This window comes from Lonchura striata, chromosome 13 (genome assembly GCF_046129695.1).
Source record: "Lonchura striata isolate bLonStr1 chromosome 13, bLonStr1.mat, whole genome shotgun sequence".
Taxonomy (NCBI): domain Eukaryota; kingdom Metazoa; phylum Chordata; class Aves; order Passeriformes; family Estrildidae; genus Lonchura; species Lonchura striata.
In genome coordinates, this window is record NC_134615.1 from 20,446,824 (window position 1) to 20,572,120 (window position 125,297).

At 44.3% G+C, this 125,297-nt stretch overlaps 3 protein-coding genes and 1 long non-coding RNA gene across 5 annotated transcripts; 3 read left to right on the forward strand and 1 right to left on the reverse strand.

Moving 5' to 3' along the window:
- The first annotated feature begins 36,584 nt into the window (after positions 1-36,584).
- WFDC1 (WAP four-disulfide core domain 1) lies at positions 36,585-55,202 on the forward strand. Its single transcript, XM_021541075.3, has 7 exons — positions 36,585-36,910; positions 44,033-44,228; positions 45,878-45,961; positions 48,333-48,473; positions 50,363-50,404; positions 51,711-51,785; positions 52,590-55,202. Exons 1-6 carry the CDS (start codon positions 36,791-36,793, stop codon positions 51,767-51,769), a joined length of 642 nt encoding a protein of 213 aa, XP_021396750.1. The 5' UTR covers positions 36,585-36,790; the 3' UTR covers positions 51,770-51,785; positions 52,590-55,202.
- A 4,981-nt stretch (positions 55,203-60,183) lies between these two features.
- Positions 60,184-87,713, forward strand: ATP2C2 (ATPase secretory pathway Ca2+ transporting 2). The gene is made up of 27 exons (XM_021541046.3): positions 60,184-60,353; positions 65,809-65,919; positions 66,574-66,690; positions 69,186-69,275; positions 69,940-69,975; positions 70,067-70,128; positions 71,268-71,376; positions 71,454-71,603; positions 72,200-72,268; positions 72,546-72,621; positions 72,842-72,908; positions 74,099-74,223; positions 75,951-76,048; positions 77,062-77,163; positions 78,000-78,089; positions 79,493-79,594; positions 80,156-80,312; positions 81,928-82,098; positions 82,368-82,465; positions 82,557-82,607; positions 84,008-84,174; positions 84,796-84,864; positions 84,945-85,061; positions 85,671-85,818; positions 86,398-86,493; positions 86,794-86,935; positions 87,601-87,713. The coding sequence occupies exons 1-27, from the start codon at positions 60,255-60,257 to the stop codon at positions 87,711-87,713; spliced, it is 2,832 nt and encodes a 943-aa protein (XP_021396721.2). The 5' UTR covers positions 60,184-60,254.
- Positions 87,714-88,002: 289 nt separating this feature from the next.
- MEAK7 (MTOR associated protein MEAK7) lies at positions 88,003-100,700 on the reverse strand. 2 transcript variants are annotated; one of them, XM_021541243.3, is made up of 9 exons: positions 100,541-100,700; positions 100,199-100,255; positions 98,896-99,072; positions 96,171-96,401; positions 95,560-95,704; positions 94,487-94,927; positions 93,156-93,274; positions 92,152-92,331; positions 88,003-91,149 (listed from the first exon to the last, which is right to left on the reverse strand). In XM_021541243.3, exons 3-9 carry the CDS (start codon positions 99,061-99,063, stop codon positions 91,015-91,017), a joined length of 1,419 nt encoding a protein of 472 aa, XP_021396918.1. In that variant the 5' UTR covers positions 99,064-99,072; positions 100,199-100,255; positions 100,541-100,700; the 3' UTR covers positions 88,003-91,014. The 2 variants fall into 2 exon arrangements, with proteins under 2 accessions (XP_021396918.1, XP_021396919.1); XM_021541244.3 differs by having other exon boundaries at positions 100,199-100,297.
- Positions 100,668-119,696, forward strand: LOC110476365 (uncharacterized). Its single transcript, XR_002466402.3, has 4 exons — positions 100,668-100,948; positions 107,463-107,637; positions 117,242-117,293; positions 119,633-119,696. It is a non-coding gene; the product is annotated as an uncharacterized LOC110476365 (long non-coding RNA).
- Positions 119,697-125,297: the final 5,601 nt, after the last annotated feature.

Below are 125,297 nucleotides of genomic sequence, written 5' to 3' on the forward strand. Positions count from 1 at the left end.
GCAGCCAATGGCTCCACAGCTGGAACTGGGAGCCAGAGGCAGCCGGGGGTGGCACTCATTAAAAATAGATCTGCTGCAGAGCTAAGGTGATTATTGGGGCTGATTTGCAGGATTAGACACGGGCAGCAGTCTGTCAGCATATTTCTTCACTTGAGCGCACAAAAACCTCCTCCAGGGCTGCTGCAAACAGGGGCTTGTGGCTGGGCAGGGGAGAGGGAGGATTTGGGAGGGCAGAGGGAGGATTTGGGATGGGAGATAGAGAATTTGAGATGGGAGAGGGAGGACTTGGGATGGGAGAAGGAGAATTTTAGATCAGAGAGGGATGATTTGAAAGGGCAGAGGGAGGATTTGGGATGGGAGAAGGATAATTTGGGATGGGAGAGGGAGGATTTTGGATGGGAGATGCAGAGCTTGGGAGGGTAGAGGGAGGATTTGGGGAGGGGAGAAGGATAATCTGAGATGGGAGAGGGAGGATTTGGGATGGAGATGCAGAACTTGGGAGGGCAGAGGGAGGATTTGGTGGGGGAGAAGGATTTGGGATGGGAGAGGGAGGATTTGGGATGGGAGAGGGAGGATTTGGGATGGGAGAGGGAGGATTTGGGATGGGAGATGCAGAACTTGGGAGGGCAGAGGGAGGATTTGGGAGGGGAGAAGGAGGACACCTTCCCTCTGCTCCTCTGCCGTGGTGTTGGAGCCCGAGCTGAGCTGATCACCAGAGCTGCAGAGATTTCAGTGGCTGGAGCACTGGAGATGTGAACACTTTATGTGATCTCCCTGCCTGGTGCTGTGAAGTCTTTGCAGCTGGATTCACATCCAGGGTGTGCAAATGGAAGGGGAGCAGGTGTTGCAGTAGGGTAGAAATATCATCAAGAAAAGCTTCATAAAATCAGGCCTGCTCTCCTAGAATCAGTGTCTTTGCAAGCTCCCCTGTGAAAGCAATCCTGGTGTGAGCAGTTTGTTAACATCACAATCTATTCCTGGGTAAAAAACAGCCAGCACCTCTATAAACTGGTTTTACACCATTAGATAATTTTCATTTTTCTATCTCTCACAAACTGAGAGTTTGAGTGACCAATCAATACAGAATAAAAATTTGTTACTGACCAATAAAGTAATTGGCAAGAAAGCTCCTGACCAACTGGAGTCCCACACCAGGTCTGTAAAACTGTATAAAAAGGAGTTGTGTGAATAAAGAATGGGCTTTTTCCACCATGAAGAAAATGGAGTCTGTGGGATTTATTCACATAAGCAGGGAGTTACAGGTTCATTTCTTTGAAGAAAATCAGGATATGTGGGATGGACTGAGAGTGGTGGATGCAATTCAGAGTTTTATTTTAGAATAAACAAGTCAGAGGACTCCACACTGTAGTTCCCACAGAAATGACAGTGTGTAAAAATCTGACAAGAAAACCCTTGCTTTTCTTGTTACTAGTTCCTCTTTGTTCTTATTTTCAGAATTGTTCTGTTTTGCAAGAAAACACTTAGCAAATATTGAGGGGGAGCAATAGATTTCTGTTCAGGACCAGGAAAAAGATACACTTTTTTGAGGCAAAACAAGCAGCTTGGATTACCAAAGGTAAATGTTCATGACAACCCATTTTCCTTGGTTTGCTGAGACAATGATAGAACAAACAATTTAAAATAATGAGCACATTCAGAAGCATTGCAACATGTGCTGTCTGCCAAGGGGGGAAAGTCTCATCCATCAAAGGAATGATTACAGGTAGTTTGCCCAGATCCTGCTAATTCCAATATCTACCACAATTTCCTCCTAACTCCCTCTTTGTGTATTTCCTGATGGTGAATGAATATTCTGTTGAATCATCTGAGCACTGGGCTTTCAGCTGGCCATTAAGTTAACTGCTGAGAAATTAGAGCTGGACCTCAGAAATGCAGATTCATGGGGGTTATTTGGGAATTCTTTCATCAACTTCTCCTGCTGAATTGCCACATGAATTTTGTTTTACCTTGGGCTGTGTCATCCATAGTTACTGTTCAGATTAACCTGTCAGGTCAAGTAAATGTACTTTTCTAATTAGATTCTTAATGTTTCCTTCTGTGGCTAGGACAAAATATTTCAAGATCCTTTCCCACCTTGGTTCAGAAACTCTCTCCTGGGAGGGGAATTGCTGAAAAAAAGCCAAGCCATCCCCAGCAGCCAATTCCCCCATGCAGATGTGGGTGGATTCAGTGGGGATTCACATCTTGGAGCAGAGATAATGAAAGAGAAGCCCATAAACCCAGTTATTGAAGCCCTGACAGGCAGCAGCACTTCCTAAGCCTAATGGCAGCAGCCAGCGTGTGCTTTGGAGACAATCTCACTCAGTGCTTCCCCTGTAAATAATCATAAGATACAATGGATCTGTGGGAATTAAGTTCTTAGGAGGCGGTGATGTCATGTCCACAGATTCAGGGCACTATTCACTTGCTTTTGGGAAACATTTGATTGTTACATAATATTCCTCAATCCATGTTCTGGATCAGCTTTGTTCCATCAGGCTTTTCCCATTACTTTAATAACTTCTGGCCCCAGCTTCACAAGTTGTTATTTTTTGAAATGTGCCACCATATTTAAAAAGAAAAAAAAAAAAAAAAAAGAAAAAAAAAAAAAAAGAAAAATAAAAAAAGCCAGGGAATCCAGCAACTTCTAATTTGTGGTTGTTGCTCACACGGATATAAATAATAGGGGTTGTTTAACTGAGGGCAGCTTATTTCTTATCTGAGGAAATATTAATGCCCTCCCTGTTATCTAATTCAGCATAATGTAAGGGGATTTAGTGGAGATTAAGAGAGAAAGTGGGAGAAGGATTTATATTCTTTAGGGCCGTGCTGGTGCTCCCAGGAGTTTTGGCATCACTTCCATTAGAAGAGGTGATTGCTCTCTGAGGAGTTAAAATAATTGGAAGGAGAGACAAGTTCTTACACTGGAATGAAAAGTCCTGAAGAAAAAAAGAAGCAATTGTTCAAGTTTCAGACTCCCTGCCCTGCTGCTGGAGGGAAACATCTTTGTTCTCAGACCTGGAGCCTGAGCAAAGGGCAGCACCCCAGCAGCAGTTGAATTTTTACAGCTCTGCTCCTCTGCAGAGATTTGCTCCCTCGGGGTGCTCCAGGCTGGCCAGACAGTGACAGAGCACAGTTCTATAATTTAGTGTTATCAATCTCTCCAGTTATTGTGCAGCTCCTCGGGGAGAGCTCTGGGAGAGGCTGCAACACCTCCAGGTGATGGATCCAGCATTCCCCCACTCAATGCATCGAGCTTTATGGATATCTATTGGTTCTAAACAGGAATAATAATAATAATAATAAAATATCAGAAGTCTACTTCTGTTTGCCCTGAATGAATTGATTTGATTGCATCACTAAATTTACCATTGCAGTCAAGAATTCAAGGAATGCTCTGTAGCAGAGTGCCTCTTTCTAGTGACAACATGAAAGACTTGTATATATGTCACCCTGATTCTTAAGATTTTCTAAAGCCTTCTGAGTTTACATTCTGTTAGAAAACTTTCCCACACATTTTCTATAAACAACATATTGTTTTGCATTCCTTTGTGGGGGTGGAGGAAATTGATGTACTGGTGGTTTGTCCAATGTCTTTGGAGAGGTGGCCCATTCACTCTCCAATCCACTGTCACCTTTGGGAAAGTATAAAAGTCGGAGTCAGAAAATAAACCTTCTTCTTTTTTACCTTGCCATCACAGTGGCTCGTGTTGTGCTTTCTCGTGTCCTGTAGCAACATATATATATATATAAGTATATTTATATTCTTTATATTTATATTATTATTATATTGGGCTCCAAGACTGAGGAGCAATAATATTTGCTCCTCAGTCTTGGAGCCCAAAGCATCACCTTATTTCCTGAAGGTCACATATATCCACAAGCATTTTGGAGAAGTGAGATGAATCTATTCATTGCAAACTTACTCTTGATATATACTTTTTAAGCAGGGAAAGGCTTATGTAAAGTCAACCACTTTTGTGATGTTTTATGAGATTCCAGCTGATGCCAATAACAGATTCAAGTCAATTTTGTGGGAGCCTGGTTGTGTTAAGCAGCCAAGTGACAGAAGTTTTCTTCAGCATCTCAATTTGTGTGCAAAATGCAAAGTTGACTTTTCCCCGTGGAGGTGACATTGGCAGATATGTACAACTATACCTTGATGAGGATGAAAATGGGATCCCTCCAGGGCAGTGGGAAGGCACCAGACTATTTATGACATTTGATCTTACAGTTCTGCTGAATGTAATTGCTCCTTTTGGTGCTAACTGAGCAAAGGCAGGTCAGAAACTCAATACATCCAGGCTGTGCAGTGAAACAAACACCACCTTTCCACACAAAGGAGGCTTGAAGGGCAGGAACAATATTGAAATGTGGATTTGAGCTAAGGAAAGTTACATCTGCAGTCATCCTTCATGGAGTGTGGAAATCTGTGTCTGTCCTTCCTGGGACTGCAGGAAACTTCTGGCCATGGACAGATCATGGATATTTGCTGTTTGAAGCAGGTTGAAGGCAATTCCATCCAGACCATTGGGTTTTACAGCCTGCTCATTTTTATTGCTCATTTTTCCAAGCAAAAGGAGTCATCCTCTGGGAAGGGAGAGAGAAAAAAATCCTGGATATAATCATACAGCTGTAACCATCCTGTCCAGTCATTTGCATCCACAAATGGAAACTCTTTGTGAAAGTGAAGGTTGGAACCATTCTCTGGCCAGCTTAATCCAGCCAGTGATCCCATAATCCATGTTCCATTTACTGGCTTCCCCTCCTAACTGGTTTGGAGTCAGCATGATTTCTTCCAAATGCTAATGAAAACCAGGGAGCAACTTAGGCAAGCAAATGGAAATAAAATACATAATTCCAGCCATTATTACAGCTCAGGTCTGACTTTGGCTTCATGTCACAGCATTCAGTTGAGCTCAGCTTCCAGCCTTTGTTCTTTTCTGACCTGGAATATTGAAGGAGTTTGAGATGACCAAGAAAATTTTTGCTTAAGAAATCAAAGAAATAGCTTCCTATTGAATTCTCAAACGTGGACAAACTTGTCCTGTTTGTTTGTTTTGGTTTTTTTTTCCCCAAGAAATAAGAAAATTACATTCCAGATTTCTGAACAACTTCTGTTCATCACCCCACGTGTGCAAACTTTTTGTTGAGCTTCTCCCACGAGCAATTTTGATACCAGCCATGCCTCCCACTCTGCTGTGATTTATACATCCCCCAGCCCTTGGACATTGCTGCATGGATTCTCAGCAGAATCCTTTTTCTGGAACAGCCACTGCTGTTTCTCCCATTGAACAACTCCTCTGGGTGTGTGTTTGTTCGTGTTCACTGCAGCTCAGAGAAAAGGGTGACACAACACAAGGGTGACCAAAACAGGGTGAGGCTGCACTCTCTCCTCAGTCTGTAATGCCTGGAGGTGCTCAGAGGAAAGCTTTGGCTGATCCATTAAACTCAGAGGGAATCCAGAGCTGTGATAAATGAATCCAGAGCTCAAAAATACACATCAGCCACTCCATGCCTTGGTCCAAGACAGCAGTGCTGGCACATAGCACTGAGGACACTCCTGTGTCCATTAACCTGGTGGAAGAGCTGGTTCACTTTTTGCCTCGTTTCCTCTTGATTTGTTTTCCATCTGTTCTGAGGTGATTTATGGTTAATTTGCAACTTTTCTCTGAAATAGTCAGAAATCATGAATAGTGAAATATAATGATCAAAATGAAATCATTTATCAGGATTCCCCTCAAATCTGAAATGGGGCCCCTAAATCAGGCCCCCATGTCAGGAGCTGCAGCAGCTTTCCTCACCACCACCTCACGTCAGCCCTTCCTCACTCAGCTACGTGTGGAGACGCTGAGTTTAATTGTGTTATTCCTGGCAAAGAAGGAGAAAAAAAGCAGAGGAGAACTAGTTCTAACAATCCTATTTGTGAATTATAACTGTACACTCTAATCTAATCATGTTTCTCTTTCCCCAGATGTGGAGAATTTTAAGAGTGCCTCATTACCAACCACTAATTAAATCTACTGTGAAAGAAATGTTGGGTGAAATCCTGCCAGCTTGGAGCTGCTGGCAAAGCTCCCACTGACTTCAGTGGCACTCAAGTGTTGCTTTTTGGGTTTTGGTCTAATCAGAAGATGATCATTGCAATTATATATTATCTGGTAACATCTGGGATCTCCAATTAAATCTCAGGCCTCATGGCACTGGGCAAGTAAAGAGGTTTATTTGGGTTTTAGGTCATTCATCATGGGTAAAATCCTGCAAGTGCCTGCCTAGAACCAAAGGATTTTTTTTTTTTTTTTTCCTGGGGGCCCACAGCCCCCTTTGAAGCCAGAGTTTTTCCAGAGTGTGTGTTTGGGTCTAGCAGGATTACCAGCCCCAAACAAGGAGGGCTCAGGGGTTCGTGTAGGAGCCAGACATCCTGGGGAAGGCTGGCTGGAGTTCCAATGAGGTGTTACCCACTCACACAGAGTGTGGCAGCAGAGCAGGAGGGACCAGAACAACACCCAAAGCACAGGAGAAAGGAGAGGAGGGTGTGGGGTCTGCCTTGAGGGGGCTGTGAGAGCTGCTGTGAGCCAGAAATGTGAAAATCCAGCGTATCAGGGTCCTCACATATTTACAGCTGGGGCCTGGCTTGATGGTGACTTTCCGAATTCCTCCCTAAAACTCATTTAAATTCCTTGCTGGTTTGTTTTTCCCTTGCCCGTGGCACTCCTTGATCTATGTAGTTCAATTAAAAGGCAGCATGAGGGCAGTGTCTGCAAGAATTTGTTTATTTCCACATTTTGCCTCCAACAGAAGTTCTCTAAATGCTCCACTTCTACAGCAACATATTTTCCACTTCGTTTTATTTCCCTCTTCTCTAAGCTGCTAAATCTTTGCTTTAAAACTGCGGTGTGAGTTAACAAGTGTGTGCCCAAATCCCTGCCTGTTGGTATAAACTGAATTTCCCATTTGTGACCACTCACCCGATGTGTCAGGCTAAAAGAAAGAGGCTCAAATTTGGTTTCCCGATTTCCATCTTTGCTCACAGAAGCACTGCAATGAAAGGAGACTTTTCTGGCTGTGTTTTACCCTTGTCTTTCAGCAGCACTTTTGTGCTAGATGCCTTCCTGTTTAATCTGTAAGGTTAATTGTGGATGAAAAAAGACAGAATTAGGTCTCTAATTCTGTCTAACACACCACAGTGTGTTTGCCTCCTTGGGGATGCTGCAAATCAGACACCTCCAACCAGCAGGTGTCTGAGAATGAGTAAATAAATACTTTATCTTGTACAAGCTTTCTGAGGAGTTTTTCCCATATTTAGTGCACACCATGATTTTTTCTGAAGATGATTTAATACTGTGAAGTGCTTGTTTACATCAGCAGCTGAAGGGGGGTGTGTGCCCTTAACCTGTAGTGCTTCCTTTGGATAATTACAAACCTAATCAGTAATTCCTTTTACATTTCCACTGAGTTTGCATCTCTGAGGACAGATTTTAAGGTGAAGGGGCTTGAAACACTTGGCTGTGGAACATCAGAGCACAGTCAAAGCACCACAGTCCTTTCATTTCAGCTGGGGCTGCTCTGTGGGAAAGGGATCTCATGGAAATTTATCCTAAGTAGTTTTTAATGATGTAGTGTTAATACAGTGGATGTGCTTCTCCAGGTTACGACTGAAAGATGTTCCTTTTAACATGGCAGAGATTTTTGGGAGAAAGTCCTTTGTCCTAAGCAGCTGCCACATGCAGCTGAAGTGAACAGGGCTCTGTGCAGGGTCTTCTGCTCCCAGATGAATACTCAGTGGTAAAAATGGCCAGATGTGGGAATCCAGGGCTTCCCTCTGGCTGCCCTGGCAGCTCTGGGACCCTGACAGGGGTCAGGAACCCCCTGGACAAAGCCCCCAGAGACACTGGCTGTGATCTCTGGCCATGGAAAAGAGTTTTCAATCTTACAGGATTAATTACCAGCTCTGAGTGTTTGATATCAGTAATAATTAAGTGTGGCACGGGTGCAAAAGTAAAATTTTAGGATTCTAGATTAGGGGTCCAAAGGGGACAAGATGGAGGAAATTGGGTGTGCCTTGTCCTTTTTCTCCTTCTTCATGCCCTCCATGTCTCACTGTGGTGTTGGCATTTTTCTGTTGGTTCAGGCTGGGGACACACTGTCCAACGTAGGTGACAGATATTGGCACGTTCTTGTAAATCCAGCCCAGGGAGTTTCTGGTATTTAATGTTTGTCACATCCCACTGAGGGCAGAGCCCCACACGCTGCCCTGCAGGACAGAGCTGGGCAGGGCAGCAGAACATGTGAGAGATAAACAGAATAAACAACCTGGAAACCAGCACAGACCAATTATGGCTTCTGCTTTGGCAGCGGGAAAAAAGACAGAGACTTTCTACAATCTCAGAATCATCAATACCTCAGATTCTGACAGCCATACATCAATAACAGGCTATACATTTAGAAGAACCAGTATGCCATAAAAAAAAAAAAAATATTCCTTTGCTTTTCATCCGTGCCACTCTGCTGTGGAAGGTGCAGTTTCTGTCTGCAGGGAGGAATCTGAACCAGGGGCTGCCAAGGCAGAGCAAAGGCAGAGCAAAGCCCTGGGCTGGCATTAATCAATGCTGTGAAAGGGCAGGAAAAAAAGCGTTGCTGCCCCTTGTAACTCACAGAGGCTGCACCAGGGGGAATTGCAGGAAAACAGCCTGGAGGGCTGAGCTGTGGCTGCACAGCCCAGGTGCTGCTGAGGGCCCAGTCTCCTCTTTATTGTCAATTAACCTATAGTAAAAATGTGGCAAACCCTGACTCGGGGAAGAAATGATGATGTCTGGCTTCAGATCAGGAGGCTGAAGGATTGCTTTATTAAAACTAGACTATATTACATTAATATACTATTTAAAGATATGCTATCCTATTCTACATACTCACTTCTCACTCACCTATCTAACTCAAATTGTGACTCTGCTGAGAGCCCAAGCCACAGCTGGATCCCACTGGTCACTGACCCCAAACAACTTCACCAGAACCCAACCCAGCCATCACTGCAGGTGAACAATCCCCACACCACATCCCACATGGGCAAAACAAAGGAGCAGAGATAAAGATTGTTTTCTCATCTTCTCTCTGTGCTGAGACAGAATTACATCTCTCTGTCCAGAGAATGTGAATGCCACATTAACCTCTCAAAGCAAAACTTTCCTGCTCTCAGTTTGTTCACCCAGATGTTTCACAACTCAGGCCATGGACAAGTGTACTCAGCCATCAAAGACTCTCCATCCCCTTCCTCCTGTTAAAAAATCATTACATGCATGAACATCACACTGTCATAGCTTAACTGGGACAGCTGAATTCTTTAAAAATGTCCAAAACACCCTGAAAAGTCTCAGCAAAGGCATCTACCAGTGTAAATCTAGAGTGGATCTGACCCCCAGCCCAGTTCCAGTTTCCATGCTGTGCTTTCAGATCCTTCAGCTCTGGATGCTTCTATTGTGACATTTTCTGCACCATAAAAACACTCACACTTTCAAGTTAAATCAACAGTTGTGGCAGAATGGGTACCAGAATTGCAGTCAGATCCTCAATTGCCTTTAAAAGAAGGGAAAACGCTGTATGACATTTGAGGATGACACTAACAGCATCACTAAAATAAATTAAATGAATGTTATCTCTTTTTCTGAGTGGCTTTTAGAGGCTTTATAATGCTTTTTGGATTGTTACTGCAGAGTAGCATTAACAAAGTAGCAAACATCTATTTCCATGTAATTCATCTTTTGTAATATTTGATAGTCCTGGAGTAATGGAGGAGCCATTCTTAACTGGAAATGGAAGAAATGGAGCATCAGAAGAGATAGGATGCTATCAAATAAGAAAGCAAACAAGTCTCTGAAATTAGGAAATGTGAGTTTTCAGCTTTCAGTACCTTCTCAAACAGAACTGATAATGCCATGTGGGGTTACAGGAGGTTTATCCACGGCTGTTAAGCTGCAAAGAGCATCTGTAAATAGATTTAATTTCCAAACAAAATCAGACCCCACTGGAAATGAGCACTTCTCTTTATATTCATTTTCAAATGGCAAATTTCTTAAGAAAGTTTGAGCCCTGACTTCTAAAACTCCACAACTCTGAGATTTACACTTGCATGAGGCAAGCCTGAGTTTGAAGGCAAGGCTTTAAGGCAAGGCTGTGAGTTTAAAGCAAGAATCTCAGAGCAGCTGGGATTCAATGAGTCTGAGGGTTTATTTTGAACTTAGTGTGACTACCTAGGGTACTCTGAAAAAAAGAGAAAACTCTGTGTTTTGACTTATGAGGAGGATTAAAAGCTCAAGGTGCCATAAATCACAGATAAGTGTTTTGAGGAGGAGTTTGGCTCTCCAGATGTGCTGTTCTCAGTTTGCAGGGGCAGAGTTAAAGAATTTCAGTGACCTCCTTTGACTAGAAGCTCACAAGCCCTTGCCCTTGGCCACTTGTCAGACCAGAGCATCATGGAGCTGTCCCAGCGATGGTTCAGGCCATGTTTGTGCCTGTCTGGATGTTCCTTTTGTGTGTTCAGCAGCAAAACAACCAGGAGCTCAAGGCCAGGGTGCCAAGATCCTGTCTCAGCTCACTAACCCAAACCGCAGTGGTTGCTTTCACCCCATTTTCTATATTATCTTGTAAAACAACTCTTTTCAGCTTTTGGTGAAGTCTCAGAAGGCCCTGAATGAACCTTCAGTGAAGGGCCAATTCCCCCAAAGCAAAGGAGTCCCCCAGAGGAGCCTGTTTGTGGGATCACTGAGTTACAATTAGCTCTGCACAATCCTTCTGTGTGGAATTACAGGACCTTACTTGCAGCATCTGTCAAAATAATTGCACCTCTCAGTGATTTTTATCCCTCCATTCCTTGTTTTAAATATGTTCATTAATTAAGTGGCTCAGCTCATTTCAAAGTGGCCCTGAACTGAAATGAGCAGTACATCTTCCTCATTATCCTGGGAGCAGATTGGGAGCTCCAGCAAACTGAAACCCTTTCTGTCAGCTCTTGGAGCCTTCTCTGGTCCCCTGCTTGTTCTGACTATGGAGACAACACATAAAGACAGCACTGTAAAGGGAAAGGATGTAATTTTGGAGCTGTAGGTGACAGGTGGCACACAGAGAATTGGTGTGGTTTTCCTTCTGGAGGCAGAATGATGGCACAGGGCGAGTCAGGGAGCTTGGGTGTGCTGGTTTGGGCTGGACAGAGCTCATCTTCTTCACTGGCATGTGGTTTGGATTTGTGCTGGAAGCTGTTGATAATTCAGGGATGTTTTGGTTCAGCCAAAGGCCTCTCCTCATGGCAGCCTGGCAGCGAGGAGGAGCTGGGCAGGGACACAGCCAGGCCAAAGGGTTAATTATTCCAGCCGACCAAGGGGTTAATTATTCATTTGTAGGGGGAGGGTGAGGATGGGAGGGTGCAGAGCTCTTGCTCCAGGTGTGGCACACATGGCAGGACCTGCAAATGCCAATTCTCTGCGGTGAGGTTCAGGTTTTACAGCCTGCTCATTTTTATTGCTCGTTATTCTAAGCAAAAAGAGTCATCCTCTGGAAAGGGAGAGAGAAAAAAATCCTGGATTAATCATACATCTGTAACCATAATAATAATCATTAATCATACAGCTGTAACCATGCTGTCCAGTCATTTGCCTCCACAAATGGAAACTCTTTGTGAAAGTGAAGGTTGGAGCCATTCTCTGGCCAGCTTAATCCAGCCAGCGATCCCATAATCCACGTTCCATTTACTGGCTTCCCTGTGCTGCTCCTTGTCACTGCAAGCCCCCAGCCAGGTAATAATTGGCACTGACTCCATAATTGCAGAAGGCTAATTAATTGTTTTATTATATCATCTTATACTATATTATATTATCTTTACTAAGAAACCCAGCAACCCTTACAGCCAGTTCGACACAGCTTTGACCTGACTGGTCAATCCATCCAAACACCATCCATTATCCAATTAAGAAATCACCTTGTGGTAAACAAATCTCCATGAACAGCAGGTGCAACAAGTGGAGATAAGAATTGTTGCTCGTTCTTTTCTCTGTTCTTCTCACAGAAAATGCCTGGGAAAGTCTGTGCCTGCTCTCTGTGGGCAGACAGCTGCTGCCACAGCTCCTCAAGCATCTCTGCTGCATCCACTCCCAGGGAAATGTGCATGAGGCAGGTTGGAATCACTGCAAAGAAGCAGTAGCTGAGGGGTATTTTAATTTTTTAGTGCAGTAGTTCTAATGGCTCCCCATTTCCTGCCAGGGAAACGTGGATCTATTTAAGTCTATGATATTCGTTTAACTCAAACAATAAAACGTGTTCCTGTCATCAGAATTATTTACTAAACACACATTTTCCTGGAGGGAGAAGGGGAGAGTTTGCAATCAAAAGGTTAAAATACGGGTTTCTCACCTTTCTGAATCCCAGGTGAAGTTGTCAACACACTGAGGACTTGGGGCATTAATTAATATTTATTTTATAATTAATAATAATTTTAAATTATTGATAAAATTAATAGATTGTTATTTATTTGTTATTAATAGTAATTATAATATTATTTCTTATTAATATAGGAAATAATAATTGTCTGAAGGTTAAAACTCAGAAATATTTACTAAGTACACATTTTACTAAATACTACTAGTGTTTACTAAACACTACATTAATAGTAATTATAATATTGTTGATTATTAATATATGAAATAACACTTGTTTGATGGTTAAAACTCAGCCTCTGTGCTGGGCACTACATGATTTCTGTCTGCCTTCCCAGCAGAATCTGTTGTGTCCAATTGGAGATTATCCCAAGTATCACAACACAGCCCAAATCTGACAGTTCAGCTGAGCACTGGAGTAATGAGTTAAATAATGCACCTTGGAAAAGTTAATCCTTAAAAATCCATTAGACACATCTTGCTTTCCAGGTCAAAGCAGAGCTATATTTAACCTTTCAGAGGAATTCAGGAATTTGGGGATGGGGGACAAAGAGAGGACTAAGCAGTTATTCTGTGGGCTGCACAATCTCATCTCATGGTGCAAAACAAACTTGTTCATTCCGTGGAGGTGCAACAAAAATTGGATTTTGTTCCACTCCTCCCAGATCTTGTCCCAGCAGATGACAGCCAGGCACGGAAATAAAATAAAGCACCATATCAAAAAGATATTAAATCCTGCTGCCAACAATTGGCTTCATTTTTCTAGTTATTGATTGCTGTCAAGGTCCTGTCTGGGGAAGGCTGCAGAGCCCTGGTTTATGACAGCTCACAGAAACAAGGGATCTTCAAATCCTTGCTCTGGGAACATTTCTATTTTGCCACTTAAATTCCCCCACGAACTCTGATATTTTATTCCTTGGATGAAGTGGCCCAGAAAGGCACCAGAAGTTTTCCCTGTCTCCTGTGGGAGGAGGAGGGAGAGGCTGATGGAATCATCCTGCAGGTCAGGCATTGTCACCCAGGGCTGCACAGAGAGCTCTGGCTGTGACCCCTCTGTGCCAGGAGCACTGCAGCACAGCACAGACACTCCCAGCATGTCAGAACTCTCAAAAACAGCTTCATTTTTCATTTCAACAGCAGCCTTGGAGAGCCACACAGCTTAAACCCCAAGCCCTTTGGATTGTTCTCTAAGTGTCATAAGGATGCTGTGAGTATAAAAGTATAAAGTGAGTATAAGAGTACAAAAGCCATCTCATCCTCTCCAGGCTGGAACCATATCTGCCTAACCATTTCCCCCAGAAGGCTGAAAGAATGAATTTTCTCCAAGGAGGTGAAAGAAGTTGGCAGCAAACCACCCAGGCCAGTAGCTGGAACAATTTTGGGGTTTGTCTGAAGCACTCACAGGACAGCAACAAAATTCCTGCATTGCCCTCTCCTTCCTCCCAGGGTTTCTTAACCAAATGTAGGGGATTTATCATACATTGAAGCCCCATTCACAGTTTCCTTCCTTCTGCTCATTTTTCCCCATCAATTTCCCACATGGGGACTCAGGCCAGCCCAGCGTGCAGAGCTCTCTTTGATCTGTGCACCAGAAAATCTGTATCAAGTCAGCTGCACATTTCTAAGCAGATTAAATTTGCCCTTGTGGTTCATCTGAAGCCTGACAGATCTCTCCTTTGTGTGCTTTGAGGTCCAAGATCCCAAACCAGCAAAACCCTACAGCCCATCTGGAAGTTTAAACATACGAGGCCTCCTTCAATGGGAATTATTTAAAGTGCTTAAAGCCTCGTGCTGCCAAAATCCTCTGCTTTTCTACCCTTACCAGTGACCTTCACCTGAAGATTGCTGAAGTGTTCTGGGCTTGTAATTTGGGGGGTTTTTGGAAGATGGTTTTGGAAAAGTGATAAAAGCTCACAGTCTTCATGTGGGGAGGTGAAGGCCCTTTGGTTTGGGGTGTGATGGAGATGTAGGGCCAAAGGTGGGACATTAGTTTGAAAGATAAGCCAATAGTTTTGGAGGAAAATGTAAGAACTGGTGTGGCTCCATGAGGTTACAGGTTTATTTTCTCTCTCTCAGCCCATATTCAAGGGAAGGCGTGCTCCCAAGAACCTGAGGTGTGGCAAAGTGCAAGGACCTGAGGGAAAAGGTTACCAAGGGTTGACATGATGTGGGACCTGTGCTGGCAAAAAAAAAAAAGCCTGTTTTTCCCAGCAGGAGCAGGAGAAGCTCCATCCTGGGGATCTGACATCTACCCCAAGCTCCAGGAATCACTTTTACTACAAAGACAAATCTGAGAGAAATAAAAACCCTGAACCAACTCCAGGCTCAGCTCCCTCCTCTAAGTAAAACCAGAAATTCAGTTTCTCAACTGCCAAACAAAGCTGAAAGGCTGTCATGCCTGGGGAAATTGATGTATTAGTACTTTTTAATACAAATGCCCTTTTTTTGGCAGCTATTCAGCCCAATATATCCTGGGAGCTATATCTGAGTGCCATGCACAGGGGAAAATAGCCCTGTGAGGTCAGGAGCCAAACCCAGAGGGAACAAGCCTCCCAAGTATTCTCCTGGATGGTGCACATCCTCCCTCATCTATGGAAATATTCCCATTTTGGTGCAAATCATTTATCTGGTAAATTGCATATGTCAAGGTAAAATGTAATGAAACAAGTGGGAACATGAGGAAACTCTGCCCAGTTTTCCTGTCCTTGTGCACCACCCTGTAACCTTTTTGAAATGTGAAACTGTTTTCCAAAATATGCTTCTTTGGAATAAACTGCATGTTATTTATGGCTTCTGACAAGATTCTAAGCTACTGATACCCTTGATTTGTGTGTTTAATTTGGGTTTTTTGCAAGAAAAACAGAGAGCAGTTGCTTGTGTGAACCTGAAATCTATTGCAGACATCCCAGTTCTCGACCAAGGAAGTTCAGGGAAATACTTTATCTGAAAAAAAAATTAATTGCTCCTTTTAATCTTTTCAATCTGCAAGGTAAAAAAAAAAAAAAAGGAGAAAAAAAGAAAAATTAAATTAAAAACAACAAACCACTTTTTGATTCAAATAGGACTGAAAGAAATCTAAAATGAGGGGGAAGAATCCTGACTGGTGTTTTTTGTGGGATCTTGGGAAGGCTGAGGGAGGGAATGTCAAGGAGTCATCTCTGATTTAGGTCCTGGGGCGGAGGGGATAAAGGGATCTCCCTGCTTACACAGAGCAGGGATGAGCAGGGATTTTACACCATTTTGTTGACCCTGATAAAGCCATTTTGGCTGCTTCTGGAAGTGACTTTAATGGCTGGGGTGGGACAGCCCTGTGGGTAATGCTGACACAGAGCCTTCAGCATGGATCCCGGCCTGATGCTCCCAGCCCAGGTGCAACAACCTCCTCCTCCTCCTCCTCCTCATGCTCCTGCTCATCCTCATCCTCCTCATCAGCTTCCTCATCCTCTTCATCATCATCATCCTCCTCATCACCCTCCTCATCCTCCTCCTTATCATCCTCATCATCATCCTCCTCCTCCTTCTCCTCATCATCCTCCTGCTCATCATCCTCCTCCTCATCAGCTTCCTTATCCTCCTCCTCATCGTCATCCTCCTCATCATCCTCCTCTTCATTCTCAGCTTCCTTCTCCTCATCCTCCTCATGCTCCTCCTCATCTTCATCATCTTCATCATCCTCATCATTATCATGCTCCTCATCCTCCTTCTCCTCATGCTCCTCCTCATTCTTATCCTCCTCATCATCTTCTTCATCCTCATCCTACTCCTCCTCATCCTTATCCTTCTCCTCCTCATCGTTATCCTCCTCATCCTTCTCCTCCTCATCATCCTCCTTCTCATTCTCCTCATCCTCCTCCTCCTCCTCCTCTTCCTCATCCTCCTCCTCCTCATGCTCCTCCTTCTCCTCATCATCCTCATCTTCATCCTCATCTTCATCCTCCTCCTCCCTCGTGCTCCTGCCCTGCCCCATTAATCTGCTGCAGGGGCTCGGTGGCAGCTGCAGCTCTGCGGAATCAGGAGATTTGTGTTTGCTGCCATCGAGGCCACACCGGCTATTTCATTTCAGCCATAAAAGCTGCAGCCTGTTCCTCTCAAATACTCTGACAGCCCATGGAGCCGTGGCTGCAGCACATGGCTGGGAAGGAAGAGAGGCAACCTGCCATGTTTTTTCCATCCTTGCTCATAAATAAATAGCCTTTGCTTTGATGTTTCAGATGACCTCAGCATCCATCAACAGTTGCAGCCCTCAGCAGCTCATGCAGTGAGCTGATGTTTGTAAATAAAGTGGAGATTTTAATCCACGGTAGCAAAAGGTCAGTTGGAAAAGGGGAATGATTTACCCGTGGGTCTGTCTGCTCTGTCACAGAACTGGGCTGTAACAGTCACAAACTGTTTTTTGTGCAAATCAGAGAGGAATTGATTTAGTTAGACAGTGAAATATCAAGGTAGCAATGACCGCGAGTAATTTCTGTCGATTTGAGTTCTCTTTTTAGTAAAGCATTATTTGTAAACCACTCCCATGGCCCCTGTTCACAAACCTTTAACTCTCTGGGAGCAGATTCATTCCCAAGCATCTCTGCCATCCCTGTTCTCACTGCCCTCCTACTCTGACATCCCATTCTTCCTCACTGATCCCCTGCCAGAGGTGGAGGTCACTGCAGGGGCCCCGTGGGGAGAGGTGCTCCCAGCAGCTGCCTTTCCTTGCCCTGAACCACAAGCTCTTTGCTGGAAGTTTTCTAGCTTTTGTGATCTCTGGAATTCATCATTTTCAGCACCAAAACAAAAAACAAAACAAAACAAAAAAAAAAATCCCCAACATCTGTGCAGGGAAATGTCCTTGGTACTCAGCACCCGAGGGCTGTGTGCACATAACCACAGCAAGCAGCACAGAACTTTCCTCCAGCTCCAGCTCTGGTGACAGGAAAGGGAAATCTCTTATAAATTACAGCTGTGCTTTTAAAAGTTTGCAAGCAAACAGCCATGCATCCCCTTTGTCCTTCACAAGGGCTGTTTGTGCAAGATGCAAGCTGAGGGCAGGCCTTGGGCAAAGCAGGGTGCCCCTGTTCAAGGTCTCCCAGGATTGCCACAGCTGTGGGGCAAGCTGGAAACAAATATTGTGAGGAAAAGGGAGCGGGCAAACTTTCCTAAACCTGATTGCTTAAGAAAGACGCCTGGAGTTTACAAGATGTGAGGGGAGCAGTGAGGCTGGTGCCTTGCTGGCAGACTCAGCCAGTTTGGATGGTTTGTGGAGCTGGTGAAGGAGCTCCCTGTGAGCTGCTCCATCCGACCTCAGTGCCACAGGTTTTACAGCAGCGATGTCCCCTCTAACCCTGACAAGGCAGTGTCCCCAAACCCAGAGCAGCTGCTGGTGCAGCAGGAACCCAGCAGCGCCCGGCTGCTTCTTCCCTCTTATCCCTCAGAAACCATTTCACCGCAGCTTGAGGAGCAGCACGGAGCTCTCTCCCTCCCACAGACTCCATGCATGGTTTAGGGACAGACCCACAGCACCTGCCTGCATGGACGTGGCAACACATCCCTGTAGTTGTATTCACCGCCAGAGCAGAAAATGCTCCAGCTCTGCCTGCAAAGCCCATCACAAAAATACCATTATTTTAAGCAGCGGTGATTTCATTACCGTGGTAAAAGAGATTGTGGCCATTTAAAGGAGCAGGATAGAGTCTGTAATATAATTAGATGATCCTGAAAAAGCAATAGTGGAATTCAATCAATGAGCCATCCACATGCACTTCCTGGAGGTAATCAATCCCGGTGGCAAAGGAAGCCCATTGTTCTCGTCCCCCAGGGTCTCCTGCTCCCACAATGTACAAAGGGCTTCCTTGTCAAGACCAACAAATCTACTTCCCCAGCTTAGTCAGAGATAAGAAAACAATGTCTGGACTATCCAGACAATTTGTCTATCTTTAGGCACTTTGCTTTTCTCTTTCTAAGTTTCACTGTTTCCCTGTTTGGGCCACTGCTGACGTACAGCTGATCATTCTTTCCCTGGGGTAAGGCTCTGCCTGCCTTTGCACAATGTTAAACTGAAAATCCCTGAAGGTCCTTTTGCATTTGGAACAAGACACTGAAATTGGTGTTTGCATCCCGAACTGGCTCACACACAACAGGAAAAAAAAAATTATTCAAAATATAAACCAGCTTCCAAGCTCCTCCTTCAGTGGCCCTAATTTAGAATTAGACTTTTTATTGTCCCTTGCCACCTGTGTACTGTGAGATTTGATTTGTAAACACTGGCTCAGAAACTCGGCATTCATTCATTAATTCTACCAAAAATGTTCTGGTTTATAAGCAGAAAATTGAATTACTTGCTACTTAATTTTAGTACTTCCCACCTTTTGTCTAGGAAATTGAATTATTCTGGTTAGTTTTCGTTCTCCAGTGTATAATAACTCACACATATACAGTTAATATATGTGTATATTAATATATACACTATATATATAGTGTATATAATAATATATATAATATATATAGTTAATATATATATTAACCCCTCTGAGTTAATATATATACTATATATATAGTGTTCTTCTAGCAGGTAAAATTCCATCTCAAAAAGCATCCCTGTCTGAGCTTGTTGAGCGCAATAGCAGTTAACTGAACCAGAATTGAGCCAGTGTCTCTCTTTTGTGGGAGCCCTTGGGGGGCTCAGCCAACGTGGGGCACATAAAAACCAAGTGTCTGCCTCCATGAAGCTGCCATTAGCTAATGGTTCTCGATTGCAGCTGCTGCAGTTTTCTAAAGAGAAAAACTTTCCCCCAGAATCCCATCCCTGGCAGCAGCGGGAGCCCAGCGGGGACCCCGCAGTCAGGGGAGATGAAGGGCATTCCCCCAGGGCTGCCCAGTGCAATCCATGCCTGCTAATCTTTAGAAAATTACACTAACAAGCTCCAGGCAGGAGCTGCAGGAGCCCTGCACAGCAGCCCCTGAAATCACGCACAGCCCATTAATGAATCAGGGCTTTAATGAACTGGAAAATCTCTCCTCAGCAGAGGCCAGAGGATGCTTGAAGGCTCCCACCTCTCCTGGGCTGCTGGGAAGGCAGCTCTGGCAGCAAAAATGCTGCTCTGGGGGATGATCCAGCACCTCGAGTGATGATCAGCAGCTCCTGAAAAACCCTGAGCTCAGAAAGCCCCAAATGGCAGCTCAAGGAAAGCTGCTGCTGCTGTGCTCTAGGTGTGTTCACTGGGTTTTCAGGAAATACCCTTTTTTCCTTCTCTTTCAAACCACCAGGCAGATCTAGGAGGTGCAGTTGGCCAAAATACAATTGCTGGCAAGGCAGATTATTTCAAAATGAATGAAATCTTGCTACAACCAGCATTAAAAAAAAAAAAAAATCTTTTTTCTCCTATCAGTCATAAAATCTAGTTATTTCCTGAGCAATGTTACAATTTGCCTGATGCTTATGAAAGAGATTGCCTGCTTTCTACTCTGTTTCCTATTGGGCAGTCTGCAAGGTTGTCTAATCTCTAAAAGAAATAAGCATCTGTTTCCTTCATGGTCCATGCCTGATTTAAGGTAATTATACTCCTATTATACCTATACATTAAAAATCCTAGGGAAAATAAGAACTGATTTATTTTTTCCCTCAGAAGATATTTTAACTTGTAATCCAAGTGGAATAAACATTGCATCACTCTTTAAAAGAAGTAGCCTCCAAATTTTTTTCTTCTCTCTGGGTAAGTTTGGTGCATTTCCAGTTTCTCCTCATCACTGATGTGTCTTTGCAGAATCTGAGCCCAAGGAACTCCTCCCTTCAAAGATCTCCCAGCTGGCAATCCTGCTCCTCCTGATACACCAACAATCTGAACATCCCAGGAACCATGAAAATAAAAATAAGAAATCTGATTTTTCTCCAATAGAGAGGAGAAAGAGTGACCAAAATGCAGAAGGAAAAAGCAAATTGTTGGGAAAAGGACAGAGCACAGGAGGCAAAGTCTTGGAGTTGATCACATCACCCTGTGGAGGCAGGGGAGATATTTTTTTCTCACTGTATTTTCCTCTCACTCCTCCATATTTTAAAGCAGCTCCCTGGAAGTGTTGGCACTGACAGGAATGGCCCATCAGGGATTTGTGCAGGGATAACAGAGTGACTCCCATGTCACCTCACCAAGAAAGCCACGTGAATCTCCATCTTTATATCTGTTTTTTTAGATTTTCATTAATAAAAAAATGTTTAAATATTTAAAAACCCAACCCAAACCATCTTTACGCTTGTTCTTTGGAGTCAAATATTGAATTTTTGAATCCCTCGGGGTCAGCTCCTCCAAAACAAAAGGTACTTGGTGTCTCCACTGCCCCGAGATGGAGTTTCAGTTCCATTTCCATCCTCAGAGGTTGGGCTTGACTTAATCTCTGTCAGCAGACACTTCAAAGGCTCAAACAAAGCAACTTTCCCATTCACAGAAAAACAACCAGACGTGCTCCTTAAGGATTTCTGTTTTCCAGAGCTCCTTGACCCCTGGCCTCACTTCTCAGGTTTTAATAAAAAATCTTTCTATAACTGGTTTTCATATTTCTGATTCTGACATGGGGAAAGGATAACCACTACCTTAAATCTGGCTCTGAATTAAAGGCCTTGCAGAATCAGCATTTTTTAAATGCAGCCTTTGAACAACTGGAATGTTTCCTTCCATAAAATCCTCAATGAAAACTGTGTCTGGAAGCCAATATTTGCCCCCCCTGCAGAGTGTGAAACCCACAGATTTCAGCACAGATGCTGCAATCCCTGGGCTGTGAGAATGAAGAGCAGCTTCACTTGAAATGGGAACAGGATTTCATCCCAAAATACAATGGTCCCAGAGCAGCTTATTCCAGCTGAGGGGATAAGATGCCATTAAGTGGTGAAATTCAAAGCAGGAGGGACATACCTTGAAAAATTTAATTAGAAACAGTTTCAGGTTCTTCTCTGCCTGTTGTCAGTTTGCTGACTTTACACCTCCCACACTCCTACTTTGTAGGGTCAGGGTTTTGCTTTGCAGCATGCACCCAAACACCAGGGGCAGAATATAATAATATAATAATAAAAATATAATAATAATTATTATTAATAATAATAATAATAGTAATAGTAATAATAATAATAATAATAATAATTATAATAATAATAGTAGTAGTAGTAGTAGTAGTAGTAGTAATTAATGTCAAAATATTCCCCATGTGCAGAGGGAGGCCACACACAGACTGATGCAGAGCCCTCTCATGAAGGTTGGTTTTTTTCAAACCCAGAATCTCAGTCATCCTTTGTAAGCCCTTATTCCCTGTCTGGGCTGGGATGGGGTGAGGCTGTGTCAAATTTCAGAGTGCCCTGACCCAGAGGAGCCCTCAGAGGCTGCAGACACAGCCCTGCTCATCCCTGCCTCTTGGAAGCACTCAGCTGCTGTCAGCACTGCTCTGCTCTCCACCATCACTTGGAAAATTGCAATTCCAAGTGTTAGCTGTGCTTTGGGGTGGGGACCAGAGCTGTGTTCATTTTTTACAGCAGCTGGGGCAGCAAAGTCTGGCTCTGCAATGAGTTACACAGATCCTTGTGATGGCAGCAGGTAAAACCCCCTCAGGGACAGATTTTGGGGTGCACCTTGGCACTGCCCCCATAAAACCTCAAGGCTGGCTCAAACACCAAACCCTGCTGGGATTTGAAGCACTCACGTTGTTTTCCCTTGCCTCATTCCAGACCTCCTCGTAAAACCTTCTCTCCTTTTTGCTTCTTTCCATAAATAGGAGTTCCATCCCCTCGAGGCATGGCTGTGGATTCCAGGGTTTGCCCTGGAGTTCCTGCCCGGGGCTCTCAGTGCGTGTGGTGGGGCAGGATGAGGACAAACAGGGGCAGCAGTGGGGCTGCTCCAGCCCCTCTCTGCTCCATGGGCAGGCTCCAGAGGCAGCTGGATCCATCCCAGGTGGGAAGGGTGATGATCCAGGCTGGCATTTGTGAGCCCAGAGCAGGAGCAGGGCTGCAGACATTACTCACGTCCCGAGATATGCGCGGCCGAGGCCAAGATTCCTCATGGATCTCCAGCTCCGTGGGGCTCCTGGGGCCCTTTCCAGGTCTCTGTGGCTTTGCCAGTAACTCCTCATCTCCTGGGCTCCCAGCTCAGGCCAGCAAGTGCCTCTCTGCATGGTGGCCCCAAAGCTCTGAGCTGGAAGGAGCTCGTTTACAAAGCCCCGTGTCAGAAATGTGTCAGAGAAACCAGGAGTTATTCCCTGCATCCCTTCTGTGGGAACACAAACGCGGCAGAGAGAGAGGACGGAGGGACAGAATGAGGAGGAATGGAGAGAATGAGAGGAAGGAGGGGCAGAATGAGGAGAAAAGGAGAAAGAGAGGAAGGAGGGGCAGAATGAGGAGGAATGGCAAGAATGAGTATTGTAAATGCAGGCGAGCCCAATGGGAAGAAATGCTGATGTCTGACTCAATTCAGAAGGCTGAATGATTTCTTTATTATAACTATGCTAAAATACATCAATATACTATGTAAAAGGAGGATACTAAATCTACACACTACTTTCTCTGACTCTATCGCCAACTCTAACACAACTTGTGACCCTCTCTGAGAGTCCAGCCCCAGGTGGGTTGGATTGGATTGGATTGGATTGGATTGGATTGGATTGGATTGGATTGGTCATCAGGCTCAAATAATTCTCACCAGAATCCAACCAAGCAATCACCCCAGCTAAACAATTCTCCAAGCACATTCCACATGGGAAAAACAAGGAGCAGAAATAGAAATTGTTTTCTCTTTCATTTCTCTCTGTGCACCTCTATGAAAAATCCTGAGAGGGAGAGAAATGTGCTTGCCACAAATGAGAGGAAAGAGGGGCAGGATGAGGAGGAATGGAGAGAATGAGAGAAGGTGGAGCAGGGTGAAATGCCCCAGGGTGACTGGTGGGCACAGCTTCAGCCTTTCAATTCAGAATTCCCATTCCCCGAAAACCATGTCGGAGTCAGATTTGGGTCTGCACCCCTGATTCCCAGAGCTCTCAATAAAAGCACCTGCATAGAATCATATCCCGTGATGATGTGTGTTCCTGAACACTAACATTGGTGCAGTTATTGACGTGAAGGGAGTCACTTTAGTCTCAGTTTTTATCTCTTCGGGTATTCCAGCAAACAATTACTTGCAAAGAAAGCAGAATCAGGCTGTGTTGCACACAATTATAAATCCAAATTGGCGTGGAGGGGGGAGAGCAGCGCGTTTTCTTCCTCAGAGAGAGAGGAAAACTGTAGGAGCTGGGCTGCTGTGCCAGGTCATGTGTGACCTGTGTGTAGGTTATGGAATTTCTGACCTAAATTCCAGTGATTTCTGCTGGATATAATGCTGCCTTCCTATCACATAGACTGATGTTTTATTAGTCTTCATTCTCCCTTAATTTAAGATGCCTTCTATTCATTCAAATAATGTTTAAATCTGTTTTCCTTGCTACTTTGAGTGAGGTGTTGCTCTGTAGTAATTCACAGTTACTGTATATAAACTGATTGTTGAGAGGTCTAAATCTGCCAGTTTAGGTGTGAAAAACTTCCTCTGTGGGAATTCCAGACTAAAGCTTCAAAGAAAACCTCTCCTTGGGGCAGCTCAGCTAAAAATTCTAAGAAATTAGTTGGGAAGAACCTACTCCAGCCCAGCTTTGCAACTTGATTTTTCAACATTGACACGGGGCTGACTATGGAGAATGAAGGGTCGTCTGCTCAAGGAATTGTTGTGAAAATGTTTCAGAGAGGGAGGGAGTTTATTTTAAATTTCTAGAAGCAGAACTACCCAGTGATCCAGTGTTGCCCTGATTTTTAGAAGTGTTTTCTTTTATAGTTCTTTTGAAAGTTTTAAAGTTCTCATAAAACTTCTTTAGCCTTCTGATAATGTTTACATATTTAAGAGTCAGAGTTCCCACACAATTTCATGTCTAAATAGAATAGTTTACATATTTTTCTGTAGGTAGAGAGAAATGATTGATTGACCTTTAAACCAGTGTAGTTAGAGAGGTGGTAATTCCATCCTCCAATCCACAGTCACCTTTGTAATTCTATAAATACCAGATGTTTGAATAAAACTGGGTCTTTTTCTCTTTTGAACTTACCAAACTTCTGTGTACGCATTTCGTGTCCAACAGTGACAATCCAGCTGGTAATTGTCCAAGCAATAGCTCTGCAGAGGGTGCTGATTGTTACTCACCCTTATGTCCAAATTAAAAGTTGTTTTTATTTGCAAAGGCTGCCTGGGATTCATGGCTGGCAGCAAAACCCTGAGGAATGGGGAGCTGGATGGGACTGGGTAGGACTTCTCCAAAGGGGAAGTGGGATTTCATCCCTAGAGCCAAAGGCAGGCCTCCCACCTGAGGAGCAGGGATGAAGAGACACCACTCACACTTCCACAGCTCCATTTCAGGGCAGAGTCTGGAAAAGCTCAGCTGCAAATGCCACAGCTTCTCAGTCACAGTCTGAAACAGCTGCTTCAGTCAGCACGGCAAAGTAAATCTGCCCTGCTGCAAACAGCGTGCCCAGGGCTCCTCTGGCAGAAGTGTTGAGTTAATTGAGACAAAGTTGGTAATAGCTGCCAGCTCTGCAGACACCGAGCCCCAGATGAAAGAGGTCGTACCCCATTTGTCTCCATTACCTTGTCATGAGAAGGATTTTCCCTCCACACAGCCTCAGCAAAATATGGATGTGGGGCTCAGTGCCTCAAAAACCTCCAGCAGAGTCATTGCTCCGATGCTGGGTTTTGGCATTTTTGGAATCCTTCAAATAAGGGCTCTTCCCGTGCCTGCAGCTGCTCATGGGAGCTGTGGGGCAGTCACTCAGCCATCAGCTAAATCAGCTTTGTCACTTTGGCCCTGGAGGATTTGATGGAATAAGAAAGGCTCTGAGTCCTCTGCTCCAGCTACTGAATCCCCAACACATGGACTTTAATGTGGATCACTCCTTTAAATAAAGTCTGAAGGGAAAAAATACACAGAGGAAGAGCCTTCCACCCTGGGTGGAAGAGCTGAAGTTCAGAGCACCCAAAGGTGTGGGTGGACAATAAAGGAGCTGGTCTTTAACCACACAAGCAGCTATGATTAAATTAATCCACCATTCTCCTTTTTGCAGCTCTTTGGGGGAATTAGATCAAGAAAGTAACAAAGGAATGCCACAGTCTGCCAATAATGTAATTAAAGAACCAAGCCTCATCTGAGCTTTTTCTTGCCAAACAGCTTGCTGGATTTGAGTTGGAAAAAAACCTCAAATTCAGGACTTTAAAGAGAAGACAGAGAGATATTGTGAAAAAGTATTTGAATACCCAGCTATTCACTTCCTCCCATTAACACCCTCAGAATACAGAAAACATGGATGATGAAATTATGCACTTAGTCAGGAAGACAAGGCAGGAAAAAAGTGATTTCTTAGGTCTGGTTGCACTCTAGAACAGGATGATGACTTTAAAAGAGAGGTGGAGTTGAAGGGGACCTGAAACTCGTACCAAATCAACTGCAAATGTTTATCCCATCCTATGGAGATGTCTAAAAACCAGCCCAGGGGACCAGTGCACTGCTTTTAGGTTGCTCTTCTGCTCTTAATAATTAAATACAAATCACAGAGGCCTGAGGTTGCCAGGATCCAGGCTGGACAAAATATACAACTGCTTGTTCTGTAGACATAATTTACATTGAAACATGTCCAGCATTGCTGGGCACTGCAAAACTCAGATAAATGCACCCTGAAGAAAGAAAAAAAAAAAAAAATTGCCAACTGGTGCAAAACATGAGTGTAAATCTGAGCTCAAACTCTGGCAAGCCCTGGAGCTGCCCTGCAGGTATTAAGTAGACAGTATTAGGAAAAGCTATGACATACTAAGCAGAGAGATTTGATAATTAGCTTGGGATTGGATTTTGAGAATAAATTCCTCCCTGTGATGGTGGGGAGGCCCTGTCTCAGGTGCCCAGAGCAGCTGTGGCTTCCCCTGGATCCCTGGGAGTGTCCAAAGCCAGGCTGGACAGGGCTTGGAGCAACCTGGGACAGTAGAAGGTGTCCTTGCCATGGCTGGGGTGGGGCTGAATGGGTTTTAAGTCTTTTTCAAAACAAACCAGTCTTGGATTCTATGATACTCCTCAATTATTTTTTGAGGGACAGGCTAGAGAGGCATAACACATGAGAAACATGCTGAAGATTTAAGTTTATGGATATGTAAACAAACATAACTACATAGAAATATAAAAATATTTATCTTCATATAACATAAACATAACACTATATAGCATAGTTATACAGTACATAAAGTTTAAAAGGAACATCGAACCAAAGCTGAAATAAACATTTTCCAGCGGTATAAAATTCACAAGGGGAGCAGCAAAGGCAGCTGTGCCCTGCCAAGCAGGGTGTGAAAAACTCATGGGCGTGCTCCCATGAGGGGCACAGGTTTGATTGTCCTCTGCTGCCCCATTCAGTGTCGATTTCTCTCGGGGTTCTGATGGTCAGGGTGACCCCAAGAGATGGAAAAGAGTCTTTGCCTCCCTAGCCCGACACAGCCAGTGAGGGAGTCTGGAATGCTTCCAGTTGTGTTTTCAAGGTTGTTTATTTCTTCTTGTCTAAACATTCTTTCTCTGACCTGCTGAGCTCTGCCTAGCAAGTCCACCATAGCATTCTGTCCTGCCCTGTTGGGCAGTGTGTATCTTTTATATCAAAATTTACCTATAGTCTGTTTATAACAATGCACCAATATCTATCATTTATGTCAGACAGTGTGCCCCTACCTTAAACCAATAGAAAAGTGTCACCATCAAACCAAGACATGGAGGGCAAGAAGAATAAGGTCAGGACATGCCCAAATCTGTCCATCTTCTCCCCCTGAATCCCATTCTAAAAACCCCAAAATTCTACTTTTTCACCCTGTGTTAATTCAACTGCCACACTACTCAAACCCTTGTGGTTTGTAATTCCTCATATAAAGTTGCCATTTTTTTCCACAGGCTAAAATCGAAGCCACAGGTGTTTTTGAGTTTGTGCCAAGGTCTCCGAGCCCCCTGCCAGGGTCTGGAGGCAGCCAGGGCAGCCAGAGGGATGTGCTGGGCTCTGACAATTCAGCTCTGAGTAAGGCCAGAAGCAGGTCTGAAATAATCCTGGTTTGAGCGCTGCTCTTAATCTCTGCCGGGTGCTAACAGCGTGTTCAGGGATCTCCTGCTTTGTGCTCTGCTAACAACATCCAGATTGTTTTGCTGCTCGAGCAGGGGCTCCAAATGCTGCAGTAATCAAACCATGGCTTTGTGACAGAGTTATCCCCATGCCCTCGTTGTATCACATGTGCTTGTCCTGCCCAGGTGATTTAGAGAGCAGAACATGGCAGAGAGTGCCAAGCACTGGGAGAGGTTGCAGTTCCCTTTTATTTCAGGATTGGGAAAAGCTGCAATAGGCAACATTTGTGGCAAAATGCAAGTTACTGCCACCTGAAAAGTGGCTCACTGAAGTGATGTGATCAAAATGATCACAAAATGCACAACCACTCATAGGGTCTAACACTTCTATAAATTCTGCTCCATTGGCACCTTGGAGTTCATTGTCCCATTCCAGCTCCAGCCCAGGCAGTCCCACCCTGCTTGTTTTTCTCTCTCCAGCCCACGCTGTTTGTGCTCCTGGGCTGAGATTTGGATCATTTGTCCTTGGTGCCCAGCTGGAGCAGGAATTGTTTTGTCTCCCTGCTCTGTGCACAGAGCTCACCATCCCTCATATGGAGCCCAGACTCACACACTAAAGCAGCACGGAATGTGAAAAATATAAAAGCTAAAACCTGAGGCATCAGGAGAACAGCAATCCTCCCAATAAAGACACGCTGTTCAGATGGAAAGTTCTGTGCTGAGATAAAAGGTGGAAACTCTCCATGTGTCTGTCCCAGCCTGCTGAACAAGTCAGAAGGAATTCAGCTGGATACTGAATGTGCTGCTCAGGACCTCACACAGAGACACCAGGGGAGGAAACCCCTTCCACTGTACTTCTTCCAGCACCTTCAAAAAATTAAGCTGTGTCTGACTGCTGAAAGAAGTCCCTTGATGAGCTGAGGAGTGAAAGTGGCCAGTATAGAAGATTTATTCTCTAAATTAGGGCTCCAAGCATTAAAAAAAAAAAAAAATTACTTGAGTTTTCTTGTTTTTTCTGCCACTCTGATGCTTGTAATATCTGCTCAGAGGCAGGTGTGGATGTCATCAGGCAGTTTTGGGAAGTTTCTTACAGGATGTTTTTGCTTTACAATGCCAGCTTGGCATCTTTTAATTTCTGATTTTGAAATGGGATCTCATTATATCTAATGCCCAAGCCAAGAGAGGATTCCAAACAATGCAAGGATGGAAGCCAGAGCCTGATCTCTGTCTGGGCACCAGGAGCCAGTGGCGAATGAGATCCAGCCCACTTAGCAGAGATTTGGGGTAGGAGAGAGCCTGGATGTCCCCTTCAGGCTGGGTGGGTGATGGAAGCACGTGCACTGACTTCCAGACACTGCTGAGTCCTGTGTGAAATCTGGGATTTGCACATGCCTTTTAGGGAGTTTTCTTGGTGTCCACGCTGCCATGTCTGTGTGGTCCCTGGCTCTGACTCTGCCATGCTCCAAGCAGGATGTGCCGTGCCCCACAATTTCTGGGAACCCCCAGAGCACAGCTCAGCTCTTCCAGGGCTCTGTTACTGCCAGGAATCCAGCCTGGCTGAAGGCAGAGCATGCTAAAGGCTGAGGATTTGTTGTGAAATCCATGTGGATCTGTGGGAAATGAATTTGTAGAAAATTCTCAAAGCCTGGCAGAAGGCTCACATGGTATGCTTCTGTATGCAAACCTTGAGATAAGAAATGCTCCCACCTCTGGGTCAGAAAAGAGCTTAGTCCAACATGGATCCACAGCCAAATTCTCTTGTATTTAATTTTTGGGTGAATCTGCCCACTGGGGAGATTTCTCTGAGGTTTCCAGACTGGGACTCGTCTCCTCTCAGCAGTCCCAGTGTGAGAGCTGCAGTGCACATCCTCCCCTCCCAAAACATGTACCAGTTCCTGCTGGCCTGAGAGGGACAGCTGTCCTCTCCTGGGGACACCAGCAGCTGACAGAAGCCTTTTTGGAGACAAAAGGCTCTGGGACAGCCGTGGTGCCCCGGGGGGAGCTGGCACAGGGGAGGAAGCAGGGGGGCAGTCCCGCCCAGAGGAATTGTTTGGGATTGTCCCCAGGGCACAGGGCTGTGCCCCAAAATGGAGCCTCTCCCCACACTGACAGCCTCTCTGCCTCCTAATTAATGGGATCGTGCGTTTGGAGGCTTCCTGGGAATTTTGTCAGTGGGATGCAGCACTCAGCGAGCGCTTCCCTAATAACTTTCATCTGCTTCCTTTAGACCTCATATCCAGCAAAGCTGGCTAAAAGCAGAGGCTTTATATTCTTTTTTACAGGCCTTCCCAAATGGTCAGGGGCCACTTAACACTGACCTCTGCCAGGCTCTGTGAGGGCTTGGGGCCACATGCTAAAAGGGAATCACCTGTCTGTGTTTTGAATTGCTTTTGATCTTTTATTTCACTCTATAAATTCCCTGAGGAGCTCGCTGGTAGCAAACATCTGGCACAGCTTGTCCTGCTCAGGGAAGGAATGAACCCAATATTGAAACCCCAGGTTTGGTGTCTTCCTGCAGAGCTGGCCAGAAATAAACCCGTGGGGAAGGGGGTGAACCATTCTGCATCCAGGGTCGCCCCTCCAGAGGTGCTGCAGGTTTGGTGATTTTTGTATTCACCCCTCAGGACTGGCACACCTAAGGGACTCCTTTTTCTGATAATCTCTTGTAGATGCAGGTGAATGCAATGGGAAGAAATGCTGATGTCTGACTCAATTCAGAAGGCTGAATGATTTCTTTATTATAACTATGCTAAAATACATTAATATACTATATAAAAGGAGGATACTTAAACTACACACTACTTTCTCTGACTCTAACTCAACTCATGACCCTCTCTGAGAGTCCAGCCCCAGGTGGGTTGGATTGGATTGGATTGGATTGGATTGGATTGGATTGGATTGGATTGGATTGGATTGGATTGGCAATCAGGCTCAAACAATCCTCACCAGAATCCAACCAAGCAATCACCCCAGCTAAACAATTCTCCAAGCACATTCCACATGGGAAAAACAAGGAGCAGAAATAGAAATTGTTTTCTCTTTCATTTCTCTCTGTGTACCTCTATAAAAAATCCTGAGAGGGAGAGAAATGTGCTTGCCACACTAGTCCATGCAGGGAGCAACCCCAATTGCTGGATTAGGAAGGAAAAAAAAGGAACAATTATAATATTTCTGCTTTAGGATACCTTTCACACAGCACTCAGGGACAAATGATGCTGTCCATCCCTGCTGGGGAGCCCAGCACCCCTGGGGCTCTCCCTGCTCTTCATGGGGCAGCTTCAGCTGAGGGAAGCTGAACCAGGGCTGTGATTTCTTTATGTTCATATTCACAATTTCACATATTCATATTCAGAACAAAACCACTCTGGATTTACTTGGGTTTTTTTCTGATTTCCTAAGAGTGAATGGAAGTGGGGCAGAGTCTCCCCTCTTGAGGCAGCCTAGCAAGGAGGAACATTGAATTATTTTTTAGGGGGGATACAAAGCAGATGTAACCTTCCCACCACATTAGGTAACATAAAAAAATCTTTAATAACCCCCAGAAAACCACTGCCCTTTGCTGCCGGCAGCAGAACCTGTGCAGAGCTGGCAAGGAAACAGCCCCTGGAAAAGGAATTGCAGCAACCCCTGGCATGAAGGTGCTGGGACTGTGTCCAGCTAAAATGAGTCACCTCGTGCTGCTGCAGTGGTGCGCTCTGAGGAAACTCTCTCTGATAAAATCTTTCTTTAAAAGTCAGATCTTTCCTCTGGGAAAAGGCAAGTCTTGATTTAGGCTGACCTACCTTGTTTTTGGCTAGAAAATGATACTTTCCCTTGGCTGCCCCCCATGACTTTCACTCACGTCCCTGAGAACATTTTTTTAAATTATTATTTAAGTCATCCCAATCAGGCAGCATGAATGCTGGTTCCAAAAGATGGTTTTATTCCCCTAAGCTGATACAATGCCCATCCTTTCACTGAGACACCTCCTCCTGCCTGTACCAAATGATGCTGAGGGTTTCTCAGGCCCGGGGAGGTGCTCAAGTCTCTCCCATGTCCTTGCACTTCGTGGTACTGCAGAATTTGCCTTATTGACACCATTTGTGGGATGGAAATTCACAGAGATCCGTGCACTTCCACAGACTCAAGAGAGTTGGATCTGCAACCTTAAAAAGAGCTTTGATGCAAAAATTAAGTACGCAGACATTAAGTAGAAAAATCGCAAACTTGTGTTTCTATGGGTGTAAATAGAAATATACCTTAAGCAAATAAGAAATTATATTGAGTAAAATAGTAGAGTCTATAGTATAGTAATATATATGCTATATGTCATATATAGTCATATAGAATAGAATAGAATAGAATAGAATATATAACAAATAGCATATAACATATAGCATATATCATATATAATGTATAATATCCTATATCATATATTTTATGTCATATGTCATATGTCATATATGATCTATGATCTATGATCTATGATCTATGATCTATGATCTATTATACATTATACATTATATATTATATATTATATATTATATATTATATATTATATATTATATATTATATGTTATATGTTATATGTTATATGTTATATGTTATATGTTATATATTTATTATATATTATATATTGAGAGTCATTTAAGAGTTTAAAAGCTATAATAAAAACATGTGTATACAGACAACAACAGTCTATTAAGCAAAATTATCCACAGTACATCAGAAGTAGGCAAAAGCAATAAGTTAGAAAAACAAAATAACTATCCACTTAATTTAAAAGTTATACTTCTTAATTAAATTGTTATTAAAAACTTATAACTACTTTGTACTATAACTTATAGTTATTAAAATCTTACAGTTATTAACTATAGTTAACTTATAGTTAAACTTATAGTTGTTAACTTACAGTTATTAAAAACTTATAGTTAATTTATCATTAAACTTATAGTTATTAACTTATAGTTATTAAAATCTTTTTTAATTAAGAAGATGCGCTTTTTAATTAAATGGATAATAATTAAAAACTTGTAACTACTGAATAGTTATTAGAAACTAAAATATAACTAATGGATCGTTATTAAAAACTTACAACTATTTTGTGCTGTAACCAACTACCTACTCCTCTAAATTCTCCCAGCCTCTCAGACTAATGTTTATGGAAACAATAAATCATTCTTAAGCCAACAATAGTCCCATCCCTTTATTAGAAACAACCCAATCAGCAGCAGCCTTGTGGGTGACTCTGCCCAGGGGTGAAGGATGGGGCAATCTCACTCAGCATCCTTGCAGGCAGCAGGGGTTTGGTGTGAGGAGCTGCCCCACAAATCTCACCGCAGAGAAACCTTGACCTAGTGATGTCAAGATAAAAATGATTTTAACTGCTGGCCTGCTGGCTGCTCAAGATTTCACATAAACTGGAGTCAAATCCAGACAAGGCATTGCAATAATTCCATTATTTCTTATACCAGCATCACTTATTGCCCTGTGCATAGGATGGCCATGCACTCACTCCCTATGGAAGTGCAAACTCCACTTGGAGTAAACCATTTTTGCCCTCCTGTTGTGTGTGGATAAGATGTATTGAAGAGAAAATGGAAGTTATTTTTTAATGGAAGTTATTTTTTACTTTCTTGTGACAATTGCTTTTAAATCACCATTCATCATCAAACACCTGGCATTTGAATTACACAACTCACACACCTGCTTAGCAATCAATTTGAAATTTTTGATTATTGTCAGTGGTTGGGTTTGTACAGATTTGTGCCTAGAATTTCTGCACAAGCTGCTCAGAATGCTTACACTAATAGTGGAGACATAAACCTGCCAGTGTTAAACAAGGAATTCTTCAGAAAGTCAAGGCTGTTCCTTCTCTTTTTTGTCTAAATGGGCCATTCAAAACTGCATTTGGTAGGGCAGGAACTGCTCTGCAGTGGAGGAAAAATGCCTCCATAAGTGAGTGGACTGAGGTCTCTCGTGTTTTAGGTTTCACTGAGCTCCAAATGAGAAGAAAATGTGGCTCTGAATGGCATAAATGATGTCCTGGAGTTGTGCTGTGCCAACACAGCCCAGCCAGGGACTGCCAAGAAGATGAATGTCCAGCAAAGGGGAGAAAAATATTTTTTCCAGTATTGCCAGGGAAGTTTTTTTTTAATCTTGAAAAAAAAAGATACAATCTCTTTTCTAGCTTCCAACAGAGAATGGAGATAGAAGCAGGTGAGGAATGGAGATGGGTGGCAGGAAGAATTCATGAAAGAGTTGTGTGCAGGATGAGTTACAGTTCCATAAGTGTTATGACATCCACTTTCATTTGGATGTAAAGACTGTGACCGGCTGTTGAATTTTGGTCCTGCAGAATTCTCATTTCTTCAGTGCACAATCCACGGACTGCAAGGCACAGACTCTTGTTTTTTCCCAGATAAATGTCAAAGCTGTGTATCTGCAAAAATAAAGGCCAGTAAATGGTGTCTGAAGTAGCTATTCATCTTTGGAATTAGTTGCTCCAAGTCCAGATTGCAAGTATATGAAACAACAAAAAATGGAATTAAATTAGGGAGATTTATCGTGAGCAGTTGGTTTGGGTTTCAGAGCGAGCACAGAGCAGTGAAAGATCAGCACAAGGACATAAATTAAAGTAGGAATACTCCAAGGAAAAATCTTGTTTACTCTGTGCAAGCAGCCATGTCATTTGTCACCTCACAGCACAGGAGCCAGGGCAGGGGTGGATGTGCCTGAGAGGTGCTGGGTCCAGGTGCAGGTATTAATATTGGAACAGCATTTGTGAAAGGAATTGGAGAATCCTGTGGTGCCAGACAAAGCCCTGTGAGCAGTCAAAAATCAAGACAGAGGTGGAAGAGATGGCAGTGGTTCATTCCCCTATGGATGCACTGAAGCTGAGTGAGCCTTTCAGTAATTGCAGCAGAGATTCCAGATGGTTTTGGATGAGATCTGGGTGGAGGTGACAGTGACCTGCAGGTGCTGAGCTCTGCCAGCATCCCAAGGTGACACTTCTGTCCTTAGGGAGTCACTTTTCCATGGGCTGGCCTGTGAGCTGTCCACAGTTACCACTGAATCAAGGGAGAAGCCTGAGGAAAATGGCCTGTTTGGAGGATAAATTCTGCTTTAAATGCAGGGCTGCAGCTCTGGGGGAGAGGAGAGCTGCTGAAAGGGGGCAGAGCAGGTGACAGGGACCTGGAGCTGTGCTCCTGCAGGGACAGCCTTCTCAGCAGCCAGCTGCAGGGGAAGCCTCTGTGACACAAAAGGCTCTCCAGCCCAAATGCTGTGCCCGAAAGGGCTGTACCATGGGGCCACCTCAAACCCTGCCACCCCCCAAAACCCAGCTTGCACCTGTGGGGATGGCTCTATGGACCAAGCAGGGTTTACAGAAATGCAGCAATGCAGGCTCATTGCATCTGCACAGCTCCTTTGGGAATCCCAGACCATGCAGAGTCACAGCATTTGTGCTGTCCCACTGGGATCCCCCACCCTGTTCCTCTGCAGCTGTGAGGGAGGTGACCCTTTCCAGTTTAACTCTTCATTCCCTTTCTCCCCATAAGAGGAATCCCTGGTTTTACTTCCCAGCAAAATTCCCTGGCATGAACTGAGAAGATTGTGTTCCAAATAACATTTTAATAGCAGTAGAGATATACAGAGAACTGCCCAAAGCACAGTTACTGCTAGAAAAACTTTAGGAACCTCAACTCTAAATAAATCAAATATATTCCCTTCAATACTAAGCTTTTTAAGGCACACCTTGCTCTTTTTTCAGGTTCCCATTATCATATTCTGGCAAGCTTCTAGACAAAATCCTTTGGCTTCCACCAGCGTGCAGCTATTGACATTTGGGCATGGATCAAAGTGAATTTCCACAGCTTTCAGGTATAAGGAGTAATTGGAAGTGGTTTTTTTTTTTTTTTTTTTTTTGTGTATCCACAGGGTATAACTCCTTCACTCCTCTGCAGACCCATTTTAGAGTGGATATAAAATAAATGAAGGCATCTAGCAGGGCTCCTCTCTGCTCAGCAGAGCTAAAGTGAAGGCAATCAGGGCTTAATGTCTGTATCTTGATGACTTTTGTGGTTCTGTTTCCTCCTTCATTCAGGTGGAGGCTGGACAAGCTGCTGGAGGAGAAACTCAGGGGAATTATAAAACAAACAGCCCCCACATTTGGTTCATAAAAATAATATAAAAATAGTCTAAAAATAATCTGTCCAAGTAATCTTCCTGTCCATCACTCAAGGAGAGCGTGAGCTTTGTGCGAACACGCGAGCCTGAGCAGCCCTCCTGATGTTTCTACAGTCAGATACAAGCAGATATACATATTTATACACAAGAATGTAACAGCTGCCTCTGTCTCCATCCCAGGCAGGATGCTGGGCAGCTTTCAGCCTGACTCCACGAGCATTCCCATCCTCCAGGCCCTGGATGTCCATGGAGATGTCCAAAACCCCACGTCCACTCCTTCCGTCGCTCCCATTGTCAGGCACAGCCTGACTCATGTCCCCTTCCTTGCTTTCTCTGCGTGCTCATGTCATTTCCAAACCACCTTCCTTCCCTATTCCACACCCCAATTTATTTTTTCCTAGCGGTCTTTCCCTTCCCAAAATCGTTTTCAGCAAACCAGCGTCACCTTGGTTTAAGGAAAGCCCCTGGATGTTTATCATGTTGTTAAATCGTTTCCCCCAAGCGGGCTCCAGATGAAGTTCTCACTTTGTCGAGACAAAGTGATGCAAACCCACAGCAGGGAGCGCACAAAGGGAGAGCCCGGCCTCTTGGGAAGTTTGGGTGAACTATTTGCAAAAATCCGCCGAGCCCACCCCTCCGAGACCTTTATTTCCCCCTGCGGCAGCTGTCATCTGATCCCACGCTTCGGCTCTGAATGGGGCTCTCGGAGGATGCCAGATGTTGAGAACAAAGGTCTAAAAATAATCTTTCCAAGTAATCTTCCCGTCCATCACCCGAGGAGAGGGTGAGCTTTGTGCGAACCTGCGAGCCGAGAACCTGATCGAACCGAGAGAAGTTCAACGGCACCTCCCGGATTCTGCCTCTGGTCTCCTTTTTTTCTTTCTTTTTTTTTTTTTTTTTTTTTTTTCCCTTCCCTTTTCCCTTCCCAGAAGCCGCTCAGGGAAAAGCGGCTCAGAGCGCTCAGCCCTCGCTCCCCGCCTCCCTCCCTCCCTCCCTGCCGAGCCTGGGAGCCGCCCGCATCCCGAGAGCTGCCGGGCTCCTTCTTCTCCTTCTCGCACCTCTCCCTGCCAAAATCGGGCTCGGGGCTGCTGCCGGAGATGCGTTTGTGTGCAGAGATCCTCGCCGCAGCCCTGTGCGCCCTGGCGGTGCTGCCCGGGCCGGGCTGTGCCAGGGCTCTCTGGAAACGCGCTCTGCTGAAAATGACGGAGAAATACGATGTGAGTACGGCCCGGTGGGCTCGGGGGATGCTCGCGGAGAAAAGGGGGAGTTATCCTGACGTGTTTGGGGATGAGGAGTGTCTGGAGCGGCGGGCTGGCGCTGTGTCACAGCGATGCGGGAAGTTTTCCCAGGCTGTGCGAAACTTTTGCCACCTAGCTGCTGTATGGGGAAGCTTGGGAAGAGCGCTGGGAGCAGGGACGGAGCTTTGGGATGGCACCGGCACTGCTGCCCAGGGAAAAGGGACCGGGGAGAAGGGGGATGCAAACCCTGCGGCTCCGGGGAGACGTTTCGTGGCAGGAAGATAATGGGATTTATTGCTTGGAGCAGGGAGAGTTCCTTGCGCAGCTCCTGCGCTGCCTTTTGGGGTAACTTTGGGTAAAAGTGTGCTGGGGGGAGGGATGGTGGCATCCATCCATCCATGTAAATCCCAGGAGCACACAGAGAGCTCGGCCCCACGCTGCCAGACCGGCGTGCCCATCACCCTGAAGTGGGCGATCCCAGAAATCCATCCCCGAGGCTGTGCCCGGCACATCCCCTGCGAGCAGGGCTGCTGCCCACGCCCTGGCACACCCTGGGTGCCACCCTCTGTGCCTGCCAGGGCAGCCTGCAGCTCCACAGGGCACTGAGCACAGCCTCCAAACCCACTTTGCAGGAGGCTGGGACTGGAACTGGAACTGGAACTGGAACTGGGACAGCAGCGAGTGGAGGGGATGGTGCTGGGTCTTGCCCTGGTGTGTCTGGGCCAAACCACTGCCAGAGATGGCCACAGAGGAAATTGCATTTAAAAAAAAATAATAATAAAATAAGGAAAAGAATTTGATAGTTTGAGGTTTGGGACCTGCTGTTTATAAAAGAAAAAAAAAAGTTATAAATTTGAAATTTTTACTTGATCCATATAAGTTCCTTTAGAAACCAGCACTAAGCCAAGGTTTTTCTGCCCCTTGAATTGCTTGGGTGCAAGCCCCAAACAATTTATTTTCTTATGCTCAGGTCTGATTGCATCTTCCAACCATTGCATGTGTGTAAACAGCACCCTGGTGTCACAGGCAAATCCCTCCATCTGTTTTCTGCAGCTTTTAATTCAAAAAGGATGTTTTTGTGCCCATGACTTTTAGAGTGATGTTTATGCATGGCAACATTTGGTTTGTGCAATTGCTGACTCAGAATTGTGACACACATCCTTTGCCCCCGATGAGCAAACCAAATTCTGTCATGTCTCCTTGAAATAGTGCAGAAAACATTGTGCTGATTTTTGAAAGGCACCTCAGGATTTTTTAAGTAATCTTCTCCATTATAGCCTCTCTTGGGATAGGGTATCCTCTGGTTTGCACTTTAATTGGAAAATGGTGATGTAAAGAGCTGCATTTCCTGCAAAATCACTCACTGGCAAGTGCATTTATATGGATGTTCTTCTGCCATATTTCAATGTGAAGCTCAAAATTAATAGGAACTATGAGATGAATGACCCAGAGAGACAGGATAGGAGCAGAAGAGGAATTTACATGTTGATTTTCAGATAAGGAGCCCTGCCAAGGCACAGCCAGATCCCCTGGGGGATATATCCTCTCCTTTCAACCTGCACTTCTCCAAAGGGCTGTTTTTCCTGGCAGCCCTGAATCCAGGTGCTACTGATCTGGCAAGTTCAGCTAGAATTGCTCATATTGATAAAAACATTGATCCAGGGAAAACAGAAAACACTTTTCGTTCTCCTCCTCAAAGCCTTGTCAGGGGGAAGGCGTCTGCTCTCCATCCTCTCCTGCAGCAGGAGGCAGCTCTGGCAGCCCCTCTGGTTCCTCAGAGGGGTGTTTTTATTCCTACCAAATGCTGTGTGTTCCCTGCAGTTGGAAAAGCAAAGTCTGGGGGCAGAGCAGCTGATTTGTGACTCACTTGGACAGAGGGATGGCAGATGGAGGTGCTGATGGCAACGTGCAGCCAGGTGGGACATGGGCCACAGGCACCCCAAAGGACACGGCTTTGTGTGGGCTGAGCCCAGAAAATCTCAGCCTACAGCTGGAGGAGTGCATCCAGAAAAATGCAGGATGCAGAATGATGGGGAGGCGTGAGGATGAGGAGCTGACAGGGGGTTCTCATTCACCCTGAGGAAGGTGCTGGTTGGCAAGGAGGGGTCAAATGGGACTGGAGAAGGGAGAAAGAAGGATGGCAACGAGGAGAAAAACCTGTCCGACACAGTGAGATGCAAGAGCTGGGCTTTAAAACAAATCCATATATTTTCCAGAGGGATACTTGTCAAGTTTAGTGATTTGCAGCTGGTGTTTGCAGCCCCCAACCTCCAGGGGCTGTTCCCAAGGGGCAGAAGGAGGGTGCTACCTGGGAATGGGTTCAGTTCATCATAAAACACCCATCATGTCTGTTGGGAAAAACTGGGCCAGTCTGGATTTCATTCCACTGTCAACTACAGCAAGTGTTTTAGAAAAATCCCAGCCTTCTTCTAAAGTTTTCCAGAAATGAAGAATTCCTCACAGCTGCTGTAATGTTCTTCCAACAATTTATTTACCCCCCAGCAGCCAGCTGCCATAAATCATCACCCTCTTTGAGTTCTGGCCCCCACATCCTCGGAGTAACCTGTGAGCAGAGCAGCCTCAGCCTCCCCTTTGGAACCTGCACATGCACATACACCTTTTTCTGTATTTCCTTCTGAATGCACCTTTTTCTGCATTTCCTTCTGAATATACCTTTTCCTGTATTTCCTTCTGAATACACCTTTTTCTGTATTTCCTGCTTTCCAGCCTTTTACTCATTATTGTGCATCTTCTTGGAGCCCACCCCAGTTCTGCAGTGTCCTTCTAACTGCAAACAGCAGAACCAAAATGACAAATCCTGAGCTAACAACAGGAGAATATTATCCCTATTGCTTTGGTCTTGTCCTTCAGAGTCTTTAAGCTGCTCTCAGTCTGATATTTGCCACTTTGATCATCACTGGTGGATGGTTTTCCAGGTCGTTAATGAAAATAGTGGAGGATTCAAAATTCCCTCTGACTGTGGGGTTTTATTTTTGTTTGTTTGTTTGATTGATGTTTTTTGGGGTTTTTTTTTGTTTGTTTGCTTTTATGTTTTTTTGTTTTTGTTTTATGGCCAGTGTTTGGGAACACCTGGGCCAGAGCTGGTGTTGGGAGGCTGGAATAAACCTCATGTGTCACCTCGAGGGGCACCATGCAGAACATGAATTAGCAGAGAACTGGGCTTTGACACAAGCTCAGGGACCAGTCCCAGACACAAATAACAGAATAGATCTGGGATTTTTGGGAGGTAGACTGCATCCCTCAGTTACTGTTGAAATTATGGCTGAGACTGGGTGATTCCATCCAGGTTTTTCCTCATCTTTGTTGACTTTCAGAGTTCCTCAGCTGAACTCTGAACCTTTTCCCTTACTTTGTTTCTATCTCCAAGGCAGATATTGTCATTAAATTATTAAATAAGTCGCCCTGGGAAACACAAATTTACCTCCTGCACTGAAAAACATTTGCAAAGAAATTCTGACTGTCGTCACAATCTGCAAAAATAATAAATCAGAGCCAAACTGTGAATTCTGGGAGAGCTTTTAAAAAACCTTATAACTCAAACCTGGAGACATCCTTACCCAGGTTATTTTGGGGGAGGAGGGAATCCTGTCTTATGCACCCATAAACAAGGGGGTTTATTGAACCAAATAAGCAAAATATTCTTATTTTGAAAACAATGAGTTGGGAGCAATAGGTGACCAGAGAAAATGAGCAGGGAGGTCAGGAGGTACAAAGTTATTTGGCTACAACTGTTATATTGTTCCCCAGCGGAAATTTCATTCATGGAGCCAGCTGTTCATTGCAGTTTTGGCTTCTTGGTTTCTGAATCATCTGTGAAGCAACTGCAGTAATTGTTTGGTGGTTTTTTTGTGTATCCATTATTTGCCAGTATGATTTTGGTCCCATTTCCGTCTGCAGATGACCTTTCAAATAGAATAGTAAACTGTGAGCTTCCAGGATGAACACTCCCTCCAGCAAGGAGACCTGTTCAGTGTTTGGAACTGTACAGATTTATTATTCAGTGATCCCTTATATCCCAAAATGATAGCACAGTGATCCCTTATATCCCTATATATATATATGTATATATATGTATATATATGTATATATAAATAGTTATATATATAAAACTATATATACAGTTTGGTGCTCCCTTATATCCCAAAATTATAGCTGGTATGACATTTTTCTCTATTTAAAATCCAGCAACCCCAGGAAAAAAAAAAAAAAAAAGTATATTTTAAATATCTTTGATTTTAAAGCATGTTTCAAATTTGGAGTGTTTGCAGCTGTTGAGGAATGGACAAATATGAGAGCTTGCACCTTCAGCATGGACAACATCATCAAAATTGAGTTTTTCCAAACCTTTTTAGTGGTTTAAACAGCCTATCAGTTCATGGGAAAACAATGCCACAGAAGAGTTTTAAAGGAAAAAGCAGGAATTTTTTATTGATATTGGGAACAGGGCAGGAGACTGCCATTAGTGAAAACATCAGGAATTCTCTGTTCCTCTGACACTCCTCTCCTTGGGCAGCTTTTGGGAGAATCCATGTGGGAACAGGCTGTTGTCAAAGGACAGATGCCCCAAAGCATTGGGAGTTACAGCATAAGGATGGAGCAGGATGTAGAGAGGGATGTCAACCTTGATAGTAAAAGGGTTTTAAAATTATGGGGATTTAGGGTTAAAAGGAAAATTAAGCTTAGTAGGCCCTGAAAAAAAAAAATAAAATAAATACCCTAGGTACATGAAGGCCTTGTACCTTGCTAGAACTGCACTGTGTAGCTAGTACATGATAAATTATATAATTGTTAGATGTGATGATTGTTTAGTAATTAAATATAATTACTGTTTAATCATAAGAAAAATAATGAGAAACTGTGATCAGGGGCCTAAGATAGATCACGAGAAACTCATGCTTGAATAAAGTCAATGTATACAATAGAACAATATAAGCTTAATAATTAATATGTAAGTTATATAAGGATAGAATATAAAATACGTTCAGCTTGAAAACCATGTCGGAATCAGATTTGGGTCTGTACCCCTGATTCCCAGAGCTCTCAATAAAAGCACCTGCAGATAATCATATCCTGTGATTATGTGTGTTCCTGAACACTAACAACCTCACCTCAAATTTCTCCATGGTCTGGTGGTGAAATTTCTTAGAAACCCCTAGAGACTGTTGTACCATGTTTATTCTTGGAATAACAACCCCAGTTTCTCATCACTGATTTTGTAACAGACCAATGATTTGGCCAAGTGTATATTTACACATATTTTTATGTATTTGTGACTTTACCAGCCTGCTTGTGAGGCCATGGCAGAGCTCACTTCACACCCCTGGCTTGATGCTGATCTCTTTTAAAAGTGCAAATCCAGAATCCACTTGTGATTTTATGAGAACTTATAAAGGGTTGTTAATAAATCTGAGACCTGAGTGCCCTGAGCACTTTCTGCAGCCCAGAGGTGAGGGAGTGGATGAGACACAGGTGAGAAAAGAATAGGCTGGGGTAATTCCCCTTTCTGCTGGAGGGATTTGGCTTCTTGCTAAAACAGCCCCAGAGTGAAAAATATCTGAATGCTGCCTCTTAAATGTTCCTGGGCCTGTTAATGCACCCTACACCTCCCTTGTCCTGTCAGTGTGCAGGGAGAAGCTCAGCTTCTTTCCACTGCAGAGAAACATGGGCTCATTTTCTCTGGGACCAAGCTGGCATCACTCTCACGGATCTCACCCAGAATGTCCCATGGTTTAGAAACAGTCTCTAATTTAACAGCCCAGAGCTCCACTGTGGATAAACTTGAAAGGCTCCCCTATAAATTCTGGTCCAGACAAAGTGATGGAGATGGAGGGAGCTCACTGAGGAGAGAGGTGCTACCAAGGACATTAATCCCATGCCCCAAAACAGCACAGTGCCCTCATTTCCACTGCTTCCCCAACAAAGTGTTTTGGTGTCCTTATCATGAGGATGCCTGGGATTTTCTCTCAGTTTCCCAGGCAAGTATAAAAGACTTTAAAGGATTTGTTTTTTTAAACCTCCTATTTTTCAATGCAATAACCTCAATTATAAATTGGGAGATTGCAATGACAATGACTTAGTGCTTGTTTGGTGTTTCCAAAGCGCTCCACTGAGGGGATCTGTTGGAGAATGGTTGCAGGAGAGGGGTCATGGATCAATGGAACAGTTATTCATTGATAACTCTGTCTAGGACCCCAGAATCAGAACCAGGCTGTGTCTGGCCTGGGAACAGAGCTTGGGAAATAGGCTCTGTGTCCAGGCCTGGGAAACTGTACAGGGTCTGTCTAGGCCCAGGAAATAGTACAAGGTTGGAATGAGATAATAAGGACGAGCATATCCTTGGAGATTTGCTTGTACAAGAATAGGCTGTGTGACAAGATGTGCCCAGAGAAGATGGGATGTACCAGGACAATGTGACTATGGAGATGAGAAACTTGGCTTAAGAAACCTGGCTATAGTTGTAAATGCACGTAGGCTAAACAGAACAAACACCTTAAATTGACCAATGAGAGCTGTTGCTGACTTTGCTTGTAGCAAACCCTATATAAACTGACAGGATTTTTGAATAAATGAGGCTTGCTTATCAATCATACTGATTGTGCTTGTCTTCCCTCTGCCTGTGGCTTAATTTTGTTTCTTAAGCCAAGTTTCTCATCTCTAGTCACGTTGTTCTGGTACATCCCATCTTCTCTGGGCACATCTTGTCACACAGCCTATTCTTGTACAAGCAAATCTCCAAGGATATGCTCGTCCTTATTATCTCATTCCGACCTTGTACAGTTTCCCAGACCTAGACACAGAGCCTATTTCCCAAGCTCTGTTCCCAGGCCAGACACAGCCTGGTTCTGATTCTGGGGTCTTAGACAGAGTTATCAATGTATAACTGTTCCATTGATCCATGACCCCTCTCCTGCAACCATTCTCCAACAGGGATCCCACAGTGCAGGGGGAGCTGCACACTTATCTCCCCTCTCCGAGAGGAGAACCGAACGCTCAAAAACCCCCTTTGAAACCATCCTCCGGCGGGATGCTCCGTAACTCACCTCACGCCCAACCTGACTTCCTTTTCTTCTCTTTGCAAAGGATTATGAGTACCCTCTTCATTCTCACAGCTCCCAGCAGCAGAAGAACGACCGGTGCCCGCCGCCGCCGCAGAGCCTGCCCGAGCGCGCCTGCGAGGTGCCCAGCTGCCGCTCCGACGCCGAGTGCCAGCGCCACAAGCGCTGCTGCTACAACGGCTGCATCTACGCCTGCCTCGAGTCCGTGCAGCCCCCGCCAGGTACAGGGGGCCCTGGGGCAGCCGGGGGACAGAGGGGCTCGTGGAGGGGATGCTGGAGATCTTCACGCGCCTTGGGTGCGGGGCGGGAGCTTTGAGTGCGAGTGGGGGTCGGGATCTTCCGACAGAACAAGAGGACACAGTCCCAAGCTACGTCAGGGAAGGTTTAGGTTGGATATTAGGAAAAAAATTTTCACTGAAAGGATAATAAAGTACTGGAATTGTCTTCACAGGGAGGTGGTAGAATCACCATCACTGGATGTGCTTAAAAAAAGGCTGGACTTGGCACTTGGTGCTATGGTCTGGTTGTGGTGTTAGGGCGTAGGTTGGACTTGATGATCTTAGAGGTCTCTTCCAACCGCGTTATTCTGTGATTCTGTGATTGATTCTGTGATTCTGTGATTCTGAGTTCTTTTCAGCCCTTGTGGTTTCTGGCAGGTTGATGAGTGATAAAGGTGTCCGAGGCAAGCTGGTGTGGCAAAATTTCTGCTTGGATGAATTGTGGAAGTCACTCAAAGCCAGTTGTTTTCCTGGGATGGCATTTTCCATGCTCCATTCCTAGAAGTGTCCAAGGACAGGCAAACTGGTGTGTCAAAATTTCTACCTGGATGAATTGTAGAAGTCACTCAAGGCCAGTTGTTTTCCTGGGATGGTATTTTCCATGCCCCATCCCTGGAAGTGTCCAAGGAGAGGTGTGGCAGGCACATTTTTCTCTCAGGATTTTTTCATAGAGGAGCACAGAGGGAAGAAAGATAAAACAATTTCTACTTCTGCTCCTTGTTTTCCCATGGGGAATGTGTTTGGAGAATTGTTTACCTGGGGTGAGTGCTTGGTTGGATTCTGGTGAGGATTGTTTGAGCCTGGTGGCCAAACCAACCCACGTGGGGCTGGACTCTCAGAGAGGGTCACGAGTTGTGAGTTAGATGTGGTAGTTAGAAAAAGTAGGTTTGTAGTTTTAGTATCTCCTTTAAGTAGTATATTAATGTATTATAGTATAGTTATAATAAAGAAATCATTCAACCTTCTGAGCTGGAGTCAGACATCAGCATTTCTTCCCACCAGGTTCACCTGCATTTACAATAGTCAGGCAAACTGGTGTGGCAAAATTCCCACTTGGATGAATTGTGGAAGTCACTCAAGGCCAGTTGTTTTCCTGGGATGGCATTTTCCATGGAAGTGTCCAAGGACAGGTTGGATGAGTCTTGGAGCATCCTGGGATAGTGGAAGGTGTCCCTGCCCATGGCAAAGGATTGGAGTGAAGTGATCCTTAAGGTCCTTTCCAACCCAAACCCCACATTCTGTGCTCCTGTGTTTCTAGATTCAGGAAAAGAGGCAAAAGAGGCAATCCTGGCCTGAATTAGTGCTGACAGAGGTGAGGCAGCCAGCTCACCATCCCCTGCTGTGGGAATGAGAATGGGCAGCAGCCATTCTCAGAGCTTGGGCCTCTAGGACAGCAGCTTCTTGTGGCCCTGGATAACATCCATGTCTCCCTTTCCACTGGGACAACCAAAACATGAATATAAATCCAAATCAGATCAATCCATCAGGCAGCCTCCTCACAGGCCCATAGAGGAAATCCATGACTTTTCCATAACTCTGCCCTGTGGCTGCCACATCATGACACTGTGGTCTCTTCTTTCTCTCTTCTGCAGTCTTGGACTGGCTGGTTCAGCCCAAACCCCGCTGGCTGGGAGGCAATGGGTGGCTTTTGGATGGCCCAGAGGAAGTCTTACAAGGTACGGGACATTTTTCTGTCTTCTCTGCAGTGTCCACGATCACACAAATACCTGGAGAATAAATCCCTCATAGACAGAGCTTGCCTGGGATCTTGGGCTGCTGGGGCTGCTGGTATTTGTCTGGAGTTTCCACAGGAATAACTCAGTGTGGTGCTGGGAGCTGCTTTCTGGTACAGTAAATACTTTTTATGGATATGGATTATCTAGCAGAGCACTAGGAATGCTGCAGGGGACTGGGCTTGTACCCATTCTTCAAATAATTAGAGATATATCTTTGTTTTTGAAAAAGGCTTTGTCATCACACACATAATTTTCTGCCAGCTTCCTAATAGACCGTGGGTGGACTTGGAATGGGAGATCCTTTAATCCAGAGTGGCCTCATCACCCAGATGCCTTGGGCTGGGGCTGTGGCTTTTGGATCTGAAGTTAATTTGGACAGGAGCCCTGGCAAAGTGCAGCAGAGCTGTGCCAAGCTGACGTGAACCTGGGGCATCTAAGCTTGGAGACTGACAATGAGATTGAGCTTCTCAGGTTCATCCCATAGGGAAAGGGGTTTTAATTTACTTTTTTCCAACACCTAAAACTGAATTAAGGAAGGAATGGGGAGGTGGGAAGAGAAGTTTTCTTCCATGAGGCATTCCCAGATGTATGGACACCTGAAGTTTTTGGGTTTTACATGGAAAAGTTAACCCAGCTTTTGATCAGCTTTAGTCAGATCCAGGTAGTGCCAATAAATTCCTCTCTTTGGTCTCACACAGATGATTTTAGACTCGCTGAGCTTCAACTCTCATCTATTATGGAAACTCCAAGTTCTTGAAGAGAAAATTCTGCCTCCAGCTCACTTGAGCTGCACAGCTAGAAATAAGATAAAATAGGTTCCTCCTCATCCATCCTTGTCACACTTATATTATTTGTTCTTATCTGAACACCTTCATCTGAGCTTGAGGGAGTAATTATGGAAGTAAGAACCATCAGTCATGGCATGAGAATTATAGCAGAGCTACTTGAAATTAAAAATGAGAGGGAGGAGTGGCCCTGCAGAGTCTGTACATGTAATGGCCACAAACACTTGGCCCAAATCTGCTTTGCCTTCCCGTTCTGAGCTGCACTTGCTGCCTGTCCCAGGTCAAAGTGGTGAAACCTCTCTTTGGGACAGGGGTGGCACTGCCTGACCCTGCAGTGAGTCACACCTGAGGTTTGGATTCAGCAACAGGTTATGGGTGTGGAGCAGAGCACAGAGCAGCACACTGCCAGCTTCCTGCTCACATTCCCAATCCTCACCCAGCCCAGAGTGGGACACACTTACCCCTGATGATCCCATGGGGGATCATACTGCATGGTGGGCAGTGCTGGATGGCTTCTGGGTTACCTAAGAACAGAGGTCAGACAAAATTAAGGGGATAAAAATCAGTTTATTTATATTTATTGAAGGGTCTTCAGGTACATTTAGGGCACCCCAGGGGCTACACCCAAAAATGAACAGCAGATCACAGGGTTTTCACTCTTTTATAACTTTGGTCCATTTGCATATTGGGGGTTAATCTTCCAATTACATCTTCAGGTATGAAGTCTTTTACCCCAAGTTTGCTCCCCCGAACTCACTTTTGTTTCCATCTCTCAGGGCTGAGGCAGTGAGGTGTCCTTGATTTCCAGGGCTGGAGAGGAATTTTGTCTGCCCAAAATGGGAAAGCAGCAGCTCACCCTGGACATGGAGTTCAGAGTTACACACTTGATGCCTAATGAGGCGACCTGGAACAGAGGCTGGCCAGAGTTAAAGGAATAAAATAGGATTTATTAAAAGGCCTCAATGGATACATCTTGGGCAGTACAACAGCCAAGATGGATGATGGGTTTCATACAGTTTTCACACTTTTATAAGTTTTGGTCCATTTCCATATTGGGGTTATTTGTCCAATTACAGCTGCAGGTTATGCAGTCCCATCCTCCCAGTTTGCTCTCCTCAATTCCCTGGTGTTTATACCTTTTGGGCTTGAAACTACAACGGTGTCCTTGGTCCTTGGGCTGGAAGAGGATTGCTGTGTCTGACTAAACTGTGAACAGAACTCTCTAACAATTTCTACGAAGCTCAGAGTCTCACACCAATGCAGTACAGAACCTGCAAAATACAGAAGCTAAAACTTAAGGCATCACACTAAAGACTTGCAGGATTACAAATACATGGCAAACATACAAGCTGAAACCCTACAGCAGGGGTGGCACAGCGGGCTGTGGGGTGGGATGTGCAGGGAACAGGGCTGAGCTGTGCCAGGAGGGACCAGCCCCGTGCTGCCCTCGTGCCAAGGAGCCTCAGAGGGGGTGGTGGCCGTGCTGGGGTCCCCACGGGGGTCACAACTGCAGGTTTCTCTTGCAGCTGAGGCCTGCAGCACCACGGAGGATGGGGACGAGCCCCTGCACTGCCCCACGGGCTACGAGTGCCACATCATCAACCCGGGCAACACGGCCGAGGGCATCCCCAACAGGGGCCAGTGCATCAAGCTCCGGGGCAATCCAGGTAGGAACCCTCCCTCTGGGGGATTATGCCTTTTCCCAGGTAAATCCCTGCAGGAAACCTCCCTTTTTGGGATTATGCCTTTTCCCAGGTAGATCCCTGCAGGAATCCTCCCTCTGGGGGATTATGCCTTCTTCCAGGTAGTAACTGCAGGAAACTTCCCTTTGTGGGATTATGCCTTTTTGCAGTTAAATCCCTGCAGGAACTCTCCCTTTGTGGGATTATGCTTTTTCCCAGGTGGGTCCCTGCAGGAACTCTCCCTTTGTGGGATTATGCTTTTTCCCAGGTGGGTCCCTGCAGGAAACCTCCCTTTGGGGGACTATGCATTTTTTTCAGGTAAATCAGTGCAGGAAACTTCCCTTTGTGGGATTATGCCTTTTCTTCAGGTAGGTTCCTGCAGGAACCCTCCCTCTGTTGGATTATGCCTTTTTCTAACTCAGGCATGGGGTAGCTGAGAGGTGTTTTAAAAACTTTTATTCCATTTTCAGTCTCATCAGAAGGAATACTTCAATACAGATGTTATAATTCGTGCCATCACAATCAGAAGCCAACTATTTTATTTATTACAATACATTATAAGCGTTTCTTGGCCTATCAGCTTTAACCACACCATGCTGTAAATGCCTTAAAGCAAATAATCTAAAACTACCCCTCGTGGGTCCTACTCCAATGCATCTTTCATAGTTCTATTTCTCTAAAGTATCCAGTCTTATTTGCAAGGCCACACTTTGAAACTTGTTTCTGGCTTCATTTCTCTCTCAGCAGTGCCTGTCCTGCTCCATGGCATTTCTAAGTCAGCATTTCTTGTCTCAAAGTCTGCATACAGATGCACACTGTGTGAGCCTTCTGTCAGGCTTGGAGAATTCTCTACAAGTCCATTTCCCACATTTCCCCCCCTCTCTTGGATGGAAAAAAACTTCTCCTGCATGCTGATGTTTGCAGGGCAGAGCCAGGAAGGAAGGGACCAGGACACCAATACACTTGTGCCAGTGTCCTCTGGGACTGTGTCTGCATGTGCTGTTACTACACAGCACAAAAACTAAAAATATTTATAAGTTACTGCACACTTCAGTGAGAAATCTGAGTTTTAAATTCCAGTTTTGTCTTCTGTCTTTGCTTTCTGCATCCAAAACTTTGTTGCCTTTATCCTGCTGACGCATTTGCCCGAAAAATAATTTCATACATGCCAAAATATTTTCCAGGAAAGCTTATAACATGTTTAGATATTCATTGAATGGTAGGATATGTACACTGGCACTGGGCTACAAATTACCTCAATGCAGAGACATGAGACATTAGTTTTGTTGTTTGGTCACTGTAAAAACCAGGGGAAGCATCAAACCAGGTCTCTGAGCTGCTTCCAAAACAGATGGAGAGTTTTTTTTTTCCAGGGCTTTTGAATCCTCTCTTTTATAACCTTTTATTTTATAACATTTATAGTAACCAACATAATGTAGAACTGTGGGGATCCTAGACATGAAGTATTTCTAAGGGCTTAGATAATTATATAAGTGGCAAACAGAAGAAAATAGCTAGAACTTGAATTATGTAAAATACTAATAGATGGTCTGAACTGTTACCCAAATTTTATTTCATTTGGGAAAGCCTCTGGCTCTTTGACTTGTAGCTATTGAAAAGGTTATAAAATGCTAGTGACAATTCCCACTCTTATGGCAAATGGGTTGTGCCCGCAGAGCTCAGTAATCTCAGCAGTTTATAAGAGTTTTACAGCAACCCAAATTACTTCAGCTACAGAGGACTTTTATTTCCCTCATTGTGAGGTTATTATTTCCCTATCTCTAATTTCTCTGTGCTGTACACCGAAGGCCAGAGTTTAACACAAAAAATAAAAGCTGGCTGGGTATGTTCTCACCATGTACCTTCTTTTCCAGATGGACACAACCTGAGGCATAAGTATTACAAGGAATATTTTGGTAAGCTGCTGGCATGAAGTGTTTGTTGTTGTTGTTGTTGTGGTTGTGGTTGTTGTTGTTATTAAGCTTTATCATTTTTGCAATGCTTACAGGGAATTTGCTCCTTGTGAAATTAAGGTTTGTACATAGAAAAAAAGAGATTCTTTATGTTCAACTCTCTATGCCTTGGTCAGAAGATCTTATTTGAAAATCTACAATGTCCTGACTGTGGAGTTGTGAGAACCAGAATTTTCAGCCTTGACAGAATGAGTTAAAAGGTCTTCTGCCAGGGGAACCACCCAGTCCAATAATCTATTTTTATTTTTAAGCATATTTTTAGAGCTTTGCTCTTGGCCCCAGGGCTCCTTGCAGCTGAACACAGAGTTCTGTCAAAAGCAGGTCTTGGGCTGTGGTAAGAGATAAGGGATGGCTGGAGCCAGTGAATTCCCTCAGAGGTGTCAGGTCCCTCTCACAAATCTGGGGCTCACAGAAAGCAGGAGCATCTCCCACATCTTTGTCACAGTTCCAAAGCTCCTGGTTCCTCCCTCTTGGATGTGGATCAGAATGGAAGTGACATTCAGGTATAACCAAACAGCATCTTTGACATAAAATTTACAAACAGCCAAATTCGGCCACTTTGGCTGATAAAACCATGAGAGGATTTCTTTGCTCTCTTCCAGTGTGGGCTAGCCCAGCTCTCTGATAAATAATGATACCATAGGTTGGAATCCTGGATGCTAAGGATTTTAGACAGTACAGTTCTGAATTTTCAGTACAGTTCTGTACTGAAAGGCACAGACCCACAAGAGAACAATACATTTGACCTGAAGCTGTGGAGAAGACTTTAAAAATGGATTTATTGTACTGAGATTACTGAGTATATAGTTAGTTAGAAATGTGTGATATCACAGAGTGAAAAACTTAGGGTTTGGGGTTTTAGAATATAGAAATAAATATGAAGCAAGATAGAAGTTTTAGATTAGAGACAAGTTGTTCTTTACCTTCTTTCTCCTTCTTCTTCATGAGTTTAAGTAATGTTTTGGGATTGGACAGAAAAGTCTGCATTGTGGGCTTCAAAGGATCAGTTATTAGGTTAAATGGAAAAATAATCTAAGTGTCCTTTCTTAATTAAATAATTTTGTTTTAAAAGACCTTGCAACAAGAGTTAGTTAACCATTTTGTGCCTTGCTAATAAAAAGCTACCAAACTCATAATTGTGAGATTATTTCACTAACAAGAAATTATAAACTGCACTGCTGAGAGAACCTCTAGAAACCACTGCCACAGCCCAGCCCAAAACCTGACTTTGCTGATGTTTGTTTTACAGGGAGCAATTCCAACAATTTGGTCGGCTATGTGAAAAACCAGCAGAAGCATTTAGGCTAATTGAAGATGTGCCTGGGTAAGTGCCCTGTGAATAAAGGGAAAGCTGGCTGGAAATTAGAATGCAATTAGAATGCTGCTTAGAATGCAATTATTCAAAGAAACGATTGTGTGAGGGTGATATTTCCTTTAAGCAAAATGCTGGAGTAAGGACAGCACCTTAAAATCCTGTATAGGTGCATGAAACACTCTCATTCCACCACCTGATCTCTTTGCAGAACCTTTGCCTTGCGGGTGTTTATAGAGGATGGAGTGATTTTTAGGATGAAAAATAATTGGTGCTCCTTAAGACTTTAAACTTTGTGTTTAGGGGCTTCTTCTAATGCAGGTGTAACTGGGCCTGCCAGACAAATTAAAAAGCTGTTTATTCCAGCCTGACTGCAAAAAGGGTCAGTATTGCAAATACTTCAGCACAAGGGGGGTTTTGTGGGATAATTTTCTGTGTGTGAACGCTTGTGCTGAGCAGTGGCACCCAGTCATGTGAGCAAAGGAACATTTATCTGGCCAGAGCCAAGCCAACTGCAAAAGCTCTGTCTGTTTTATCAGCCTTGCAATAGGCAAGAATGGAAATATTTATTACACCAAAAGTTCTGTCCCAAGATGGTTTTCTCAACACTTTCAGCTTCACTTTAAAATCAACTTGGTTTAGATGGGAGTTTTGAAAACAAAGCAGCTCAGTGTCGTTCTGCACCTACGTCAGGCTGGTGTTAAGATTACTCAGCTACTTAAAGACAAGTTCAGTGCAAACATCCTAGGAAGGATAAATATTTTAATTCCTCTTTTTTTTTTTTCTTTTTTCTTTTGCTGTTTGGTTTTTACCCAGCTGGACCACTCTGTCTTTACCCAGCAGCTTTCTGGTCCCAGATCTCCACATCTCCAGCACCCCGTGATCCCTGCCCATCACTGACCAAAAAATTCATTATCCAAGGAACAGGATGAGTCCAGATTTTAAGACCACCAGGAAGGGGTGAAATGCAATCCCCTGAAGGAAACCACACTGCTTATCAGCTGCCCTTCTACAAATGAAATGCAAACACCTCCAAGGGATCCCTGCAAGCCACAGTGCCATGGTCAGGCTGCTGACAGAGCTGCCCTTCATGTGCTTGTCGTGTGACCAATTCAGATTTCAGGCCTGTGAACACAACCCAGCAATGTCAGAATTCTGCCTAAATATCATACCTTAGTTGCTTTAAAATAGGTGAGACTAAAGAGGTTCTCTGGACCAAATCCAGTGCCTGACTGTCTTGAACAACCCCTTTAAAGGAGCCTTTTCATCAGCTTAAAATTCAAAGAAACCTGCAAGTTTCTTCTTTTCCTATTTACACCCAGATAAAAACCAGGCTTGACACCCATTCTAAATGGCCAAACCTGAAGTCTTAAGAATTTGAGGAAGTTTAAGCTAGGAGCAAAAATAGCTTTATAAACGTTTTTAGGTTACTTTCCTCTCCTCAGTCTGCTGAGTTGCAGATTGAGAGTTAATAATGGAACAGATTCCTTCCTACAATATCCAGGCAGACACACAAATGCATGCCAGGTTTTGTAATGTGCTGTTTTTAGCCAGCACAGTTAATACTCACTAAATCTGTGGGCTTGTACCTGCAAAACCTCAGCAAGAGGCCTGAAGTCTGGATAATTTGTTAAATGTGTTCGAAAATCAAATCCAGGATAAATCTGTGTGCTGAAAAGGATTGTCTGGGAGGTGGGCCACTGCTCCTCAGGAGTCCTGTACCTTTGTGTTGATTTCCCTAAATCTTTAATGTTGGATGTTGGTATTTGGGCCTCACAGCTTCTTTTAGCTGTTTACCATTATACAATGGAAAACAGGTTTTCTATTAAGGTTTTCCTTTCCTGTGGCAGTCCTGAAGGGACAGTTGCATTTATTGTGATAAACCAGCCAGAACTGTTTGGCAGAAAAGCCACGTTTGCTCCATGTCCCCATCTGCATGCATGAAATTAGCATTTTGATTTGCACAGTAGTAGCACTGCATATAAATGCCCAATTCACAAATACAAGTGCCTGCTTCCACTCACAAGATACAGGATTTTTTTTCCACTCACTAAACAATTTAAGCCAAATCCAAGACACCTATAAAACTCTTGATATTTTGCACATCACATTTGCAGCTGGAGAGAGGGAAGGTGCCAAACTGCACTTTTGTTTCCTATTCTAAACACAGTCCTGGCTGCTTTTCAGAGCAAAGGAACAGCTGAAGGGCTCCACGTATTCTTACATATCTTCATTTGCTGAACTCACTTTTTTCCAAAGATATTAAATGCAGCACCATGTTTGGACAGAGCTATTTCTAGAATTTTATCCTATACACCTTCCTACAGTGAGATCTTAATTCCTGCTTGGACTCAGGAGCCACAGAAGCAGAGAATTGTGGAATGGTTTGGCGTGGAAGGGAGTTTGAAGCTCATCACCTTCCACTAGACCAGGTTATCCAGGCTCCAATCTATATTTTATAGTTCCAATCTGTGTTCAGACCAGAAAAATTGTCACTTATCCTACTGCAGCCTCGCTCCTCAGCGCTGCTGAGTGAAATGGATTGATTTTGTTCAGCATTACTTCCTGCAGGAAAAAATTAAATTCTGATTAAATGAGCAAAACCCTCCAGTGATCACTGCTGGCCCCGAAGGGTGAATGCCAAAATGTTCTATTTTAAACTAAAAAATTCCTAAAACCTTGTGAGGAGCTAGTGGAGAAACTGGTGGTGTGCATTTAGAAATTTGAAAGATTAAAACTTCAGATCTCAACCTAATCTCTCAAAGCAGCCCAAAGTGGACACATTCACTTCAGTGTCTGTTTTCTTTGTAGCTGCAGAAGCTACAAACCACCTGACCTCCTGGGTGGGACAGGTATTTTCTGCTTGCAAAAGGAATTAAAACAAAACAAAACAAAACAAAACAAAACAAAAAAAAAAAAAAAAAAAAAAGAAAATTGACAAATTAATAATTTGATGATGAATTTCCGTTTTACTGGGTGTTTCACAGCCATCACCCTTCTTTGTGGTGCTATAATTCTCAGGGGGCTTTTTCCAAGTTAATTCAAGTTATTAATTGTCAAACTCAGAAAGAAAAGCCACAGAAGGGACTTGACAAAGTGTTGTGTTTTCAACAGCGAAACACTGAAATGTGAAACTCAGCCACTGCAATGAAAACACAGAGCAAGTGAGCTGTCCTCAGCTGCTCTTCTCTCCAAAAACAGGTGCTTTATCAGCAGCACAGTAGGAATGCCTGGTGTAGGACGTTTTTAACATTTTCATGACCACTTTGCAGCGTGTTTGGTGCTCTGATAACCCTCCTGTGTGCCTCTGAGTGCTGCAATGCCCACGGCCTCCCACAGCCCCGAGGATCTGGGCAGCCCTCCCTGGTTTGTGCCGTTCAGGTTCCGATTTGGTGCTCAATAAAAAGTGACCAGTCTATTTTTCAACCCTGCTGAGTTTCTGTCGTGTCTTCTTGGTGTGCTTCCAGCTTTGAATTATGGAAAGAAAAAAAAAAAAAAAAAAAAGGAGAAAACTTCTAAATTTTAGTTGTTGGGAGAACATAACGCAAGGGTAGGGAGACAAAAGTCATTTTGTCCATGGGAAGGGAGGTGATAGACCCCAAAACACACCAACACCCTGTCCCCTTCCAGAGGGGCCCCTGTTTTGGGTCAGACCCTCAGTTCTTGGCATTTGCACTGCCCACAGAGGGGCAGGTGCAGCCCTGTATAGTAAAAATGCAGCAAACCCTGACTCAGGGAAGAAATGATGATGTCTGCTCCAGATCAGGAGGCTGAAGGATTGATTTATTAAAACTAGACTATATTACATTAATATATTATTTAAAGAGATACTATCCTATTCTACATACTTCTCACTCACCTTTCTAACTCCAACTGTGACTCTGCTGAGAGCCCGAGCCACAGCTGGATCCCACTGGTCACTGACCCCAAACAACTTCACCAGAACCCAACCCAGCCATCACTGCAGGTGAACAATCCCCACACCACATCCCACATGGGCAAAACAAAGGAGCAGAGATAAAGATTGTTTCCTCTTCTTCTCTCTGTGCTTCTCCTGAGAGACAGAATGATGTCTCTGTCCAAAGGATGTGACTGGCACAGCCCTGGGCAGGCTGGGGGTGGTGCCCCAGGAGAAGTGACCTTTCTTTGAGCTGGGCAGTGCTGGTGCTGCCAGCTCAGGTGCTTTGGGCTGCACCAGCAGCTGCTCAGGCAGCTCAGAGGAGCCTCAGAGGGTGGAGAAGCCAAGCAAGGCGAAGGTCAGAGCTGAGCTGTGCCCACTGCAGGACAGAGCTGGCACAGGAGAGGTTGGGCCATTCCCAGCCTCCACCATCCCACCTGCTCCACCCACCCAGTCCTGCTCTACCTGCTCATCAGGAGGGGCAGGAGTCCTGCACAGCAGGGAGAGGAACTGCCTGCAGCTGAGCCACAGGGGACAGCAGCTGTGACATTTTGGGAAGGTCTGGGGTGGCTGAGATGGCCCCAGGCAGCACCAGCTGTCAGGGTAGCTCCTCACTGTGCCAGTGACGTTGTCCTTGGGATCACTTGGACCTCTCATGGTCCTTTAGGATCACTTGGAACTCTCATGGTCCTTTAGGATCACTTGGAACGCTCAGGGTCCTTGGGATCACTTCGATGTCTCATGGTCTTTGGAATCCTTGGGATCACTTGGACCTCTCATGGTCCTTGGGATCACTTGGATCACTTGGAACTCTCATGGTTCTTTAGGATCACTTGGAATGCTCATGGTCCTTGGGATCACTTGGAACGCTCAGGGTCCTTGCAATCACCTGGACCTCTCATGGTCCTTTAGGATCACTTGGAATGCTCATGGTCCTTGGGATAATTTGGACCTCTTGTGGTCCTTGGGATCCTTGGGATCACTTGGACCTCTCATGGTCCTCTGGTTCCTTGGTATTGGAGTGTCTTGGTCACCTTCAGGAGATTTTCCATAGTTTGCTGAGCAGTGAAGGAGCCTCTGAGGTTTGGACAAGCCATAAAAGAGTTTTTGGAGGCTGGAGGTTTCTCTTTGCTCGTGACACAGCCGGGGTTGGCTCATACACGGGGTTATTTTCTTCTCCCACCTCACCCTGGCTGCACAGGCTGGATTCCCCTCTGGAGGTGGGGTTGCATGAGCATTGATTTTCTCTCTATAGCAAAAGGATTTACTGCATCATTTATGTCCTTTAATGGTAAATTAAAAAAAAAAAAAAACAACAAAAAACCCACAACCCAAAAACAAACAAAAAACCCAAAATAAATAAAGAAACCCCAAAACCTACCTTTTTCTGGTGAATTTTCAGAGGCAAATCCTATTTCTTCCCATTATTTTCTCCTTGTTATTTTGCCATACAGACAAAATAGCAAGAACATGAGAAGCTGTGTAAAACAAAAAAGATCTTTAGAGAGTTTCCAGACAGAGCTGTGGATGGTGGGGCTTGCTCCACTCATCCTGAGTTGCCCCCACCTAGTGAGTCTCTCAATTTAAGCAATGGAAACTGTGCAAAAAGAAACCAAAAGCTTTCATTAAATTCCCTCTTCCTTCCCCATTACATACCTGGGGTCAGACTTAAGGATTTTACTCCACCTTTATGAGACAAGATGGAAAAGAACCGTGGCTCTAAACTTTGTTCTTTGGTTTAAAAAGAAATTCTGCCCAGGGAAACCCCAACCCAAAAATGAAGTGTTTGGATTTTTGGGTAGCAGCAAACTCCATTCTACCTGTGCAGAAGAGATTTTTTCCCTCAAGGTGGCACAAGAGGAACAAAAGTGCAACAAGCCCCAGTTCTGGGTGGGGAGCAGGTGAAGGAGCTGTGAGTTTTGAGCTCACAGCATCATATTTTGGGCTCAGGAGGTCTCAGAGAATGGCTCCTTTGCTGTATGTGTCTTCATAACAGATATTTTCTACTTAAAAGAAAAGACAAAAAAAAAAAAAAAAGGTTTTCCAAATAATCTCCTTAGAATTGGAGTGTTATTATCCAATTAAATAGGAAATACTGTAAGGGCACTGTAATTGGGCTGTGTGTTGTTTTTAGAGTGTGAAAATGATAGAGGGAAGAAATACAACTTATATTAGTGTTGTTTTCTTAACATTATAGTCCTGATTCAGTCTATTCCCAGCGTTTTCATGGAATAGCAAAATACAATCATTTTTCATTCGATTTCCTAACATGCAGAAAGAAAATGAAAAAACTTGAGTCCATTCAGCAGTTTCTCAGAGTGAGGGGCAAACAGCAACACCTTTTTCCTTCATTTATTCCATGCCATCAAGTATAATTTCATAACAGAACTGAGGGAACACAACGATGAGAGAGGGCCGTGGTCCTGAGCCCAAACCACGCTGTTCCTCCCCAGTGTGCTGGGTAACCAACCACCCTGCACCGATTGTTATGGTGCATTATTACACTCATCAAGGTGTTTTTCTCCTTCCCTGTGTCCTTTTTGTCTTGGAATTTCTGCCAGTCCCACTCAGGGCATGGTTCCCCCTCCCTAAGGCAGGGTGTGGCCTCTTGGCCGTGGTGCAGATTGTGGATTTTGCTCTCACAGCTCCATGAGTCTCTACGAGCAGCAGGGTTGTGCCAAGGGGGTGATGCTAAATAAGGAAAGGATCAGCCTGTTGCTCAATTAGCCACGGTGGCTAATGAGGGCCACACTGGGGCTGCCCAGCCCATGGGGACACCGTGCACAGCACAGCCCCAGGATGCTCCTCGTGGGCAGCAGCTTCATGGATGATGGGTGAGGATTTGGGGTGAGGAAAGCAAAACCAAAGGGAAATTTTCTTCCTACCTGCCTAGAAAGAGGGAAGATATTTTCCACCACTTTTCTGGCAGGATTTGGAGTGATCTTAAGATTGTGGTGGCCACAAAAACAGTCAGGTGGGCGCAGGGAGGGACTCCCTGGCAGGCAGAGCTGCTGTGCCTTGCCAGGAGCTGGCAGAGCCAGCTGGATGTGCTCCAGCTCTTTGGAAAAGATGCACAGGGAGGGGGGGACCACTTCAAGAGCACAGATGAGCTCAGAGAGGTTTCACCTCCTGATTGCCATAGGATAAAGTCCAAATCTCTCTGTATCTGCTCCAAGCCCTGGCTAAGCACCTTACCTAAACCCTGGGCAGGGCCTGGATGTGAGATTCCCGAAAATCAGAGCCCAGCATCAGCCCTGGCTCCGTTCCCATGGGAAGGAGCTCTGTTGGGTGTGCAGGAGCTCCCTCCCTCTGCCTGACGCATCCTGCTCGGATCCTTGCGAAAGCGTTGCACAACCCAGGGAGCCGGGAAGCCTCGGCTGTGGTTTCCAAGGTCCCAGCTCCTTGCAGCGTTTCCCAATCGCTGTGTTTTCTCCTGGGAAGAAGCCCCTCCCTCCCCCCACAGCACCTGGGTGGGTGCTCTCTGTAGCTGCGTGGGACGTCCTCAGCTTTTCCTGGGATGCAAACAGGATACACGCAGGTGCTCCATGGAAAAGCTGCGTTTTGGTGAGGGGTTTTGGCCAGGTTCTGGGTACCACAGGTTGTCACAGAGGTCTAGGGGCTTGGCTTCATCATGGTCCAGAGCAAAATAAATTTGCAGTTTTCTGGACATCGTCCTTGGAGGAAACTTTTCTCCTGCAGAAAACTGCACATCCATTTTTCTCTGGCTGGGAATGACTTTTATTCCCTCGGTGCAGCTTTTACTGTCAAAGGAGGATGTTAATCTCCCAGTTTACACCTCCGGGACAGTTTAAGGGTAAGTGCATCCCGCAGTCACGGTGCCTGGGGGAGGATGTCGCTCTCGTGGGGCAAACCAGAGCGTGATGCTCCCTGACAGGCAGCCATAAATCTTTGGGAATGATGTAACCAGTGCACTTTTATCAATCCTAGAATCACAGAACCGAGCTGGAAGGGACCCACAGGGATTCTTGAAATCCAGCTCTGGACACCGAAGCCCAACCTTAGCTGTGTGTTGGGCTTCACCAGGAAAGCACAAATGAAACTGTGGGTTTTATAAATGACCATTAGAAATCCCCACATGATGTAAACACTTCTAAATCCCGGCGTGGTGCTGACTGGAACATTTGCTAAGGAGAACCATCCCAACCTGGAAGTTTACAAACAAGCTCAGCCGTGCTCGTAACCTGTCCCGGGCGAAACACCTTCCCTATCACCCCGCCGCCGCTCCTCCCGCAAAAATCCTTCGGAGGGCGGAGGAAAAAAACCCAACCTGCTCTTCAGGTGCACATCGAGGTGTGCCTGGTGTCGCAGCCCGGTGTCACACACAGCCAGGCTTCCCGGCCGGCTTTTATGGGCGCAGCTCGGAGGGCGCGCACCTCCGGGGGAAGGCGTGACTTGGCAGCTCCAGGTGCCTCTGTGTCCCTGCAGGTAACCCCGAGCTCCCGGGGAGCCGGAGCCAGCCCTGCCGCTGGTCCCAGCCTGCTTATCCCGCTGTTTCCAAGCTGCTCGCCCCGGTGGTCCCAAGCTCCCGGCCCCGGGGCTCTCCGCAGCGCGGCGCGGCGAAGATGGGCGAAGGGAGCATCACCAAATTCTTCCAGAAAAGGTCGCTCCTCCGCTTCGTGCAGAAATATCAGCCCCTGGGAAGCGGCGAGCCGGAAGAGGAGGTGAGGATTGCCTGGACCTGCTGCAATAGCTGGTGTGGTTGGGGTTGGCTCGGTGCGCTTCTCCTGCTCTGTCCCGCCCGTAACTCGAGATCGCTGCGCTGGCCCCGCTCCGTGCGAGCCCCCGGCAGCGCGGGGATGAGGTGGGTGCTGCTTACCAGGGTCTGCAGTCATGGGGAGCCTTGTTTCTACGCAGGGATCCAAGAGCTGAGGCCCGAATCCTGCCCAGGAGCTTTGCTGCCTGCTCTGGGGAGCTTCTGAACTGAGGAAGAGTGTGGGAGAGCCCTGGAGTGCTGTGGGAGCTCTCTGGAGTGTGGGAACAACAGGGGAAATGGAGAGCAGGGCTCCCCTGTCCCCAGGGCACCCCTGCCACCAGAGCTGGCCACTGGCAGAGGGGCTGTGACCCTGGGGCTGTGACCCTGGGATTTGTGACCCTCAGGCTGTTACCCTGGGTTTTGTGACCCTGGGGTTTGTGACCCTGGGGCTGTGACCCTGGGTTTTGTGACCCTGGGGTTTGTGACCCTGGGGCTGTGACCCTGGGTTTTGTGACCCTGGGGTTTGTGACCCTGGGGCTGTGACCCTGGGTTTTGTGACCCTGGGGTTTGTGACCCTGGGGCTGTGACCCTGGGATTTGTGACCCTGGGGTTTGTGACCCTGGGGCTGTGACCCTGGGACTGTGACCCTGGGGTTTGTGACCCTCAGGCTGTGACCCTGGGGCTGTTAACCTCAGGCTCTGACCCTTGGGCTCTGACCCTCAGTCTCTGACCTTGGGCTCTGACCCCTGGGCTATTCCTGCACCCCTCAGTGCTGTTCCTGCACTCAGGGCTGGTAGCCAGTGGCCAAGGAGAGTTTTGGCTCAGAGCTGCAGGGTCCACTTGGAAATACTGCTCTCCTTTCCTGAAAAATGCTGCACCAATGTCCCCTCCCTGTCCTCGGTGCAGATGGAGTGGCCAGTGGTGGTTTGGGTGACATATTTGCTGTTCTCCTTGGGTTTTCACCACAAAATCCTCCAGGCTGGGATTATCTGCTTATTTGCTCGGCACAAGGTTCCCATGGCTCAAGCCCCACTTTTAATGCCACATGGCAGATGGGTTGGGTGCTCTGCCACGTGAACCCCATTTGTCTAATTCCTTCAGCATGTGGGGTTAACCCTTACTTCCACTCCCAACAAGCTCCATCCACACAATTGGAGAGATTCATGAGCTTTTCCTGAGTGACTGAGGCCTTTACCAGATATCATTTCAGCTAATCCCCTTTTTGAGTCTGGTCTGTCCAGTGTGGGGTGGGTCAGTGTCACAGGGAGAGAAATGAGACACTGAACTCTCACCCTGTGTAGTGCATCGGGTGATGCTGCTCTGCACTGCTCACCCAGAGCTCAAAACCCCAGGAGAAGAAGATCTTGGTGAGGTTACAGAAAGTCCCTGTGGCCTGGCTGGGTGGGAAGCTGAGATTTCTGGTTGCACGTAGGCAGGAGGCCACTGGCAATTAGGCTGGCTTGTTCTTAGGCTGCACATTTGTGCTGTGCCAAAATAAATAGTGACATGTATTTGCTTCCAAAGCTAAACCCCTCTTGAATTTTAGCTCTGGTCCTTGCAGAGAGTGGCCTGTGTGTAACAGGAGAGGGAGGTGAGGAGAGCTTTGGCACGGGCTAGGAGGCAGACAGCAGTGTAAAATAAAAATAAGAACTTGGTAAATCAAGAACATATTCCCAGAGTATGATTTAGGCTGGTAAATGGCTCATTTTTTCCCTACTCGATGGCATTTTGCTTCTTTACTTGCAAACAGTTGTGGAGCACTTTCAATCTTATAAATATTTTAGTCAAAGCACTGTGCTGGGCCATCAAGGTGTGATTCCAGGTGATGTGATGGGACTCCAGGCAGGATAAATGCCCAAGTGATTGTGAGGAAATGCCTTCACAAGTGTCTCCTGTGAAGGAAAGCCCCGGTGCTGCCCTGGCACACACCCAGCCTGTGTTCAGGCTCTGCTGTGCATGGTTTAACTCCCTTCCTGCAGTGCCCCATTCAGAACCAGGGGAATTCTGATTTACAGTGTATGAGAATTGTGTGTTTGCTGCAGAGATTTGAGGAACAGTCAAAGATTTCTCTTCTGAGTATCCCAGTGTGTGTGAAAGTGGGAGAAAATCCTTGGCACTGCTTCTTTACATCCTCCTTTCCCTCTGCCCATGTACCAGGGGCACAGCCCAGGGCAGGCATCTCAAGGGGCTGCAGCTGGGAGCTTTAAATCAGCTTTACTGGAAAACCTGGGGCCTCTTGAACAATCAAAGGCACAATTTTGAGGTTTGTGTCTGCGAGCAGGGGCACCAGATCTTTGCTTCACGTAAGAAATATCGGAATTCTGTTGACAGATGTACAACAGAGGAGTGGGAAATTGTGTGGGAGGTGCAGAAATCATGGTGGTGGTGGTGGTGGTGGTGGTGGTGGGAAAGGACTGGGAGCTTGGAGAGGGAAGCCCAGCAAGGCAGCTCCTCATCTGAGGGTTGCTCTAGGCTGGATTCTGCATTCTGCCTGCACCCTTGGAAGATGGGTCTTTTTTGCCTGCCATGTCTACCCAAAAAAAAGAAACATAAAAGGCTTTGGAGAGAATGGTTTGATTGATTTATTGGATTTTTGGCAGGGATAAAGTTTAATATTTGGAAGGGCTTCATGTAGACTAATCCAGCCCACTCTGGATTGCAGTCCATTAACTGGTCCAATGTAACCCAAGGCAGGGAAAAGAATATGCAGAGGCAGAGGTGGGGGAAAATCCCGAGAACTGATATTTTGGGCTGTTTGCCAGGGTACACAAAAAGGGCTGTGTGCTCTGCAGAAATCCCCGTGCTCTCTTTCTTCCACACGGGCTGCTCAGTGGCACAATTGATGGATTGTTTTGGGATGAGGGATGCTCAGGTACCTCCAAGGTGGCTCCCAGCCACACCAGCTGCTCTTTACAGCCTCCAATATCTCCTGATCTCACAAAACAATAGATAAACTGATCATTCCCCTGTTGTTATTTCTTCCTGTCCTGCTGCGTGGAGCCTGTGCTCCTGTGCCAAAAGGATAAAGGTTGTAAGTGGAAATGGATACTGGGGGTAACCCACATCTGCTTTGCAGGGTAAATGCAAAAGCCAGCAATGCTCCAGGAGAGGTTTGTTTGAGCAGGGATTTGCACAGGACACTGCCTGCTGCCCCACATCCACGGGCTGGGATGGGACTGGGGCACAGGGGCTCTGCAGAGGCAGCACGTGCAGAGGAGGAGGGAGATGGGAGAACAGCCATTCCAGGGGCTGTTCTGGTGGGAAAAGCTGTGCCATGCTCATGAGGGAAAAGCCCTTTCAGGTGTAGGCTCAGCAGTGCACGTGAGCTCACCCCAATACAGCTGTTCCTGTCACAGCAGCCCTGGCTGCCAGGAGCAGGGAGCTGCCAGCGTTTCTGGAGGAGCCACAGAGGGCTCAGACACATCCAGGGCCTTCATTCATTTCCTCCACACCTTTCTGAAGGTAAATATTGCTGATAGAGCCGGGCCCTGCTTCCCTTGGGGACTGCAGGCATGTTATCTGCATGTCCAGGTCTCCCTGCCTTCCAGCTGCTTTCATTAAAATTTAAACCCCTCCAGGGCAGAGCTGTACCTTGATACCTGTGTCACCTGCAGCACAGAGGAGCCTGGAGAGGCCACATTAATCTGTGAATTCCAGGATGTGTCTATCCATGGCCGCCTTGTGTTTTCTTCCCACCAAACCCTTCCATCTTCAGAAGTAGCTCCTGGGGTTTCAGTGTCTGGATGTCAACAAAGTTACAGGGACCTGATGGATTTGTCCAACCAGGACACCCAAGCAGGGATATAAATCATGAGTTTCAAACATGGAAGGGGTATTTTTGTCCCTTCTCAAGAGGTCTGTTAAGGAGATGTGGAAATAAGGGTGATGTCCAGTGCTAGGATGGCTCAAAAATGGGAGCAGTGCTGCAGCTTCTTTGGGCAGAACGGGATCAGCAGTTTGAGGGAAATGTGGGAGCTGGAAAATCCATGGAGATCTTGGGCAAGGTGCTGGGGGTTTGGAAAGGCAGGCTGTTCTTGGGACAAAAAGGTTTCTAAGTGAGCCCTGCCCAAACCAAGGGGTCCCAGGGAGCTGCTCCACTGGGAGCAGGGGGGTGCTGGCATCCCTCGTGTTGGCAGCTGAGAAAATGGCCATAAAAAGGGGCTGCAACAGATGGATATGGCTAAAACCTGGTCCAGGAGCAGGGCTAAGAGATGCTCCGAGCTCTCCAGAAACACCAAGGCTGAAACCAACTCCACGGGAGAAGAGCCAAGGACATTTTCTGCATTTGTGATTTTCTGCATTTGTGATTTTCTGCATTAATAATTTTCTGCATTTATGATTTTCTGCATTGATGATTTTCTGCATTTATCTCGGGCTCTGGATGTTCCTAGAAAGTTCCTGAATATTCAAGGGAGGGCCAAGTTCTCAAATAACCCTGCAGGAGGATGAGTGCATCCCACAGCAAATATTCCAGGGTGCTGGGAGCTGCTGCCAAATGCCTGCCACGCTCTCTGGGGCTTCTTTTGTTAATGAGCACACACTCCTGTGCTTGGTGGATGTAGGGAAAAGGGAATGGAGCTCCTGTCCCTTGGGAAGGGGGAGATTTCTCCCTCTCTGTACTTAGCCTGATCACAGTGCCTCCATCATGGGCCTGGCAGAGATTTTGGGGATGCTGCTGCTCTGGGAAGTGCATTTGAGAGAAGGGAATGGAGGGAATTGAAAGGAGAGGTTGGGATGCTGAGGGTTTGGGCTGCCTGGATGGGGCAGGAAGGTTTTACCCTGCTTGGAGGCATCTGCAGAGTCTGTGGTGGAGCAAAACAACCCTGGACACAGGAGAGGAAATTTTGCTTCTCACTTCACATTTCCAGCTCACTTTTTCACTTCATTTGTTATATTTTTAGAAGGGGAAAGGTGTTTTCCTTGCTCTGAGCATCGAGTCTGGGCTGTGAGACACTGGCAGGGGACAGAGCTCCTCTGGGGCAGGACACCTCAACCAGCACAAACCTTTCCTGATCAGCACAAACCTTTCCTAATCAACACCAAGAGCTTCTCTTTGTGGTTCCCCAGCTCCTCACAGCCTCTCCCCCAGTGAGAACCTGCCCCTGCCTTTAAGGCTGTGGTCAGGGTTAATTAGAGCTGGTATTAAAGCACTGAGATTCTGGACGTGGTGCAGTGACTGAAGGAGCCCTTGTGATTCAGCTAAGGAAGATCGGTCAAACCACTGGTTGGAAAAGAAAAATAAAAACAAACAAACAAAAGGCTTTTCTTGTCTGGTTAAAAGCTCTCAAAGAGAGGTGAAAGACGTATTAAATACGGGCAAGGGGAGGGAGGGGGATGAAGATGAAGGGAAGAAGCAAGGAGGTGCTGGAAAGCTTTAATTCTCACTATTCTCACCCAACACTTGCTTTGCTGTGTTCCCTCAGCCCCAGGAGGAGTGTGAGCTGAAAATCATCCAGCAGGAGAAGGAGGTGGCAGTCCTGCCCCCCAAGGATGCCTGCAAATGCCACAAGGAGGACTTGGCCAGAGCTCTGAACGTAAGGATTTGCCCTTGGGAATGTGGGATCTGCCTGTGGGAAGGGCCTGAGCTGCAAAATCAGCCTCTAAGTGACTTGCAGACTCCTGGGGTGCCCAATTCCTCTGTCTTTTTGTGGGGTGAATCCTCTGAGGGTGCCCACCATCAGGGAAAACTTTAGTGCTTGGTTGTATTTTGGGTTCTGACCTCAGTATTTTTCTAAATCCAGGCAGAAAAGGATTTATCCCTTCTCATTTTGTTCCCTTTGAGTTTTGTCAGGGCATATTTATTTTTATTTTCTCTTTAAATACACAGTGCAAACAGAAATTCCTTCTTTATTTTACTATTTTACATTTCTAATTTGTCATCTATAATATAATTTCTCCCTTTTAGAAATGTCCTTTTTTTTTTAATTAACTTGTGCTTACTTTATGAGCTTCTGTGTTTAACAAAGCACAGTAAAACACACTATAAAAAACTGTGGTTTATAGTTTAACAAAAATACATATTTAAGCAGAAAAATAACAGACAGCTTCATTTTTTTTCATGTGGGACTGAGCCATGAAGATCTTGCCTAGTCTGCTAATGGGTTTTTAATATAAATTTGACATAAGAAGTTTTCTGTAGCTATACTAGGAAATGTTTGGGTTGGGTTTGGGGTTTTTTTCCCCTCTAGGTTGACTTACAGACTGGACTCTCTGAGATTTCCGTGCTCCAGCGCCGGTCAAAACACGGCTGGAATGAATTCTCAGTAGAGAACACGGAGCCAATATGGAAGAAATATCTGGACCAGGTAAGGATTTTCTGATTTTCTGCACAGATCCTCATTTCTTGGCAGAAACAAAGCCTGGCTGGCTTGCTCTGAGCGTGTGCCTGCATTGAAATATTCAGGGTTTCAACTTCCAGAGGCTGAGCCTTGGAACAAGCTGTGCCCTGGGCACAGAACTGCTCCTTCTCCTGGGAAAAAAACCACTGTGAGGCTCCTCTGCAGCTCACCCAGGGTGCAGATAACATCTGCAAACAGAAATGAACCTTTTTATTTTGCACAAACGCTGTAGATCAGGGGCCTGATTGCTGGAGCATGTTTATTCCCTTTGAGGCAAGTGAGAAATTCGTGAAAGGTTTGAGGAGAGCCAGTGGTGGCTGGAGGATGCTCTGATTTTGGCTGTCCCGCCAGAAAAGGGGCAGCTCTGGAGCTCAGGGGGAGTTTTAGGGTTGGTGCCTGGTGAAGGCTGGCCTAGAACAGAGACTAGATGGAGATAAAGAATAAAGTAGGGGTTTATTAGAATGCCTCCATGGATCCACCTTGGACAGCACAACCCAAAATGGCCTCAAAAAAAAAAAAAAAAAAAAGGATGATTGGTCATGGGGTTTCTCACTTTTATAAATTCTGCTCCATTTGCATCTTGGAGTTCATTGTCCCATTCCAGCTCCAGCCCAGGCAGTCCCATCCTGCTTGTTTTTCTCTCTCCAGCCCACGCTGTTTGTGCTCCTGGGCTGAGGTTTGGATCATTTGTCCTTGGTGCCCAGCTGGAGCAGGAATTGTTTTGTCTCCCTGCTCTGTGCACAGAGCTCAGCATCCCCTCATGTGACGCTCAGACCCACACACTAAAGCAGCACAGAATGTGAAAAATATAAAGTCTAAAACCTGAGGCATCAGGGTCTCTGTCAGTGACACACCAGTGACAGGTACATTCAGCAATGGTGCCACGTGCTGTTGACATCCACAATTTCACACCAACTGCCCCCAAAAGCCAGGCAGAAAGTGATATTTGTTATCTTCTCTTTCCCCAGCTGAGTTATCCTTGAGTTTTGCTTTTATTAACTGTTTCTCATCAGTATTTAATATGTTTTTCACCTCTCTTTGAGAGCTTTTAATCAGACAAGAAGAGCCTTTTTTTGTTTGTTTCTATTTTTCATTTCCAACCAGTGATTTGACCAATCTTCCTTAGTTGAATCACAAGGATTTGAGCTGCTTTGAAAGACTTCATTTTTATTTCACGGTTTATCCCTTTTTTGTATGATTGACATTCTTTAAGATTTTGGTAAGGATCACTAAATCTCTCCAAGGATTCTCTTATTCCTGATAAAAAGTGAGATGGTGGGGTTTTTTTGCTCAGCTTTAAGAGCCAGTTTCTCCTACAGGGACACCAAAGGGATTTGTTGGTACATCTCTGATCCTTCTCAATCTCTTGGTGCCTCTGCTCCTGCACCATTCACACCCTGCATTGAGCATCAGCCCTCAGCAGCCCCTTGCTGTGGCTTTTTCCAGCTGCTATTTTTGTAATCATCCCCTTTGCCTCGGTTTTCTAAAGAGAAAGGGAGGGACTTTCACCTTTGGATCCAGCCAGGAATAAAGTTAAACCCTGGCTTTCCTGCTGAGCATCACCACACAATCTGTTGCACAAAGCAGGCAGATTTATCTTTATCCATTTAATTCCTTTCCATCAATTCCCACATCAGTTAAACAGAGCTGTAATTTTCTCAGGTAGAAAAAAGGGCCTCAAAAATCTCTGTTTAAAGGTGAAACAACTGAGCACCTGACTCCCACAGCTCTCAGTCCAGTGGAGATTTGAGCAGATTAATTAAAGAAAAAATGAAAAAGAGAAGATAGAGGATTTTTGGTTTCAGATTCTAAAAAGACAGTAAAGGTTTTGTTTGTCCTTATTGTGCATCTAAGAAGCTTTTAGAATCAGCTCTGTGTCTGCAAAGGGGAGCAAAAAGGAGAAAAGTGGGGGGATTCATGGGGTTTGGTGTGAACTTCACAGAATCACAAGGTCAGAAGCAGCCTTCAAGATCATCAAGTCCAACTCGGCCCCAACACCTGAACTAAACCCTGGCACCCAGTGCCACATCCAGGCTTGTTTAAACCCATCCAGGGATGGGGACTGCACCACCGCCCTGGGAAGCCATTCCAGAATTTTATCACTCTTTCCATGAAAAACTTTTTCCTAATATACCACATATATTTCCCTTGATGCAGCTTGAGACTGCAGCAGATTTCATCCTGCTGCTCCCCAAGGCCACCCATTCTCTGTGGGGCAGGAACTGCAGAACCTGACCACGATGCAAGGAGGGTCCTGCAGCAAAATCACCCAGGGACCCTTCGTGCTGGGACCCTTCGTGCTGGGACCCTTCCCTTCCTGCTGGGACCCTTCCCTTCCTGCTGGGACCCTTCCTGCTGGGACCCTTCGTGCTGGGACCCTTCCCTTCGTGCTGGGACCCTTCCCTTCCTGCTGGGTCTGCAGCCAGCTCAGCTTCAATTCCATGTTTCCCTTGTGTTCTCAGTTCAAAAACCCCCTCATCCTCCTGCTGCTGGCCTCAGCTCTAGTGAGTGTCATCACCAAGGAGTACGAGGATGCCGCCAGCATCACCATGGTACGTGTCACCTGTCCCCCACCACCATCGAAGGTGTCACCTGTCCCCCACCACCATGGAAGGTGTCACCTGTCCCCCATCACCATGGAAAGTGTCATCTGTCCTCTATCACCATGGAAGGTGTCACCTGTCCCCCATCACCATGGAAGGTGTCATGTGTCCCCCATCACCATGGTACGTGTCACCCGTCCCCCATCACCATGGGATATATCACCTGTCCCCAATCACCATGGAAGGTGTCACCTGTCCTGCATCACCCTGCTATGTGACATCTGTCCCCCATCCCCACGGTGGGTGTCACTTCCCCTATATCACCATGGTGGGTGGCCCCTGTCCCCTACCTCCACAGTGGGTGTCACCTCCCCTGTATCACCATGGTGGGTGGCCCCTGTCCCCTACCTCCACGGTGGGTGTCACCTGTCCTTTATCCCCATAGTGGTGGCCCATCACCTAGGTGACAGCTGTCCTTTGTCCCCGTGATGGTGGCCCCTGTCCTTCATCCCCATGGTGGGTGTCACCTGTCCCCCCAACACCATGGCAAGGTGTCGCCTGTCCTTTATCCCTCATGGTGGGTGTCGCCTGTCCTTTGTCCCCACGGTGGTGGCCCCTGTCCTGTCCCCACCCCGTCTCTGTGCCCTCACCTGTCACACCCCTCTGTTCCCAGGCCGTGCTCATCGTGGTCACCGTGGCCTTCATCCAGGTGGGTTGTGCAGAGCTCTGCTCCGTGGCCATGGCCAGCAGGACAGAGCCCTCCCTGTAACTCAGCTTTCTCCTCCCTTCTCCTTTGAAAGGAATATCGCTCGGAAAAGTCTCTGGAAGAGCTCAACAAGCTGGTGCCCCCCGAGTGCAACTGGTGAGACGTGGCTGCAGCAGGGGCTGGGGCTGACAGGGCAGCACCAACAGGAGAAGAGAATCGTTCCATGTTCTTGTGCACACAGTGAGAGCCTGGTCTCTGGAGGCACCATGAATAGGTGCAGCTCCATGTCATAGGGAAATGGGATGAAATAATTGGCATTGGTCAGAAGTTATTAGAATTTTTGTATAACTATAAGGAAAAAATTAGAAATAAGGAGTAGGCACCCTGTGGAATTGAATAAATGCTAAGAGACAGGAGGTCCCAGAAAAACCCTGCTCCACATCCCTGCAGCATCCTGCATGTCACTGTCTCCCCAGGCAGGAAGAACCTCACCTGTGTATTTATTTTTTTTGCTTTAGGGTAGTTTTTGCCCACAAGAGCTGGGCACAGAGAGCAGGTGCAGGAGGGGTGGGGGTCCTGTCCCACCTGGTGTGCACACACGTGTTGGGCACAGGCACAGCCAGGTCACAGCCCATGGGGCAGCTGCAGGGTGGATCAGGCACCGCTTTCCCCACGGCTTTGATGTTTGTTATCAGTGCTGGAAATGACAGGAAACATTTTTCCTATTGATGTCTTTGCAAATCACTTTTGTCATGGCCAGCAGATAAGTTGTGAGGCTCAGGGAAGCCTTGCCCTGCCAAAGAGGTGTGGGGTTTTCTTCTGGTCCAAAGTTCACCCTGGAGCTTACAAACCCCACTGTTGGTTCTTTATTTATTTATGATATGACACCAGAAGCATCCAGCTGCCTGGAAGGCTCCACTTTGAATGCAACAGTGGAATGTCAGGGGTAATTCTAGCTTTAAAAAGCCTCTTTTTAGGTTCAAGAATCTGCAATTCATTATTTAAAGCATGAAAGCACAACTTCTTATTGCTCCTCTACTGTATAAATAATGTTTAAGTCACTTCTGAAATGTAAATCATCCATAACCTGCCCATCTATTTACAAATTAAAACCGAGCCCAAGCTGAACATAATCCTCTGCTCATTGTTATGAATATTTTCTGTTCTTATTTACATTGGAAGCTCTCTGGGGCAAGGCTTCTTGCTTTGTTGCCAGCCACATTCCCAATCTTGCAGAACGAATAAAACCCTCAGAGCCTGGTTCCCTTTCTTTTTTCTCCGTTTGCCTCGTGTAGCCTAAGGGAAGGAAAACTGCAGCACCTTCTAGCACGAGAGCTGGTGCCTGGAGATATCATCTACCTGTCTGTGGGTGACAGGGTTCCTGCAGACCTCAGGCTCATCGAGGTAAATACAGCTGGAAATGAGCCTGGCTGGGAAAGTCCTTGTCTTAAACAGTGCCAGAAATGCAGCTTGTTAATTAGGTTACAGATCTGCTGGTGGATGAATCCAGTTTCACTGGAGAAGCTGAGCCTTGCAACAAGACTGAGGGTGTCCTGCTGGAAGCTGGGGACATCACCACGCTGAGCAATGTGGTTTTCATGGGGACCCTGGTGCGATACGGGAAGGGCAAAGTGAGTTCTGACATCACTGATCTTTTCCAGGGCGTTCATTGCAGATTCTTTTGGTGTGGGCATTGTGTCTCACTGTGGTTTTCTGGAACTGGTGGGGGAGGAGGAATGTTTTGGAAGGTTTTAATTTGGATTTTGTGTGTGCTTTTCTTTTTCTTTTTCTTTTATAGTAGTATGGTAGTAGTAGCTTAATAAAGTTTTTTCCCTTGTTATTAAGCTTGGGCCTGCTCTGCTCTTTTTCCTGATCACGTTTCACAGCATTCAATTGAGGGGCTGCATTTTCATGGGGGTGCTGGCATGGTGCCAGTGTCAAACCATGACAAGTGACAGGAAAAGGTGAATGACAGAGGTTAGGCTGGATATTGGGAATTAATTCCTCCCTGTGCAGGTGGTGAGGCACACAGAGAAGCTGTGGCAGCCTCTGGGTCCCTGGAAATGCCCAAGGCCAGGTTGGACAGGGCTTGGAGCAACCTGGGACAGTGGAAGCTGTCCTTGCCCATGGCAGGGTGGAACAAGAGGCTTCAGGTCCCTTCCAACCCAAACCAGTCTGGGATTCTCTAGGCTTTTCCACCTCTACCTCTCCTTTTTCCCTTTTTCAGGGCGTGGTTATTGGCACAGGTGAAAATTCCCAGTTTGGCGAGGTGTTCAAGATGATGCAGGCTGAGGAGGTAACACAGTCCCTGTCTGGGGAAATTTTGGGTGTCCTGGGTGAAAGTTTGTGAGCAGGAGCAGTCCCAGGAGGCAATGCACTGGGTTCAGTTCTGCTTTTGCCAGAACAAGTGACAGAAAAGCACAGGAGAGGCTCTGCCTGTTGGAGGGTGGGAAAAGCACAAGGGACCAGGGATTGCCAACCAGGACTGTGTGGGACACTTCTTCTGGGCTGACCATCACCTCCTCATCCCACACAACAACCAAAGGAAAACCAGTCATCTCTGATTTTTCCAGACTCCCAAGACACCTCTGCAGAAGAGCATGGACAGGCTGGGGAAGCAGCTCACCCTGTTCTCCTTTGGGATAATTGGTGAGTGGGATGCAGGGCTGTGGGACCCCTCTGTGCTCCAGAGCTGCTCTTCCAAAAGCACTGCTGGGTCTGGGTTACCTGGACTTTGGGGGTTCCAGCAGAGACACTGAAGGAGAGATTCAGGGTGCTTCATTGCCTTTTTAGTTCTGCAACATCAGCTAAAACAGATTAAAGATTTTTGATATTCTTTTTTTAATCATATCCTTTCCTACCCCCCAAGGTTTGATAATGCTCATTGGCTGGCTGCAAGGGAAGCGTCTCCTCAGCATGTTCACCATTGGAGTCAGGTGAGGACTGGAGAGCCCCTTTCCCTTTGATTTCTAATGAAATATCCCAAGGAATTCCCTGTTCGAACCAATGGACCTTTCACATAAGACAACTTGAGTTAAACCTTTCATAAATTACGTATTTCTCATGCACTGGAAAAATTAACGTGAGGTTTAAACAGAGTGCAGAAATACAAAACCAAGCTTGAGGGTTTGTTTAATTTTATAAACTGGTATCCTGAAAATCTTCACTGGCATCTCTGCCTCATCCTGCTGTGAATGCCCTTTTCTATCTGTGCTGTGAATTTAGTGGGAGTGTACAAACAGCAAATATTACTCTTTGCTGTTCCTACTGGATTTACATCTAAAGAAAGGAATGCATACCTCATACAGCATAAAGAAGCATGCATAGCTTCTTAATCAAACACAATAAAAAATGTGGTTTTCAGCAGTGCCCATAAAACCTGATAACATGGTGTTGTCATGGTTCTAAAATCAATTCTTAAAAAATAAAAAAGTGTTCTATGGAAAGAAAAACAAAATCCCAGGTGAAGAGACAACAGAGAAGCCAAACTGAGTCAGTGCCACCCTCCTGTCCCCCAGGGGATGTGCTGGCAAAGGAAAGTGGTTCATTCTGAGTTTTGGAGGGCAGATTATGGTTTTGTAAGGTCTCCTGGGTTACATTTCGCACATACCTAGAAGCATTGAGAGTTTCCTAAGGAATATCTAATGCCCAATATACAGACTGGGGATGGATTTTTCCTGCATATCAGGTGTTGCAGGTTTTGATGGTGGGGACATTTGAGGAGCTGGTTCTGTCCCCCACATTGTGGGGTAAGAGAGGAGGCGAGGGGCTGCACGTGGCCAGGAGCCAGTGGCTAATGTGTGAGCCCTGATGCCAAGGAATATTCAACTCCCATCCTCAGAAAGTTAAATAAATGAAATTAAATCCAGCCTCTGCATCCCTGCTTAGCCAGAAATTACTGCTCTTTGCCAATGTAAAGAATAAAAATAACTGCTCTGTCGAAATCATCCAGGAAGAGGTCAAAGGGCTGGATAAAAATCCTGCTTTTGTATTTCCAGCGTGCCAGGAGTCCCAGTGGTTTTCCCCTTAGGAAAACCCAGCCCTGGGAATGTCCCTTTGGCACCTTTGGGTCAGGAGTTGTGGTCTGGGCCCCGTGTTGAGGCTGTTGTGTCTCTGCTGTCCCCAGCCTGGCCGTGGCTGCCATCCCCGAGGGCCTGCCCATCGTGGTCACCGTCACCCTGGTGCTGGGAGTGCTGCGCATGGCCAAGAGAAAGGTGATTGTGAAGAAGCTGCCCATTGTAGAAACCTTAGGTAAGGCTGCAGGGGGCTTGGTCACCTGCCAGGCTCCAAAATCTGAGCTGGACAGCCACGGGCTGGCCTCGGGAGCATTGGTGTGGTCCAGAAAAAATACATTTGGAATAGGCTTAGTGGGACAGAGCACCCCACTCAGAATTAAATATATTTTCTGCCCTGTGTTTCTCACCCTTCTGCCTTAGTTTGGTGGTATGAACGCAGGCACATGCTTGGAATGGTGCAACACAGAAACACATTGGGTTAATATCTTGGTTTCTCTTTGCTCTCTGTGCTGTGGGATCCTCCTGCAGATCCACCCATCCACTTCTCCAGTGTCTGGCTAAAAAAACCTCCCCAGCCCCTTCCTGACAGCAGAAACAAAGCCATTTTTCCTTCTGCAGGCTGGATGGCCTTCTCCTTGATATCCAAAAAGTCATGGAGAGAGGGACAGAGAGGACCTTGAGAAGGTGTTCAGCGCATCCTCACAGCTGCAGGGCACAACACACCGGGATGGAATTGTTCTTCCTCCTCCCCTTATCTTTAATTTGTCCCTCACTCCCAGGTGGCTTCACCCCAGGCTTTGCTGCTCTGCCCTGGGCCAGGGTGGCAGGGATATGAAGGAGGAGACACGGTGTCTCCTTAGCACCACTCATTAAAGGCACAACAAACACCAAGGCTGCTCCATGCAGCTCCCAAAATCTGCTGCAGCAAAAACCTGTTCTCTTAGGAAACACTGCTATTGTTTGAGCTGCCCTTGTTTGTTCTGCAGTTAAGGAATCTTATCACCCTGATTTTATTGTCTCTGCCCTGACCCAGGACATCTGAAACAGCTTTTCCCTCCTGAGGGAATTTGCTCTGCTAGGGCTGCGCCCACGGAGGCGGAACTGCGGGGCACAGCCAAAACTGCCTGTGAAACTTCTGAAAAGGAGAAAAACAATCCCTCTTCTTTAATTATCAGTCACTGAAAATGAGGTATTGGAGGTCACAGCTTTGCTGTCTGCTAATCCTTCAAAAGTGTGATTCATTTAATTGCAGCCCAATCTGCTTTATTTTCTCCCCAGGCTTTTACCTGGAGGTCATTGTGCTCATGGGGTCTGTGCCTGAGCACTGTGATCACCTCCAGAGCCAGGAAAGATATTCACACTCAGAAGGGAGCTGGAGCCTGATGCTTGTTTTGTATTAATTTCCTCCCTTCTTGGGAGCAGAAACTATCTGGAAAGTGGTTCCTCTGCTAATTGACCCTTTTGTGGTATTTTGTAAATGGGCTCTGGAAAAATGTGCTTTGCTGGATCAGGATTGGCACAAAGCAGAGCAAAGGGGCAGTTTATGCTCTAACATATGCTCTCTGAGTATTTTTTGTGACAGTCTTTACCCTACCTCCCCTCACAGTCCCTTGGTGAGGCAGGGAAGGGCTGCTCTTCCTGATTTAGAGAAGCAAGGCTTAATTGGCAGGGTGGGAATTGGGTCTTTTTGGATTAGAGCAGCTGTTCTGTTGAGAGATAGTGAAACTCAGAAACACTGACTGAGACAATGTGACCCTCCTCAGGTGTCCCCCAGCCCATCTCACACCCAAATGATGCTCACAGTGTGCCCTCAAACCCTTCCCTTCCCTGTTAGGAACCTCACCCACTTCCCCCTTTCACCGGCGCAGTTTAAACACCACGAGTGCACCTTGTTCTCCCTCTCTTCAATCTCTGCTGGGCTGCACCATTTACCAGCTCTGACTCGAGCCATCCCTGCCCCAGGTTGCTGCAATGTCATCTGCTCGGATAAGACGGGCACCCTGACTGCCAACGAGATGACGGTGACGCGGCTGCTGAGCTCGGACGGCTGCCAGGCTGAGGTAGGGCTGAGCAGCTTCCCCAGCCTCTCCTGTGGAATTCAGCAGCACTGAATCTACCTCTGGTTCACTCAGAGCCCAGCCAGGGAGGCTGGCCAGCTCCAAACCCAGCAGTTTCTCTCCCATTCCCTACAGAGAAGGGATTTTCGCAGCCCTGGGGACAAGCAGAGGTGGGGCTGAGGGTCCAGAAGGGCTCAGGTGCCACAGAGATGTCCACTGGCATAAGCTGCTGTTCCCTGCAGTTATTGCAAATATTGAAATCTGGCACTGACCTGTGGATGTGACAGTCTGCTCAGAGAGAGAAAGCCAGATAAACTTTCCCAGGAATTGCTCTGGGGAGTTTTGAGAAAGAATTAAAACAATCTTGCAGCTGGTGCTTTGGACAGTTGTTTTCTCATAAGATGTTTACCAGAGTGTCTTCTTAATTAGCCAGGGGTGTTGATTAAATGACCAATCAGGCCCACCTGTATTGGAATGGTGTATAAAAGAATAGGTTTTCAATAAAACTCAATGTAACTTCCTGAAGAAACCTAGAATCTGTGTCACCTCACTCCTGTTCCTGACTCGAGGTGGACACTGAGCCTTGCTGGTCCATCTCCTGGAGGAATATTTCTTATAAGAGCAGCTCCATTTTCTGCTTGGTTCATTCCTCTCTGTGCAAAATGAGGGAAAATGCAAAATGTGAGGCAGAGGAGGGACAGACAGTCAAGAAGGCAGGGCTTGAACAAACCCAGAGATAACACTGCTGCCAGAGGTCTGCATCTCTCCCCTGAGCTGCAGGAGACCTCTGGAATAACAGCAAACAAGTTCCCCATAGGACAAATGGACTCCTTTTGTCCCTAAAAAGCCATTTTAATGTGATATTGTCACTGTCTGCCTTGCTTTGAGAGAGAAAGAAGAACCCCTGCACTCCTTCAAAATGAGAATTTTCTTGAGTGCAGCCCCCTGCACACATCTGCAGTCCAGTCCTGCCTGGCAAAGGGGAAATTTCCCATCTCTCTCTCTCCCTCGCCCAGGTCAGTGGGGTGGGCTACAATGGAGAAGGAAATGTTTATCTTCTGCCATCCAAGGAGATCCTTAAAGAATTTTCCAACGTCTCCATTGGGAAACTCGTGGAGGTAAGTATAAATAATGAACCAGCTTATCCTAGTTACATTCAGTTTTCAGTTGCACAAATAACTTTGATAATTAGTGTGGAAAAAAACTCCCACTTTTGTAATTCTAAAATGGGCCTGTCTTGCTAAAACATTCCATGGAAAACATTCTCATGGAAAGACTGAGTGTGATGTAATTCCTGAAGTTAGGGGTGAAAAGCAGTGATCATAAGGCATGCAGGGAGAGACCAGAGCCATCAGCTTCATGAGTCAATGATGTTCTGGATAAAAATACAATTCTGTCAGAGGAGAAACCAATAGTTTTCACCCTGTTCAGGTTTTTAATATGCACAGTTTCTAGACATTAGCCAGCTACACAGTCAGTTTATAAATTTATTGTGATGTTCTCTGGGTTTCATGTCAGCTTTATATAAAATTTTGAACATTCAGCTGTAAGCTAAAGTGGAGTGTTTGGGTGGTGAAACAATTGGAGCTGAATCTCAAATGGAGATGGGGTCCTGTTTTATTCATACTGCACATGAGAAACAGTGGTAGGAGAGACTGAGCTTTCATTTTCATGATCTATGAAGCTCACTGGATGTATCTTATGTTTTCTTGATGTTAATTTCTCCAAAGCATAGTATTTTACCAAAATAATGGTGTATGTTATGCATTAAGTATCTTTAGAAGACACAAGAACTGATCTCATGTGATGCTGCTGAGGGGAAACCTTTTCCCAAAACTTTTGGGATGTGGCTCCTTTCATTCCCCAACCTTCCATCAATTTATTTAAACAGATGAAAAAGCTTTGACTTCAGAAATGACAAAACTGTCTCATGTAAACCTATCCCTTTCTCCAGGCTGGCTGTGTAGTCAATAATGCTGTTATCAGGAAAAACAGTGTGATAGGACAGCCCACAGAAGGAGCTCTCATTGCCCTGGCAATGAAGGTAAGACCCTCAGAGTTTAAAATTTCCCTGCAATTCAAATCAATCAATCAAGCAATCAATAAAAGCTGGATTTGTGAGGTCTGGCAGCAGAGTGAGATTGTTTTAAATCCCCCAGACTGGTTTTAAGTACTCCCTTGTCCCCTCTGCCCAAGATCACAGGTGTTGCCTCTCCCAGTCATGCTTTAGTCATGGTCCAACACTTTCCTTGAGCTGCTGACAGCAATCACTGCTTGGCTTGGTAAATCCTGCAGTTAGGCTGGGAACTGCATTTCTTTTGGGCTCAGACAGCACAGCCTTTTTTATATTTCCTGCATGTGCCAATTAAGAGTCCAGGAGGAAGAGAAGAGTTAAAAATTGGTAGAAACAGGCTAGGCCAGATTGCATGGCAGAGGGTCACCTTCATTTTGGGTTATCTGCTGGCTTTTACTTTTTCCTAGTCATGGTTATGTAAAACAAGATGTTTTTATGAATGTTGCATTCACACTGCTGGGCAGAGCTGTGAAACACCCCAAGGTGTCACCTCATCAGTGCCACCCAGGCTGTGGGCTCAGCCCTCAGGTGAAGCACAGGAGGTCCCTGATGGAATGATGCCCCAGAAAACCCCTGACCTTACCTCCTGCTTTTAAAGCTTGTAAGTCTAGCAGTGAAATAGGGATTTGGGATTTTTTTTTTTTTTTGTTTTAAACAATGGCATTTCCTTTCCCCACACGCTGAGTTAAAACCTTCCTCCTGCTCTGGAATTCAGTAGCCAAGCAATAGCAGAATATCAGGGAGGGTGTGTCTCCTATTTTTATTTTTTAATGTTTTGGTTTGGTAGGAGCTGGGGACAAAGGTGATCAAAAGCAGCTTCCAGTGTCTCCCACCTGGAGCACCCACACACTCTGCTGGAGCAGGAGTGTATTGATTTGGACTGAAAGGTTTTGTTGTGAATTGCTTTTTGAATGTAATTCATCAGGAAATAATTCAAAACCACATCCACAACTGACCATTCTATTATTTGCTATTTCCCTTCTTCTTTCCAGTAGAATTGCTGGGAAATAACCCAGAAAAGAAACCCAGAAATCTGCTCAGCCCATTGCTTGGCCATAGGTTTAGGGAATGGACTTGATCCTCCTTTGACCCAAAGCCTCACAAAAAGGCAGAACAGTTCCTTAATTCTTTAAAAGTATCAGGAATCAAGCTCCAAACTCCAGTTTAATTTATCCCATATCAGGCACATCAAAAGGGAATAAATGTTTTGAAATATGAATTTAGCTCTCCTCATGTTATTTTCTCTTGAGCCCTGTGGTATCTGACAGCCTGGAAGGACGCAGTCAACAGTCAATCCCTGTGATATGGGAAATACATCCAGCTTCTGGCAATGCCCACCCTTACAGTGCTCTTTTTGTTTCACCTGGCTGCAGATGGAATTAGCTGACATAAAGGACATTTATGTAAGAAAGAAGGAAATTCCATTCAGCTCTGAGCAGAAGTGGATGGCTGTGAAATGCACACTGAAAAATCAGGTAAAGCAAACAGAGGCAGGGGCTGGTTTCATGTTTCTGATTGTGTACCTCAACAATGGGCATGAAATTGTATATCTTCAGCAAATAATGTTTTCAGGAGTTAACTATGTCGGGAGAAAATGGAACAAACCTCAACCTGTAAAACTGAGTTTGAATGGGAAGGGATAATACTTTTCATATAGTGGTTCGAGCAGGAAAACAAAAACTTTTTCAGAGATAACTGACAGGGAGAGAGAGGTCTGGTGTTTGGGAGAAAAGGTTGGCCCTTTATCCCTTACTGGGTTAAGGAGCTCATTTTGACTGACATTATGCTCTGGTTTAAAAACTCACCAACCTTTTCATTACCATGCTGTCTGTGAGGGCTGAACATGAAAAATGACCAGAGCAAAAAATATCCCATCCTATCCATAATATATAATATAATATATCCTGGACATCTCTTGAAACAGGTAAAAGAGGAAACAGAATTTTTCTACCTAAAGACTTGCTCATTTAAAATGTGCTCCTTTTTTTTTTTTTTTTTTTTTTTTTGATAACATGTATTTTCTCCTTCCTTTCAAGGATCAGGAGGATATTTACTTTATGAAAGGAGCATTTGAAGAAGTTATCCAGCACTGCACTCTGTACAACAGTGGTGGCATCTCATTGTCACTCACACCCCAGCAAAAAGCCCTCTACCAGCAGGAAGAAAAGAAAATGGGCTCCTCAGGACTTCGAGGTCAGTCCTTACTGCCCCTCACAGCTTATCTGGCCTAAAACTTTCCTGCTCTGTTATGGTTAGGATAGGCAGAGGCTCAGTCCTCACAAAATCACAGAATGGTTTGGCTTGAAGGGACTTTAAAGCTCATCTCATCCCACCCCTGCCACGGGCAGGGACACCTTCCACTAGCCCAGGTTGCTCCAATGTCCAGCCTGGCCTTGGACATTCCCCAGGGGCAGCCACAGCTGCTCTGGACAACCTTTGCCAGAGCCTCCTCACCCTTACAGAGAAGAATTTATTCCCAATTCCAATCTAAATCTCCCATTTCACCTTAAAGCCCTCAGTTCTTAGCATCACTTTCATGATCTCTTCCCAGCATTTGTCAGAGTGCCAAGGGCCGTGTCTTACTTAGTTCTGCTAGCTGATTTTTTTTCTTTTTTTTTTTTTTTTTTTTTTGGGCTGGGTTTAAATTGGTGAGTTGGAAAGGAATTGGAAATAAGCACTGGAAATGTGAGTGTTTCTCTTCCATGGAGGGCTGTGGTGTCTGGGACACGCTCTGGGTGCTGCACTGCAGAGCTTTGGGCTGGGCCTGATCTAAGCCCTGCTCTGCCACGTTTTGGTTTTGGAGAAGGCAGCAACAAAAAGCAACTTTGGAAGGAGTTCCAAACATGGATTTGGGCGCTGAGATTTCTGTTTGAAGCTCGGTTCAAGCCTTTGTTAGGCCCAAATCTCTCGATCTGCTGATCCCAGCTGCCTGTCAGTGCACTGCCCACAGGAGCTTTAGCCACGTGTCACCTCCTTCATCACCAGGAACATCCCCTGAGCAACACCTCAGATTTTCATACAGTGACACAGACACCATTCCCAGCCTCTAAGGAGATGAGGAAAAGCCTTGGCAGCTGGATCTTGGAGGATGGTGGAGTTATAATGCACAGATTCTCCCACTCTGTGTCCTGTGGTTAGGAGCTCCTGTGCAGTGCTTGATTTACAATATCCAAATTGTCTGCCCTTGTGGCAATGGCAAATTACTGCTCTGAGGGGAAGGGATTAACTCAGGCAGCTGCTGCAGCTTTTGATTCCATCATCAAAGCAACGCTGACATGAACCCCTGGCAAAATATCCTTGAGTGATTTAAGAATGATTGAATGATAAGGGGTGTGCAGCAGGAAGAGAGACAGAGTGTTCAGAGCCTGGATGTTTACATGGAGGGAGTTTTACTGCTTTAACTGAATTTACATTTCACATTTTTAGGTTTTATAAAAAGTGTAAGTTTTTGCAGGAATACTATTGTTTAACTTAGTAGTTTAACAGTGTCTGGTTTAACATGACACTGTCCAGATTTAATCTAGCTGCATTTAGGGAAGACGTGGTAGACAGCTTAAAATTAGGAAGAAAGAAATCTTAAGAGAAACATGTCAAACAGAAATGCTCTCATTCCAATAAACTACTACTTAGTGGACTGAATTTTTGTGTCCATACAAAATCTGATTGTAATAACTAAAGATCTGGTTTTAATGCCTTTTTCTGCTGGGTAACAGGCAACTTAATATCTTCTCTAAATATTCCTTTTAAAGAACAGAAATACGTAATTAACAATTTACTCTTGTCCTCTTTTTTCCCCTTCTGTTACTAGTACTTGCTTTGGCTTCAGGTCCAGAACTTGGCAAACTAACATTTCTAGGTCTGGTTGGAATAATTGATCCTCCAAGGGCTGGGGTGAAAGAAGCTGTTCAAATCCTGTTTGAGTCTGGAGTGTCAGTGAAGATGATCACTGGAGATGCCCTGGAAACAGCTGTAGCTATAGGTACCAAAGGTTTATCCCTTAATAATCACCTTTGTAATTGCGGTAGAGACTTTAAAGGTCACTGAGTTTTTGCTTTTCCATTTAAATAAACATTAAATGAAGTATAGAGCTGCTACAAACTCTGAGCCAAAATCCAGTAAATTAATTCCACTATTTTAGCACCAGAAATGGCAAAATCTCAGTGTAAGCCTCTTAAAAGACACAGATAGCATTGTTAGGATTATAGAATCCACTAATATTTAGAGTGTGAGTATCTCTTTTCTTTGCAGGACAAAATATTGGTCTCTGCAATGGGAAGTTGAAAGCCATGTCTGGGGAGGAGCTGGACCAACTGGCAGAGGCAGAGCTCTCCTCCACTGTCCAAAATGTAATGGCTTTGATTACATTTAAAAAAGCCCATTTCCAATAGCTTCCATTCTAATATGAGATTATATTTTGTCTTTTTTTTGGTTTTTCAGGTTTCCATTTTCTTCAGAACAAGTCCAAAGCACAAACTAAAAATAATAAAGGTACTGAGAGCCTCTGAAATTCATTGTACACCTCACAAAAATAAGGGGGAGGGAGCATCAGTTCTCTGGATTATCTGGTTTTCCCCAGCAGCATCAGATCAAACTAAAGGATTGTAAAACCCCAGCTAGAGCACTGGCACTGTTTCTCTGAAGGTATTAGCTGTGGAATTGGACTTGATGATCCTTGTGGGTCTTTTCTACCTCAGGAAAGGATTGTACGATTTTATGATTTTTCTTGCAAGTCTGGGCCTGGGCATACAAAAAAAAAAAAAAAACCAAACAAAAAAACCCTAGTGAGGTATTAGCAACTACAACATCAGGAGAATGATTTCTGAGGGTTTTACTCTTCTAACTTCTGCTGGAATTGTGAGATTCCCTGAAAAAACAGCCTCCTAATTTTTGGTCTGAGTTTTGTCCTCAGTGTGGTGCCGAATCCGTTTCACCTTTAGAGTCCAACAGACCTTGTGATCTTTCAATACAAAAAGAGAGCAAAGCAAATAGTCCAGAGTCTGAAATTGCCAGCATGGCTCATTCATGTTCTGGTTGAGTGCCAGAGCTCACCTCTAGGTCAGGGGTGGCTCCGTGTGGTGGAAAAATTTCTCCAACCCGAGCTTTCAAAGAAAGGCTCAGCAGTTTTCTGTTGTCCGGTCTCAAGGCAGTTTATTGCAAATTATCTAAAAGATTTTCTTCTGGGGCTGCTGTGGTTTGCTCAGAGCTCAGGCAGAGGCACACACACACCCTGACATCCTCTCTGACTCCCGACTGCTTCTTCTCTCCCACCCAGGGCTGCTGCTGTCTTTTATATGGGACATTACGTGTTACATGGGTACAGTTTCCCCCAATGCCTATTACCTATATTAAATGCTGCTTTTCTATCTTTTATATGGTACATTACGTGTTACATGGTTACAGTTTTCCCAATGCCTATTACCTATATTAAATGGTGCTTTTCTATCTTTTATATGGTACATTACATGTTACATGTTTGCAGTTTTTTCCCAATGCCTATTACCTATATTAAATGGTGCTTTTCTACTCTAAACCAATCTGTGAGTGCCAACGTCACCAAGAACATGGAGGTAAGGAAGAAGGAAGAGGGAGGACAGGGCAGGCCCAAATCCCAAATCCATCTTAAAATCTCTGACCCCCCTGTACAGCACTCAAAAATTCTTCCCTCTACTTTGTGACTACTTCTACTATACTATCTAAACTTTTGTGACTTCTTGTTCTCCCTGCAAGGTTGGTAAATCATTCCATGGTTCAAACCCAAAATCACAGCTGTTTGCAGCTGCCTGCCAGGGTCTCAAATGCTTCTGACCAGGGCCCGGAATATCCAAAAATGTCTGAGGGACAATTTGAGTTCCAACAGTTGAGGGTCTCAGAGCTGTCCCCTCCCGCAGGCCTTGCAGAGGGCTGGTGCCGTGGTGTCAATGACAGGGGACGGTGTCAACGACGCCGTGGCCCTGAAATCCGCCGACATCGGGATCGCCATGGGACGAGCAGGGACAGACGTCAGCAAAGAGGCTGCCAACATGATCCTCGTGGATGATGACTTCTCAAAAGTCATGTAGGTTTGGAGATTTTCTTACTCTTCAGCTCTTTTCTGGCTGGCTGCTGCAGCAAGCCTGTTGTGTGAGGAGGGATGGGAATGGAAGCGGAGAGCCCCAGGGTGGCTCTGACTCGTCTTTAGTTGCATACATGGTGGTGACTTTTCCTTCCAAGCCACCTTTCACCTGAAAGCCCTGGCTCCCCATTGCTGTAGCTAACTGGGGATCTGAAAGCACGTAGGAGTCTGGGTAGATCAGAACATTTTTGGTGATAATTTGAAGCTGAAGGTGATCCTGGAGGTGTTTTCCAACCTTTGTGATTCTACCTCATCCAGGAAGCTCAGAGGAAAAACATAATTTGCAATGCTCTGTTGGTTCATAACAACAGAGAGAGTGGGCAGGGTACAGTGAGTATATAAATAGGTCCTAGGCCTGCTTTATGAACCAAAACCTGCCCATGTGACCCAGGTTTTCAGATCTACTTGTTGATAAAGGAATTGTAATTGAAGAGCTGCATTGACAACCTCCTCCTGAGCTGGGCTCTGAATTTCCATTGAAAAAGACAGTTTGTGTTTTGAGTGTCACAGGGAGTAAAACAGTATGAGTGCTCTTGAGTTAACAAAATTCCCTCTCCATTCCAGGAATGCAATAGAAGAGGGAAAGGGAATATTTTACAACATAAAAAATTTTGTCCGGTTCCAGTTGAGCACGTAAGTTCCTGTTCGCTTCAGCTCCTGTGAAAAGCACCTTCAGGGTGAAGCCCTGCAGAATAATGTTCTGTGCTTTGCAGGAGTATTTCAGCTCTGAGCCTAATTACCCTGTCAACAGTGCTCAACCTACCCAACCCACTCAATGCTATGCAGATCTTATGGATCAACATCATCATGGATGGGCCACCAGCACAGAGGTATGGAAGGGTCCAATGAGAAAAATAATCTTGGGTTTAATATTTGGCCTAGGAACACAAACTGTTGCGATTCTTCATCAATCATCATCAGTGGTTCAACAAACTGTACTTCTGCTCCCTTCTGGTCTTTCAAAAATCACTTTACATTTACATGAGGTTTTCTGTATTTTCCTGGTTTATGGTGGAATCACTTAAATATTCCATTTTTTGACCAGGAATGGCCTGTTATCATGAAAATACCACCTGCTGGTGGAATGGGCAGGGAATAGTGGGGATATGCCCCAAAATCACAAGACTTAGGAACCTCATCCAACTGCTAATTACAACTACAGCTAAATACAATTACAGCTTCCTCATTATGCTTAGTCTCACAGTCAGCTCTCACTTTGGGATGGTGTGATGATATGATGTTATTTTAGCAGCTCAATATGCAGAAAAGACCTTTGGTATCAGTGTCTTGGACAAATTTGGGCCTTATGTCACCTTGCTAGAATATTCACGCTATGTTCCAAAGAATTGCATCCTCCAGCTCCATCCTGGTTTCTCAGGATGAACATTTTGGGATGCCCTGCATTAATTAACACATCCCTCTGCTTCTCTTGGAGGCAGCTTGGGGGTTGAACCTGTTGACAGGGACACCATCAAGCAGCCCCCCCGCTGCATCACGGACACCATCCTCAGCAAATCCCTGATCCTGAAAATCTTCATGTCAGCAATCATCATCATCAGTGGAACTCTCTTTGTCTTCTGGAAGGAGGTGAGGGAAATCTGCACTCGGATCTTGTTTCCATCAGGGTGTGTGGAGCACAAAGTGAGGGCAGTTTCTGAAGGACGTGACAAGGACTTTCTGGAATCTATCTCATGGGAAGGATCAGTGTGGGCAGAGGGGCTGAGAAAGCAGGGTCAGCTCCCAGCTCTGCTCCTGCCTCCCTCTCTCACCTCTAATTTGGTCTTTCCAATCCACAATGGGAAACCTACTACTTGATTTGACATCAATACTTCAAGAGCCTTTTCACCTCTAGCTTTCCATTTTCCCAGCAGAAAATAGCAAGTACAATGGATTCCTGTTGGCACTTTAAGTCTCAGTAATTTAATTTAGAAAGTTCTTTACTCAAAGTCCACCTCAGTTTAAGAATTTAAAACATGGTTGATAAGATCATAAACTTTAAAATTAGCAGAGAAAACTGAATGTTATCTATAACAGAAATAGATTTACTCCTTTGTCTTACTACCCTTTGGTTTGACTAGGCACATTAAAGGGAACATTTAATTCTTCTATTGAATTGGCATATTTTTGTAAGCTTAAACTAACTCCTGATTTTTTGTGTGCTTCCAGAATCCAAAAGGGGGCATAACTCCTCGAACAACAACTATGACTTTCACCTGTTTTGTGTTTTTTGACCTCTTCAACGCCCTGACATGTCGCTCTCAGGTGAGATGGCTCTGTCAGCAGTAATTTCTTGTCTCAAATCACAAACATAAACATTAAAATACCAGCATTTTGCATAGTAAGGGTTTTTTTTTAATGTTATTTAAAGCAGTGTTATTTTTATCAACTTTTTATACAGATAAAATTATCCATCACAAGTGCAACTGCACTTTCACTTACGTAGCTCTAAGTGTTTATGCAACTTAAAAGGTAATGGAGATGAAATGTAAAGAAACAAGGTGACATTTAGCTCCAACAGAGTTTGGGAAAAACTACTTTTTAAATTCTCTTTCCCTTTTCTAGACAAAGTTGATATTTGAAATTGGCTTTTTCCGAAACCGCATGTTCTTGTATTCTGTGCTTGGGTCATTTTTGGGACAGCTGGCTGTTATTTACATCCCTCCACTACAAAAGATCTTCCAGACAGAGAATTTAGGAGTGTTAGGTAAGTTGCAAAATAAATAATGGTTTGTTTTGTTGTGTTTGGTTTTTTTTTTCCTTAAAGTGACTGTAGAAAGCAGATGCTGTTCCCAGTTTGCTGTTAGCTCCCAACAGAAGGGAAGCTAACAGAGCAAGGGGAAGGGGAAATCAACCAACAGCTCCAATCTTTGTGTATTTACACAGAGCTGTACCCAAACAGTAGCAGTATTTCATATTATCCCAGCTTAGATTCTGAATTTTGATTTACTGCACATAAATACAAGTAAATGGAGACATGCCAAGACTTTCCAGCTCTGTATGATGACATTTCTCAGGTCGTTATGCAGACACTCCCTTTGGAAAGAGCTGAGTTAAAACTTCAGTTTCCCCACTGAAATGGAACACAGATTTTAATTTAAATCAGCAAATTGCACCCTACCACACCGTGTTCCATCTTCATTAGGCTGTGTCATAAGCAGGGGGCAGAGATTCCCGTTTCCACCCTCCAAGGGGACAATCCCAGCTGTGGGTGGCCCTTACCTGCTGCAGGGATGTCCCTAATTCTCAGCTGGCAATGGCACAAGGAGGGCACACATACCCCTGGGCTCAGCAGCCCAATTCCCAGCTGCAGGAAAGCCCTGGGTGGGATTCCTGCCTGGCTGAGCTCACCTGCACTCTCTCCTCCCCCAGACCTGCTGTTCCTCACCAGCCTGGCTTCCTCAGTGTTCGTGGTGTCCGAGCTGCTCAAACTCTGTGAAAAGCGCTGCTGCCCCCCAAAGCACACAAAGGGACGTCACAACTGACTGACACTGCCCTAAAGCACACCTGGAACACAGCTGTGATCCTGGAGAATCCCAATCCACGGCTTTGTGACCCACACATCCTTCCTGAAGGTACTCAAGTGCAGCTGTACCAGCAGTGCTTACACCAGAGACTCTGCTACCCCTTCATGTGAGCTGTCTGCAGATACCTCGAGTGGCTCCTGGTTTAAACCAAGAGCAGGTATATTTTTATAACACTGCTCTGTGTTCCAGAAGGCTGAGCTAGTCCCACACAAAAAAAAAAAGTTTCAAACCTGTACAGAAAAATCTATTGTGCATAAACTGAAATTTTATTTATTTAAATCAAAATAATTTTTATTAATAAAATCTACATTTTAAAATGTTACTGACAAGTATCTGAGTGAGACTCATGATTGAGACATGTCCTTAAATGTTTCATTAGAAGAGTGGAAAAGACCTGCTTTGAAACATTTATTTTCCTTCCATCTGTAGTGTTTGTGGGTTCCCAGATATGCAAGCTTGACTCAACAAGACTTTCAAGGAAACTCCGGGGAGCTGCCAAACAGAGCAGGGAGCTGAAGTGCCAACCCTCAGCTGTCAGGTTTTGTACCTGTGTGACTGACAGGAGAAGGGAAGGCTGATCAGACCCAACACTCAGCAGTGGATGGATTTAATGGGAAAGGGACTCACTTCCAGACAGCCTGAGAATAAAAAGCAGGAACAGGAGCAGGACCAGAGCACAGATGTTGGGCTCAACATCTCTGTTGAGTCAGGAACAGAGTAGAGATCTGGGCTTTGCAGCTGGGCCAAAAATGCACAAAAGGAACGGAGCTGTTCAGATCACAGCTATGCCCACTGCTGACAAAAGCTTTCTGGACATTTTGAGGTTCATGAGCATGAAGCCCAGATGTCTTAAAAATTAGGTTCAGGTTAAAATAAAAACGGAGTCTTTCCCAAGCCCATTTTTTGAAGAACAGTTTGGAATAATCCTATCTGCTGGTTGGATCAGTAGTGTCCTAGTAAATAATGCTTCACTGAGACATTTGCTGAAGTGCCAGTGTCAGTTTTCTTCTTGTCCCAGCTTAACATCTTCAAATGAAGAGTCTCAGACACAAACTTGTCAAAAAACTACAATTTCAGAGGTCACAGTGCTATGCTGATAGTCACAAGAAGAAGTTCAAATAGGATTATATTTTGGATTCATAATCTAGAAAGAAATAGCTATACTGATACTCACTAAAAATCAAAGAAAACTTGGCCACTGAAACATTTTTGGTGGAGAGTAGCTTTGTAAAATTTTTTTATACCCTTGCAGGTGGTTTCAGTTCTCAAAAACAAGCTTCTGTCTTGTAATGGGAGGAAAATAAAGCCTAGCAGTTTATTTTATGTTTAATTGCAGAAATTCAACTGTCTCATCCTGTGTGCCACCTACATGGGAGTGTTTAATAGGCTTAGTCACTGCTCAGTGAAAATGACCTCTGAGACTCATGGTGGGAGTTTGAGAATGTTCAAACAAAAGCTGCTATCACCACACTCATAGACAACATCATGTACTTACTACTTCTTACATTGTAAAATTTAATATTTTTAATATTATTTATATATATAGAGAAGAAAACTATACAAAAGTATCAGTGCAATTATTCTGATGCTTATTTTTTTCTCTGTGTTACAAGACTATCTGGTTTCTCTAAGCAAATACAACATAAAAGGAATTCTCCCAGGCTTTTCACAGCCCTTTCTGTACTGGAACAAACAGCACATAAATGCCCCAAGCATTAGCTCAGGTACTCCACAAAACACACAGTTGAGTCCTAGGATACCTGGCTGGAGTGATTTCTTCATGCTCTCCTTTCAAGGCTAAATTAATGTTTAATATAATTTATAAAAGGAGATCTAATTTAAGGCACAAGTGCAGATTGTTCAGAATATTCAAATCTGGCTCCCTATGAAAAACAGGTGGGGGAAAAAATCTCATACAAGAAAACACCAAGGAAAATAATTTGAAGGAAGGCCACATGAGCAGAAATTATATAATTCTATTGTTTTTCTCTAAGCTGCAAAGAAGACATGCCGGGACTGGACACAGCCCTTTTCCTCAGGAGAAGGAAGACTGACAATCAGAGACACTGATAACCAAACACTCATTGCCGAGTTAGAAATTGCAGCCCCTGGTAGAAATCAGGGTTCTTTTTGACAAATTAATTACACTTAGAATTAGCAAGTTAAAACTAATAATTACTGAGAGATGGGAACTTATGCAAGAAGTAGTTCTGAGTATAAGAGACCTGACAAAATTGGTGAACAGTCACAAAAGAGAGCACAAACCCCAACAACGACATTTTACAGTTTTCCACAACAGAGTAATGATTCATTATGTGGAAATAAAGTGTACAGCAATCTTCTTTAAACATTTTACAGATATAACCCTGTTTTTTATTTCTTTCACAAGGTATCTCTAGATCCTGTTCTCAATTAAGTATGGCTGCTTCTTACTCAACCTTTTTTACAGCCTGATCTTTTACTCCAGACTCATGAGGCTTCTAAAGAATGTACCTTCTCTAGAGAATTCTGCTGGAGGTATTTTTAGGATAAATATGGCTCCAATGATTCTGGTCTAAGTTTAAAAAGCAACAGACAAGTTTCTGCAGAAACAGATGAAGTGAGATGCACCAGGGATAGTGTAGTACTATACAACTTGTTGTTGTGTAACATCCTACAGCTCACATGGAATCACTGAAAATCTGACTTAGGAAGCTTGAAATTTAATGCTTTAACTGTAGCAATGCAAACTTATAGCACCCTTCACATGTCATCATGTGGACTATTCTATGTTCACCAGTGTAAGACATTGTTACAGTTTGTAAGCTTTGCTAACTAATTTCATTGCATGCAAATAAATATGTGCAGTTGAGGTATAAGAGCTTTAATCAGTGCCTTAACCAGGCTTTATATGTACATATAACTATGTACATATCAATTCTCCAGGACAGAAAGCCATACTGTCAATAAGTTCTGCTGCTTTTAATTCAGTGTGCAGACATGATCTATGGGGAATGAAAGCAGATTCATATTCAGCTGGAGCTCAGCCATGCCTAATGATTTTGTCCCCAGGTAATTTTTCTGCCCTCCCCAAACAAAACGCTTCAGGCAGAATAGTGCTTTAGACCTAAATATTACACAAGCACAAGGCTTAAGCTTTGTCCCAGACAATTAGGTACATTCAAGGGGAAAAAAAAAAGGAAAAAATATCTTGTCCAAGGAACATCATCACCACTTGAAGCAAATAAAAGTGAAGTTTTTACATGTTTCTGTGGCTCCTTTAGTTCTCATCATCATCACCTTCTTCCTCTTCCATGGGCTCCCGCAGACCTTCGCTCTGACGGCTTTTCCCAGCCATTTCCAGCAAGGCCTGAGCCTGAGGATCCACATCCAGGATACTCTTCTTACCTTTTCTCTTCAAAACAAAATAAAATACAGTCAATTTAAAATGTCAACATCAGGCTACAGGGAAGGGACACACTCAGACGTCTGTAAGTGATGTGGTCTGCAAGCTTGGCACAACGGAGAAGATGTATTCCCAATCTCAAAATTCACAACTACATCAAATGATTTTTACTGCTGCACCTACATAAAATAGCCATAAACTTTTCCTAAGATGGCAGTGAGATATTTCAAGTTTATTCAGGTTATAAGGATCCAGGACATCCTGGTTAACCCCACCTCAGTCTGATGTGCTGATGTGAGGTTTTAAAGAGATCCAGTTACAATTCAACAATTTCTGTCAACAGTTCTGCTTCTACTTAAGAGCTATGTGTCCAGTCAGGGTACATTAATTTAGTATGACAAGAAGTAAAAATTGAAAAGAAATCATTTTTAAAACCCCACCAAACTGTACAGACTAAACAGACAGTTTAATGAGAGAATAAATTGCAGGGATAGAGGAGACTGGAGAGAGGGCTCCTACTCATTCCCAAAAATAAACCAAGTGCAGAAAGACTGGCATAAACCTATTCACACAAATTTATGGTAAAACAATAGTAAATTTAGTTACTGATAAAGAAAGATTTTGGGTCTCTTCTTGAACTACAGCTTAGACTTGAGAATTTCCAGTGCTTTTAGAAACTCTGGGTTTTACTGAGTCCCTCTAAGGAGGTTCCTCCTGGAGGATATTCCTCAATATCGAAAAGGCCTTTTGAAATTCAAAATACTGCTATTCTGACTCTATTACCTCATGGCTCCTGATGTTCTTTCTTGTTGGCAACCTCAATAATTCCACTAGAGTTTTGCTATTTGGTCCTATAAAACACATGGCATCACAGGGCCAGGTAAAGAAAATATTATTCAGTACAATCAAAGACAGTGTTTAAACAGAAAACTTCAACTGTGAGCTTTGCATTCACATCTTCTGTTCCAACCAGCACACAATTTCACAGATTCAATTCACAATTTCACCTACCCCTGCACTCTCAGGGGTGTCTCCCACTGCCCAAACTTCCAAGGCATCCAGTGTAAAATCCTCTTTGGCTGACAGCTGGGGGCTGTTGTAGGTGGTGCAGCGAGGTTTGGCTTTGCTGTGGCCCTTCCCGTAGTCACTGTCTATCCAGAGCCCAAAGTAGCCATGCTGTCCCCCCATACCCTGTGGAGAAAGCCAGCACATGAAACACATCCTGCACAGGGAAAACAGGCTGGGAAAGTTAGGAAACCTGAGAGTAAGCTGCTGTGGTCAGTATTTATGCCACACTTTAAAAAGGTAAGTTAAAAAAGGAGATACCCACATCTGCTATTTCTGAATACTAAAAGTTTACCTGAGTAATACGCCCTACCTCTGTGCTTCACAGAATACAAATATCTATGACTTGTGCCAGAAATTAAGCTCCTGGCTTTTGTTTATTGACTACTAAAAGTTCAATTTCAAAGAGAGTGGCAGTGCTCGGGTTTGCTGCCTCCTTTCCATTTAGGAACGTATCTAGAGAAACCAATAATGTCCAATTTGATGTTGTTCACTTTTTCTTGAGCAAATTAATTCCAGCCTGCTGCAATTCCCAAATTTATGGGCACATAATGCTCCAAAACTGTAAAGCATTTCACAAGTGGTGTGTTGTAGCTCTGTAGAAACTCCTCTGCATCTGGAGAGCTCATTTGTGAATTTGAGTAGGAGTAGCTCCTGCCACTGTCATCACACAGCAGCAGCAGCAGCTACTTGCAATGTCTGCACTCTCATCCTGCTGGGCTTTCTCCTCCGTAATTCCAAAAGCAGTTGCTGTGGCAGGGAGAGCAGCCAGTGGAAGAATCATCAGTTACACAGATCACTGTTTTGTGCTGCTTCAGGCATGCAAATTTCCTCAGAGAATAACAATTGAAATAAATTTGCTCTCAGAAAGAAAAAAAAAAAAAAAACAGAAAACACTTCCAAACATCAGCCACAAATACAAATTCTAATCATCATTTGTGAATACTCACAAGTCCATTTGGCATAGTCTGCTGGCCATGGTTTAAATACATGTAGTGCTCATTGTACCCTGTGTATGTGTACACAGCCAGAGTGGGGAAAACAGAAAACAGAAAGCATCTGTTGTCACCTGCAAATAGAGAAGCATCTCAGGTCAGACAAGAGATGAAGCAATAACTTGTCTACATATAGATTAGAAAAAATAATTTAAGATGAAATTCAAAGACAGCAGCTGCCATCTCAGAAAGCCAGTTCATCTCCCATCAAGATTTAGATCTACTTTTTATTTTAAGTGAACTCTGTGCAGTCACAAAAATCAATGCAATTACAGGCTGTGATCAAGGGCAGTCAGAAGCACCACTAGGACATTATGTCACTATGTCACCTACCAGACTGCATTATATCATCTAAAACTGGCCAGCTGACAGATCTGTACAAACTGAATGCAGACATCCCTGGTTCTGACTACACTGATAGATAAATCAGCTCAGTGTCAAAGATTTAGAGTAATTTTCACAATGCTCAGTTCAGGATTCAGAGGTACCTATGGTGTGCTTGCCCTGTAGACTTTGTATGTCTCTCTATAAGGGAAAAATACAAGTAAAGCGATGTGTAATCAAGTGTAAAATAATATATTACCAACTGTCTGAAGTGGTAGATTTCAAATACTCATTTAGAACATGAATTGAGTTTCTAATGTAGCCAGAGTGAGGATTCCCAGCAACACCAAATACCCATAGCCCATGTTTTTTTCTTCACATATCCATCACAAACATTCTTTCCAAAGAGTTCTTCAAAAACCCTCTCTTCTCCCTCAAAATTTTAAGGGAACAAGAAGTTTAGCTTGTCCAAAGAATCCTCTGGCTGCTGGATTTTAGAAGGGGAACAAAGACAGTGTACAAACGGCAAGAGGAGGCTCAGGTGTTCCTGATGGAGGACTGCCATCCTGTGGACAAATTATTCAGACACTAATTCATCATCTGTGCTCTACTTCATTCATTTTCATTTAATTTTCAACCTAAGCAGCTACACGGCTTGATAGATTTCCCTGAAAACTCCTTCTGTGGTCAGTAAGTCCTGCAATTTTAAAAGTCCTATCAAATAACAAGCTATAAAGATTAATCAGCAACATGCCTGACTGCCATGCTAAGAATAACTTTGCATGTGTTTTATATTATTTTTAAAGTAGTGTTATTTTTTGCCACAGAGCAATTCACTTAGAAGTGTAGGAAACACTTTTTGTCATTAAAGGGCCAGTGCCCATTAAAGGGACAGGATTCTTGTACCTGTACAAAAACCAGGGAAATTACCAAAGATAGTAAAGCAAGAAAATGAGTTTTACCTTGAAATTGTGGCTTCACCTCCCAGGAGTGAGATGCAAACCCACCAAAGAGGAAACCATCCAAGTCCCTTATGATCACTAGGCAAGGCCCTTTGTTCACTATGTGGGCACACAGCTGTGAGAAGCTTTCCCCGTGGAGCCTGGAGGAAAATAAAAGCTGCCACTTGTGCTGCATCTCTGCAGGCAGGTGGGAGTTGATGTAGATGATGGCTGGGATGTCAAAGAGACTGACAACTCCTCTTCCTTTGATGCCTTTGCAGTGAGGAACCAGGTTGAGGATGTCGTTGGTTTGGTCTGGGAGGGAATGCAGGACGTGGAGGCCTTGCCTGATGACAACACTGAGGAAAACTGAGATCTGGGGAACTCGGTACACCCAATCCTCAATCACACTTTGGTCAAAATTTGCCTCCAGCAGCTGAGAACCCACAGGTTTTGTCCCATCTAAAGAATAAGACATGAAGGGACAAGTAAGTCTCCCCATATGGAAAGTAATCAGGTGATTTTTAAGTGTAAACATAAACATTATTGTAATGTACAGAAAACCACATATGAGAGGAGCCTGGAACAGTAAAGTGTCAACTACATTAAACAAATGCAACCATAGAACTGAGAAACCTCTACCTGTGGCATGCTTTGCCTGGCTGGGCTGTCATGATTTAGAAACACAGACTTCAAGTTACAACTCATGAAGTGTTCTTTACAAGACAGCAAAATCTGTTATTACAACAGTGAAAAGATACATCTATGCTTTATAAAAGGACATCGTCAAAAATGCATGAGAAATTTTATTTAAATAAATATTATTTAGATGCCCATTCCTATCATTTGCAAGTTAGGTATTTGTAAAATAGACATGCTCCATGACAAACTAAGACTTCAGATCAAATCTCACCCCAATTTAGGGGAGAAAGATGGTAAGGTTAAATAAATAAAATTCCAATGTCATTTTCTAAGCTCTAGGTTTGAAATTTTGGTCTTGCCCTTAAAATTCAAAGATGAGACATAAAGAGAGAAATTCTCATGAGATCACTGATTACACAAGCTCTGGGATAAGCTGAATCAGGGCTGCTTACCTGGAAGCTTCAATTCCGAGAGCAGCTCAGAAGCCAAAGCTTTGACACCACTTGAAGAATCCCTCGTGTTCTCCAAACTCCAACCTTTCAGCTCCTTCCTGTAGCTCAGTACATGGACTACAGATGTGATCAGATCCTCTGTGAACTTAAAAGATTAAAACATCACCATTTTGGTATTTCTTAAGTGAAATTTCCAAGAGTTTCAAAGGACTGTCTGAAGATAAAGTCAAGCAGTAGTGACGCTGTAATCCCAAAGCCAGAAACATCTCTTGCCATGACAAGTCAGGAACTACAGAAATGCTATTTCAGTGTCATAGGCCGAGAAAAGGATCCTTTTTCAAGACATTTCATACATGTCACTTCACAAAGCACCTCCATAAAATAGGGAATGAAAGAGGGAAGGAAAGGTCAAGTTTTGCAGTGTAGGAGCTGCTAGTGAATTACTGTTCTGTGACATCTCAAAAGCTACACAGATGATCCTGCAACTAAAGCTCTAGAAAGCATTTTTCTCAGTTCCCTGAAGCACCAGCCACATCACAGCCCTTGCTGGCTCTTAACTATAGCCCTGCTCTCTTACGGTCCCTCCCAACACACTTTAACTGCTTGTTTACCTCTCGGATTTGTTTGCCCTTCAGAGGCCCTCCGGTCTTGTCGATCATTCTCATTATTATGCTAATCTTCTCATCTGCATTCCCTTTCAAGAGATTTGACATAAAAATTACAAACTGCTCCTTAGCAATCTGTTCACTGAGCCCGGACGATTTGCCAGGCAGGTCAATGCTTTTCATTCCATTGTACAAACGAGCCGTCATTGGCTGTGGCAGGGGCTCCCGGGTGTGTGCCTGCAGTGAGAGAAACAGCAAAGAGCAAGTTTTACAAATGAAGAATAACTCATGTGTTCCAGTTTATCTGTGCTGACATGCAGTATGTAGTATCAGAAATAAATTTTTGTCAGAGAACTGCTAAAAATCTCTATTTTTATAGCGATTTTTTTTTAGTGATTTAGGTTGGTACTGTTTTTCAAGAAGCACCACGGGCTTCAGAAAAATCAACACTGTAAAGTCTTAATAGGATATTAGCAAAGGGCTTCTGGGTGATAACTCTGGTGCAAAGGTTTACAGCTCTGCCAGCAAAACATTCAAAATTGTGTTTTAATTCTGCTTTCAACAGTGCAGCTCACTTCAAAACAAAGTGGAGTGTTTTCAATATCTCAGTTTTGGCCTCAAGGTAGTGTTTAACCCCACATGCATGTGCAGAAACAATCCTGGAAAATTTCCCCCTGCATAGCAGCTAATTGAAGCACAGATCACCTGATTTTTAAAAAGCATCCCTGGTGTTAAGAGAGTCAAAATCAGCACTTACTCATCTGGATTGCATGCTTGGCCCTTTTGAGTTGAAATCTAGCTGTAATATATCATCACTTATCACAGCTCTGTGGGAAAGATCTGACTCTGGATTCAACTTTCAGAGCGTTCAAGTTAATTACACAGTTTAAAAATAAATCATCTCGAGTACATGACAGAGGAGGACGTGATTACCCCGTGTCCTCACTGTGCACAGAGGTGTGCTGAAGACCTGATTTGACTCTTCCACACAGGGTGTAGCTCAGTGGGGACTATGCTGAAATCAGTGGAGCCCCACGTGCCTAAAAGCCCAACTGCAGCTCCACTCAGGGGAGCTGCTATTGCTGATTCCACTCTTGGGAAGCCACCTGGGCTGCTCCTATTTGCTGTAAATGGCTGTTGCTGGGCATGAGAGATCCAACATCCTGAGCTCTGTGCTGCTTGCACTGACGTCAGTGCTACAGCTCCCATTGATTCCAGCAGCAGCAGGAAGAGCAGCCACAGCCTTTCCCATCAGAGTGCTCCACAGCGAGGGAGGGATGCTCACAGGGGGTACAGCTGTCTTTGAGAGGCTTTCTGAAAATCCTGAAGTGGGAGAGGCAGCAGGGGACACAACTAAAACATTATACTCCACACTGCTGAATTCTTTTTACTTCACACTGCTGAATTACCTACTCCCTACCTAATCCCACCACTTCACTGGGATGTTTCATTTTTAGCTATTTCAAAGAGAGGGCCTAGGGTGCAAAAAAATAGGTGTGTAAAAAAGGAATCCTTAATAACCATCTAACTCACACCTCTGACAGCTTAGAACTCCTGTTTTAAAAAGGCTTCATGAAATTATCAAGAGGTTCCTGCTCCACTTGTTTCCCAAGATATGCAGTGCTGTCCTAGCCCAGATGCTTGGGGCCTCACCAGTGGTACCAGATTATTGTTGGATCAAATCTGTCACATCTCAGTCCAGGTCATGAGCATTGTCACCTACAAGGCAGAAATACCACTGCCATTCTCCTTGCACCTACAGGAAGTCTTCCAAAAGATTTTAATTTAAGCTGGTAAACAAAAAGGCAGGAAGGGAAAAGGCAAATGTTCATCAAAAATCACACTGATCTGGGGTAAACCTAGAAAAAACTTCTGCCAGGTCCCAAACAATTAACTGGCACCAAGGACGATGGATGAACTAGTGCTGAAAAACCAGGCAGCAGGAACATCATTTCCAAACTTGGTGTTCCAAAAACTGGTGACAGCTCACAAACAGCCAGGCTGCAGGAAGGCTGAAGCTGGTCTGTATGCACAGGCATTGCTGAACACCTTAAAATAACCTGCTGCTTTCAATGAGTTTTAATTTGACTCCATTATCTCTGTAATATATATCAAACTGCACTTTACCACTACATTCATTTGGCCATTTAGTTCCTGACTAGCTGAAGTTATTAAGGATCCCAATGACTCATTTTTCTCTTTTCTTGATTAGAAAATGAATGCAAAGTTAATCAGAATCATCATGCATGTTAATTAGCTAAAACAGCAAGCCATGGCTTAATCAAGTCAAATTTAATTCTCTCCTTTTAGTACAAGTGAAGAGATTAGAGACACTGATATGTCAAGGGAGACAGGCACAACCAAATAAAAACTGACTTTGTGACAGCTTCTCAAGACAATCTCTAAATGATCCCACACCATAGACTCCAGAGGTAAAAATATTCTTCCCATTTTTCAGGTCTCTGTGAAAATATTTCCATACACCCTAACTTACTTCAAAATTAGGAAAGCTGAAAATTGATCCAAAAGTGCAATTTAAGAGATAACCACAAACCTGAAAGTCACTACTTTGGTTAAACTGCAAGAAAAAGTCAAATAACCATCTTGCCCCAAAATATGAAAAATTAAATTGAGATTAGCAATTTAAAACCACCACATCTTTATAGTTTATTTCTGGAACTCTGTTCAATGCATTCCACCCAGATATATCATGAATAACAGACTGTCTTGCCTGTAGTGCTGCCAGAGTCACAGTTTTCTTTGCAGCTTTGGCATTTTTTGCTCCAGATGAGCCACTGGATCCTGATAAGGTATCGAAGAGTCCATCAATGTCAGACTGCTCCTCAGGAAGAAATCTGGAAAGGTGATTCTGATAGGCATTGCTTTCAGCATTCCCCATCTTTTCAACCTGAAGCAAAGAGAAAAAAAAAATCAAAAGAAACATTAAACACAGAAAGATATCGCAAGGGCCACAAAAGACACATCAAACAGACTAACAGCAGTGCAAGCTTTACAAGAAGAGCAAATTAGTAATCTTACAGGAAATTATTAAAAGTACTGTTTAGTCTCTGTATTCACCAAGGCTTAATGAACCTGGAGAATATCTGTGAATAGTAACTGTGCTTTAAAAGCTGACAGTCTGACAGCTCTTGGCTGAAACTACCCTGGCCACCAATGCCAACCTCAGTCAAGCCTCTATCAAATGGAAAAACCAATATGATCTAACAGGAAAATTAGTTTTACACAAAGTGACCGTGAGTTTGACAGCTGGAACACATCCTTAATATGAAGGGAAAAGCCTGATAATGGATTAGTTATGACAGATTATGCTGCACCTTTCTGGTGCATTAATAGACTGAACCTAAGTTTGCCAATATGATGTGGCACTAAAACATCATCACTGCAAAGTCTCTGAAAAATCACACGAGAGGGGGTTTTTTCATGGACACACTATAAAAATAATTTGAAACAAAGGGACAAAAACATTTAGGAACACAACTCAAGACCCATTAAAACACACAGATTTATACAAAACCAATCAATCAATCATTGGGAGTTGGTACCCACAGAACTAAAGCTGGCAGTGGGGGGTTGGTCTGGGGTTTGTCTGTTTTACACTTTGAGTAGTTTAACTATTTCTATCAATGTCCCAAGATTCACCTGCATTACAGATTAATTTTTAGTGCTGTCTGGGCCATCCAGACAGATTAATTTTTAGAGTTGTCTGGGCCATGTGCTCTGCCCTTCTGGAGCAGCACAGCACAGACCGAACACGCCTGAAACCCCAAATCCCACCATGACCCCAGTGACAGCCACCACTGCCAACAGCCTTCCCACATGTCTGGGGAAGACACAAACCTGGGGTGACAAAATGAAAAATATCAGATATGGAACAAAAACATCATTTTGCAGGGATTTTTCCTGCAAATTCCCTGTCCTTCCTGACACTTCTCTTTTGTAGGCGAGCCCATCGCGCAACCCAACAGCGCCTCTCTTGAGCCCAATGCAGAATTTCTGTCCTTAACTTTGTTTACCGTAGACAAAAGGCCGGGTTGTGGCTGCTTCACCGTCAGGCCTAAATCCTTGCTTGCCTGAGGAAGAAACACGGAAAGGTGAATGGAAACCACTGTAACCTAGAAGACAGACCGTGGAGACGTTGTTAATTTAAACAGAGAACCGCTGGAGAACCGGGGTCCATCAAAGCTTTATTTCAAAGAATAATATTCAACAATAAACCCTGAAAGGTTTACTTCAAGGAATAATATTCAACAATACACCTTGAAAGGTTCATTTCAAGCCCAGCTCGGCAGCAGCTCCCCGGCCCATCCCGTCATGAGGCGGAGGCTGGGGCGAGCCCCCGCCCGCCCCTCGCTTACCGGCAGGGCGGGCCGGCCCCGATGGGCCCGGGCTGCGGCACCGGCCCTCGGTAACCCCGATGGGCCCCGGGCTGCGGCACCGGCCCTCGGTAACCCCCGATGGCCCCGGGCTGCGGCACCGGCCCTCGGTAGCCCCGATGGGCCCCGGGCTGCGGCACCGGCCCTCGGTAACCCCCGATGGCCCCGGGCTGCGGCACCGGCCCTCGGTAACCCCGATGGCCCCGGGCTGCGGCACCGGCCCTCGGTAGCCCCGATGGCCCCGCGCTGTGACAGCGGCCCCGGCCCGGCCGGCGCCATGCGCGCACGGCCGGGGCGGAGCGCGGGGCCGGCCCTCGGCCACGGGGAGGGACGGGCGGAGCGAGGCAAGCAAGGAAGGGATGGAGGGAGTGGAGGAAGGCGTGGAGGAAGGTAGGGGAAGCGAGGAGCGGCGGTGTTGTCCCCGCGGTGCGGAGGGGACAGGCGGGCGGTGCCGCAGCGGAGGCGGTGAGGAGGAGCTCCGGGCGGCAGGAGAGCGCGGCCAGCCGCCTCCATCACGGCTTCCTCAGCCTCCAGGGGACCCTTCCCTCTAAGGGAAGGCTTCTCCCTGAGGAAACCCTCCTTTTTGACCGGACCCTTCCATCCTTTTTGGGGGAAACCTCCACCTTGAGGAAAGGCTCCACTTTGAGGGGACCATTTTCCCTAGAGAGATTTTCCTTTAGGGAACCGCCCTCCCTGAGGAAACCCTATTTTTCCAGGAAAACCTCCCTGAGGAAACCCTGCTTTTCCAGGAAAACCTCCCTGAGGAAACCCTGCTTTTCCAGGAAAGCCTTCTCCTTGAGGAGACCCTGCTTTTCCAGGAGCCCTCTTCCCTGAGCAGACCCTGCTTTTCCAGGAAAACCTCTTCCCTGAGGAGACCCTGTTTTTCCAGAAACCCTCCTCCTTGAGAGACCTTTCTTCCTGAGGCATCCCTTTTCCCTGAAGAGACCCTGCTTTTCCAGAGCATCCCTTTTCCCTGAGGAGACCGTTTCCAGGAGCGCTTTTCTTGAGGACACCCTGCGTTTCCAGAAACCCTCCTTGAGGAGACCTTTCTTCCTGAGGCATCCCTTTTCCCTGAGGAAACTTTGCTTTTCCAGAAATCCTCCCTTCTTCCTGAGGCATCCCTTTTCCCTCAGCCTTCCTGGCCCTAAAACGCGTTTTAAAAACAGTAAAAATTCAGAGTTGTAGCTGGGGCACAGCAACGAGCCTTCGCAGTTCCTGTCAGGAGTGAGGTGCTCTGTGCTGAGGTGTTTTAAAAAGCTTCAACAAAAAGTATCCTGGGAAGGTCCCAGAAAGGTCTGCGGGAGAAGGTGCTGCTGGCCCTGATCTGTGCTGGAAACAGCCTTTGGGAAGGGAAAAGCTGGGTGTGCCTGTGTGTAGTAAATACACACACACGCTCAGGCTCTGGTGAATTTCAATGGCAGTGAGGAGTGGAGGGAAAGCACAACAATTTCTCAATGAATAGGTTCCATTTCTGTCTCCTCCTGACTGGAAAAAGCAGGCTGCTGTGAGCTTGAGAGGTAAAAACGCTGTACATGGGCTAAGGGACAAATGCAAGGTCACAGGGACTGGCCATGCCTTCAGTCAGACATGTGAAGACTTGGTAGAAAAATTATAACCTCAGTGGTTGCAAAAGTCTGGTCCTACAGTTCACTTTTTTATTTTTTTTTTTCCAGGCAAATTTTCATCCCATTTGCATTATTCTCCTTGTTCTTTCAGCTCCAGGGTTTGGTTCCTGCAACATACCAAGGCGTTCACATTCAGAGCAGTAACACCATTTTTGCCCATGCTTTGTGTGACTCTGGTTGATTTTCTTGCAGCCTGAGCTCAGTGTGAAGCCTCCTTCTTCCAGATGGGGGGAGATGGGCAAATTCACATAAATCTGGTGTTGTGAGTGTTCCTGCAACAAGGTACCATGGAACAGGTTAACAGCTTTGGCATTTAACTTCGAATGATAGTCTGATCAGTGTTTTCAACAGAAAGCAGAAATGTACAAAATAAGATAATTTAGGGGAAAAAAATAGTTTCCCAGAGAAGTTACTAATGTCCCATTCCTGGAAATTTTCAAGATCAGGTTGGATTAGGCTCAGGGCATCCTGGGCTAGTGGAAGGTGTCCTTGCCCATGTCAGGGGTTGGAATGAGATGAGCTTTAAAGTCCTTTCCAATATAACCCAATGTGTGATTCTGTCTGTATTAACCATAGCAGAGCCTCACTGCTCTTTTTCAAGAATGAGTAAAAATCTTGATAAAGTTAAACCACACTTTTGAATTGTGGGGTATTTTTTTGTAACCTTCATGGGTTCAAAATTTCATAAAATCCTGATGAATAGTCTTCCTGTTGCTGGCTCAGACGTAGAAACAGATTGACCAGAATTCCAGGGTGGATGCTGTTTCAGCTTCTCTTTGATCACCACGAGAGGCACAGGACTTACCCAGCTTCTGTCAGCAGCGTCAGGACATAGCAAGTAAAAATGAAGGAATTAATGGCATGTTCATATGATGTGAATATAACCTGGGCTAGTGGATGGTGTCCCTGCCCGTAGCAGGGTCGAGATGACCATTTTAAAACAGCTCGAAACAGCCCAGGATTCAATGACATTCCTCTGGAAACTGCTGGAGATGTCTTTGCCCACACGATGGCATCGCATGTTTAGGAAGTTCCTCACGCTGCGGGCTTCAGCACCGCTCCGAGCAGTTTTGGATTCCCCCGTTTACACACCGCGTGTTAGAAGTAAAACCTGGTGTAATAAATTAGTTCATCCCTTTCCTAACAACTCTACGTAAAGACTGTGAGGGTAAAACTCGGTTCTTGGTGGAAATCACTCCTTCCAGGTCCTGGAAAAATTCCAGTGTGTTTGTTTCCCATCAGTGTTAATGAACTTCCAACTGATGCCCAAGGAGAAGAGTGAAACATGCATAATGAGAAAAACTTTTTTTCATTCAAGTTAACTTTTTCTTCTTTAATTTATTTTTAAAGGTTAGTGTTTCTGTGGATATATTGCTTCACATGCAATTGGATTTTTACATTTGTTTGTTTTATTGTTTGTGTTTCATTTTTTATCTATTTCTGTAGGACCTCTTTTCAGTCTGGAAATACAATATTTGAGATTCTAGGCTTACTGACCTTGCACTAAGACTGACAACCAGCCAGCTAATTCTGATTGACCAGTATCATCTTCACAAAGAAATTATTATTTCAATACCCTTTTTCTCCAGCTACTGAGCTCAGAATCAGTCAAAAGCTGCTGAAAGCTACTGGCCTGGCTTAGCTCAAATTTATCCTCTCAAGCCTTGGCCGTTTGTGACAGAGCTGACTGTGAGCTGTGGGTTTGTTTGCCCTGCCATCAATCTAACCCGAGCTTCCTGCTGCTCCTGGATGGAGTTTTGTCACTTGCCTGTGACATTAGGCTGTAAACTGCAGGGTAACCAGCTCTTACAGCCACAAGATACTCACACTAAATCGCACAGATTATGCTCCCGCTGCGAGGGAATTTCCAGGTCAGAGGCTAACCACCCTTTCAACTGGTTTTTTTGCACCGAGAGTGTAAAAAGTCAAGCTGGAAACCTGGTGCATAAGGGCAGCAGTTCGCAGCTCTCCTTTAATGAGTCGTCACTTCCTCTTGTGTATTTTCAGCTACTCAGCAGAGCTGGTGAAGTGTCTCGACTGCTTTGCTTCTGCCAGTCAGAAAGAGAGAATACACTAAGATGCCTTTTAAGGACATTCTTAGAGAATGTCTGAATATACTGGTGTTAGAAAAAAAAAAAAAAGGAAACATACAAAAAGGTTCTATAAACAATTGTGACTAATTTTGTGAACTGGTGTTAGACATGTGTTTAATTGCAGAGTGAAAAAACCAAAACCACAAAACTTTCTTTAAAAGACTATATACTTTTGACTTTAATAAAATGGAGTAGATTTGGTTTTATTAGTTTGCCAAGACCACAGAAAATTTAGATGACCTTAGTTCCAGGTAATCCTCATTTCATCTCGAGTCTCTCAGTTCAGGTAAGTCTTCTTTAGTTAAAATAAATTATCTCAAGATAACAAAATAGAATATAAATGATGAGCTAAGCAGCTGTGCGTTTACACACACACAGAATCACAGAATAACGCAGTTGGAAGAGACCTCTAAGATCATCAAGTCCAACCTATGCCCTAACACCTCAACTAGGCTATAGCACCAAGTGCCAAGTCCAGTCTTTTTTTAAACATATCCAGAGATGGTGATTCCACCACCTCCCTAGGAAGACAATTCCAGTATTTTATTATTCTTTCAGTGAAAATTTTTTTCCTGATATCCAACCTAAACCTTCCCTGACGTAGCTGAGGCTGTGTCCTCTTGTTCTGCCAGTTGCTGCCCGGTGTTTATATCAAGCACATCTGGTTTACCTCAGTTATCTTTTAGTTTCTTTAAAATTATTTTTTTCTCCTCTCTTGAGTTGGAACAGAGAAATTTTGCACCTCATTAGTCTTGTATACATATGTTAAAGTTGTTACTCTCTGCTGTCAGTGACTCAGAATCGTTCTGATTCACCTTTGATATGATTCATACCTCAAACTGAGTTCTCACTGAAGGCCAGCTGAGAAAGGGACCCTGCTGTGCCAAGGACTGTGCAGACAGAGACAGGATTTCTGCTCCAGAGAGCTTATAATTAGCTGCATTCACACATGCAATGAACAGACTCCAGCCTGCTCAGCCACAGGCATCTGAATACTCCAAAAATGGTGATATCACACCAGAGACACTTTTCAGCAGGGTATTTTGGGGGTATGTTCACCTCCTGGGAAAGGGAGATTGGGCCTAGAGGTCAAAATAAGCCGTTCAGTTCCGAGCCTCTTGCAGCCTGGAGTGTAGATAAGCTCTGCTGTTATGTCACGTGGAGGAGACACAGCTGATGCTTTTCACTTCCCAAATATTTTACTCAACATTTCAGTTACATTATTCTGCAGAACTCTGGCCTTTGCAAAAGAGGTTACATTGGAGTTAAAAGAGTTAAATTCTAAAAAACCCCTTCCATGTTTTAGGGTCTGAGCACAAAAGTCATTTCAACTCTTTTAATGCCATTAGGCTCAGTGTTTCCTGTCTTGATGGGCACATGAAGTTTCACAAGCCATCTGCCGGTGAAATCCTGCAATAATGTTACTTGATGAAATTAGTGGGAGGCCCAGCCCCACTGATCATCTGTAGGGTGACCTCATCACAAAATTTCTTTGACTTTAAAAGGTATAGTCCAAACCTACCCCTGATGCCCTTTGTTCAGCTCTGCCTGTAGGAGCTGTAACTCCACAGCTTCTCACCTGATTTGTCATCAGGTTTTTGTGGGATTGCCATATTAGGGTAAAAGAAAGTCTGATTCTCACCCGAACTGAGTCCTTAGGTAGTCACAAAGGAAGTTCTGGGTTTTGAAAGTCTTTGTACTTCCCTTTACAAACCCTTCTGCCTTCTGGTAAGCAACTCTTCTATAAAAGGAGAAGGGGAGCAGTGAACTGGTTAATCTGATTATTGGGGTTGGAACTAGGTGATATTTAAGGTCACCTCCGAACCGTTCTCTTGTTCTGTGATTATCGGTAGAGATTAGAACATGCAATATTTTAGAAAATGTACTTACAGGTAGGATAACATTAATATAAATCACAGCCAATTCAACAAGGCAAACAATACTTAACAAGAGAACCTTTTCCACCAAATATGCAATCTCTGATGCTGAGAAACCCTATACGGCCCCTTTTGTTAATTTTCTGCTTAGCCTAGGCCTAGTTTGAATTAAATTCCAGATTACTTACTGCATTACCCAACTCTTTTGTTTTGTTTGCAAAGGTTTGTAATCTGTGTTTAGTGAAAACTGTAGAGTACAATAAGCCTGTAACTGAGTAAAGGAGTCAAATGGTAGGATTCTGAGTATCAACAGTCTTTGGGTTTGCTTCTTTTTTGTTATCTGATTGGTTTAATTTTGTGGGGTTTTTTTTAATTTATTTACAGTCTGCTTTCTATGAAGGAATTTTAGAATTTATTGAGGGTATTTTTGCCAATGAGGAAATCTTCCATAGAAAATATATAACTTTAGCTGTTTCCATATATCATACTGCAGGACAGAAAGCAGAGGATGCTTTTGCTGCAGATGGAAACAGAAGGTCTCATTTCCTCAGAACACAGCTCAATTCCATCTCTTTCAGTTGTACTGTGGGCAGCACTACAGTAAACACTGGCCCAGACTTTTTGTTCTGTTTGTGAGCGTGGATCACCTCACAGGGTGTTATCACAATCGTGTCCTTGGGGTCGGAGTGTTTCGTCTGCCGACCCCAAACCCTGGAAGTGCTACCGCCATCAGAAACAATGAGGTGGAAACAGTGAAAAACATCAAACAATTTCAGAGCACTCTGTGTGGCTAACAAAAACATGTTTGTGAGATGGGAAAGTTCTGGTAACATTCCTGAACTCATTTTCACTCCTGTTCACCTCTTTTAATGCATGCAAACTCTTTCTCCAAACAGTGGGAGAAAACCCCTTGAAACATCCTAGATTTGTGAGGGAAGACTTTTTCAGCAGGGCAGCTGTGTTTCTTGGCACTGTGCGCTATTGACACCCACCATGTAACAAGAAACTAGTGTTTTGTCCTCTGTTGTATGGAAAACCCTTAAGTTTTGAAAATAAGTGATGGAAACATGATCCTGGCTTGTGATGTCATGAGCCATTGAGTAAACAAATAAATTTCTTGCAGTTTCAGGGGTTTGTACAAGTGTCATTGCCCTACTTTGTTACTTGCAGCTCCTTTTCCCACACAGCTTCTTCCCTTCCACCTGGGCTGGATTTGAGCTATTCATTCTTTGTTTGTTCTTGTTTGTGCAGCACAGTTTATTTTCCATTGTAACTCATCTTTTTGACTGCTTCCCATATTTCTGTCCAGGTGTGGAGCATGTCTCTCGGAGTCCAAAGCCTTTGGTTTACCTTTCACAGAGCAACCCAGAGCCCACAATGGTATGGATATTGCCCAAAACAAAACCAGTGCAGGTTGTGGGAGCACCCAATTGTTTCTGACTGCTTAGTGCTGGGATCTCTGCTCCAAGAGTATCCAGGAAAAGGTGAGACACCGGATTAAAGTGTGGGAGAGGAAGCTGTTCCTGCCTCATGCCTTTCCCAGGGGTGTATGTATATATATACACTATATATAGAATGCAGTCACGTCCTTGTACATCTCAGCATTGCCAAATTGGTCCAGTAAGTTCCAGGTTGTTTTTTTCCTAAACTTTGGGCTATAAAAGCCTGGTTCTGGAGCAGCTTCCTGTGTGATCCAGCAGTGCTGCCTGCTGGAGCCATGAGCTGTGGGATAAAATTAGGGCAATAAACTGCTTGTATCTCTGTTTATTCCACATGTGGGTACTCCAGTGCTGTCATAAAACACGTGTGGAAGATGTGTCCCCCACAGATGCTCTCCAGAGCAGAACACAGCAGCTTTCTCTGTGTTTTCTGTTTTCAAGTTGCACTTTATCACAGGAGAGTGAAACCATCATTATCAACAAGCAGTCTTAAACTGCAAAACTCTTTTCCCCAGTACAAAGAGCTGTTAAAGGTCAGTCTGGCTCTTTACATCTTGGGCCTCATTAGGCATTGCAAACAAGCAAGAGGATAACCTGTGCTTTTAAACTGAGTGAGGTAGCAGTGAGAGAGAGATAGTAACAGAGAGCTGGGGCAGCTTTGAAGGGCTGTCTGCAAATCATCTGCTGCTGGAGGTGACTCAGAGTGTGTGTCCCCAGACAGGGCTCAAGTTGCAGTTTAAAGCAGCAATTTCCAGCACTAAACAGAAAATATGTCACAAGGAGATCAGAGTCCAAGCCAAGCTCTACCTTTAGGTGGGGCTCCATGCTGGCAGCTGATGTGGGGAAGGGGAGATTCAAGGTGGTGGAAGAAGGTGAAATGGTGAAATGCTTTATGTAAATGATTGAGATTGAAAAATGAAAAAAACCTTTTTTTTTCTCCCCCCAAGGTCTGTCCTTGTCTTGCTCTATGGCCTCAGGCAGGTTTGTTGTTCACTTGTACATCTGTCCACACAAATACTGAAAGAGTACATGGTGTAATGGCCCTGATTTTATTGCAGTGCTGTAGCAACATGCTTTCTAACAACACAGCAAGGAAAAATAACAGCATTGTTTCTACAAGCACCCCTGGAGCCACGCTTTATTCCCATCCTGGGGAAAGAATCTCCCTCCCTTAGGTCCCTCCTCTCAGAAGCAGTGCCAAGCTGTGAAGCTGAACAGAATAAAACTGACTCCAGTGGCTTGAGGTGCATCAAAAAACCCCTCACACTCAAAAGCAGCCACAAATCTGGCAAAGTGTGAGGCCACCACCAAAAGTGGGTGTCACACGATGCCTTCTGCCACTCAGGAAGAGCAGGCTGTTTCTATGGCTACTACTGCCTTTCTCTCAAATGCATGAACCACTGGTGCTGATGAGATCATATTGTATTATAGAAAAAAAAATTACTCACATACTGCTTTACACTGCAGCATTTGTTGAGTTAGTAAATATCTGACATCCTATGATAAAGACATTTTCCACTTAACGTATTTTTATAAAAGGGTGGGATTTTCCTCATCTCTGATTTATAAATGCATCCATTTTGGCCTCAAAAATCCTTGTTCTGGTTTCCATGACAACAGGTCTGATTTTTGAGACTATTTCTTCCCCTTATTTCATCTCGGGTGGGGAAGAGTTGCTGTTCCCTTCCAGTAGCCCTGCAAGGGGCAAACAAAATGGTTGTCTTGGAGGAAAATCTGCAGGCTTGAAACCAGAAACTTCAGCCAGTTTTTTGAAACGCAAGTGAGAAATGCATGAGAAGAGTGGCACTGCTAACCTAGCACAAGTTTGAGTCAGATTTTTTGTACATGAAAAGTCAATAGCATATGTAATTCCAGGAAATTTTAGTCATATACCACCCAGTCACGTACTTAACAAACTGCTCTGGTATCCCTGAATAGCTCTGTGTTGGCACACAGCAAAATAACCAGACAAAGAGGATCCAGCCAGTCTGTTCATATTGTCACTTTACAGTTAATTAGTACTGAATGCACTTTATTATTTGAAATACACTCTCACCAGCTCTATTTTTTCCCTCAAGACATCCTGTTTTCAGTACTGAACTGCTGGGACTGTCTGTTTCACAGATCACTCATGGCTAGGCATATTCCTTCAATGTGGAACAGTGCATTTGAGACCATGGCTAGTAAAGGCACCATAAATAATCCACAGCTGCTCTGCAAGGAGCTTTCCAGTGGATTTTGCACTTTTAACATTTCCAAGAAAAAATTAAGATAGACAGCTGCTGCTATTCTATGGCTGAAGTGGGTTAGTAATTGCTCTTCTAAAGTGATAAAAAGGCCTTTTTTGCAAACTCCTCAGAAAATCCCTGGAGAAATCTTGGTTCCTTTTCCCTGCAGAGAAGAAATTTTTACCTTATTACCTTTTGGGTAATAAGTATCTTCAGATGTGCTGTCCACTCAGCTTTCAGATGAAACTTCTCTCTTTTACTTACTTTACTTCGTTTTCTTAATTTATGTGGGTAAAAGGCATTATTACCAAAGTGTTTAAGGTATCATTGTATTATGGCATTATAATCTCATTTGAGCTGACAGCAGCTTGGTATATCATCTACTCATTCCTTAAACTAGTAAGGGATTGCTCCCAGGGTCTAATCCAAGAGCTGGGGATTCTAGCTCATCTTTTGAAGCAGAAATCCAAGAGTAGGTCAAGTATTCTCCATTAAGACAGAAGGCAGGAGTATCTCATTCAGGATGTTTTATCCACTCCATTGTAACCTGTCTGTTATTTATGTTAGGAGCTGCTCTGTGACTCTGCTGTCCCCACCTGTGCAGTCCCTGGCACATCTTGGGGTAAAGTGAGATTATTGCTGAAAGCCAAGAGCACTTAGGAGTGAATCAATACCAGGGACAACACAGAAGTGATTCAGTGATTGCCTTGAATAACCAGGCACAGGTTTTGCTTTCTGTCATGACTAAAACATGCTGCCCATGCTGAGTCCCTTGGGGTCAATGAAGTCACAGCAGCACCATTTCAGCTGTGCAGCCAGCTAGAGACAACATAAGCACCCTCCTTTTCTGTGCCCTACCATGACATGCAAGGGATTAAAATGTGAGTCATCTGCTGAGAAAATACTGATCCTGAGGCAGTAGGATGGCTCTTAAGAAAGGTTTTGCATTCTGTAAATATTAATTATGAGTGGTAGAGAAAGCAGACACGACTGAAAACAATGAAACTTATGCAATTCCATCTGCACTTTTAACTTTTCAGATATCAACGTTTTCATCTAAATTGCTCTCACACTTAAAACGCTTCAGTGGTTTTATAACCCATTGGAAAATTAATTTTTACCTTTCTGGGTTTTTTTTCATTTCTTGTGGCACAACTTCATGTGATATTGCTCCCACAAAAGTGTTGTGTTGAAATCCTAAATTTTGTTTGTAGTGCTGTCTGAATGGTCCTGCAAATAATTAATTGATTCCTGCTTTTCATATAGCCCAGAGCAAATTTAGAGGAAATAAATGTAACATGAGTTAGTCATCCTTAAATAATCTCAAAGCAGGAGCCCTACATTAACAGCAGGCTGATAATAAGCTGTGCAGTGCTATCTCCAGTGAAGCTTTGCTCGTGACTTCAAATGAATTGATGGCCTGTCATTTATTTGTTTGTTTGCTTTTTCTCAGTGGGTGAATTTACTGTCTTCTTGCTGAAGTATAATTGTAGAATTGAATACTACTGGTTTAGGCTTATGCATGTAGAGGCTAAGGTGGTTTGAGACATGGTGCAAATTAATAATACACCAACTCTGTTAAGACACCTGTGATAGGTAGTTTTTTTTGTGATAGAGATAAATATTATATTACAGGAACAGCAAAGAATGGGATTAAAAAGAATCAGCAGACCTGATCTACCCATTTAATTTTTTCTTTTTTGCAGGCTTCTGCTGCTGACCATCTGCAGCTGCTGTCGGTCAGGCATTGATCTGGCCTCTGAGGGACAGAAATCCATTCTGTCCCCTGCCTGGTGGTTCAAGGCTTTTTATCCTGGCATTTAAATTGGATTTTATTCAATTTTATTTAAATCCACTGTATCAACACTTAATGAACAGAAGCCCTCCCACTCTGCTCTGTGGCATCCCATTGTATACCAGCTTTTTATTCTTGTGTGTGTGTTATACATATTCATGTCCCTTAATCTTTCACGCTAATGTACATTTCCCTTTCCTACTCGTTTTCTCTTCTTGATTATCATTAAATACCTGGATGATACTTAAATGTCAGAAAAGCCCTGAGAAATGCCACATACTGGAGAAAAAATAGTTTATGTTTAAAAAGCCCTGAGGATGGGAATATCTCCTTTCCAGGCTGTTCTGGCCAGATCTGGAAAAAAAAAGAGATCTCTTGAGAGAAATAGATTTATGTTGCTGGTGGTGTTTTGATTTTGAACTTTGATATTGAAATTGGAGGTTCAGAAATGAGTCCTGTCTTCTCTCTAGTTCATCTCTGCCCTGACATGATAATGGGTCACTTGGAACAATCACCTGGCTTCATTAATTATTAATCCTAACACATGGCAAAAGCAATCTGGAGATTTGCAGAACATGTGGGGGTCTGTTGATGGAAATGTAAAGGGGACAATTACCAGTCTGAAAATAAATGAAGGTGGCAAGTGCCAACAAGGAGGGGGAATCAAGAGGCTTAAGTATAGCTGGAAGAATTAAAAGATATTTATCTTTCAGTCAGATTTATGTCTTAAGTTACATTAAAGTGAAAATTCCTACAGCAGGGCATGTAGTTCACATGAGGATTGGGTTACTTGGCTGAGCTGTGGTCTAGGCAGATATGCATTTATAAACGTCCACAAGAGTTTTGATACTTGCTGAGTGCATAGGAAAAGCAGTGAGCTGTTCACTTTTAGGAACTGATACCCAGTTGAGCAAGAATACAACTCTCATCCATACACTGTAGTAGCTTCTTGGGCATTTATGCTGAGGGGAGAAAACAGAAGTCTTGAGACATGGAGTAAGAGCTGCTACCTAACATGAATGCTGTTTGAAGGTGACTTTTTATCTACACAGACCTAGGCAGCCTAATGGATAACAACACTCATTGCCACTGCAGGAGGGGAAATGTGTGTATTTGCCCCAAAGTGTGATGAAATTAGAGAGTTTTTTTCCTTATGGCCTCTCCCTCTGTTTGCTGCACCAGAACGGGAGCCTGTGTCCTGCTGGTTTCAAAGGGGCTCTCTGTACACTTCCTTTCTGTCAATAATACATTGAGGAGGTTTGTACACAATAACATCCTACTTTAATATCTTAAAGAACACTTCCTGGGCGAGTGGTGTGTTCCAAAGCTGCGTGATGCATTGCTGAGGTCTCTCCTCTGGATATAGTCTGGATTAAGCTCCCAGGTGAGCTCTCCCTCCCAACAGCCACAGGCCCCCATGGCAGTGGAGCCGTCTGTGACATCTCCAGATACCTCATCCCAGGTTTTCCTGCATTATCCAGCTGCAGTGGCAGTGGAAGGCAAGGATAGAAAGGTTAACAACTTCCCTTTTCACCCCCAGATTGCTGAGGAGGGCTGACAAACCACAAAGGGCTTTCTCCTGCTTAGACTGCCACAGCTCAAGCAGTGCCAGGGATTAATGGAGCTCCAGACTGTCTGATGGAGTTTTTCCCACAGAGCAAAATATTAACTAAATCAATTGATTGCATTTTCATTTCTTGAGGGAGGTGCAGCCCACACATCCCATTGTGTGTGAGCACAGACAGTCTGCTGAAGCAATACTGTGTTATCTCACGGGCGCTTTGTGCTGCGTCTCCAATCCTTCTGCTGTAAGAGGAAATGGAAATTCTTGCTCACAAGACCTATCTGACAAAGAAATAAATTCAGTGTCCCAAACTTAGGAAATTACAGTATCTGCTACAGCAAAACGCTGTGATAAACCCCCATCCATCTGGAATGTTTCCATAATCCACTACAGATTGCCAATTAATTGCATACTTAGTTCTGTGTAAATAGGACAGATAATAGGCTGTATTAGTGGAAGTCCCTCAGGGGCAGTGAAAATACATCACAATATTCCTAAATAGTGTATTTTTATTAAAGCTGTGCCTGCAAGCTTCTGTTTGGTACTAGAAACCTATTGTGTGGGGAGCTGTACATGTAATGAAAGGCCAGATTTACAGCACACACTCCTATTAAGTGAAGCACTTAATTGCTTACTTCAAGTACCAGTTCAAATAAACTGATCTCGTCTATTTTCTAATTAAATGGGGGAAATTATAGTTTGGCTGGTTGGGACACAAGGTTTTTAAACCCTCTTCAAGAGCAGGAGGAACTGTAAACAGTGTCTTATGCTGTTAAGATTAAAATGAGACTGAAATCACAGAAAGATCCTTTGAACAATGGTGTGTGAAATATTTAGGATTTTGCACACATAAATAAATCACTTTTTTTTTTGTTTGCTAGATTACAAAGAATCTTTTGTAGCCATTTTGGATTTAGACTAAAATTCCTATTAATTAAACCAAGTACATAATGAGAAGTCATAGCTTTTAAATAAACTTATATAATTAATTTTATTTGGATGAATTGAGTTTTTCTGTGCTCCACTGAACAACATTACCTTTTTCTGCTCGCAGGAGATTTAATGTTTTACAGCAGTGTTTCTGAGAAGCAACTTGGTAAACAGCAATTGTTCTCCAGAGGATAAAAAATGGGAAAATTGGTTTTGAAATTGAGTCAGATTGTTACAGAATTATTAGGGCCAAAGGAAATTATGCATCTTTATTTCATTTATTGCTACACTTAGTTAATCTTGCATATCTGTGACAACCACAAGAGAGTTGTGTACTTTTTCAGTTTAAAATTTTCTGAGCATTTTGAGTGTGTGTTGTATACCTTCAATATTTTAATACCCAAAGTCCTGCTGCTGGGTATAGCTCTGTACCTCCATGTGAAAATCACTGCTGTAGAACCAGGGATGGATACAGAGCGTTCATTTTAACTGGATTTACCTCAGGAAAGTCTTGGATTGCTCTGGAATGCCTGGGAGGGCTCCCACTGAAATGCCTGTGCCTGTCACCTGTCCCAAAAACTACCTGATGGTTTTCATGTTGTCTTTTAACACGTTCTCCTGTGCGTGAGTTTTTCAGAAAGGAGAAAGCTGAGCATGTTTAGAACAGTTTGCTGCTATCAAGAACCATTTTGTCTTTGCCGTTTGCTTCTCCTGAAGCAAAAACTCACTCATGAACCACTGCTTGTAAGAAGAGGCAGAATGAAGCTGAGCCTCCCTGCCTCCTCATGTATTATACATGTGAAAGTCATGATAATTTCATAGGATTTCACACTCTAAAAATAATGTCCCCATGACCCAGTGCCTCTGGATCTTCTTTGTAGCAGGCACCACATGAATTAATCACTCAGCTCCACTTTGGTGCCATAGACTCAGTTTAGCCTAATTCCCAGGAGTGCCAGGCATTGCATTTGCTGGTTCCACCAAGGGATATGTTATTTATTACCCCTTGAAACATGTCCACAGGGAGGGTCAGCTTCCATTTAGCCTCCCCCAAGCCTATGTGCAACAGACATTATTATTTTAGACTAATTTAGCTTTGTTATGCTGCTAGGGAGAAATTACTTCAGTAGATTACAAATAGATTAAAACTAGATGTTTTCCTCTCTTAAATGCAAGGTTTGGGGTTTTTTGCTCTTCTCAAATGGATTTGATACTATCAAACTAGAGAATCTCATTCCTGTAATCTAATCAAAGATGTTAATATGGACAGCAGTTGTTGCTAACCAAATAGAAATCTGCCACTGTCTCTTTTCAGTCCTGATAAGACTCTTTCCTTTTAGCTGAAAACCATCTGGGAAGTGTCGGTGTCACGTGCAGGCACTTGCCTGCCTTGATAAAAGGTTGAGAAAATACTGATTGGAGCCATTTGATCTGGCGTGGAATTAAAGTGCCTATAGAAACTCCCTCCCACAGTGCAAGATAAAACTACTGCTAACATGTAACAGATACCAGGAGGCTTCTTGCACCTTCAAATAGGAGGGAAAGGCTTCCTGAATCTAAAATCTGAATTTTACAACAGAATTTACAACACAGTTTCTCTGTGCTAGAGATAACTTGTTCCTAGTTAGTATTTTTTTTTCTAATTAACAAAAACTTTTTTGTTTTTCTGCCCCAACTGAGCAATACTAAGAACTGACAAACCTTGTTTTGTTTCTTTGGGTTTGTTTTTTTTTTTTTTTTTTTTTTTGTGTGTGTGTGTAGATCTGCTCTGTATTTAACAAACAGCACTTTTCTCGCCCCAGCTCTGCAAACACACTCTTGTAAATCTGAATCAAAACCCATTCAGGACGTTTCATCTTAAGTGGTTTCATCTTACTGTAATTACCAAGTCGTGTGAGGAGTAGAGAAACAATTGTCTGCACAACAATGGAGATGAAATAAAGATAGCCTCTAATTAATTCCATCTAGGTTATAATTAATTTTGACTGAGTTGCCCAGGACAATATCCTTACTAAAAGGGGGCTGATCACCAGCTGCTGCTCTTTGATTTTCAGAGCAGATGGGGCTATTTCCAGCTAGTGCTTAAAAGGAAATGATGAGGAGGAGGGTGGGGAGTGATTGATTAGCTTTGAGTAGGCCTTGGGGTGAGACTGCTGAAGGAAATGCTGTGTCTGAAAAGTAGACTCTGATAAGGTCTTTTGAAGATTTTAGAGGTGCTTTGGTTTAATTTATCTTTGGTTTCCTATGAGCCACTTTTTTCTTTATTAACAAAAGCTATGATCGGTGATGGGATGCCGTGTCAGTAAATATTTCATTATATGGTATGTATTAAGTAGCAGACAAGCATATTAATTAAGCATATTAATAAGTATATAAGACTTTGGGTCAGAGTGTTGATAAAGGTGATGACGGATACAAATATGAATGTTTCTAGTCCTTGCCAATTTGTAGAAACAGAAGATGAAAAATATCTGTTTAGATTGTTACTCTAGTTCTGTCAGCTGAGAAATTGTTCCCTACCTCATTATATAAGAAGCTTTGGTAAATAATGCATTAAAATTAATTTGCGAAATTCTGCCACTTCCTTTGTTTGCTGCCAAACTGCAAAATTCTCAGATGGATTTGTTGTTAGAAATTATTCATAATGTATGAAATAAATAAGTCCTAGTTTGCTAGGAGACTGTACTCATTAGGAGCAATGGATTTGCCAGTCTTGCACTTTCTCGAACACCACAATATGTTGGGTTTCTGACTGGAGAGCATCTAGAGCTCCCTAATACCTGGCATGGGCTCAGTTCTAAATGCAGAAGGTGAAAATGAAGGTTAGAAACCAACGTTGTCTGACTACTTCTAGTAAAACGCTTGTGTAAAAAGAGAGCAGATATGTGGCAGCTCCAGAGCTAGTTTTCAAAGCTCAGAAGCACCACCTGTAATTGATAGTGGGGAGGGAAAAGTAAAAATTATTTTCACATTATACATTTCAACAGGAATTAATAGGAAGGTTGGGGATTTAAGTGTTAAATAGTGGTGTATCAAATGTGTTTTCTAGGAATATCATGTTCAATTTGTATTTTCTTGTGCTAAATCTTCTGCTTGCTGTCATTTTGTTTTGTTGCATTTTCATTGTTGTAGTGTACACACCATCTTACTGATTCCTAAAGACCAGTGTCATGTGCTTTTCCAGGTGAGAACCACACAGAAAGCAGTGTTTAAAATCTTATATGAAGTTCATATGCAAGAAAAGAAATTAGATGAGCAATCTCTGTCTTATACTGGTGTCATGGTTTGACACTGGCACCATGCCAGTGCCCCCATGAAAATGCAGCCTCAATTGAATGCTGTGAAATGCGATCGAGAACAGAGCAAAGCAGGCCAAACTTAATAACAAGGGAAAAACTTTATTACACTACTACTACTATAAAAGAAAAAAGGGAGGAAAAAAAACACACACAAAATTCAAAATGAAAACCTTTCAAAACATTCCTCCTCCCACCACCCAACTCCAACAAACTACAGCAAGACACATCTGGACCCTTAATCAAGTCTTCACCCCTCCACATAATCAATACTGAGTCCATCAGGGGAGAGAGGAGTTCCCTTGCACCATAGACCCCAATGGAAACACAGCTGCCACCTCTTGTGTTTCCATGTCACACATGGCACCGCCCAGTGTGACACTCTCCATGTCACAGTGCTCTCACCACCGTGCATGGACAGAGACTGCTCATAGGGCTCCTTTAAGGATGCTTTGCCAGGACCAACAGTCCAGTGTCTCATTTTGGGATTACAGTCCCCCCCATTTCCCTGGGGCCAGGGGTCCAAGAACAGAGATCGTCTTTTCTTCTTTGAAGACGGAGGGCATCCTCACACCCTCCTCCGCTGACCTCTGTTCATCCCTGAACTGGTAGTTGCTGGAGGAGTTTCTTGGCTCACCATTACATCCCCCTAGAATGCAGTCCCTCTTGGAAGAAGGAGTGGTTCAGTCTATGGTTAACAAGAATCCAGCCAAAAGTCACTCCATCATCTCCCTACAACTTTCTTTTCCTAACATATGAGGTCCCAGGCTGTCTCTCTTTCCTTCAAATTGAGGAGGAGCAATATTTCATAAAGCCTTCATTTCCCAGGAAAGGGTTAAAAGTCTTGGACTCCCGGACGGCTGAAATCTCTGGCCCAGGACGCTGTGCTGTCTCCCACCTCCCACGCTGGGCATCTTCCTCCCCTTCTCCTCTGCAGGCAAACTCCCGGGTGTCTGCAGGCTCTCTCTTTCCCTCTAGATTAGGGGGGGATCAAAGACATCTCAGACGTTCTCCACCCTTCCGTCTGCAGGAACTGGCCCAGCTCGGTTCCAGACCCTTCACCCCCTGGCCTACCTCTGCAGGCCACATGGCTTTTCTTCTCCCCCACCCAGCTCATGGCTGGGCAGGGGAGGTCTGTACCCTCCACTGACCAGAACCAAAGAGAGCGAGTTCTCCTGGGAGTTCTGCTTTTAACCCCTCTGTGTTCTCAGAGGGGTTAAAATTGGTCCTTCAATTAGTCACCCCAAGTGTCAATATCCAAACCTGACCCCTGACTGGATTGACCTCTTCCTTCTGAAAAAAATCTTTTTCCGTGTCAAACCACGACAACTGGGGTTTGAAACTGGTACAAAATACTTTCACCAGTAATAATTTTACTGTGAATGTGTGGCTCCAGTCCAAACCAGTTCTTGTTTTCTGTTTAGTCTGAGGGAGACAAGTCACAGCTCTGGTTTTGGGAAAGCACTGGTGGGATGTGTGGAAACACTGCCTGTGTTATCTGTTTGTGTTACCTTGAATGTGATGGTTGTTGAATCATTTTGTACTTTTCTTTTATCCTTTCATTCTTTTGTTTGCCCTGCAAGTAATTTTCTGAACCCAGTGAGTTCATTATAATGCTTTAATCTGCCTTTTCCATAATAGAAGCCATGAAGTTTCACCTAATAATCCTTGTACTGAGCCAAATAATCATGTTCCAATTGTAAATTCTCTTTTTTTGCCCTTTAACACAGGTGCCCTTAAACTCCTTGGTTTTTTCAAGTGTATTTTATTAATTGTAGGCATGTCAAGGTAACCCTTGACACTGGCTATGTGGTTCACTTACTCAGTATCACTGGTGATTTCTCAGGGAAGAGGCATGACCCATCTCCTCTAGAAAGCTGCTAAAATCCAGATGAATCTATGTCTGTGTTTTGAAATAAATTAAGACTGAAATAAGTTTTTTTTTTTTCCCCACTTCAGTTCTGTCTCTTAAGCAAAATTCTGCGTTCCATGCTTGCAGTTTTAGGGCCTGTGAAGCACTGCAGGGCAGCTTCCCTGCTCTCCTGCAATTCCCAGCCTGCCTGGACAACAGGAACATTTTGTCTCCTGAGACACCAATGTGCTGAATCAGTGGAGTCATGGTTTTCAGCTTAATATCTGTCCCTATTAGATTGGGCAAGTAATTCAGCTTTTTGTCTCAAATGAGAACTTTTTAAGTGACTCACGCATTTGTTCCCTTGCTTCAAAGGATTGTTCCATGCTGCCAAAATCTCCCATGGAAAGTCCAAGAGAAAAATTCAAGGAAGATCTGCAGTTTTCAGAGTTTTGCATTGTCTGCTTCTGGCTTACTCAGGTATGTTGTTCAATTCTTAATTCCTTTTTCTCTATTCTTGGAGGAGAAATCTCTCTCCATGTACTAACAAGTGGTCAGACATGTCCATGACTCATTACTGAACAGACACAGGAGGCCTGTCCTTTCCAAGGTTTCCAAGATCTTTCCTTGTTAACCTCTTTTGCAGAAAAAAGAGGGATAAAACCCTGAAATGCCTCCCTGACAGTTCTCAGTGCTAATACAGTTTGTGCATTGGCATATGAAACTTTAGTTTAAAGGGGTTTATGGAGATGTGTTAATGTTCTAAATATTATGTTGAGAAATATGTGTTTGTGCTGGTTCAAGGCAGGTGGGGATTCTCTAACTGAACCTTGTGAAGGTACAACAGCTTTCCACAGCCACCCATCATCAGTATTAGTACCTAATTCTGCCTAAAGATTGTGATTTCTGTAGTGATGTTATTACTTTAATTCTTTATTCAGTAGTAATGCTGGATTGATGTCTTTCCTTCTAGTTTCTTCCCCCAGTTTCACTTTTTTTCTGGTTTTGTCTTGCTCTCAGTTTTATCAAAGGAATTTTTTATAGAGCAAAGTGGATCAGGGAACTGATCAGCTTAAAAATCACCTGCTGTTTAAAGCCAGATCAGGCTCCTGACAGGTTCACATCATGGCCTCCTGGGTACCCATGAGGAACAAAAGGGTGGTACTGAGCTGGTGATGTTCTGTGCCATCTTTAACCATGTAAATCCATTCTGAGGGTCATGTTTGTGATGTTGGCTGGGCTCTCTGCCCTGGAGAGGGGAAAATACTGCAGCTCTTGTGAAATCTGTGCTAACAGCTGAGCAAGAGGCCAGTCACCCAAAGAGGGAGCACAGCCCTGAGATCAGTCTAGGAAGGGTTGTTTGGTGGGAAGGTGCAACTCTGTTATTGGGAAGAGAGTAAATGTAAAATGTCCACCCCCCTCATTTCCATTGAGCTTCTTCTTCTGATTTGTAGCAATGCCAAATGCATGTGGTGCTGGGAGTGGGGTGTGGGAGCATCTCTTCTCAGGAATGGGTGGTGTGGATTTCTTCTGGGATGACTTTGCTCTAAGCTTGGTAAGGAGCTTGGGCTGGAGTATTGCACTGGGATGCTCACTGAGCGCTGGTTATGGATCCAGCTTGGGATTTCTTTGGTACTGTTCACACAGACTTGCTCTCTCAAAAAAAAAATTCTTGGAAGGTGATAAACTGCTGGTATGAAGGCAATGATCCCTTTCTGCAGTTCCTGCACTGAGGAAATTCTTTTTTGGTTCAATAAGACAAAGTTCTTATTCTCATTTCTGTTCATTGTTTCCCCCACATTTACATTTTTAAGATCTTATGTTCATCTGAACCACTTTTGCCTGCTCTGTTGTTAGAACCACAGAAATGTGGATATAATTCTGGCCTAAATTTCCAACTTTTCTCCTTTCTAGACCTTGAACTATTCACAGCCAGTGGTGGAGCTTGGCCTCCAGAGCTGTAGCATTAGGTTGGTGTGGTGAGGGATCCACTAAATTTCACTTTTAAGCAGGTCTCCATCACAAAAGGCATGGATTCAGGTGTGGGAATGGCTAGCTGTAGGACAGTGGTGAATTCCCTCTGTCACCCAGCTGCTTGTCCTGCATCTACCCTGGGAGCTTCACAGAAATGCTGGGTTTGACCATGAAGCTTCTAAGGGGAATAGCAGTAATTAATAAGAAATAATAATAATAAAGCTTTCGTTTCTAGTCCTACCAGGATCAGTTTTAAGTGCTTAGGCCAGAATCTTCCAAGGTGATCTTAGTGTGGCTAATAATGAGACATTATTTACCTTCTGACTTCTTATTCTGGGGGAGTGTGGGGTGTTTAAGGGGAAACTGAGGCACACTGAAGTGACCAAGTTTGCTTGAAATGTTGTAGCCAAGAGGAACAGACCAGCAGGACTGAGCAACAGCATGCAGTCTCTTAATGTCTTGCTTAGCTCTTATTTTTTCACTCTTTTTTTGTTTCTGAACACTTGATTAATAAGTTTAGCAAAACAATGGGCTTGCTTTCTTTAGTTCCCTTCTCACTCCCTTTGGAGTAATCTACAGAGCCCTAGTGCTTTATGCACTGCAGTTTAAAAATGCACCAGGAAATCTCATATCCTGTTCTCTGACTTTCTTCAACTTTCCTTTGAACTGCAGCTCAGATATAATTACAACAGAAATAAGCTGTGTGCGTGTCTCTAGAAATGTTTTAGTACCAATGAGACAGTTTCAAAATTACTGGCTATGGAAATGATTGCAGTTGATTCTTCTATAGTCAAGATCTTGACCAGTTTTTAAGTTTTGAGTATTGATGAAAGATACAGAATGGATTTTTTGTGTTTTCCCTGTGATTAATTTTTCACAGTTTCTAGTTAGGCTTGAAAAGGAACTTAGCCTGATCTCCAAATGCAGAAAGGAGAAGCAGAAAGCCCACACCCTGTTCATGCTCCTTGCAATCAGTGTTGGTTAGTTCCCTCTTGGACACAGAAAACGAGACCAGGGTGGTGTTTCAAGTTGCAGACACTGAAACCAAAGCCTTTTTATGGTGTGCCACTTCTGTCTCCTTTGTCCACTTGAAACAGGTTTTTCCAATATAAGAAGCTTACTTGACTCAGGGTTTAAGGCTATTTTTATCCAGTGTGAAATGTGCATGTAAAGAAAGCCTTTGGAGATAGAGGACAGCACTGTTTGTTTTTCCTCAAGGTCTCCTGTATGTTCCAGAAAGGTGTAACCATTTTCTGGAAATATAATATTCAGATGTCCTGCACACTCATAGTGCTTGGGTCAATTCTTTGAGGGGTGAAGCAGCAGTTAAATCTGTAAAATCCCACTGGTGCAGTAATTTAAATGAAGTGTAATGTCATTGCTTTGCATGATCCTGATTTCTATGGAGATTCTGGATCCTTATATCTGAGATCTCACTGAATCCTGTCAAATACATGTGGAAATTTCTCCTTCCCTGTTCTGTTTGAAATAATAAATAAGGACCCTCCTGTGTTCACCTCACGCTAGCTACTAAAATTGCCACTATTTCATTATATATTCAAGTGGAGGATCTGTTTAAAACACAGCTTCTCAGCACAGCTTGGGGGTCAGCACATCCTTTTGTGCTGTTGCTCCCCAGCTTGTCTTGGAGGTGTTTATATAGGTGCCAACTGGTGGGGTCAAGGCTCCAGAATTTAAAATATTGGTGCAGAGATGACAGAATTCCACAGAGTTTCCCAGAGCATTGTTACAGGACAGTTTCACTCCACCTTAAATGCAAAAGCATTCTGTAACCACTGTGAGCTTTTAATCGCTCCAATTACCCTGCTTTCCCCATCCTGACAGCTGGCATGCACACCAGGCCCTTGTTAAGGCTTGCATGAGAGGTGGATTTCTTTTTTTCAGTCCAGGATATGACCACAGCCCCAACAGCACCCAGCAATTTGCTCAGCTGGAGTTTTCTGATTTTTCACAGAAGCTGCTTAATGCAGAAACCATTATAATGTGCAACATCACTGCTCTTGCAGAGGATGCAGTAACACAGAGCAAACTGAATCCAGGGGGCTATCAAATAAATAAATAAAATCAATGATGCCAGAGTTGTCACTAAACTAGAGGTTGGTTTAAAAAGCTGTGCTAGTAGCTGGAGGTTTAACAACACAGTCTGTTTGGCATTTGGAGCAAAAAATGAGTACACTCTATGGTACCAGATTAAAAATGTAAATATATTGAAGAAAACATACTCTGCCATCCACAGAAGCCATAGAAGCCTTATTGCCATGGAATATTTGGAGTTGGAAAGGATCCACAAGAATCATGAGTCCAACCCTTAGGTTCTCAGCTTTGCTCTCTTGCAGCCCCTGCTGAGTGGCCACTCTGTGCTGACTGGTCAAGCAAGATTATTATGGGTTTTTTGACTAATGGAGGTGTGGACTATTTCCTCTCTCCTGTAATGAAAAATCCTGCCATGCTCATTCAAAATGTTCCTTCTCAAGTACCTGATGAGCAAAGAGACAAAACCCAATCCTGGCTGCACTGAATTCTCCCAGCAATCATAACCTGCCTCTTTAACACCTAAATCCCACAAGCAGCTCCTGTTACTCTTACACAAACTGAGTACCAAAGCCTGAAGGAGAGCTGTGGATTTCACCCTCTGGGAGGCCTCTCCTGACTTGGGATGGGTCAAAGATGTAGTAACTTGGCAAAGACCAGAGCTGGGCATGTGTTTTTGTCTTAGCAGCAATGCCAGCTCTTGCCACTCTCTAATTGACCATCCAGCATCCTGAGCTGTGGAACTGGTTAGGCTGAGCACTTGCTTTCTAAAGAAAAATGTGGGGTTGTTGGGTTTTTGTTTCCTTGGTTTTTTTTTCCCTAAATGTCCTGCTCCTTTCCTTCACTTGGCTTATCCAAAGTCTGACAGGTAGTTGTTGCACAGGGATGGAGATGGTTCTAGGTCATGCTTAGTAGTTGGTTCCTGCTACTGTATTGTACAAGATCTTACAAATGCTGCAATGTCACCAAATTTCTTCAGAAATGTGCTCTCTGCAAAGCCTCTCCAAAAAGCACTGAGTTGAGAACCCCCACTTCAAACACCCTGTCAAAACTGGATGCAAAAACCCTATTTGAGAGGAAACACTTGAATTCATTTGCCAACCTGGCCCATTAACATGAATTATTTATGCTCCAAAAGCAGCTGCACTGCCAGGTTCTCCAATGGTTTAACAGACAGCTGCTTCTCCTCTGTGCTGAGCTCGAGCTGTGGCTGCTGGTGCCTTCTCCAGTGATAGAAAGGCTGGCAAAAGTCTTGGCTTCAACTCCTTTACAAAAAACAGTGAAACCAGGAGCCAGGAAATGTGAGCACAAATGTCCTGGAGGGAGCTGTCTCCTGGCTGTGGTTTTATACCCACCTCCCATCTCTCCTTGCTGTAGCAGTTTGTTTGAAAGCAGCAGAATAAAAGTTGCCATGGGATCTCTCTCCATTTCTACCAGTGCAGAGCTGCATGGCTTCTTTTGTGTTTGACTCCACAGCAACTGCCTGCAGGGCTGTGTGCTCACCCTCCATGTGTCTCTGCAGCTCTTTGGAGCTCCTCTTTGGAACTCCAGCTGTGCTTCAGTGAGCAAGTGGGTGCAGGCTCTCAGCTCATTGCAGAATAACCTTGGTGTGTTGTGGGAAAGGAGAGTAAATTTAGTATTTCCCCTCTCCATCCACAAATCAGTCATATTCTCCTTGATTTAGGTGTTTGAGGGTCTAGATTCCACGTTTGCTGTGCCCTCAATCTCCCCAGCCATACCACTCCTTTGCCCAGCAAGCCCTGTCCCTCTCCAAAGCCAGGAGCTGAGCCTTGGGAACAGCCTTTGAAATGAGAATCTGTTTTCAAAAGACACATTTAATGGTATGAAATAAAAAGCTACCATTTAATTGTGCTAATCCTTCCCCAAAGTTGATGTGGCACCTGCTGTGTGGTGTTTCAGCAGGTGGATGTGCCCAGGCAGCCCCAGAGAGGGCACAAACCCTGCCCACCTGAGTGTGCCTTCAGCTCTACTTTTATTCAGACAGGCTCAGGAT

Coding starts and splice junctions, on each gene's coding strand:
- WFDC1 (XM_021541075.3), top strand. CDS start 36,791: ATGCGTTTGTGTGCAGAGATCCTCGCCGCAGCCCTGTGCGCCCTGGCG. Junction 45,962..48,332: donor CCCAGAGGAAGTCTTACAAG/GTACGGGACATT, acceptor TTTCTCTTGCAG/CTGAGGCCTGCAGCACCACG. Junction 50,405..51,710: donor GTATTACAAGGAATATTTTG/GTAAGCTGCTGG, acceptor TTTGTTTTACAG/GGAGCAATTCCAACAATTTG.
- ATP2C2 (XM_021541046.3), top strand. CDS start 60,255: ATGGGCGAAGGGAGCATCACCAAATTCTTCCAGAAAAGGTCGCTCCTC. Junction 82,608..84,007: donor ACAAACTAAAAATAATAAAG/GTACTGAGAGCC, acceptor CCCCTCCCGCAG/GCCTTGCAGAGGGCTGGTGC. Junction 86,494..86,793: donor CCCTGACATGTCGCTCTCAG/GTGAGATGGCTC, acceptor TCCCTTTTCTAG/ACAAAGTTGATATTTGAAAT.
- MEAK7 (XM_021541243.3), bottom strand. CDS start 99,063: ATGGGGAATGCTGAAAGCAATGCCTATCAGAATCACCTTTCCAGATTT. Junction 94,928..95,559: donor CTCGGAATTGAAGCTTCCAG/GTAAGCAGCCCT, acceptor CTTATTCTTTAG/ATGGGACAAAACCTGTGGGT. Junction 93,275..94,486: donor GGTGAAGCCACAATTTCAAG/GTAAAACTCATT, acceptor CTCTATTTGCAG/GTGACAACAGATGCTTTCTG.